Source organism: Hemiscyllium ocellatum, chromosome 3, assembly GCF_020745735.1.
Source record: "Hemiscyllium ocellatum isolate sHemOce1 chromosome 3, sHemOce1.pat.X.cur, whole genome shotgun sequence".
Taxonomy (NCBI): Eukaryota; Metazoa; Chordata; class Chondrichthyes; order Orectolobiformes; family Hemiscylliidae; genus Hemiscyllium; species Hemiscyllium ocellatum.
The window spans coordinates 36,943,712-37,087,890 of record NC_083403.1 but is presented as its reverse complement, the minus strand read 5'-3'; positions in this window follow the sequence as shown (position 1 = coordinate 37,087,890).

Sequence of the window (144,179 nt, the reverse complement as noted above, 5' to 3'; positions counted from 1 at the left end):
CTGAATCATTATTAATATCGAGGAAGGAAACTGCATCATTATAACCATATTATTTGAATAAACTCATGGGAACTCCAGGGTTTGTGATAAATCTCAGCCATAGCAACAATATAGTTGCTGAAATTGGCTTTGATGGTCAACAGGAAAAGTGGAGGAAGCAGCAGAAGAAATGGTAATCACTATCTTAGTGACAAGGAGGTCCATCAACTTCTTGTACTTCTAGTTGTGGAAAAAAATTAGTTGGTGGGAAAAGGATAGATGTTTAAGCAGCTAGTATTGATCTTTAGGAATATAGAAAACATTGGGACAGTAGGATTCAATTGAATCTCACGTTCAAATCCCTCTGTAGTATTTTTCCAACCTTTCTGCTTGGAGGGCGGGGAATCACATTTCAATTTCGCTCTCATTCAGGGGGCCAGTTCGCAAATTTCATAGAGTTAAGATTTGGCACAACAGTAAAACTGTTCTTTTAGGGCAGCACGGTGGCACAGTGGTTAGCAGTGTGGATTTTGCACGTTCTCTCCGTGTCTGTGTGGGTTTCCTTCGGGTGCTCCAGTTTCCTCCCACAGTCCAAAGATGTGCAGGTCAGGTGGGTTGCGCTTCAGCAGGTCGGTGTGGACTTGTTGGGCCAAAGGGCCTGTTTCCACACTGTAAGTCATCTAACCTAAAAAGTGGGCGGCATGGTGGCACAGTGGTTAGCATTGCTGCCTCACAGCGCCAGAGACCCGGGTTCAATTCCCGACTCAGGCGACTGACTGTGTGGAGTTTACACATTCTCCCCATGTCTGCGTGGGTTTCCTCCGGGTGCACCTGACAATTACAGACCCGTCAGTCTTACGTCTATGGTCAGCAAGGTTTTGGAAATAATTCTGAAGGATAGGATTTATGACTATTTGGAAAAGCATAGTGTGATTAAAGGCAGTCAGCATGGCTTTGTGAGGGGCAGGTCATGCATCACAAATCTTATTGAGTTCTTTGACGAGGTGACAAGACAGGTCAACGAAGGTCAAGCAGTGGATGTGGTGTATATGGACTTCAGTAAGGCATGTGATAAGGTTCCCCAAGGTAGGCTCATTCATAAAGTCAGAAAGTATGGGATATAGGGAGATTTGGCTATCTAGATTCAGAATTAGTTGGCTGACAGAAGGCAGAGAGTGGTTGTGGATGGAAAATATTCTGCCTGGAGGTTAGTGGTGAGTGGTGTCCCGCAGGGCTCTGTTCTTGGACTTCTGCACTTTGTAGTTTTATAAATGACTTGGATGAGGAAGTTGAGGGATGGGTTTGTAAATTTGTAGATGACACAAAGGTTGGAGGTGCCGTTGATAGTATTGAGGGCTATTGCAGACTGCAGTGTGACATAGACAGGATGCAGAACTGGGCTGAGCAATGGCAGATGGAGTTCAACCTGGATAAATACAAAGTGATGCATTTTGGAAGGTCGAACTCGAATGCTGAATATAGGATTAAAGACAGGGTTCTTGGCAGTGTGAAGGAACAGAGGGACCTTAGTTTTTAAGTACATCGATCCCTCAAAGTTGTTCTAGCTTTCATTAACAGGGGGATCGAGTTTAAGAGCTGTGAGGTTTTGCTACAGCTCTACAAGTCCCTAGTGAGATCACACTTGGAATATTGTGTCCAGTTCTGGTCTCCCTACTATAGGAAAGATAGAGAGGTTTTGGAAAGGGTGCAAAGAAGGTTTACCAGGATGCTGCCTGGACTGGAGGGCTTGCCTTATGAAGACAAGTTGATTAAGCTCAGACTTTTCTCTCTGGAGTGAAGGAGGAAGAGAGAAGACCTGATTGAGGTATAAAAGATAATGAGAGGAAAAGATAGTCAATAGCCAGAGACTTTTCCCCAAGGCAGGTTTGATTGGCACGAGGAGTCATATTTTTAAGATATTAGGAGAAAGGTATAGAGGGACGACAGAGGAAGGTTCTTTACGCAGATAGCAGTCATGATTTGGAGATGTCGGTGTTGGACTGGGTCCACAACCACCTGATGAAGGAGCGTCGCTCCGAAAGCTAGTGCTTCCAATTAAACCTGTTGGACTATAACCTGGTATTGTGTGATTTTTACTCTTTACACAGAGAGATGTGAATGTGTGGAATATGTTGTTGGTGGTGGTGGTGGAAGCAGAGTCATTAGGGACATTTAAGCGACTGCTGGACATGCACATAGATAGCAGTGAATTGAGGCCTGCATGGGTTAAGTTATTTTATTTTACATTAGGATTACTCCTTGGCACGACATTGTGGGCCAAAGAACCTGTTCTGTGCTGTACTTTTCTATGTTCTATGTTTCATCTCCAAATCATTGATTCATTGTGTAATTCTATGATCCTTTGAAAAAAATCGCAACTTGAACAAATGTATATTTATTTAAAACTTTCATGAAAATGTGCCTAGCGGCAATGTCAACTAATAAAATCTCTCATTTTTCACCTTTTCAATTAAGAAGGCTGAACCAAAAAGATCAGATCAGACTATGAATCCTTGTAACCAGGGAAACGGCAAGGGCTGACAATGAGTTTGAGAGTTGGGTTTATCTAGCTCTGAGCCTGACTTCATCTCTGAAGGCAAAAGTTTTCAGATGGCCATGGTGGAGTGCATCCAAATGTGGTGTGAGCAGCAGAATGGCCTTTTAGTCTGTGTTTTCCATCTCCCCTAACCTGTTCCCTGGATAACTTTTTTTTAAGCAAGGATACTAAGAAGGAAGGAAAAGGTAGGTGTGAGTCTGGCACACACACTTTGTATTTAAACAAAGCTCAGCATTTCATTCTTACCCGCACCCCCACAAACACTGTCCTCTCTCAATCTCTCACATGCACATACACATGGTCCCTCATTCTCCCCTCTCTCAAACCTCACTCCTTCTCTCCCAACAATACACATACACCTCACACTCCCTCCCTTCCCCCCTTATCTAACCCACATACACAAACTCACACACATTTTCCTCTCTCACTATGCACACATATTTTCTTTGCTGTCACCCCATCAATCTCCACAAACTCTCCCCTTCTCCCTTCTTCACAGAACTCCTAATCTCACTCCCTTTTCTCCCGACCTATGTAGATATACAATCTGCCTCTCACTCTGTCCCTCACCCTAGAATGCTTGTCTTTTCTTGCTCATTTATTACTTACATATCAATAGAAGATTTTTCTCATGTTGACTCGCATTCTCTTCTCATGACCTCTTTCCTGTCTTATTTCTCTAGAATATGATCACTTACAGTGTGGAAACAGGCCCTTCAGACCAACAAGTCCACACCGAAGAGTAACCCACCCAGACCCATTTCCCTACCCAATATTTACCCCTGACTAATGCACCTAACCCACACATCCCTGAAAACTATGTGACAATTTAGCATGGCCAATTCTCCGAATGTGCACATCTTTGGATTGTGGGAGGAAACCAGTCACCTGGAGGAAACCCACGCAGACATGGGAAGAATGTGCAAACTCAATACAGGCAGCTGCTTGAAGCTGGAATCGAACCCTGGTTGCTGGCGCTGTGAGACAGCAGTGCTAACCACTGACCCACCATGCTGCCCCTCTGAGCCTATTGTATTTAACCTGACTCACATTTAAAGATGTCATCTGATATGTGTTGTACGCCTTTTTTTGTTTACTTATGTTGTCGATCTCCTTCATCACCCAGGGAGCTTGGAGTTTTGTTCCTCAATATTATCATACTTGTTAGTATATACCTGGTGTGTACCTGAATTGTCTCCTTGTGAAAGATTAACGAATTGTTCTTTTGCAGTTCTTTCCATTAGACTTTGCTTTTATCTTACCCTGGTTCGGTCCCTGCTTTACCACTCATCCATCCTTACATGCTCCACAGCTGATTGTTCCTTGTTTTGTTTCATTTCTGGTTTGGACCTTATGGTATCATGACCCATCTTACCCAAGTGTTGTGCCACAGCATTTAGTAACTTTCTGTGTTAATATCTATTTATGTGCTCAATGTAGCATATTTAATCTGATAATGCCCTCTTGAAGCTCCTTGGGATGTTTTGCCTTGTTGAAGGTGTTATATAAATGCAAGTTAATATTATTTGTGGTTGAGCTCATATTTATTTCCTTTGTTGACATGTCATTTAATTACAGTCCTGCCTTTGCACTATTATCCATAACTCAAAGTTATGTAGCTCATATTTCCTTTTATGTTTCAGCTTCTAGGCTTTTAAAAGATAGATAATGGGACGACATTGACTCTGCATGGTATGACTGATCAGTCACACAGTCTGGCGCACTGACTTCTATACTGCTGATGCCAAATGCCTACTTAAGGACACCTCTTCCTACTGCCCCCTCGACCGTGACCCCACCCCCCCATCACTAAAACATCATCTCCCAGACCATACAGAACCTCATCACCTCAGGAGATCTCCCACCCACAGCTTCCAACCTCATAGTCCGGGAACCCCGCACTGCCCGGTTCTACATCCTTCCCAAGATCCACAAGGCTGATCACCCTGTCCGACCCATTGTCTCAGCATACTCCTGCCCCACTGAACTCATTCTACCGACCTCCACACAGTCCTATTCCCCCCCTAGTCCAGGAACTCCCTACATACGTTCAAGACACCACCCACGCCCTCCACATCCTCCAAGACTTCCGTTTCCCCGGCCCCCAATGCCTCATCTTCACCATGGATATCCAATTCCTCTACACCTCCATCCGCCATGACCAGGGCCTCCAAGCCCTCTGTTTTTTCCTCTCCAGACGTCCCCAACAGTATCCTTCCAATGACACTCTCATTCGTTTGGCCGAACTGGTCCTCACCCTTAACAATTTCTCCTTTAAATCCTCCCACTTCCTCCAGACCAAAGGGGTAGCCATGGGCACATGTATGGGCCCTAGCTATGCCTGTCTCTTTGTTGGCTACGTAGAACAGTTGATCTTCCGTAATTACTCCGGCACCACTCCCCACCTCTTCCTCCGCTACATTGATGACTGCATTGGCGCCACCTCGTGCACCCGCGAGAAGGTTGAGCAATTCATCAACTTCACCAACACATTCCACCCTGACCTTAAATTTACCAGGACCATTTCTGACATCTCCCTCCCCTTCCTGGACCTCTCCATCTCCATTAATGACGACCGAATTGACACTGACATTTTTTACAAACCCACCGACTCTCACAGCTACCTGGATTACACCTCTTCCCACCATACCTCTTGCAAAAATGCCATCCAGTATTCCTAATTCCTCCACCTCTGCCGTATCTGCTCCCAGGAGGACCAGTTCCACCACAGAATACACCAGATGGCCACCTTCTTTAGAGACCGCAATTTCCCTTCCCACGTGGTTAAAGATGCCCTCCAATACACATCGTCCACATCCCGCACCGCTGCCCTCAGACCCCACCCCTCCAACCGTAACAAGGACAGAATGCCCCTGGGGCTCACCTTCCGTCCTACAAACCTTCGCATAAACCAAATCATCCGCTGACATTTCCGCCACCTCCGAAAAGACCCCACCACCAGGGATATATTTCCCTCCCCCCCCCTCTTCTGCCTTCCGCAAAAAGACCATTCTCTCCATGATTACCTGGTCAGGTCCAACCGCCCCCCCCACAACCCACCCTCCTATCCTGGCACCTTCCCCTGCCACCGCAGGAACTGTTAAACCTGTGCCCACACCTCCTCCCTCACTTCTATCCAAGGCCCTAAAGGAGCCTTCCACATCCATCAAAGTTTTACCTGCACATCCACTAATATCATTTATTGTATCCGTTGCTCCCGATGCGGGCTCCTCTACATTGGGGAGACTGGGCGCCTCCTAGCAGAGCGCTTTAGGGAACATCTCCGGAACACCCATACCAATCAACCACACCACCACGTGGCCCAACATTTCAACTCCCCCTCCCACTCTGCCGAGGCCATGGAGGTCCTGGGGCCTCCTTCACCGCCGCTCCCTCACCACCAGACGCCTGGAGGAAGAACGTGGACTTCAACAGTTTCCTCATTTCCCCTTCCCTCACCCCGCCCTAGTTTCAAACTTCCAGCTCAGCACTGTCCCCATGACTTGTCTGGATTCTGCCCTACCTGCCTATCTCCTTTTCCACCTATCCACTCCACCCTCTCCTCCCTGATCTATCACCTTCATCCCTTCCCCCACTCACCAATTGTACTCTATGCTACTTTCTCCCCATCCCCACCCTCCTCTCGCTTATCTCTCCACGCTTCAGGCTCACTGCCTTTATTCCTGATGAAGGGCTTTTGCCCGAAACGTCGATTTCGCTGCTCGTTGGATGCTGCCTGAACTGCTGTGCTCTTCCAGCACCACTAATCCAGAGTCACATAGTCATATCTATAGTTGTATTGCACACAAAGCCACTGAGGCTTAGCAGCTGGCAGGAACATTGGATTTACTATTGTAAAGTATATAATCCACTCTTTCAAATCTGTTTAAGGTCTGAAGCTGGTCTTGAACTTGAGTCCTCCCTCTGTTAATTACACAAATCTTTGATTTTTTTTTGCAAGCTTCTCCAGAGGGATCATCTCAGGGTCATTTGTACAAAAGAAAGCTCACCATTCTTGAGTTTATTGTTATAGGTGTGTGGAGAGGAAATCAAGATTTTACATGTGCACAGTTCAGATTATTTCATTTTGTTTTTTGGGTACTACAAGTGCCTTAGATTTCTGAAATTGCATCCATGACATACATGCAAAAATTTGCAATGCGTTTTTATCTTCTTATTCATTGATGTGATATGAGAGTTGCTGGCTAGGCCAGCATTTATTACCCATCCCTAATTGCCCTCAACAAAGTGATGGTGAGTTGCTTTCTTGCATGCTCTAATGGATAATCCACAATGCTGATGGGAGGGTATTCACACAAGTCACATCAGACATAATATTCTCAAAAGCATTTATTTTGACCCAAAGAATAGTTTTGAAATTCACAGAGCAGGCACTTCCTGTCATCATTCAATATGTAACACATTGCCAATTTGACACTACTTTGGATCTCTACGTTTCAGCTAATGCACTCTTAACTTTGCAGAATTATGCGCATGTACAGCAAAAACAATTCCCACCTAAAGGGATTTTCGACTGCTGACAGGTCAACTGCTGGTTAATATCATTTTTCTGATCCTTCATATACTTGTTTAAAATTATTAAAAAAATCTACAGGGAACAGTAGTGCAGGTGCTGAAGGAGATTTTGCCAACCCCAGTGCAGTAGTTTCCAACATAGGAGCAAAAGTACCCACTCCTCTTGGAATACAGCATGACCTGGTGAATAAAGCAGAATATGACAACTGCTAGAAGAGAGAGAATGAAGAGGAAAAGGATTTTGGGCAGGAGGCCGTATACACCTGAGGTAATCAAGGAACAATTCTCCAACCTGATCCTCAGCGAGTGACAATGCATTTAACTTTCTGCATCTGGGATCAAGCTAGTGAACGTTTTTTCTGAACAAACTTCCAATGCCACTATATCCTTCCTTAGGTAAGGGACATAAAATTCTTCACATGGTTCTGGGTGTGGTCTAGAATTCCATTGAGCCTTGATGGCTGTTACTCCCCTATACATCATACGCACCAATTTAAACCTGATAACGAATGCCACTGTCTGATTGACTGGAAATAAGTTTCGACTTTTCTTTGAACATTAAAATGGCAGTACTGTCTGCATGACTAAATAAAATTACAGTGTGTATAGTTAAATAGTTAGAATATCCTCTAGAATTCTTCTGATAAAATATATGATTCTGAAATCCTACCATTTGTGTTCAGAAAGACTATGCAATTCAGGAATGTCATAACTCTAAATTATCTTGATAAGGACATCAGAGGAAAACAATATTGTGCAGTAAGAAGTAAATTTGTAGAATTTTATTTATTATGCAGGGACATGTTATTTGACATACATGTGAAGTGAACAATGTGCATTAATGAAAATGCTATGAGTCACTTCCTCAAAAATAAATGATCATATTTATTCAATTGTTACTCCTTTAGTGCACTGGAGCTTGATAGAACATCCAACACTGATAAGCTGAAAATGTGTTGCTGGAAAAGCGCAGCAGGTCAGGCAGCATCCAAGGAGCAGGAGAATCGACGTTTCGGTCATGAGTCCTTCTTCAGAAATTCCTGAAGAAGGGCTCGTGCCCGAAATGTCGATTCTCCTGCTCCTTGGATGCTGCCTGACCTGCTGCGCTTTTCCACCAACACATTTTCAGCTCTGATCTCCAGCATCTGCAGTCCTCACTTTCTCCTAGAACATTCAACACTAACAGGCAGGGAGTGAAGGGTGGGGAACAGTGAGGACATAAGGTATGAGTGGATGAGCATTGGAAGAAGAAAAAGAATATCAAATTTGGTTAAAAAAGTGTTTCTTTTAAACACTGATCAGTGTGGTTCAGTAGGTTAGTGTAATGAATGGATTCTAATGATATTAAAAGACAACTAAATAGATGGCATCAAAATAGATAACATGAGGCAAACAACTTCTGTTCATAATGCTTTGGTCATCCCCTGTTAAATATCTTGCTAATAAATACAGACGGAGCTTGTTAAAATAATAGAGCTGAAGCTTTGCTATGGTAAGTGGCCAGTTTTAACACCAGTGCAGCTGGAAATCACATATGGCTTTCTCAGTGAATGACCACTGTTATGTGAACATTTAATTTTTATTATGCACGCCTGAAAAGACTCACTGCTCAAACTTGCAGCCTATGTATGAATCGATGAGCTTATAAAGATTTTGAAAGATATATGCATACAATTAAGTGAAAACATTAGTTGGCCCTATATTGTAATAAAAAGTACCTTTGTGATTTTATGATAGTTTTTTTGTGGTCCTCTGTAATTTATAGCTGTTTTAAATAAAGCTTAATAATGAAACAAAAACATGCAGTATCAGATTTGCAATTCTTTCTTAATTGCTGCACTCCCAACTGAAATAACTGCTGGACAAGTCAGATCCCAGAATGAAATCTTACTTGATAGATCTTATTTTGTTTTCTGGTTCATTTTACTGAAACACAAGTAGATAGTGTTCCAGGTCTAGTTTAACAATAACCCCCCAAAAAACCACAAAAAATGTGAAGATGAAATAGAACAAACCAAATTAGATATTTACATTTAACATAATTTGAGATTTTGCAATGGGTTGTACAACAAATTCTTGTTTCCCATCACTATCACTTTACAGTACTCAAACACCAGAGAGAAAACCTTTCTCTATCATATTGTAATGGTTTAAATCAACTGTTTCTTTCAATTCCTGATCATGAGAGCTTTTTAGCCTTTTATTTTATTATCCATGTAACTAAGGATTCTTAGCTTCAAATAACCCCTTCGGGTTTCTAACCAAACTCTTCTGCTTTAGAAGTTTTGAACAATAACTCATACATGAAGGTGACGTATTTCCTAACTGTTCTGAACTAACTCCTTCCTCCAAGAGAAACTAACTCCAGCCAGTTTCCTGTAAACTGTTCCAAAAGCTTTCTAATTTATGAGCTTTTCCAAAGAAAAAGAATCAATATTGATTCTTCTTCTTCACAAAACCTAGCTAATGCCTTTCAACGTTTGCTCTCCCCAATCATAAAACTCTTAAAATACAAACTCACGTTATCATTCCAGAAGGGTGTTCAGTCTGCGGCTCTCTGATACATTCTGTTTTAAAATCCTGCTTCCAGACAGACTGATAAGCTAATTATTAAAGCCCTTCATATACATAGACAAAAACCCAAATGCTACCAGTTTAAAATCAAAATTCCAAAACAACTTACATTAATATATCACAAACCTATCTCACAATATGATACCAGGACAAGAGTTGCAACGTGTGCTGATCTTCAAATCTTGTTTGTCAGATTATAAATGGTGCCATCCCTCATATTGCCAGTAGAGTTTTACAGGAGACAACACATATCAGGATTTCAGGAGTTTTGTAAAGCTTGTTTCAGCAAATTTCTGAACTTGCTACTTGCAATTTTCACTGTTTGTCATTACATGTCTCCAGGTGCATCAATGATGCGCAAACTACATGATGCTTAATTAAAGGGTTAAAAATTCACAAGGTTTGGCTAATTCTTTTTACGTCAAGACAATGGACTCTCTATGAATGCTCTCTTTTAGGGATGTTATGTATGAGTTTTTAACAGCCAACAATTACAATTGCTTTGTCCTCAAAAGTTACTCACTCTGGGCACACTTTATGATTTAATGTTTCTTTCACAGAGAATTCTATCGATTGGGAGATGTTCAATTATTGAAAGTAATCTCAATCATCAAAGGCATACTTTTTTCACATATGATCATAACTGGAAGATAACATAAATAGGTGATTCAGTCTCTCAAGCCTGTTCAGCCAATCAGTTTGACCATGGTTGATTTGTATCTTAATTCCAATCACCTTGATTCCCTCACCCTTAATAATATCATCTCATTCAAAAAAAAAGTTCAGTTTTCAAATCTTCAATTTTCCTAGTCTGTTTGAAGAAGGGAATTTTGGATTATGTACTTACAAATGTTGTCTGGAACCATATCTGACTTGCCTGGCACCAATGTGAGGTTATATCTCTAACCACCCATCAGGAGAAATATTATCCCTCTATCTAACATGTTAACTTCTTTAATCCATTTCAACACACCAATTAGATGATTCCTAAGGGGTTGAAGCAGATATTAATGTTTCAGTTGAAGTTGCGGTACTCACATACTGAAATCGCCTTTGATCTACAGGGAGTAAATTTTTTAATGTTCCCAATGCTTGACGGAAGACACACAGAAACACCAACAAATGCAATTGAGGGAGAGAGATCAGTAAAAATTCACCTCCAAAGCTTTTCTATATTTCTTTTCTTGGGAATGATTTGGAGATGCCGGTGTTAGACTGGGGTGGAGAATAGTAAAAATCACGCAATACAGGCTATATCCAACAGGTTTATTTGGAAACACTAGCTTTCGGAGTGCTGAGCCTGACAAACACCTAATAAAGAAGCAATGCTCCGAAAGCTAGTGCTTCCAAATAAACCTGTTGGACTATAACCTGGTGGTGTGTGATTTTTAACTTTCTTGTGAATGATTGCTAATAAGTGTTTTTGGACATCAATGTACGTTCTTTGTTAACTAACATTCAGGCTTTAAAGACCAAACAGGATTTTCTGTCCAAGCAGGAATAAAGCATTGAACAATCCATCAAGCAACCACAATTGATTGGTGCTGTGTCTACACTTTTGCATACCTCATTTCTTCCATAAGGCAATGTAAACACATCTGTCTCTGATTAAATCCCCATTGTCTACACTCTTGGCAAAAATAGTTAAGCAGAATTTTATGTGCTCTGAGGAAATAGTCAATGAGTATAATTTAGAAGGACTTTTGAGAATCAGAGCTGAAAATGTGTTGATGGTTAAAGCACAGCAGGTTAGGCAGCATCCAAGGAACAGGAAATTCGACGTTTCGGGCCAGAGCCCTTCATCAGAGCTCTGGCCCGAAACGTCGAATTTCCTGTTCCTTGGATGCTGCCTAACCTGCTGTGCTTTAACCAGCAACACATTTTCAGCTTTAATCTCCAGCATCTGCAGACCTCGCTTTTTACTCTTTTGAGAATCAGGCAAAGGAAAAAATCTCAGATTTGATAATATTAGAATGTTTTGAGTTTTTTTGAAAACTCGCTGAAATCTGCCTGAATTTTCTGTACTTTTGAATGTATTTTGAATGTTATCAAAACTGCCACATTAAAAACCAGAAAGTTCCCCTAATTGATTGCCCCAAATTAATCTAATATCTAGGACTGGTAGGTAGAGAATTTATCTTGTTCAGGGCAAAGCCATGTGTTAAATGGGAACTTTGTGAATAAGTCACATATGGCTTGAAAGCCTAGGTTTAACACACAGGACTGGTCCTTTATGCTGAATGCCATTGCTTAAACTTGTCTGCAGATGCTCAGACAAAAACCTATTGGCTTGCTGCATAAATACAAAGTGAACACATTTATTTTGTGGAGGATATGGGTTCACAATCTTTGTCACTGAAAGTCTGGGGTGAGACTTTCCAACTCCTGCCATGGCCAGAATATTGGCAGTCAAATTAAATCAATTGGATGAAAGACAAAATTTCTACTGTCAAGATAACTTTCAGTGATTAAGCTCTCCCCCTTCAGAAGGTATTTATTTATTATTAATGCCACAACTCTCTGGAAGCAATAATAAAATCCTACAGATGTTGGAATTCTGACACAAATGCAGAGAATGCTATTTGGTGCAACATTGAGGGCCAAAGGGCCTGTTCTGCGCTGTATTGTTCTATGTTCTATGTTCGATGTTCTAAACTCAGCAGGTCTGGCAGCATCTGTGGAGAGATACAAGCAGGTATTCAAATCCAGTAAGATTCTTCAGAACTTGAAGAAGAATCATCTCAGACTTTTCTGTTTCCATAGATGTTGCCAAGCGTGCTAATTTTCTCCCCCATTCTCTGTGTTTGTCTCCGTAACTAACTTTGCCTTCCTAATTAATTTCTATCCAGTCAAGAAAAGTGGTGTTTCAAAAACCCAAGGGCAAAAAGAAGGCATGTACCTGTGCGTCACACATCCTCATCCACTTGGGATAAGTAATTGCTGCTTTGTCCTGACACTGAGATTATTTTAAATGATGCTCACAATCACTTGCAGAGCTGCTTCTCCAAATACAGCTAACATGTCCCAATAGGGCCAAAGGACTGGCCCAAAGACTGCTGATCTTGCCAAGCAGTCTCAAAACTCAACTGGCACACCACAAACAGTGGGCAGTTATGGCTGAAGGGCAGACGTTTGTGCACATTGCAAATGAGAGCTCCATATGCCTGAGCTGCATGGATCCACAAATACAGAATGATATTATATGGGCAACATGGGACTCTAAATCCAATGGAGGAGGTGTTCCAGTCAGTCTGGGGATTGGGATCCAATCTGCCTGAAAGTTCAGGAATGACTTTTGGTTGATGAAGGACTTTTGCCCGAAATGTCAATTTTCCTGCTCCTCGGATGCTGCCTGACCTGCTGTACTTTCCCAGCACCATTCTAATCTTGACTCTGATCTCCAGCATCCGCATTCCTCACTTTCTTCTAACATTGCATTAGCCTTCCAAATACCTTCCTAAACCTATGTGTTTCAGTTACTTATTGACAAGAACACCCAAGCCCCTTTCCGAACTCTCACCATTTATGAAATACTTCACCTGCTCTTCCTAGTAAAGTAGATAACTTTGCATTTTTCTACATCATATTGCATCTGCCAAGTCCGTACCCAATCACTAAGCCTGTCCAAATACCTCTAAAAATGGATTACATCTTTCTCACAAAACCCATTTCCTGCTTAACTTTTGAATTGCCACAAATTAGAAAATGTTTTACATGGTCCCCAAATCCAAATAATTTGTGAACAGCTAGGGTCCAGGTACTTTTCCTTACAGTATTCCACTAGTCACTGTCTGCCAATGCCAGAATGACCCATTTAGATTAGATTCCCTACAGTGTCAAAACAGGCCCTTCGGCCCAACCAGTCCACACTGATCCTCCGAAGAGTAACTCACCCAGACCCATTTCTCTTTGTCTAATGCAGCTCACACTACTGGCAATTTAGCATGGCCAATTCACCTGACCTGCACATCTTTGGACTGTGGGAGGAAACCCACGCAGACACAGGGAGAATGTGCAAACTCCACACAGACAGTCACCCAAGGCTGGAATCGAACCTGGGACCTGAGTGCTGTGAGGCAGTAGTGCTAATCACTGTGCCCCCATGCCGCCCTATTCTCTGCTTTCTGTGTGTTCGCTAATCTGTATTCTTCCTTTGCTGACTCCTCTTCACCAATTTTAGCAAGTAAGTCTTCAAAATAAAATCCATATTTCATTCCCAAATCCATGTTGACTATACCTAGGCAGATCACTCACTCTAAGGGTATTATGGGTCTACTTTCAGCAAATGGACTGCAGCAGTTCAAGAAAGCAACTTACTACCACCTTCACAAGTGTAACTCGGGATGGGAAATAAATGCTGACCCAACTGACGATGCCTGAATACATGAATGAACCATCATTTTGAAAAGTATTCAAATGGCCATTCATATTGCCCTTTGTGATCGGTTCTGGTTTTTTCCATAAACCTAGATATTACTTGTTGCAAATGGACATTGCCTGTCACTTGTGTGTCATAGATCACTTGCCACTTACCAACTGGATTGAATTGGATTGGATTGAATTTATTGTCATGTGTACCGAGGCACAGTGAAAAGCTTTGTCTTGCGAGCAATACAGGCAGATCACAGAGTTAAGTAGCATAGATAAATAAACAATAGACGAACAGCAGCAAAAACAAAAACACAGGCACAGGCAAATGTTACGAGTTTGTGAGTCCATTCAGTGTCCTAACAGTAGGGTAGAAACTGTTTCGAAACCAGCTGGTGCATGTATTCAGGCTTCTGTACTTTCTCCATGAAGGTAGAGATTGTAGAAAAACATTGCCAGGTTTGGATGGCGCCTTTCCTTGACTGCAGGCCTAGTAGATGGATTATATAGATGGGATGTTGGCTTTTGTGGTTGTCCTGGCTGAGTTCACTACTCTCTGTAACAGTCTCCGGTCTTGAATGGTACAGTTGTCATACCAGGTAGTCATACATCTAGACAGAATGCTTTCAATCTCGCACCTATAAAGGTTGGCAAGGGATTCACCATCATGCCAAATTTTCTCAGCTGCCTGAGGAGGAAAAAAAGACATCGTTGGGCCTTTGTAACCAGTGCATCCACATGAAGAGTCCAAGAAACTTTGTTGTTGATGACCACTTCCAGGAGCTTGACCCTCTCCACTTGCTCCACCTCTGTGCTGTTAATGTGTAGGGGGGCATGAGTAATAATGAGTTCCTTGGTTTTGCTGGCATTGAGAGCTAGGTTGTTCTGAGTGCACCATTTTTCCAGGTCTTCTGCCTCCCGTCTGTAGTCTGTTTCGTCACCATCTGCCATTCAACAGACTACGGTGATGTCATCAGCAAACCCTGTACAAGAAGGATAGTAGGGATAATCCAGGTAACTACAGACCAGTGAGCCTGATATCAGTGATGGGAAAGTTGCTGGAGAAGGTACTGAGGGATAAAAATCTATTTATATTTGGAAAAGAATGGGCTTATCAGTGATAGGCAGTGTTGTTTTGTGCAGGGTAGATCGTGCCTTACCAAGTTAGTCGTGTTCTTTGAGGAAGTGACCAAGTTGATAGATGAAGGAAGGGCTGTAGATATCATATACATGGACTTTAGTAAGGCATTTGATAAGGTTCCCCACGGTAAACTAATGGAGAAAGTCAAGTCACATGGTGTGCAGTGAGTTCTAACAAGTTGGATAAAGAACTGGTTGAGCAACAGGAGACAGAGAGTAGTAGTTGAAGAGAGTTTCTCAAAATGGAGAAAGGTGACCAGTGGTGTTCCACAGGGGTTAGTGCTGGGGCCACTGTTGTTTGTGATATACATAAATGATCTGGAAGAGGGCACTGTTGGTATGATCAGCAAGTTTGCAGATGACACGAAGATTGATGAAGTAGCAAAAAGCATAGGAACTCAAAGAATACAGGAGAGTATAGATAGACTGGAGAGTTGGGTAGAGAAATGGCAGATGGAGTTCAATCCAGGCAAATGCGAGGTGCTGCATTTTGGGAAGTCTAATTCTAGAGCAAATAATACTGTATGTGGAAGAGCCTTGGGAAAAGATGATGAGCAGAGAGATCTGGGATTCAGGTCCAGTACCCTGAAGGTGGCTGCACAGGTGCATAGAGTGGTCAAGAATGCATATGGTATGCTTGCCTTCATCGGATGGAGTATTGAGTATAAGAGCTGGCAGGTCATGTTAAAATTGTACAAGACTTTGGTTCGGCCGCAAATAGGATACTGTGTACAGTTCTGGTCACCACATTACCAAAAGGGTGTGGACACTTTGGAGACGGTGCAGAAAAGGTTTACGAGAATGTTGTCTGGTATGGAAGGTGCTAGATATGAAGAGAGGTTGAATAGGTTAGGATTGTTTTCATTAGCAAAAAGAAGATTGACAGGGTCTGATAGAGGTACACAACATCATGAAGGGTATAGACAGGGTAAATATAGATCAGCTTTTTCCCAGGGTGAGGGATTCAATAAAGAGAGGTCATACGTTCAAGGTGAGAGGTGAAAATTTTAAGAGGGATATACGCAGCAAGTACTTTATACTGAGGGTGGTCGATGCCTGGAGTGCGTTGCCAGCAGAGGTAGTAGAGGCAGACATGGTTGATTCCTTTCAGGCGTGTCTGGACAGTTGCATGAGCAAGCAGGGAACAGAGGGATACAGAAGCTTAGGAATTGGGCGATAGGTTTAGACAGCGGATTTGGATTGGCTTAGGCTTGGAGAACCGAAGGGCCTGTTCCTTGGCTGTAAATTTTTTTTGTTTTAACTTGTAAATGGCATTAGTCTGATATTTGGCGACGCAGTCAGAGGTATACAGTGAGTACAGTAGGGGGCTGAGTAAACACCCCTGGGGGGCTCCAGTAATGTGTGTTAGTGAGGAAGAAATATTGTCCCCCGTCTTCAGTGATTGTGGTCTGTGGGTCAGGAAACTGAGGATCCAGTTGCAGAGAGTGGGGCTTAGTCAGAGATCACTAAGTTTAGTGATCAGTCTCGAGGGGATAATAGTGTTCAAGTGTAGTCAATGTGTAGGATTCTTACATAGCTGTTCTTGGTGTCAAGGTGTTTTGGGGGGAGTGAAAGGCAAGTGATATGGCATCTGACATGGATCTGTTGGTCCAATAGGCAAATTGGAATGGGTCAAGAATAGTGGGGAGGCTGGAGTTGATTAATGCCATGACCAGCCTTTCAAAGCACTTCATGACCACCAAAGTTAGGGCCACTGGGCGGTAGTCATTGAGACATGCTGCGTGAACCTTCTTTGGCACAGGGATGATGTTGGCCCTCTTGAAACAGGCAGGGAGAGTGGCCTGCTGCAGGGAGAGGTAGATACCTGAGAAGACCTCTGTCAATTGATCTGCACATGCTCTGAGTGCACGGCCTAGTACTCCGTCTGGTCCCATCACTTTCCTTGGATTCACAGGAAGGAAAACTGATCTAGGCTCTGATGCAGTGACTGTTGAGATAGGTTCATCAGGACTTGGAATTGGTGTTACCTCTCCACCGAAAATCTGCTCAAAGCGACCATAGAAGGCGTTGAGATGATCTGGGAGGGATGTGTCATCACCTGCTATCTTGCTCTGTCTCTTTTTAGAACTTGTGGTGTAATTCAGTCCTTACCATAGTTACCGAGTTTCTGTCTGAGTCTCTTGTTTGGATCAGTATTGGTCCTTGGCTGTCTTAATGGCTCTGCAAAGCTTAAGGCTGGATGCTGTTCAGAAATTGCTGCATGTGGACTTGGATTCCCTCAGTGTCTCAGGGGTCAAACATGGTGCTGAACATTGTGCAATTATCAGAGTACTTCTAACTTTATGATGGAGGGAAGCAAATGATGGTAGTTGGAGCTAAGACATTATGCAGAGGAATGCCTTCAGACTGTAGCACTTTACATCCCACAACCATTATCATCTTCCTTTGTGATCCAGATAGTGGAGATTTTCTTTTTTAACCACAATTCCCATTGGCTCTGTTTTGCAAGGGCTCTTTGTTATATACATGTTGTCAAATGCTGCCTTAGTTTAGTCATTCTCAACTCACCTCTAGATATAGGCTGTTATAAGGTCAGGCGCTGAGTGGCTTTGGCAGAACTCAGTGAATGAATAACATTTACATTAGCATCGACACTATTTCCATTTCTTCCTGAAGTCAAATTATGGCAGTCAAAACACTGTTTATATTAAATGGAATAAGATTGTATACTTAGCTCAATGAGTCATTGATTTTGGAACCTGTTCTGTCTGCAGTAATGAAGAAGTAGCAAAGTCCTTTGAGATCTAAATTTCATCTTTTCTCCATCGTATACTATGATGTGATTATCTTGTAAGATAAGATACAATGATAGATGCTTGCTTGTGAATGTTGTGGTGTATTTGTACTTTGTGTGTATTTTGTGAAGTGTCAGGAATGCCTGTACATGTCTGAGATGCCATTTAACTGAATTTTCTGAATGATCCTACAAAGCTCAGCACAGGGATTTTCAGAACATATTTCAGCAGACTTTGAGCACTCTATCAGTATTGTGCCTGAGGTACTATAACTCCAAGTCCCATATCCATTTCAGGCAGTAAAAGATGTTAAGTGTCCCAATGGCAAAGGCATCAAATGGTGGCTTTGTGCCATCCATCTGCCCAATCTACAATCACACTGGCTAAGTTGTTAATTCAGTTCTCTTCACTAACTATGCTACAACTGGTAGAACACAAGGGAAAAACTGCAATCACCTAACAACTGGACAGGTATGTGTGTTTGAAATAGGCTGAAGCATCCATTATAACAGGATACATCATGGTAAAGAATGGCTGTTTTAACCATAAATTCCAAGACAGTATTATTTACATTAATTCCTAAGGTGTCTTGACAGAGGGGTCAGGGAGAAAATGTTCCAATGGCAGAAGAATTAGGAACACAGATACCTGGAATTGCTGAAAAAAGATGTCTTGGGCTGGATTTTCTAAGAGATGGCAATCACATCTAGATTTTCTCTCTGCTCCTACTTTTTTCCTTTGAGACAGAGTCCCACACTTTGGACTGTAAATTTTGTTTACATGTCAGCTTTGGATATTAGTCAATAAGCAGCTTGTTGCTAAGCAGATGTCACTTGATTGAACTGTTGATAACATTTCCCATCATTTTACTGGTGATCGAGAGTAGACAGGGCTGACAATTGGCAAGTAACATTCATACCACACAAATGAAAGGAAATGACTGTCCCCAGTAAGAGACAACCTTACCTCTGCCCTTGATATTGAATGGCATTACCATCACTGAATCCCTACCATTAACATCCTGGGGTTACCTTTGATCAGAAACACAACTGAACTTGCCAGGTAAACACAGTGGCTATAAGAGCAGGTCAGAGACGAGGAATACTGCAGTGAGTAATTCATTTCCTGACTCCCCAAACCCTATCCATCATCTACAACACACAAGTCAGGAGTGTGATGGAACACTCACCGCTTGACTGAATGAGTGCAGCTCCACCAACAGTCGGAAGCTTGACAACATCCAGGACAAAACAGCCCAGTTGGCATCATATCTACAAACATCCATTCCCAGCACCACCAATGCTCAGAGGCAGCAGTGTTTACTTTCTACAAGATACACTGCAGAAATTTGTCAAAAATCCTTAGACAGCACCTTCCAAACCCATGACCACTTCCATCCAGAAGCTCAAAGACAGCAGATATATGGGAACACCACCACCACCTGCATGTTCACCTCCAGCCACTTACCATCTTGGCTTGGAAATACATGACTGTTCCTTTACAGTTGCTGAGTCAAAATCCTGGAATTCCCTCCCGAGTAAAAATGTTGGTCAGCCTACAGCACACGGACTGCAGCTGTTCAAGAAAGCAGCTCACCACCACCTTCTCCAGGGCAACTAGGAATGGGCAATAAATGCTGGCCACCCAGCAAAACCTAGTCAAATGAATGTGTAAAATAAGAAAAGGACTAATGCATTGGTAATTGGTTAGGTTAGATTTGTCTTGCTTTTTGTATAATGGACAAACTTAGTAATTTTCCACATTGTCAGTTAAATGCCCATGTTGAAACCTTACTGGGCCTGTTTGGGTTGAGACATGGTAAGTAGTGAAACATAAATCTTCAGTATTACTGCCAGTGTGTTGTCAGAACGCATACCCTTTGCAGTACCCAGTGCCTTCTGGCATTTCTTTATATCACGAGGGGAGAACTGAACTGGCTGAAAACTGAAATCTGTGATGCTGAGGAGGCCAAGATGGTTGATTAGGTGGACACATCTGGTTGAAGATTGTTGTGAACATTTCAACTTTAACCTTAGGCTCTCCCATTATTGAGGATGGGGAAGTATGTGGAAGCTGCTTCTCAAGTTCAACTGCCCACCAGAATTCACACCTGGATGTGGCAGGATTGCAGTGCTGAGATCTGATCCGTTTGTCTGTCCATCACTTAATGATGCTGATTGATATGCAGGTAGTCCACCTTTGCAGCATCATCAGGTTGACACCTCACTTCTAAGGAAGCCTGGTTCACTTTCCATTGAACCAGGGTTAATTTTCTAGCTTGATGGCAATGTAGAGTGGATGCATACCAATGCTTGAGGTTGCAGATTGCGCTTGTGTATAATTCAGCTGCTTAAGATGGCACAGGACATCTCATGGATGACAAATGTTGAGTCGCTAGTCCCATTCAAAGTCTGTTCCATTCAGCACAGTAACAGTGCTTCATAACATGATAGACAGTATCTTCAATGTGAGGTGATCTTTCTTACCGCTACTCTTGTAGACAGATGTAATTGCAACTGGCTGCTGCCAAGACACCTTGGTGATGGATATTGAATTCCCAGTGTACATTTGCACCCCTGCCACATTCACTGCTTCCTCCAAGTGCTGTTCAACAGGAACAAGTGACATGGTGGCTCACTGGTTAGCACTGTTGCCTTACAATGCCAGGGACCTGGGTTCCGTAACAGCCATGGGTGACTGTGTAGAGTTTGCATGTTCTCCCTGTGTCTGTGTGGGTTTCTGCCGGGTGCTCTGGTTTCCTCCCATAGTCCAAAGATGTGCAGGTTAGGTGGTTTGGCTGTGAAAAATTGCCCTATAGTGTCCAGGAATGGACGGACTAGGTGAAGCATTCATGATAAACATGGGGTTGTAGAGATGGCGTGGGTCTAGGTGGGATGCTCTTCAGAGGATCAGTGCACACTCAGTCGGCCAAATGACTTCTTCCTGCCTTGTAAGGATTCAATGCGTACTGATCCATCTGCCAAGGTGGTATAATTTGTGGTAGTCAGCTTTTTTTTTGATAATCTTCATTTGATTTTCAATTCTAGATTTATATTGAATTGAAGTTTTGCCATCTGCTGTGGTAGGAATCAAATACAGGTCCCCAGAACATTACTTGGGTCTTTGGATAACTAGTCCAGCAACAATGTCACTTGGCCATCACCTTCATTAATGGTGAATGTCAAGGTGAAGGTGAAGAAACTGACACTCCTCACAGAAGTAAGTGGGGAAGTCTGGAAATAGGTTTATTTTGAGGACCCGACAATTTATCTTCATCACAAGGAAATGACAAGTGAAGGATGAATGTTGGAAATTGAAAAGCAAGGTTGTGACATTTGTAGAGTTGCACAGTATTCCTTCAGAAAACACAGACTTAGCAGGTAAAGCGTATGACAAGAGAATGTTTGTGACTGATGTGGATCAGAGAAGAGTGCAGGAAATTCTGGCAGTTTTCAGTTTAGACATAACCTATCATCATTTTTGTCTGGTGCAACAAGGAAGTCAATTGTTAATCTTAGGGAGACAGAATCATCACAGTTGGCATGTTGGCAGGTGATGAGAATTTCTCTCTAGAGAGATTGCCGTATAACAATACAGGGTATTGGTTGAAATTGTTTTCTCATTCCTTTACAAACTGTTAATTTAAAGTGTCACTTGTTTGCCAGTCCTGTAATTTTCATTGTCATTCCAAATTTTCCTATTGAAGGTGTGGATTTCCTGTTTGGGAACAGCTTGGCTTGGGATAAGGCACTCCCATCTCCCATGGCTTGTGGAAGTCATGCTAAGACTATTGAAAGCAAAATTGTTCAGGAAACACTGAGTCAATATCTCTGTACACCTGCTGTTAAGATTAATGTTTTAACTAATAATGTATCCAAAGAGTTAGACATTCAGCCTGTTAATTTATTAATGACATTGAGCTGAAAATGAAAAGTTAATGCTATCAGGAGATAATCTAAAGCTGCTTAAATTAAAGATGCAGGAAAAGCATGGGAGATGCTAAAGCAGAAAGCAGCAGTACTTAAGCTAATGAGGAAACTTAGGAAATGGGCACTCTGAAGGAGAGTGGAAAAGCTGAACACTATGCTGACGTAATAGAGAGGAAAAGAAAGATATGTGGTCTTAACTGTAACTGAAACGTCGGAATGAGGAAGTAATCACTCCTGCTAAAACAAAATTAGACAAATGTTGAACTCCACAGGAAGGAAAGAAAGCAAAAAGAGATGAAGCAAATTCAGGCATTGAACAAAAAGCAGCACCAAGTGTCAAGTTGGAATTGAGTTGCATGTTTATTTATTTCAGAGTAAAGCAGATTGAAACAGTTTATTTACTTAACTTTATATTTCTTATCATTTTATGGAACTTTGTATATACACATGCAGTCATTGTTAAGGTTAGCATGTCTTGTGTCTATGCGCAGAAAAGGAGTCAGTGTCTTGATTCACTAGTTCTCATTGCTCACCATGAACTGCCCCAATATCCACTTCCATCGTTCTCAACTCCTTACTTTATCTCATTGTGGGTGAATGTTTCCCTAAATCAGGCCAGACCTGTGGTGGAGGGGGGTAGGGGGGGGGGGGTGTTGTTTGAGCTAAAAGACATTAAGCTTCTTATGCCACATGCCTGAAAGTCCTGAAGGTTGGTCAGAGGAAAATGCAACTGCTCATGTGGGATGGAGAGACTTTAATGACAAACTAGATTCTTGATTAGAGTGGTGCTGGAAAAACACAGCAGTTCAGGGAGCATTTGAGGAGCAGGAAAATCGATGTTTCGGGCAAAAGCCCTTCATCAGGAATAGAGGCAGAGTCCCTGCAGGGTAGAGATATAAATGAGAGGAGGGTGGGGGTGGAGGAAGGTAGCAAAGAGTACAAGAGATGAATGGGGGTAGGGATGAAGGTGATAAGTCAGGGAGGAGGGTGGAGTGGATAGGTGGAAAGGAAGATAGGAAGGTAGGATAAGTCATGGTGACAGTGCTTAGCTGCAAGTTTGGAACTAGGGTGAGGTGGTGGGAAGGGGAAATGAGGAAACTGGTGAAGTCCACATTGAGGCCCTGGGGTTGAAGTGTTCTGAGGCGGAAGATGAGGTGTTCTTCCTCCAGGCGTTGGGTGGTGAGGGGGCGGCGATGAAGGAGGCCCAGGACCTCCATGTCCTCGGTTGAGTGGGAGGGGGAGTTGAAATGTTGGGCCACAGAGCGGTGTGGTTGATTGGTGCAGGTATCCCAGAGATGTTCCCTAAAGCGCTCTGCTAGGAGGCGTCCAGTCTCCCCAATGTAGAGGAGACCGCATCGGGAGCAACGCATCCAATAAATGATATTGGTGGATGTGCAGGTAAAACTTTGATGGATGTGGAAGGCTCCTTTGGGGCCTTGGATGGAGGTGAGGGAGGAGGTGTGGGCGCAGTACCCACCCACGGTGTACCCAACATTGACTCCGATACCCATGAAGTCTCATGGCTTCAGGTTAAACATGGGTAAGGAAACTTGCTGATTATCACATACTGTCATCCCTTAGCTGAAGAATCAGTACTCCCCCATGTTCGGCAACACTTGGAAGGAGCACTGAGGATGGCAAGGACACAAAATGTATGCTGGATAGGGGATTTCAATGCCCACCATTAAGAGTGGCTCGGCAGCAGCACTACTGATCAAGCTGGTCGGGGTCCTAAAGGACATAGCTGCTAGATTGGTTCTGCGGCAGGTGATGAGGGAAAAACACACTTGACCTGATCCTTACCGATCTGCAGACTGGGCTATTTCTGGATCCGAACCTGGGTCCTTGGAACATTAGCTGAAATCTGCATTAATAGTCTAGTGATTCAGCAGGTCCGACTTGAGCTCAGATAAACCACATCTCTGTAAATAGTGCCAGTAATTTATGAATATTCATTAATTTTCACAAACACAGTTCCAGTGCTCATCTGCCGAAACCATCCAGAGACTGATTGCGATATTAATCCAGGAATGTAATGGACTGTGGAGCTGTTACCAAGACTGTTAGCTGGCATTAATAAATGTATGGAAATCAAAGGTCTGTAACCCAGAAAAGCACACCTGAAAAAACACTCACAGCAATAATTCAGGCAACTAATCACTACCAAAGCCCATGACAGCTGCCTAGACATGCACAGAACAAAGCTGGGATACCGGTTTACAATGCAACACCCAAATTGTGCCCAATCCCACTAAAATCCCAGGTGACCTGCGTGTGTTCTTTGATCACTGATCTGACATCATTAAAGTCTCAAGAATTGATGGTTTGGTGAAGTGTAAGACAGCAGCCTGACCTGAAACTGTTGCATTCTTGTTGGATTGAATTGGGTTAGTTGTAATCAGCACTGTTGTATTTGTATTCTGCAGTATTTTAGAGACTGTCAATCACAACTGGCTGCCCTCAATAGGATCTACCAGAAGCCATCCATACCATCTCCCATTTCCATGAAACATCCAGTTTGGAGCAGACTGGCAGAGAATGAATAGAAATGCTTTTCCATGTGACCGACATGAAGAACACTTTGAAACATTAGCTGTCAGTAGCGTCCTTTGATTAGCATTCACACAGGAAGGTAGCAATTTTCTGAGCAGCTGCTCTTTGTACGCTGGCATTACTCTGAAGCACCCAATCGAGGTAGAACTCGGATAATCATGGCTAACTCTACTCATTGAGAAGTTCGATTTGAGCTTTAAGTCCCATGAAACTCGTCAGGTGAAATGAAATACCACACTGCAGTAAACAGGAGAAAAATTAAAATATACACGGCTCAATTCCTCAACAATGAGCACACCAGTTGACCATGTCCTTAAAGTATGACAATCTGAGATGTGTGGGTGAGGAAGGGGAAGTCATGTGTAAACCTTAGAAATCAATTTGCTACATTCAATGCCCTTCCTTTGCCAATGCCAACCACATCCATGTGAAGGAACTGCAATTTTGGTGGTCTTTCTGTCGAACTATTTCAGTCATCTCTTGAAGGGAGATGGATTTCATTCCTTGCCTAACACTCATAAGTTCTTTTCTCCCATCACTTGACTGACCTACCAGTGAAAACAATCACAATCATGGAGTATTTCAGGTGATAAAGCATTGACTTAAATCACCTGTTCACATTAACTAAACCTTTAAATGTATCCATTGGGGATCTTAGACATTTTGATTATGACTCTCCAGCTCATCCTAGGTAGAATATTTTGGAATATCTATTCTCTTCTTTGAATATTGCCTTTTTGTGATAGTTATCTCCCACTCACTGTGTTTGCCCTCTGAAAGAGAAACGAGCATCTTACACCATCCACAAAGATATTCAAGGTAAAATCAATGGCTTTCACATTAATGAGTTCCCAAAGCTATCCCAACTTAAAAATAACTCCATCACGATGGGTGAGATGAATGATTTATCTGAATATGTTAAGTGTCCACCAAGGACTCTTAACTGTAACTGCAGAGTCAATACCGCTGAAAGGGTGAGAAGATATATCGAGAGAAATGTTCCAGTAAATATTGAAGTCACTGCTGTTCCACAAGAAGCTGTAATCAGAAAGTCAAACAACAAGGGGTCAAATTGGAGACAATAAGTGCAGCAGTGGAACTGGAGAGAGTAGCTCAGAAACTACAAAGTAGGACCAAATAAATAAGTGGACGGATTGACAGCAGGTTGCATTTAAATGTAGGCAAGTGCAACCTATTGTAGACAGACTGAAAATTGCAAAAAGTAATAGATTTCATGAATGGCATGAAATGACTAAAAAATGAACTGTTAAAATGTCTGGGAACCTTAGTTGACTTCACTAGTTCAGCAATCAATAAAATCATTAGAATATTAAACTATCGAGTGAAAACAGTGGAATGTAAACCAGAGAAAGCTGTGATCAAAGTACAGTTCTCAGGTCAGTTCAGGCTTTGAAAAATATCTTGATGCAATAACTTAAGGCTTGAGAGAATGAATCAGCATTCCGTTTTAGATCTCTCCTGATTTTTATTTCTAATGAAAGAAACCAAACAAAGACAAACATTCATTTCATCTTCTTTTCTCTCTCAGGTGGTTTCTCCTATGAATTTGGAATGTTAAAGGTTTTGAATGAGTTCTAGTTTAAGCCAATGCCTGGGTTTTCAAATGGAGTGGCTGAACTTGTCCATAGGCTGGAGTTCGTGCTGAATCTAACTCCTCTGGTGCTGTAAGATACAGCTGGATTTTTACAGACATTGAGTATTAGTTGACCGAGGATGTAACTTTTTGTCCCCTCCTCAATTGGGGAAAGATGCTTAATTTCCAGGAGCTGCCAGCCAAATGACTAAAGACTGAGCCACTGAGTGCTAATCTGAGCCACCATGTCAGAGGACTAAGAAGGCAAAGGATGGACCTTGGGAAGTTTGGAAGGATCTTGGCATGTATGTCTCTAGACCTTTAAAGGCAGCAAGACATAATGGTTAAGAAGGCATGTGGGATACCTGCCTTTATGAGTGAAGGCATTCAATGCAAGAACAAGAAGCCTATAATCAGTATATATACAAACATTAGTTAGGCCATAGCTGGATAACTGTGTGCTGTTCTGATTATTACTTTATAGGAAGGATGTGATTTCATATAAGAGGAAACAGAAGAGATTCGCCAAAAGAAATTTATTCTCTCACAGGATCGTAAATCTATGGAATTCACTACCCCAGAATGCAATGACTGCTGGAACATTGAGTAAATTTAAGAGAGAGATAGAATCACAGAAGCATAGAATAATACTGTACCGTACTGCCCAAAATATATTTCTACCTTCACTAGGGCTACCTTTTCCACATGAGGACCCCAGCCTTGAATGTGACGATACTTCAAGTTCTCATCCAAGTTTTTTTTAAAATGTAATGTAGTTTTCTGTCTTAACTAGCCTCCTGGGTACTTCATTCCACCACCCTCTGGGTGAAATCCCCCTTAAGCCTCCTGTCTTTATGCCTCTTTGTTACTGTCCATTCGATTAAGAGGAGCAGCTGCTCTCTCCTTTCACTGTCCATGTTCTTCATTGTCTTATACACCTCAGTCAGGTTCCCCCTGCCCCACCTCAGCTTTTTGCTCAGCTCAGAGTCAGAGAGAAAAAAACAAGTGACTGCAGAGTGAAATAAAGGACAGGGCAGATCAGATCAGGTGGTGAAGCAGTACGATATTTGTGGATTAGGTCAGAGACTGGTTCATTTGGTACCTGATCAGCATCAGAAGCAGATTAATTGACATTGTTTAAAGAAAGGAAAAGTGCTTATATCGCTTAATGAGCAAATCACCAAGTCTTTCAAGGCAAACTGATTCAAACTTGGTCACATGATGTATTGGCCAAGGTCAGCTTTAGTCAATACAATATTCTTGCATTTTGCAAAAGCAAAATTGTGACTACATTGATGGCATTAACAGATGACTTGCTCAAAACATGCTGCTGCTGCTTTATCCTTGACCACTTCATCAATAATTTCAAAATGGCATAGATTGCAGATTTGAAAGCATATCTGACAAGGAAAGGCAATAAACACAACAGACCTGATTTCAGCTAGTTCAGTTCAGCTGGCACAAATGTGGCAGACAAGAGGCTAAATGGCACATGGTGGACTCAAGCAGCATCTATCACCATTTGACTGCTGTAGTTTTGACAGCATGGAGGCCAGCAACCACACACAGTGGAGGAAATGAGAATGGCATAGCCTCATTAACTACAAATCAGAGGAGCCTCAGAAAAGCCAAAACTGCCATTGGATCTTGGAGTGGGAATGGCATAGCCAAAAGAAGCTGAGGGAAGTTAATGTTCAACTTGTCATCCCCCACAGCATTACAGAAATGTTATAGTGCAGAAGCAGCCCATTCACACTACTGTGCCTGCACTGACTCATTAAAGGTGCATCGTTACCCAGTGCCAATCTCCTGCCTTCTCCCCACACTGTTGAATATTATTAACTAAAAATCTTATGCCCTCTTGAATATCAATTAAACCTGCCTGCACCACATTTCCAGGCAGTGCATTCCATACTCCAACTACTCGTTGAGTGAAAAAGTGTTTCCTTGCTTCACCCTTACTTCTTTTACTGATCACTTCAATCCTTTTACAGTTGCAACACAAGAGCTGGTGCAAGTTTGCTGACTTTCTGTGGGAAGCCTCAAGTAGCTCTGGCTCTGAACAATTCAACTTCTGACCTCAGCATAGCACCACTTGCCTGACAAGTAAAAGCATGGCCACTGGTGGAGTTGTCGTGGGATAGTAAAAATGCTTTCATTCTGAGAGACAACAACACATTCCTGCTCCATGGAACCATTACCATCTCCTGGTACCTGCCCAATGCTAAACCAGACTGTTTGAAGTTTGATATTGAATTTGACCTTGGGATAAGTTTCAGACCACAAAGTGGCACAATCACTAAGTTTATCTGTTTCAAGCTCTTAACTATCATCTGACTTGATCAGTGCCTCGGTTCGTCTGCTGCTGAAACCCTCATCTATTTCTTTTTTACCTTGAGATTTGACTCATCCAACTCAATCCTACTAGTTTCTCATAGTCTACATCCATAAACCTGAAGTCATGCAAAGCTCTGTGGCCCGTCACCTTACTTGTACAACATGTGAAGCGCTAATCCTGTGTTTGACATCATACATTGATTCCTAGTGAAGTAAAGCCTTGAGTCTGTTAGATTTTCAGACTTGCTTTCAGATTCTTCCATGGCCTTACTGCTCACTAACTCTGGAACCTTTACTAACCCTGACAATGCTTAGAGGTCTCTGGATTCCTCTCATGCTGACTTCTTGAGCATCTCTAATTTTAATCATTCTATTGTTGGTGTCGTGATTTGATTGCTGAGGTCATAAGCTCTCAACATCCCTTCCCAATCTTTTCCACCTGATCAATTTTTCTTTCTTTCTTTAAGATACTCCTCAACATACGCTTCTTTGTTCAAGCCATGTGTCATCTCTCATAAGTGACCTAATGTTGCGCATTATCAAATTTGACTTCATAATGCTAGCACACTGGAATTTTTATCATGCCAAAGATGCTATGCCAATACAATTTGCTTATTCACCAGTTCCTGCTAAGACACTCTAAACTTTTATGCATAACATTAGCATGTGATCCAGCATTACAATAGGTGATAAAATTTCATCTTCATCTCTGCATTCATATTCTCCCTCTGCTAGCCTTTTAGCACTTGGAGTCAAAAGAATCTCTTTACCTGCAACGCTAGGGCAAATAGGGGATTACTCTTTGACTGCGATCTTCACAGCAGGATAACACACAAAACCAGATTGGTACCCATGAGAGCATTCAGTCTTACTAGCAAACTCTCGTGGGCATGAAATTAGTTTTTGGACCTGTTTCCTTGTGTATTCAAGTGAAAGATTGTCTCTGCAGTTTGGGACATAATCAATGGATGGTTATTTTCTATTGAGAAGGGGATCATTAGCCCTACATTATCTTTTCAGTAACAAGAAATCACAGGTTAACCCATTTGACTTAGCTCTTTCCAACTTTGAAGAATGACTATTTGAAATTCCCTTGGTATCCACAGGCAGGGCATTCTACAGGTTTCTCTCTCTCTCTCTCTCTCTCTCACACACACTCCAGACACTCAGTCAATTTATATCCTCAGACATTTTCGGCCATATCAGCTCTTTATTAAGAAACATAACTGTGTCATCCTGACAGCTGTCTACATCCCACCCCATGCGGAAATGAAGAGTGCACTTTATGAAATATACAATGCCAAAAACAGTCTTGAGACAGAATACCCTCAAAGTCTAGTCCATTGTAGCCGGTGACTTCAAATAGCCAACCTCAGAGATACGCTACCAAAATGCCATCAACATGTCTCCTGTCCCACTAGAGATCTGAACATCCTTGACCATTATTACACAACTGTCAAAGATGCCTACCACTCTATTCCCCATCCAAATTTTGGAAATTCAGATCACAATGCTGTGGTCAGCAGTAGAAATTGAATTGTGAGAACCCAATACAGAACCTAGTGCAGTATCGATCTGTGGCAATGGAAGAGTTTCTGTGAGACTGCTTAGAGTCAATGGACTGGGCCATATTTGAGAACCTAAATATGTATTGCAGCACTGTCACAGATTTCAGTAGCAAGTGTGCAGAAGACTGCATGCCAAAGACGTTAATCCAAATGTTCCCTAATTGGAATCCATGGATGAACTAGGAGATCCACTCTCTACTGAAGTCCAGCTCTGAGGCTTACAAGTTGGGCAACTCTGATTTATACAGGCAATCCAAGTACAACCTTTGTAAGGGCATTAAAGACACTAAGAGGTAATACTAAGCCAAACCTGAGTTCCAGACAAACCCCACAGACACCCGTTGTTTGTGGCAAGACTTACATGACATAACAGGCTACAGGTCAAAGTTGAACAGAATCACAGGCAACTATATACCCTTACCCGCTGAGCTCAATATACTCTATGCTTGCTTTGAATGAAAGGTCAGTGAAACAATGTCACCTACCCCAACAGCCTTGGGTGCACGTGTACCAACGGTCACCACCACAGATATTAAATCAGCTTTCTTGAGAGTGACTCCATTGAAAGTGATTGGCCCAGATGGAGTCCTGGCCTTACACTCAGAACCAGCTGGTAGGAGTATTCGCTGACATCTTTATCCTCTCCTTACTGGGATCAGAAGTCTCCATCTGCTTCAAGATGACCACCACCATCCCAGCGCCAAAGTAAACTACCGCCAGTGGCTTTGACATCCATAATTATGAACAGCTTCGAGGGATTCATCATGGCTCACATCAACCCCAGCCTTCCAAATTGCTGCAACCTTTTGCAATTCGCCTACTGGTGCAACAAGTCCATTGTAGATGCCATCACCCTGGCCCTAAACACATCCCTGAAGCATCTGGATAACAAGGGTACCTATGTCAGATTCCTACTTATTGACTACAGTTCCGCTTTCAACATCATAATTCTAATTAAACTCATCTCTAAATTCCAAGATCTAGGTCTCGGCTCCACCTTATAACTGGATCCTCGTTTCATGAATCATAGACCACAATCAGTAAGGACAGGTGACAACACCTCCTCCACCATAATCCTCAGCACTCGTGCCCCACACAGCCGCATACTCAGCCCTCTACTATGCTCCTTACACACACACAACAGTAAGGCCAAATTCTGCTCCAACTCCATTTCCAAGTTTGCTGATGAAATCACCATTATAGGTCGGATCTCAAACAATGATGAGACAGAGTACAGGAAAGATATTGAGTGCTTCGTGCCATGGTGTAATGACAACAATCTCTCCCTCAATGTCAGCAAATGGAAGGATCTAGTCATTGACTTCTGGAGGTAGAGTGGAGAGTAGGGCTCTGTCTGCATCAGTCATGCTGAGGTGGAGATGGCCAAAAGCATCAAGTTCCTGGGAACAATGATCATCAACAATCTGTACTGGTCCACCCACGCGGATGAAATGATCAATTTCTTTACTTCCTCAGGAGACCCTGCAAATTTGCATGCTCACACGGACTCATACCAATTTTTATAGATGCACCATAAAAAAAACAGCAGGGTTGGATGCATCACAGTGTGGTTTTGCAACTGCCCTTCTCAACGCAGCAAGAAACTACTGAGAGTTGTGAACACAGCTCAGTCCATCACACAAATCAGCCTTCCCATCCATTGACTCCATCAATGATTCCTGGTGCCTCCAGAAAGCAATCAACATAATCATCCCTGGTTATGTTCTCTCCCGCCCTCTTCTGTAGGGCAGGAGATATAAAAGGTTGAATACACGAATGAATAGATTCAAGAACAGCTTTTCTTCGTTGTTATCAGACTTTTGAATGTACCTTTCAAATGCCTTAGTTCTGATCTCTCTCTCCCTCTCTGTGCACTTTCTCTGCAGTTGTAACATTGTATTCTGCACTCTGTTCGGCTACCCTGATGCACCTTGTCTGTTACAGTCTGCTTGCATAGCATGCAAAGCAATACTTATTTCCTGAGCTGCAAGACAGGTACACCGGAGACTATTTATTAAATCTTATTTCATGTAGAATATTTACAACAAATAATTAAAAGGCATACACACTTTTATTCCATCAGTATGGATTTGAATTCTAACTCTTGTCTCAAAGGGACTTTTCCCTAACGTCAATTAAAAAACATTTTCGACTATTATGCAGTAAACATATACAATGCATGCAATAATTAAACAACATTAAATTACAATTAATGCCAATATTAAATAACAACACTATATACATTAACTTGAAATTATATTTTTAAAGAATCTCAACTTCTGGACATTGTACTCTTAATGAACATATTAAGATTCAACCTGCCCACAGTATTTGTTTTTTAAAAATAATATATCCATTATGGAAAATAAAGAACATGAAAGCATGGGAAGGGTTAAAGCATGAAGACCACTGGCAATCTGTATACTTTGGAAGGCAGGATAGGATAACGATAGTGGAACATTCTTACACCAATTAGCAGAGTAAGGTTAAGGCTGAAAGGTCACTATGGTGAGATAACTCAAGTAATAAAGCAAGTTTCTCTGTTAAGTGTTATTATGACAGGATTGGGACAATAAATATTTGGGACATGATATTAAAATATCTAATTAATAGTTAGTAGATTCAGCTTAAGTCAGGAGACTATTGCAACAGATGGAATAGCTAAATATCTATCATGACAGGTTAGTCTGGAATGGAAGATCACTGTAGCACAGTTAGCCATAAATATCTAACCGTGACATTAGAATAACATTAAGTAAGCTGTACAACTAAAGAGATAATGGGAACTAACATCAATGGTTTATTGTGGAGCGCGAGTGAGGTACTTTGATTAATATAGTTGGACATGCTGATAAGTAACAGAAACATGATAAAAAAAATATAAAAATCCACGGACCCTGAGGTTCATGGGCATTTGAGAATCTGCTTTCGCAGTGTCATGGTTTTTGATTGCAAATAAAAGACCTACTTCTTGAAGAACTCTCTGCATCTCCTGGTGGTTCTCTATATTTTCTCCACAACACTATTCATTAAGATCGATGCTGGGTCTACTGCTTTTTGTCATTTACATAAATGATTTGGATGTGATCATAGCAGATATAGTTAGTAACCTTGCAGATGACACCAAAATTGGAGGTGTATGGACGGTGAAGAAGGTTAGAGTACACCGTGATCTTGATCAGATGGGCCAATAGGCTGAGGAGTAGCAAATGGAGTTTAATTTAGACAAATGTGAGGTGCTGCATTTTGAAATGCAAATCAGAGCAGGACTTATACACTTAATGGTAAGGTCCTGGAGAGTGTTGCTGAATAAAGGGACCTTGGAGTGCAGGTTCATAGCTCCTTGAAAGTGGAGTCACAGGTAGATAGGATAGTGAAGAAGGTGTTTGGTATGCTTTCCTTTATTGGTCAGAGCATTGAGTACAGGAGTTGGGAGGTCATGTTGCAGCTGTACAGGACATTGGTTCGGCCACTTTTGGAATATTGCGTGCAATTATGATCTTCCTACCGGAAAGATGTTATGAAACTTGAAAGGGTTCATAAAAGATTTACAAAGATGTTGCCAGGGTTGGAGGATTTGAGCTACAGGGAGAGGCTGAGTAGCCTGGGGCTGTTTTCCCTGGGGCGTCAGAGGCTGAGGGGTGACCTTATAGAGGTTTACAAAATTATGAGTGGCATGGCTAGGATAAATAGACAATGTATTTTTTGTGGGGTGGGGGAGTCCAGACGTGGAGGGCATAGATTTAGGGTGAGAGGGGAAAGATATAAAAAGAATTTAAGGGGAATTTTTCATACAGAGGTGGTGTGTGTATAGAATGAGTTGCCAGAGGAAGTGGCAGAGCCTGGTATAATTACAGCATTTAAAAGGCATCTGGATGGGTATATGAACAAGAAGGCATTAGAGGGATATGGGCCAAGTGCTGGCAAATGGGACTAGATTAGGATTGGATATCTGGTCAGCATGGATGAATTGGACAGAAGTGTCTGTTTCTGTGCTGTACATCTCTATGACTCTAAGTGTAAGTTACTAACATTGGCAATGGAATATGTTCTTAATTTCACTGAATTCTCATATATGTTCCTAGACTAGGAACTGCAGAACATCTGGCTGTGCAAGTAACCATCCAATATTCTGTCTTAACACTGTTTTAGCTCCACATCCACTCCATCCTAATTTGGATTTGGATAGCATTGTTATTCCAGGGTCTCGTGACTCAAAAGTCCCAGTATAGTGTTAGTTCAAGGATAGCTCAGTCCAATGTTGTCTACATAAAATGACAGTTTTTAACCCCAATCTAATTTGATGTCAACAATCTGTCAGACAGAACCTTCTCTAAAAGGAGAACCATTCAGGATGCTTTGACCATCAGAATTATAGATCCCTCTGATCTGCAGTTTAACAATTATTTTGAAATCTTGATGTAAGTGGACAATCTTTATCTTTTTCATTTCTCATTCAAGTGAGTGATTCCTAACCATCTAGCACATACGACATGATGTTTGAGCCTTACCCTCTCTCAGTGTAAGATTATTTTCTTATAGAAGTCATTGAATAACAGAGGGATAGCTAGTTCTTTCCCTTCTTTGTGTATTGTAAGTTCCTGAAAGACATGAATCAACTGTTCAAGACTTGGCTGTCAATATCCAGACTAGCGGGCAAGGACAGTTGACACATATTAGAAAGCTGATCAGTCATTTAATTGAAATCAATGGCAATGAAATGTTATAGAAAGACAGGGCAGTATTTGTTACTGTTATCACACAGTGAGATTTCAGGCATTCTTTTGTTATAAGCCCAGGAATGATGCAGCTCATCAAATCTGATGCAATTTGTAAAACTTTGCAAGGAGGTCAATCCCTCTGGTGACTTCTCAAGCAAGGCTGTTGTATTTCCTCGAGTTCAATGGATCTGTCAAGGTGTTCTATGTCAAAGTCCGGTATTCTGTTATAAGTAATGTCAAGAAAGAAGCCATCAAAATCCCTTTTTGATGATTAATGCACTGAGGAGCGTAGCAATGAACAGAATAACTTAAGATCTGAGGCGATTAGGTGATCAGATTTATTCCTCAAGGTTTAAAGCAGCGCTGTCCATCTTTCGAAATCCTTGTTAATGGATTGCTTATCGTCTTCACAAGGTCATGGAAGCTATTGTTCTGCCTTCCACTTCCCAATTCATTCAGCAAGTGTTTCTTGTTTTGTGAAATCTTTTCCACCATTAGAACAGTCTATTGGTGACACACAGATCATATTGATGCACATGCCCACATTGGCCAATAAATTACTTTCGCAGGTAATAGTGTATATTGAGATTTTAAAATATTTTTACAAAGCCAGTTATTGGATGAGTGAGCTAAAAATGGTGCAATGAGGGTAACAAGGAACCTAAACAAAACAAAACAGCAGATGCTGGAAATCTGAAAAAAAACAGAAATTATAAAAGAAGCTCAGCAGATCAGGCAGCATCTGTGGAGAGAAAACAAAGTTAATGTGTTTGGATCCAGTGACTCTTCTTCAGAACAGGAATCTGGAACCTACACGAACAGGACCTTTGACTGCGTATCTATTTAAGCAAGGAGATTGAAGAACTCTGCAAATTCTAGCCAAGAGCTGAGAAGGAAGCTGTTGTCCAGGTCATTCTGCTGTAATGTGCATTTTGTCAATGTAAATTGGTTGTCACACAATTCATGAATGGAGTTGCTGTTTCTAAAGTGCAAACTTCTAAAACATGTGTTGGCTATAACACGATTGCATTGTCAACACTTTTTATTGTGTGAATTTATATAACGTGAGTTCGCAAAAGACAGCAACTATCGCATAATAGCAGAACTACTTATAGATGTGATGGCTTCGTACATCGCAAATCAAAATCTGAAGATATCACAGTGGAGGCAGACAGTTCTACACTCGCCTTCGTACAGAGTAGGCATATTCTGTATGGTGTCCAAAATTCCTAATGATAATGCCTGACTAGTATGTTGGTGTCACCTTTTGCTATCATGTAATAAACTGTGCTGTTAACTAAGAACAGTGCCTCTTCTGGGATGGCTTTGTGTTGGTGCAATTGCAAACATTGATCATTAAACGGCTCTTATATAAAGTATTGACAAAGGAGGATTGATGGCAGAAAACTACCTCAACAACCCTTACTCTGAGTCATTAGAGGCAGATTTCCAGTGGCAACTGGGGATCACCATAAATGGATAAATTAGACTGGATGAATTCAGTGCTGAAACGGGTACAGAAACAGAACAGCAATGACATTAAAGAAAGGTTGGATTCAGAGAGTGAGAAATGAAGAGACTTTTTTCTAACTTAAAATTTTAAATGTTTATAATGTTCAACAATTAAATCCTGAAAGAATGAGACTATAATTTTGCAATAATTCATTTTCTGTAGCAGAGGGACTGTCTGGCAGTAATTAATCTTTATCACAGTGGCAATACTTCTTAATCAACCTGTTCAGAGATGTGATCTGACACCTCAGGAACAGGTGGGATTGAACCCAGGCCTTCTGATTCAAAACGGGGGAACTGACCCCACTGCATCACCAGATTGAACTTTCCACAGCAAGTTTAGCTGTTTTATCTACTATGCAAACATAGCAGCTTCACACTGTTTTATACATTGTCATGGTGAGAGAGAGAGAGGGAGACAAGTTGTTTTTGCAAAGCTGACTGCAGAATGTGTAACCTTGAACAGCAGTAATGATCTATGGCTGTGCCACACACCTGATGCTGCTGTACCATTTAGGCACAGTCCTGAACAAATAAACTCAGATAGTTAATTGAGATCATTGGCAACATGAAATTAGGCTATTTAGTTGCAAGAAAAATTACACCACTCAGGCATCTGGCCAGTTCTGTCAGATCCATGCAGTCTATTGGGAATAGTATAATCCTGGATATTCCTGGGATGCACGGGGAATGCCATAACTGGTTTGATGATGACCTCATTGAATAGTTCTGGCTATAGTTTCAGGAACTGTGTGCATTTCCAAACAAACCCTGTGCTGATCAGTCTTAGTGTAACATGTTTTCAGTAACACAAGCTTTTCTCTCAACCCACCACTTCCGGTCTTCCTATTGAAAAGACCAGGCACCAATATGCAAGCCTAGGCTGTACTGGTGATGTAATTCAGGGATTTGGTGCTTCCAATCAAGGACACACAGCATGGAGGTATGGGCTCAATCAGTTGCTGCAGCTCCTCTTGGGTCTGCAACATGACCATGAAATGAAACAGAGACTTGTAGAGTTCTGTGCAGTTGGAGGTGGAGGGGGAAGGTGTCTTACAACAGAAGACCATGCCTATCCAGGGCTTTTTGACAGCACCACGGCTCCTACCATCACCCACACAATCAAAGCCTGAGGTGTCTCAGATTCAACAATAAATGCTCAGTAAGAATCTCCTACAACTCTACCTGGAGCCTCATAGCAGTGTGAGCATAGCATTACCAATGGTCAGAAAGGTCCGGATGGCATTGAAATTTTATGTGCCCAAGTATTTCCAAACAGGAGTCTTTGAGGTACATTGGCATCCACAAGGTACACTACAATAATTCACTGAGGCTTCTTCAACAGCAGCTTCCCAACTCGCGATGTCTAGAAGGATTAGGGCAGCAGATACATGGGAATACCATCACCAAGCCACTCACCATCCTGACTTAGAATAGATCACTATTCCTTCACTGGTATTGTGTCAAAAGTGAGACTTGTCTCCCTGTTGGCTTTGTGGCTCTACTGACACCACAGAGACTCCGCAACAGGTCAAAGATGGCAGCTCACCCTACCCACCTTCTCAAGGTCACTGACACCTGGGCAATAAAGGCTGGCGCAAGCATCAATGATCACCTTCTAAGGGCAAAGTTTGTTTTTAAAAGGATAGCACAGAACTAGTTTAAACATTTTTGATGGTTTGCTGCTTCATTGGTGACGTTGCTACTGTGAGGTAAAATATCCAACCATGAAATCTATTCACACAAACTTCCCTTTATTGAACATCTTTATTGAAAAATCCATCAACTTATATGAAAATAAATTAATAATTCAGCTTTGACTATCCTCTAGTTCCTTGCATTCATAATAGGATTTCTGCGTTGTTGGCATGGCCAATTTGTAGACCATCCTTAACTGACTTTGAGCTAAACAGCTTGCTCGGTCATTTAGAACAGGAATCTAATGTCAACAATTTGATTGTGAACCTGGAAAAACATTTGCCAATTAGTGAGGAGATCAGTCAAGGGTGGCAGATTTCCTTCTCTGAACAGGACATTAACAAATCAGATGGGCCTTTCTCACATTCAATGACAGTTATATCAATCACCATTCCTGTGTTGAGCTTAATATTTGAGATTCATTAATTGAATTTTCATTTCACCAACTCCTTAAAGGGAATTTGAACTCATGTCCTCAGAGAACTCTGTTGGGTTCACTAGAGTCATGGTCTAGTGACACTAACAATTATCACATTGTCTCCTTTACTCCCCTGTGAATGTCTTGGTGTACTGAGGTAGTGCTTGTTCAGTCCCCACAGCATGGAAATGGCTATTAGAAAGCTGTTGACTCTTGATGGAGGATGCTGCCAAATACCACTGATCCTACAGGACATTCTTGAGCAGCTCTGGGCCTTGTGGAGGGTTTGGCTTCAGTTTGTACCACCTCAGCATGAGTGGCAACAGGCTGGGCTGGTTAACTGATGCATACTAATCGGGGGATTGGTGCTGCTGCAGTGCTGGTAACATTTACATTGTCACCCTAAAAGGAGAGTCAGTGCCACTCCCTCAGAGATACACTTCAGAAATTCTGGCATTGTGTAGGAAAACAGGCCGATGGACATTAGCCTTGAGGTTGCATGGCTCCTATGAGCACTGTGAACATGATGGCAACAGTGTGAACCAGTGTGGCAGCAAACATGAACTTCATCATCTCTATCCAGATTTCAGCTGCAGCAGTGAGAGTTTGGTCTTTTCTGTTTGTGCTGCAGTCAAAGCTGAGACACTGGCTCTCACCAGATGTTCCAAGTTTGGTCTTCTTGGACATCAACTCACCTCTGGAAAGGATGGACTCCAATCTTTGTGCCAAGTTAGAAATGGGGACTTCAATGACTCAATCATAGAGAATAGGAGCAGGAGTAAGCTATTTGGCCCTTTGAACCTGCTCAGCCATTCAAGTTGACCATGGCTGATCATCCAATTCAATACTCTGTTCCTGCTTTCACTCCATACCCTTTGATACTTTTAAACCTAAGAACTACATCTAACTCCATCTTGAAAATATTCAATGATTTGGTCTCAGCCATTCTGTGGAGAGAATCCTACAGACTTCCTACTCTCAGGGTGAAGACATTTTTCCTGATCTCTGTCCTAAATAATCTGCCCCTTATCCTTGACGGTAACAATTCTCATTCTAACAGGCTTGACAATACACCAAACAGATCAATAATCAAGTCCTTCAGTACACTATCTCATCAAAATCCATATCCAGTGTCATGTTACAGAACCCTTCTGCAGCTTCGAGTAAAGGGCTTATGCTCGAAACGTCGAATTCTCTATTCCTGAGATGCTGCCTGGCCTGCTGTGCTTTGACCAGCAACACATTTGCAGCCTTCTGCAGCTTCATCTACCAATGAGGTGGTGAATACATTTTCTTTTCTCAGAGCTTAGCTGCAGCCCCCTCCTGCCCAATGACTCATCATATGTAGACCTCAACTTGATCGAAGGTTGTAGCATATGAACATGCATATCAGGAGTAGGAATAGTTCTTCAGCCTCTCAGGCTGCTCCACCATTCAATAAGATCATGGCTAATTTGATTGTATCAAATCTATTTTCCAGCCTCCCCTCGTAACCTTTCATCTCCTTACATAACAAGAAACTGTCCCCCTCTGTTTCAGAAATATTCAAAGACTCTGCTTCTAACACATTTTCAAGGAGAGAATTCCAACGACTCATGTTTGTCTGAGAAAAAAAAATCACCTAAAAGTGGGCAGCACGGTGGCACAGTGGTTAGCACTGCTGCCTCACAGTGCCAGAGACCCGGATTCAAGTCCTGCCTCAGGCGACTGACTGTGTGGAGTTTGCACGTTCTCCCCGTGTCTGTGTGGGTTTCCTCCAGGTGCTCCGTTTCCCTCCCACAGTCCAAAGATGTGTGGGTCAGGTGAATTGGCCATGCTAAATTGCCCGTAGTGTTAGGTAAGGGGTAAATGTAGGGGTATGGGTGGGTTACGCTTTGACGGGTCAGTGTGGACTTGCTAGGCCGAAGGGCCTGTTTCCACATTGTAAGTAATCTAATCTAAACTCTGGTTTAAATGGGAATCAGGGGGAAATCCCTGATTTTTAAACAATGACCACTTGTTTAAGATTCTCCATAAGAGGAAAATTCCCCACTCTGTATTAACCTGTTGAGATGCTTCAGGTATTTATGTTATAATCAAAACCACCTCATAATTTTCTAAACTCCAGCAGATACAAGCCTCACCTGTTTAACGTTCCTTCCTAACCTGCCCATTCCAGGGATTAATCTAATAGTTCACCTCTGAACTATCTCCAACATATGTCCAGCCTTCTCCAAACAAAGTGGTCACTACTGTACTCCAGATGTGGTCTCAACAGGGTTCTGTATGTCTGAAACACATCTTCCCTACTTCTATATTTAAGTTCCCTTGAGATAAATGATAGCATTCTATTAGATTTCCTAATTACTTTCTGCAAATGCATTTTGCAATTCACTCATGAGGCCACCCAGGATAATGTCAGAGACACAACTATCTTCAGCTGCTTCCTCAATGATCTTTCTTTCATTAAAAGGTCGGATATGGGGATGTTTGCCAATGATTACCCAATTTTCAGCACCATTTATATCACCTCAAATACTGAACCAGACCATGCCCATATGCATCAAGATCTGAGCAATATCCACACTTGGACCAACAAGTTCATACCACACAAATATCAGACAATGACTGTCCCAGCAAGAGAGAATACAATCATCATCCCTTGACTTTCAATGGCATTATCATGTCCCAATCTTCCACTATCAATATCGTTGGGGGATCCAATCCAAAATGCCACAGGACTTGTCATATAAACACAGTGGTTACAAGAGAAGGTATTCTGTGATGAGTAACTCACTCCCTGTTTCCCCAAAGCCTGTCCACCATCTACAAGGCAGATATCAGGGAGCTTGATGGAATACATTCCTCTTGGCGGATTGAATTCAGCTTCAACAATCCCCAGAGAGGATTGAAACCAGCTAGGACAAAGCAGCCTATTTGATTGCCACCTTGTCCACCACCTTCAACATTCTCCCCTTCGTCACCATGCAGTAGCAGCAGTGTGTCCCATTTACAAAATACACTGCAGTATTTCAAGAAGTTTCTTCTGAAAGCACATGACTTTTCCCACCAAGAAGGACATGGACAGCAGATGCTTGGGAATACCACCTTCTGCAACTTCCCTTCCATACCCCCAGACAGCATCCGGAGTTGGAAATATATCACTATGGTTTCAGAGGGAATGGGTGGGCAGCTCACCACCACTTTCTCCAAGGCAATTCGAGATTAACAGCCTTTCCAAAAATGTGCACATTCCATGAATAAATTAAAAACAAATTGGACCTTTGTGAGACTATAAACCAATACAGATCAGCAAGAACTGGGAAAGTGAGTGAATGAAAGTAGAAATGGGCAGTTGTGCTTTGGATAATTGAACACTTCTGAAGAATAAACTGGAGATCACTCAGGGATGTTTGAGTGTAGCTGAGCCTATAGAACCATCAGTTTTGATTTTATTCTGCTTATCAGTAAAGCTATCAATTTTTCTTATTACCTTTACGACAGAAGGATTATTATTAGCGTTAATGATTTGAAAGCAGTACCATAATTTCAATCTCCAGCTTTCAATTCTTTGGTACCTACTTTATAACAGCCATAAACTGCTGTATTTTTTCTGGCCCTTGACCGTAAGCAGTTTTATTCATATGGTCTGGAAGATGAAAGGAATTTTAGGACTAGATCATTTGCCAGTGACAGACAATGGCGATGAATTCAGGAATTAAAAAAAAGTCTGAAAGCCTCAACTAAATTATGTACACTGTAGGTTAAACTCACCAATCTCACAGTTCCACCAAAGAGACCTGTTTAAAAACAGCAGAGGTTGAATAATCATATTACAGCCTTAACACGTTTCAGAGCACTGCCTTTGGCTGGGTGAGTACAATTAGTGCATTTAACCTAATATGAAAGGAAATATTATTATTGTTTTGAAATGTCATGATCAGAATACTCAATCTTGCCATGTCTCAGTGATTGTTAAGAAATATCTGTATTTATTCACAAGTGTTGCAGTGTTTCCTGCTTCTCTTGTCTGACTATACTACAACAACCTTGCAGTAAATTTGTTTTTTTTTCAGTACATCATGGAGTTGTGTTCTCCAGTTTTCACCATGGCTTATTTCAAGCAAAGAGTGTTATTCCTTATGATAGCTGTATAATTAGATTATAATCTATCAAATCAATCTGCCAAATCATCAGATTTACTGTTATGTTTAACTGCTACAGAGTCATATTACTAATGTTAAGATTTATCATGCTACAGTACACTTGACTTTGACACAAAATGGTTCAGAGCACACTGAACAAAACAGGATCTTTAATTTCCAACAGATCGCAATCCCTCTCAAAACAAAATTGATACTTGAGCAGCATTGTATACCACAGATGTCTTTGGAGAAAAACAAACCCGGAACTGGAAAATAATTTGCAAATTTCAGGGCATATGTTGCAAATTCACTGAACACAGCTCACATTGTAATGTTTTGTTTTGACTGCAACCACATTCTGTCTTGCCCAGTTTCTCATATAGCTTGGGAACTGATATCAGAACTTCAGACGATAACTTCTGAAATATGAAACATGGGTGAAAAGATTATGGGATAATATCCTGCATCAAGCATGTAAATTGCTATTGGAACATTTCTGCCATCCATTCCATTTTGAAGTGGATAATGGATCAAAAGTTACATCGATTTAAAAACTCAACTCATATCGTACTAAGTATTTGAAGGAAACTTGGAGACTGGCCTATTCATTTCAATTATCAGGTTTAAATGGTACATGCACCCATGGGCTATTGCAACTTACTTCTGCTTGTCAAATCTGCAAAAAGAATCATTGTGAGCTAAAGTATAATTTATACATCTAATAAAGATGTCAAGCTGCCACTTTGAGAAGAATGAGAGGACATATTAAGGTTTAGGAAGAAGAGGCAGTTTTGCAGAATAATGGCAAATAACCTTGACAAAATATAAAATGAAGACATCAGGGTGAGAGGTAATGATTGGGCAATGTATTAAGAGTTAGGAACCAAGGCAAGGACTTTCAATTTATGGTGTTTGTGAAGGCAGTGATTCAGACTCAGATTTTAACCAGTGGATGACTTGTTTGACATTGGTTTTGTAGAGAGGAACATTTTGTTCTTTAGCATTAACATCAATAATGGCTTTGCTATGAATTGGATTTGATGTGCTTGCATAAACTGTCTACAAATTAAATAGAGATTTTAAAAAACTGGTGTCAATGTTGAAAGTATATTCATTGACCTACATGCAGCACATTTTAGAATAAAATAAGTCTTTTATACCATCAGAGATATTTTTACAGCTTATTATTCTGTTAGTTACCATCGTCAATTACATTTGATGATAAATCTTATCATTATAATCACTTCATTTACTGCTTCATTGACAATATTTATTGACTCTGCTCATTTGAAAAGAAATGTATTTTCATAATTACACATAATATTTGTTGAGTTCAGTCACCTTTTAAGTTGGAAAAAAAGATAGCTTTATGAGTTGGAGAGCAGAAAAGAAAATAGAAGGAAAGAAATTTCAACTTGCATCCAAAGCAGAGTGAAAAAAGGAAGCCCGATAAAGTTTACTCAAAGCAAATGGTTTTATGCCTCATTAGGGCAGAAAATTACAGGGGCCTAAATGATGTGGGCTAAATGCAAGAGGTGTAGCAGAATCACACAAGAAGAACAACAAGGACAGTCTTGACATCCAGAATAACTCACTTCATCACTTCTGCAGGTTCTGGGTGTTGAGGCAGGATTCTCACTTGACAGCTGGAGGTTGCATATTTAAGGGATTATTGCTTACTTATAGCCTTATTAACTGTGGATCTCATCTCGCTAATGATCAGTTGACCATCCAGTCACCCATCATGAGTAAAATACAGGCCGAGGATTCTCAACACGGATGTCTGGACAGATCCTGCCCGCCACTACCTGCAAAGAGCCTCCGTGAAACTCAACAAGTAATTGCATCCCAGGGCACACACTGTGGGCACAAAATGAATACTGCCACTCCTCAGCAGCATCATGGTATCTCCTCGATCTATTTGGAGGAAGCCAGGTATCCCAGCAGTTCGTATTGAAAGGATGCCACAATGACATTTTGCACACAAGGAGAGGCACAAGATTACATCAAGCTGCATTTCAAGGCTGCTCGCTTGCTCTCTTAGAGATCAGTCATTTAGTGCTTACCTGGACGCTGTCAGCATTCCAACCTTGTCTTGCCTTTTTGCACAGTCACATAACCAGGCAGCTTGTCTTCCTGGTCAGCAGTCCTCACTCCATTGGGCACACATCTTTCTGTGCAACAGTGCGCTCGATCAATGTTATACCAGCACCATGTGCTTATAGACAAACACACTGTATGCGCAGCAAGCAAGCTGCCATTTCTCACAGCATTAGGAGAATGGTACTCACTGAAACCCAACAGTCAGGGGTGAAAATGTGTTGCTGGTTAAAGCGCAGCAGGTCAGGCAGCATCCAAGGAATAGAAAATTCGATGTTTCGGGCAAAAGCCCTTCATCAGGAATGAGGAAAGTGTAGTTGCAGAAGATGGACGGTTCCACATATCCTACGAAGAGACAGGCATAGCTGGGGCCCATGCGGGTACCCATGGCTACTCCTTTAGTTTGGAGGAAGTGGGAGGATTGGAAAGAGAAGTTATTCAGGGTGAGGAGCAGTTCAGTCAGTTGAAGGAGTGCGTCAGTGGAAGGGTACTGATTGGTGCGGCGGGAAAGGAAGAAGCGGAGGGCTTTGAGTCCTTCGTGACGGGGGATGGAGGTGTACAGGGACTGGATGTCCATCGTGAAGATAAGGCGTTGGGGCCCGGGGAATTGAAAATCATGGAGGAGATGGAGGGCGTGGGTGGTGTCCCGAACGTAGGTGGGGAGTTCTTGGACTAAGGGGGACAGAACCGTGTCGAGGTACGCGGAGATGAGTTCGGTGGGGCAGGAGCAGGCTGAGACAAAGCGTTGGCCAGGGCAGTCAGGTTTGTGGGTTTTGGGCAGGAGGTAGACTCACTGGCACAGTCCATCTTCCGCAACTACACTGGCACCACCCCCCACCTTTTCCTCCGCTACATCGATGACTGTATCAGCGTTGCCTCGTGCTCCCACAAGGAGGTTGAACAGTTCATCAACTTTACCAACACCTTCCATCCCGACCTCAAATTCACCTGGACTGTCTCAGACTCCTCCCTCCCCTTCCTAGACCTTTCCATTTCTATCTTGGGCGACCGAATCAACACAGACATCTACTATAAACCGACTGACTCCCACAGCTACTTGGACTACACCTCCTCCCACCCTGCCCCTGTAAAAACACCATCCCATATTCCCAATTCCTTCGTCTCTGCCGCATCTGCTCCCAGGAGGACCAGTTCCAATACCATACAGCCCAGATGGCCTCCTTCTTCAAAGACCGCAGAGTCCCCCCAGACGTGATCGACGATGCCCCCCACCGCATCTCCTCCAGTTCCCGCTCCTCTGCCCTTGAGCCCCGCCCCCCCAACCGCCACCAGGATAGAACCCCACTGGTTCTCACCTACCACCCCACCAACCTCTGTATACAGCGTATCATCCGCCATCATTTCCGCCACCTCCAAACGGACCCCACCACCAAGGATATATTTCCCTCCCCTCCCCTATCAGCGTTCTGCAAAGACCACTCCCTTCGTGACTCCCTCGTCAGGTCCACACCCCCCACCAACCCAACCTCCACTCCCGGCACCTTCCCTGCAACCGCAGGAAATGCAAAACTTGCGCCCACACCTCCTCCCTTACCTCCCTCCAAGGCCCCAAGGGATCGTTCCATATCCGCCACAAATTCACCTGCACCTCCACACACATCATCTATTGTATCCGCTGCACCCGATGTGGCCTCCTCTATATTGGGGAGACGGGCCGCCTACTTGCGGAACACTTCAGGGAACACCTCTGGGACGCCTGGACCAACTAACCCAACCACCCCGTGGCTCAACACTTTAACTCTCCCTCCCACTCCATCAAGGACATGCAGGTCCTTGGACTCCTCCATCGCCAGAACATAACAACACGATGGTTGGAGGAAGAGCGCCTCATCTTCCGCCTGGGAACCCTCCAACCACAAGGGATGAACTCAGATTTCTCCAGTTTCCTCATTTCCCCTCCCCCCACCTTGTCTCAGTCAAATCCCTCGAACTCAGCACCGCCCTCCTAACCTGCAATTTTCTTCCTGACCTCTCTGCCCTCACCCCACTCCGGCCTATCACCCTCACCTTGACCTCCTTCCACCTATCACATCTCCATCGCACCTCCCCCAAGTCCCTCCTCCCTACCTTTTATCTTAGCCTGCTGGACACACTTTCCTCATTCCTGATGAAGAGCCTTTGCCCGAAACGTCGAATTTCCTGTTCCTTGAATGCTGCCTGACCTGCTGCGCTTTAACCACCAACACATTTTCAGCTCTGATCTCCAGCATCTGCAGACCTCACTTTTTACTACAACAGTCAGGGGTCTCTGGCACAATCGGCCAAAGGCAGCCTCTGATATTAATACTGGGATTGATCATGCCCAGGTTTCCTATTGGCTGTTCTCAATCAGGGGATCTGTGGGGTTTCAGGCTGAGAGTGAAGAGGAATGATAATTGCGAAGATGGGTAAACTGAAGTGGTGGGGGGGAGGGAGATAATGGCAAAGCATGGATGGATATGGGATATAGGGGGGAGAGGTGTGGGGTTTGTCCACAGTCAGGAGCACTCTGCCTTCAATGGGGGAAGAGAAATATACAGCCACACTGCGCATGGTCAAGGGAAGAATATTGAGCAGGGCTAATGTCAGTTCCCTGATGCCTGAAATACCCAGCACCATTTTGGTGCAGCATGGAAGGTAAATCCGGGACATGATCAAATTGGACATTATCTGAACAACATTCAATAGTTCTCTACTAACCTTCAATATCTCTACAATAAAACTGATGTTCTTTCAGATCAGGGCTGATCTGCAATTCCTATCTAATTACCAGCCTTTTCTCCAAATTCTTTGATTAGTTTCAACTTTTGCCTTTTAGCTTCCCCCACTCTCTGCATTCCTCAGTGATGACCACCTCAGCAGGGTGGGTTGGAGGCACAATGGCACATTGAATCAGACAGCAGTATATTAAGCCTCACTACTTTTGAGCAGAAACCATCCAATATCAGTTTCAAGTCAGACAGATTTGAGTAGATGTCCCAAAGAAGGTCAGATTGACAAATGCACCAAAGGAGATAGTTCAAAATGAATGGTTATGCAAAGGGGCAGCACGGTGGCTCAGTGGCTAGCACTGCTGTCTCATAGTGCCACGGAACTAGGTTCAATTCCTGCCTCAGGCAACTGTCTGTGTGGAGTTTGCACATTCTTCCCGTGGGTTTCTTCTGAGTGCTCTGGTTTCCTTCCACAGTCCAAAGATGTGCAGGTTAGGTGAATTGGCTATACTAAATTGCCCATTGTGTTAGGTGGATTAGTCAGGGGTAAATATAGGGGGTTAGGTTTCTCTTTGGAGGTGTGGACTTGTTGGGCTGATGGGCTTGTTTCCATGCTGTAGAGATTAAGCCCCCACTGTTTGAAGTGGCCACTAGCTTAACGTGAAATTAAGAAGGGGCTGCAGACAATGACAAAACAGTTCTGCTGTTCTTCCCGTTTCTAAGAAAAGCATTTTACCTCCAGCTCTTGGTCCTTTGTTGATTCCATCTCCTAGTGACCTATCCCTTTTAAGCCACACTTCTTCTGCCAACCCAAGTTATGACCATCCCACCCCTTGGTGTCTCTGAGGCAATTGAGATCCTTGCCCTCAGACTGGGCCATTTACTCTTGTGGGCAGGTCACCCATCATTTGGTGGCAGTCACTTCATTGGTTGCTGCCCATAGTGTGTCACCCTGAGACCCACCCATCATCTGAAGCAGTGCCACCCTCCACTTCCACCCTTCACGCCTTACTCCAAACACTTCAGTAAAATCCCGGCCTTCATGTCTCTCCCTTCCCACATGAAATTATCCAATTGAATTGAATTGCATTGAATTGAATTTATTGTCACATGTACTGAGGCACAGTGAAAAGCTTTGTCTTGTGAGCAATACAGGCAGATCAATAGTTAAGTAGCATAGATAGGTAAGTAATAGGTAAACTGTGGCAAATGCTAAGAGTTTGTGAGTCCATTCAGTATTCTAACAACAATAGGGTAGAAACTGTTACAAAAACAGCTGGTGCATGTGCTCAGGTTTCTGTACCTTCTCCCCAATTATACAGGATGTATAAAAATATTGCCAGGGTGGGATAGATCTTTGAGAATGCTGGCGGCCTTTCCTTACAGTAGGCCTGATAGATAGATTCTATAGATGGGCTTTTGGCCTTTGTTATTGTCCGGGCTGAGTTCACCACTCTCTGTAACCATCTCTGATCTTGAATGGTACAGTTGCCCTACCAGGTAGACAGACAGAATGCTCTCAGTGGCACGCCTATAAAAGTTGGCAAGGGTATTCGCTGTCATACCAAATTTTCTCAGCTGCCTGAGGAAGAAGAGGCGTTGTTGGATGCTTGTAAGCAGCGCCTCCGCATAAAGAGTCCAAGGAAGCTTGTTATGGATGACCATTCCCGGGAGTTTGACACTCTTCACTCGTTCCACTCTGTGTTGTTAATGCGTAGGGGGGCATTAGCAAGATCCCGCTGAAAGTCAATAATGAGTTCTTTGGTTTGCCAGCATTAAGAGCTAAGTCGTTCTCAGTGTACCATGTTTCCCAGTCTTCCACCTCCCATCTGTAGTCTGTTTTGTCATCATCTGAGATTCGACCGACTATGTTAGTGTCATCAGCAAACTTGTAAATGGCATTACTCTGGTATTTGGTGATGCAGTCATGGGTGTACAGTGAGTACAGTAGAGGGCTGAGTACACACCCCTGGGGGACTCCAGTGTTGAGTATCAGTGAGGATGAAATATTGTCCCCAATCGTCATTGATTGTGGTCTGTGGGTCAGGAAACTGAGGATTCAGTTGCAGAGAGTGGGGCTTAGTCCGAGATCACTAAATTTAGTAATCAGTCTCGAGGGGATAATAGTGTTGAAGGTTGAACTGTAGTCAATGAGTCCTGATGAAGGGCTTTTGCTCGAAACGTCGATTTCGCTGCACTTTGGATGCTGCCTGAACTGCTGTGCTCTTCCAGCACCACTAATCCAGAATCTGGTTTCCAGCAACTGCAGTCATTGTTTTTACCTCAAGGATTCTTATGTAGCTGTTCTTGGTGTCAAGGTGTTCTAGGGAGGAGTGAATGACAAGTGATATGGCATCTGATATGGCTCTATTGGTCCAATAGGCAAAGTGGAGTGAGTCAAGATTAGAGGGGAGGCTGGAGTTGATAAATGCCATGATCAGCCTTTCAAAGCACTTCATGACCACTGAAGTTAGGGACACTGGGTGGTAATCATTGAGACATGCTGCATGAGCCTTCTTAGGCACAGGGATGATGTTAGCCCTCTTGAAACAGGCAGGGACAGTGACCTGCTGCATGGAGAGGTTGAAGATGTTCGAGAAGACCTCTTCCAGTTGATTTGCGAATACTCTGAGTGCATAGCCTGATACTCCATCTGGTCCCATCGCTTTCCTTGGATTCACATGAAGGAAAGCTGATCTGACCTCTGATGCAGTGACTGTTGAGATAGGTTCGTCAGGACTTGTCGGAATAGGTGTTACTTCTCCACCGAAATTCTGCTCAAAACGAGCTGAGTAGGCATTGAGATGATCTGGGAGGCTTGTGTCATCGTCAGCTATCTTGCACTGCCTCTTTTCAAAACTTGTGATCTCATTCAGTCCTTGCCATAGTCGCTGGGTGTCTGTCTGTGTGTCTAGTTTGGATCGGTATTGGTCCTTGGCTGTCTTAATGGCTCGGTTTGACTGTCCCAGGAGGTGGTGATGCATCTGTGTGATTTGTGTGGCGAGGTGAGTGTGAGGGCTTTGGGTGGTTTGGTGGGGTGGCAGAGGGAAACAGGATCTAAATGATCATAGTCCTGTTATTATTAATGCAAGACTGTTCTTGGCATTTTCCTTCTTGTCAGTGTAAGACATTTAACAAAATATTGCCCCAATAACAGGGCACAGCTTCCTACATTCACCCATGATATTGACTCAAATTACATGCCGTGGCTTATGTGCTCTTACTTCAGGATGAGTAAATGTCATCACATGGGCCGTCAGCAATGCAAGTGGAAAGGATTCCTTCTGTAAATGTGAATCTGATGTGTACATGTTATTTTGTCTGATCCTTGGGGCTGCAGCAACAAATGTAGTTTTACCTTTGGTGCCGTGCCAAATGCCATAGATTTCCAAACTTATTTTGAGTCGTTTGTATTCCTTCTTGCACAGGAATCATCATTCACAGTGTTTGCATGAGCACGTTTATGAAGGTAATAGGAACATGAGGCCAAAAGTGACCTCATGAATACAATACTCCATCCTTGCTTGGAAGATTTTCAAAGTTCACACCAGATGTAAAAGAAAGATCCAGGTCACATGATGAGTTACAGTGAAAGACACTTGCGAAAAAATCGGCATTAAAGCACAAACAAAATGTAAGCAAGATGGAGTGGACACCGCCCACTTCGTCAACTGATACTGAAGATCCTCAGAATTCATAAAGTTTCCCGTCACACAATCCAGTGCTGGAAAATTCAAGAGCAACAATTTGATTTCTTTCAACCTTGTTGCACCTGCTCCATTAATCCTTGCTGTGAATTACATGCAATCAATATCCTGAGGGCTACTTTCACTTGAAGTAGCCAACAGGCAATAGACAGGTCAGTGATATTTAAAGGCTCAGGATACACTGCCATATTGCCAATGAGCTGTGGGCGGTGCCAAAACAGGCAGCTTGGCAGTTGACCATCAGAGTTAGGGGGTAGGAGATTTTATTTTAGAGTCGTGGTGAGGGTGAAGGGGCCTAGCTCAGGCCAGCACATGATCATTGTTTTTCGGTAGGCACTGTGAGAGATGCTGTGCTTCTTTGGCTTAAAACAGTATTCAGATGGTTTGTGAACAGCCTCCAGGTTTAATCCCAGCACCTCGTGCGAGTGAGGTTAGGAAAAAGATAGGGCAAATCAATCAATGGCTGATGAGATGCTTCAGCAGGCCAGGATTCAGATTTTTGGATCATTCAGATTCTTCTGTGCAGAAAAGATTCACCTGAGCTGGAAAGGGACCAATATCCTGATTGGGAGATTTGTTAGTGCTATTTGGGAGCATTTAAACTGGTAAGGATGGGAGAGGAGAGGGGATCCTAAGTAGTAGTGAGAATAGAAAGACAGATGAGGATGATTCTGGAATTAAAAAGAGCAAATCAACTAGAAAGGTAGACAAGAGGAAGTCAGAGAATGAGGTAACTGCTGAATTAAACTGCATTTATTTCAATGTAAGAGGTTTTACAGGTGAGGCTAATGAACTCAGGTCTAGTATGGGAACATTATAGCTATTACAGAAACATGGTTGAGGGACAGTCAGGACTGGCAGCTCAATGGATGCCATAGAAAGGAAAGAAAAGGAGGCATGAGAGGAGGGAATGTGGCATTTTTTTATTAAGGAAAACACTACTGCTGTCCTTAAAGAGAATACTTCTGAGAGAATGTCCAGTGAAACTATATAGGTGGAACTGAGAAATAAGAAGAGAATGATCACATTGATGTACTTAAAGCCCATCAATAGTAAGTAAGAATTTAAGGTACAAAAACCTAAAGAGTTCTCAGATATATGTAAAAATAATAGCTATGACTTGGAGGTGCCGGTGTTGGACTGGGGTGGACAAAGTTGAAAATCACACAACACCAGGCTAGAGTCCAACAAGTTTATTTGGAAGCACTTGCTTTCGAAGAACCAGTCCTTCATCACAACCACCTGATGAAGGAGCAGCGCTCTGAAAGCTAGTGCTTCCAAATAAACCGGTTGGACTATCACCTGGCGTTATGTGATTTTAAAAAAAATAATAGGGTTGTAATCATAAGGGATTTTAACTTTCCAAGTATAAATTGTCACTCCCATAGTGTTAAGGGCTTGAATGGTGCTAAATATGTTCAAGAAAATTTACTTTATCAATGAGTTGATGTTTGTATAAGAGAAGGAGCAAACCTTGACCTTCTCTGGGAAAAGAAGGCAGGGAAGTGACTGATGTTTTACTGGAGGACCACTTTGGGACTAGGGATCATAATTCTATTAGTTTTAAAATAGTCATGGGAAAGGATAGGCCTTGTATAAAAGTTAAAGTTCTTAAAAAGTACGGCAAACTTTGATAGTATGAGACAAAAAACTTTCAGCAGCTGACTGGAATAGATTGTTTGCAAGTGGGAAGCTTTCAAAATTGTGATAACAAGCATTCAGAGCCTTTATGTTCCTGTTCGAGTGAAGGATAATCAATGAGGAGAAAGTGAGGACTACAGACGTTGGCGATGAAGGGCTTATGGTCGAAACATCGATTCTCCTGCTCCTCGGATGCTGCCTGACCGGCTGTGCTTTTCCAGCATCGCACTCTTCGACCAGTGATGGCTAAGGCTGGTAATAGTAGGGAAGAATGGATGAATAAAGATATTGAAGCTCTGATAAAGAATAAGAAGGAGTCATATATTAAGTATAGACAATTGGGATATAGTGAACTTCTTGAAGAGTATAAGGGGCATTTTTAAGAGGGAAATCAGGAGGGTAAAAAGGGGATATGAGGTAGCCTTGGCAGATAAGGTTAAGGATAATCCAAAAAGATTCTGCAAGTACATTAAGAGCGAAACAGCAAATAGGGAGAGAATGGACCCCTTAATGATCAAGGAATTTGTCTATACGTGGAACCACCGGAGAAATGGAATGATAGTAAACAAATATTTTGCATCAGTTTTTACTGCAGAGAAAGAAATGGAGACTAAGGAACTCAGAGAAATACATATTGATACCTTAAATATTGATGCCAGAAGATGTAGAGATGGAGGTCTTAAAAAACACAAAGGTGATAAATCTTTGGGACCTCATCAAATGTATCCCAGGACGTAGTGGGAAGTTGAGGAAGAAATGGTGGGGCTTGTAGCAGAGATATTTATATCACCTACAGCCATGAGTGAGGTGCTGAATAATTGGAGAGTGGCCAATGTTGTGCCTTTATTTGAGAAAAGCTATAAGGAGAAGCCTGGGATCTATAGACCTATGAGTTTGACATCAGTGCTGATTAAGTTGTTGAAGGCGATCCTGAGAAATGGGAGATACATGCATTAGGAGAAGCAAGGACTGATAGGGATAGTCAGCATAGCTTTGTGCATGGTAAATCATGTCTTATAAACTCTATTGAGTTTTTTGAGGATGTAACTAAAAACATTGATGAGGATAGAGTGGTAGACATGGTCTACATGGACTTTAGCAAAGCCTTTGATAAGGTTTCACTTGGTAGACTAATTAGTAAAGTTAGATCACATAGGGTTCAGGGAGAATTTACCAACTGCCTAAAATATTGGCCTGACATTTGGAGACAGAGGTTGGTGGTGGTAGAGTGTTGTTTTATGGACTGGAGGCTTGCAACCAGCAGTGTTCCACAGGGATCTGTGTTAGGTCCACTTTTGTTTGTAATTTATATGAACAATTTGGGTGAGAATTTAGAAGGTATGTATTGTAAATGTATGGATGACACCAAGATCAGTAGCATATTCAACAGTGAAGAAGATTATCTAAGATTACAGAGGGATCTTGATCAATTGGGCCAATGGGCTGAGAGGTGGCAGATGGAGTTAAATTTGGACAAATGCAAATTGCATTTTGGTAAAATAAACAAGGGCAGGACTTCTACAATTAATGGTCGGGTAGTGTTGTCAAACTGTGAAATGTAGGGGTCCAGGTACATTGTTCTTTGGAATTTGCATCATAAGGTGGTTAAGAAGATGCTTAGCAGACTTGCCTTTATTGCTCGGACTGTTGACTATAAGAGTTGGGATGTCATGTTATGGTTATACTTGACATTTGTGAGGTCACTTTTAGAGTACTGTGTACAATTCTCATCGCCCTGCTATCTGAACGATATTATTTAATGAGGGTTCAGAAAAGATTTTCCAGAATGTTGTCAGGATTGGAGAGTTTGAGTTATGATGATATGCTGGATAGACTGGGAATTTTTTCACTGGAGCATAGAGTGTTATAAAATCATGAAGGGAATAGATAATAGGAATGGCACAAGTCTGTTCCCGAGGGTGGTGGAATTTAAAACTAGGGGGCATAATTTTTAGGTGAGAGAAGAACGATTTAAAAGGGACCAAAAAGAAATAATGCTGGAAATCACAGTGGGTCAGGCAGCATCCATGAAGAGAAAGCAAGTCAATGTTTTGAGTCTACATCATCTAGACCTGAAACATTAGCTTGGTCTCTGCCTATGGATACTTCCTGACCAACTGTGATTTCTAGCATTGTTTTGTTTTCAGTATAGAATTCAGCATCTGCAGTATTTTGCTCCTACATTGTGTTTAAAACGGACCTGATGGACAACTTTTTCACATAGAAGGTGGTTCGTGTATGGAATGAATTGCCAGAGGAAGTGGTAGATGCAGATACCGTTACAATATTGAAAAGACATTTGGATAGGTACAGGAATGGGAAATTTAGAGGGATAGGGACTAAGTTTAGGCAAGTGGAACTAGTTTAGTTTGGAAAACCTGGTCGGCTTGAATGGGTTGGACCAAAGGGTCTGTTTCTGTGCTGTATGACCATATAACACGACTGCTTGACTGGACATCAGGATGAATATCGCAGGCCAGGCAGGATCCAAGGAGCAGGAGACAATAGACAATAGGTGCAGGAGTAGGCTATTCGGACCTTCAAGCCTGCACCACCATTCAATATGATCATGGCTGATCATCCTTAATCAGTATCCTGTTCCTGCCTTATCTCCATAACCCTTGATTCCACAATCTTTGAGAGCTCTATCCAACTCTTCCTTAAATGAATCCAGAGACTGGGCCTCCACTGCCCTCTGGGGCAGACCATTCCACACAGCCACCACTCTCTGGGTGAAGAAGTTTCTCCTTCATCTCTGTCCTAAATGGTCTACTCCGTATTTTTAAGCTGTGTCCTCTGGTTCGGCACTCACTCATCAGCGGAAACATGTTTCCTGCCTCCAGAATGTCCAATCCTTTAATAAATCTTCTCTCCCATTGATCCTGGCACTTCTATCAATATCAATGAATCCTGAAGAAGGGCTTATGCCCAAAACGTTGGTTCTCCTTCTCCTCGGATGCTGCCTGGCCTGCTGTGTTTTTCCAGCACCACACTTTTCAACTCTGGTCTCCAGCATCTGCAGTCCTTACTTTCTCCTATCAGGATGAATATGTCAAGTTTTCAAAATCTTGAATCTGAGAAGTACAGAGTTTGTATAACAAACAGTAGTGTGAGTCACAATACCAGTTGCACACTGCTGTTTTATTACAAGCTGAATAAAATTAGTCTCCCAAACTCAACTCACAAGTTACCAACCTTGTAGAGGCATCCTAATCTATTACTTATTCCAAATGTGAAATGAATTGAAGATAAGGTAGGATTTTCTTGTTCTTATGCTTCAAGCTATTGAGATTATTTTTTATTCTTTCATAAATATCAGCAGTGCTGGGTGGGATTGCTTGTTCCTAATTGTCCTTGAGAAGGTAGCTGTGAGCCTGTTTTGTGAGCTGCAGGAGTCTATGTGACTGCATGGGAAATATATATGACCAATTTCTTCCAATATTTTTGCTTTTAATGAAGGGAAGGTCTTACCATCTTGTCTGATTGCTTTGTGTTGTTCACTGTGCTCATTGCTCCAGATGCAAGAAAAGAAAAAGATCAACCTAGATTTGTGTACTGGCGCTGTATTGTGTAATGTGGTACAGAGGTCAAGCATTCAGGAATTCTAAACATGCCAAGAATGACAATGATATTGATAGAAGTGCCAGGATCAATAGGAGAGAAGATTTGACATCGTAAGCTTTGGTGCAAAGTGGATTAAAGTGAAAATAGTGGAAATCTAATGATTGTGACAGGAGCCTGGCCCACTGGCCTGAGATTCACAGGCAACTCCAGCTTAATGATTTCTATAAACCCCAGATGGGATTAAGCAGGTCATGCCTGCCATGAACATTCAAGATAAAGATCCCCATCAGAGGTCCAATAGTTCCTCAAACTCAATGACAGCACAGGCAGCAGCTGTGATTGCAAGAGGCCTGGGACAAAGACTGACCGTGAAGACTCCAGAGCTGGTCCGAGTGAAGAGGCCTGATTGGGGAGGCCCCAGCCCCAGGAGAACAGGGAGGTTGGTGTGAGTGAAATGACAACAATTCCCACTGGTTTAGCTATTGGTATGAGGTGTTGGAACATGAAGAGTACCCACCCTCAATCCATCAACAGGGTTTACGTGGCTACATAGATCCTCTCCCACTTCCCAAAGCATTGACTGAGGGAGCACCATAATATTGGAGAGTTAATGCTGAGGGAGACCCACACTGTTGAAGGGTTAGTGCTGAAGGAGTGCCATACTTTGGAGGGTCAGCATTGAGGGAGCGCCGCACCGTTGGAGCGTCAGCACTGAGGGAGCATCGCACTGTTGGAGGGTCAGCCACACTGTTGGATGGTCAGCGTTAGGGGTGTACTGCACTGTCAAAGGGTCAATGCTGAGGGAGTGCTATACTGTCAGAGAGTCAGAGCTGATAAAGTGTTGCACTGTCGAAGGGTCAGCGCTGAGAGAATGATACACTGTCAGAGGGTCAGCGCTGAGTGTGTGCTGCACTATCAGAAGGTCAATGCTGAGGGTGTGCTACACTGTCAGAAGGTCAGCGCTGATGAGGTCTCACACTGTTGAACAGTCAGTGCTGAGAGGGTGCCACACTGTCAAAGAGTTAGTACTGAGAGAGTGGCTCAGTGTCAGAGGGTCAGTACTGAGCGAGTGCTGCACTATCGGAGGTGCTGTCTTATGAGACATTAAATGCGAGACCCTGTTTGCCCTTTTGGGGCTTGGGCAGTGGGGGTCATAGATCGCGCAGCCACTTTTGGAAGACGTGCAGGGGGACTATTCCCTCAGGGTTCTGAGGCCAATATTTATCCGTCAATCAACATGACTGGAAATGGATGACCTGGGTCATTCTTACTTTACTGTTTGGGAGCTTACTCTGTGCAAATTAGCTGCCAGACTTCTTGCATTATAACAGTGACGACACTTCAAACAGAATGTTTTTATTGACTCTGAAATTCCTTGGATATTCTGAGGTGGTGAAAGTTGTTGTCTACACTGACTGGCACCTTCCTGTGGCTCTCTCATTTGGGGGTGGGGGTTGGTTGGGGGGAAGGGGAGGGGGAAGTATAAGGGGAGTTTGAGAGCTGAGACAGCAAAACATCAGTGGGCTGTTAGAATCTGAGCATATCCAGATTGTCAATTTTGACTTTGACCCTATCCAGCCTTCACTGCAGAGGTGCCCTGCGTGAATAGTAACCGTAGAAATGTGACTCAGCTGGGAGCCACAGGTACAGAATGAAGGTGTTCTACCTAAATTATAACACATCAGCAAGGGCAGGCCCATAAGGTCATAGGATTTAGAAACAGAATTAGGCCATTCAGCCCATCATCTGCTCCACCATTCTGTTTCTCAGTCTCATTCTCTTGCTTGTTCCCTATAACCCTTGCTCGTCTTACTAATTAAGAACCTATCTATATCTGTACTAAAGATACTCAATGACTTGACCTCCCCAGCATTCTGGAGCAATATGTTCTACAGATTAACCACCCTCTAGCTTAAGAAATTCCTTTTCATCTTGATTTTAAAGGGTGGACACTTTACTGTGAGACTGTGCCCTTTAGGCCTAATCTATCCTACCAGTGGAAACATCTCTCCACATCTACTCTATCCAGACCTCTCACTAATCTTTAGTTTCAATGAAATCATCTTTCAAAACTCCACTGAGTGCAGACCCAGATTCCTCAACTGTTCCTAATATGACCCACCTTCATCGCCCTGGAATGAGTTGCCAGGGATATAGGAGACTGTCCTCAATCTTCCAACCTCTGAGAATGAAGTGAATTGAAAAAGCAATGATGTGTCTAATGCAGACTTTCTCACTTGAATAAGTGACCTACTCCAACCCCACCTCTGCCATCCAGCTTGCTCTGAGTAGGCTTAAGAAGTCACACACATAGTTTCTGCTGAATCTCAAGGTTCCTCTGGATAGTGGTGTTGTAAATGAGTTGCAATCTTCAAAACTAAAATCTGTACAATGATTAATTTCCTAGCAATCTACTTATCTGGTACCTTGACAGTTAATACAGATAGCCATTCTCGACAACAAATCCACTGACAGCCTCAGTGTTTGGCCATTTCTGGTATTTGATTCGCTGATAGTTACAATGTGATGTTCCCATAGGGTCTGGTGAATCAGGCTGAAATCTCTGCTCTGCTCAGTAATTTTACTGGCTTTATTTATTAATGTCATTTGATTCCACGAATGTTTCGTTGGTCTTCTTCCTTACTGTTCTTGATTTTCCCAGACAACTGAAACAATATGATGGTTTACTGATTAGCACAGTTTGTGAAGCCAGGACTCTAATAGATGTCCTCTGTTAATGGACCTTATCATTGCTTCATCAATATTTTTGCTCATACAGGAACATTATGAATTAACTATTTAAAGTTGAAAATTCAAATTTTGTTTTTGTAAACTTGTTTTCTTTTGCAAGAATTGTCATCAGAAGGTTAAGGATATTAAAAGTAAAGCTTATCTGATGTGGTCCCAAATTACTTAATAATGCAATTTCCTTTTTGACCAAGGATCTCACCTTATCACTTTTCTGGATGCAATAAAGTTTGTATTTGTTTACATAGGTGGCCAACAATGGAACATTGTTATCCATATAACCCCTATTCAGTGATATGATCCACCCTCACAACATTATTTAATATGTGGCTAACATATAAAATGCAAAGGAGAAATAATTTTAAAAAGAACTGGCAGGGCAGTACTAAATGATTCAAAATCCTTGTGTATCTGTTCCTGAGAATTGCAGAATGTATTATTTTGCAGAGTTATGTGGCTGAGTCTTTGTTTTGCAAGGTTGTCTGAAAGGGTTGGGTGATCTGGCCTATTTGTCTGTTGTATGGTCGATGTAAAAGTGTATCAAAATGATCTGCTTTCTCATTTTAACTTACTTTTCCAATGTATAACCCTTGAATTTTGCCACACTTATCTGCATTCGATGCCAAAATGGGAGAACTTTGAACCTCAGAGGTGCTTTCCTGAAACTGTTTCCCGAAACATGCAAATCACGATCATTTTTCAGCAGTAGAATCCCATAAAGACAAAATTCCAGTATAAAGTGCAAATCATGTCCCATGCATGTCCAAGCCTGCAGTAGCAGGCGTTGAGTGGTCTATGATCAATGTTTCTGACAGAGGTCATTGGATACTGCTCAAAAGGCTCATTTTAAAAATTTTACTTTGCACACCTCTAGGTTCTCCCACTCTGGATTTGCATTTTCAGGCTATTTTTAAAAGCTGACAGGATTTCTCACCCATTGCAACTATTATTTGCAAAATGATGACCATTTTGTAGCTCACTGGTTCTGTTTAAAAAGAATCCTGAAGCTATCAGTCACCTGACATTTTGGGGATTTGGGTGGTAGTTAGATTTCTCAGTGCAAACTGAGATCTATTTTCCTGATGAAGGAAAACATCACTGATGGTAAGGGACAGGCAAATTCACTTAAACTGAAAATAAAAATTGGAGTAAATAATTAAAATGTCTTTCCTGTGAAAGGAAACAGTCCCATTTGTGTCAATCAGCAAACAGCCTGCTGGAGATCTATTCCTTCAGCTTCTCTCCCTGTTGAGAATCAACTGCTTAATGGTGTTGTTTCGTTCTGAGTGACATGCAGAACTAGGAAGGGTGCCAATCCCTGCTAAGTGTGTGGGCAGGCAGCCAAAGACAGGATTTGTTGGAAACATAATCTAATGGGGTCATTTTCCAATTGGGAAAAACTGGAAAAATAATAATATATCTGAAATTGGCAGGTCATGAATGCGTTCCATCTGTAATTGGCAAAAAAAAATAACTTTAGAGCTTTTCAGGGAGGGGATATTTTGAAAGGATTTTTGTCTCCAATTTTTAAAAAAAATTTATGAAAGGTCTCCCCTTTTGCAATTAAAATTTGTGTTGTATTCAATCGAGTGCAAGAAAGCTAGTACAATATCTGAAACAAAACCAGAAAGTGCTGGAGAAACTTAGAGGGTCTTGCAGTGCCTATTATGAGAAAAACAGAGTCAACGTTTCAAATCCAGTGACCCTTCTTCAGATGTGCAGGCTGCAAATAGAAACATTAATAGAAACAAAACAAAAAGAAGAGTAGCCCTTTCAGCCCCTCAAGCTTACTTTGCCATGACTGACCGTCCAACTCAATATCCTGTTCCTACTTTCTCCCCAGTCCTTTTGTCCCCTTTAGCCTTAAGAACAAGATCTAACTCCTTCTTGAAAACATTTAATATTTTGGCCTCAAATTCAATTTGAAAATGAAAATTCCACAAACTCACCACACTCTAGATGAAGCTTTGTCCTAGATCTCAATACTAAATGTGTGTTGTAATATATGGTAATAAGCCTGTCAAAGCTGAATATCTGGAAGTGTGTGGAAATTTAGTGATGCAGATGTGAGACTGGCAGCAATATAAAGTATGTAAAGGTTGTTTGCAACATGGGAATGTTGGACATGGATCCTGACTGTTAGAGATTGTTAATGAGCAAGTGATGGGTGTGTTTAGGAGATTGAATATTGTGTGAGGCTGGTTGTGTGAGATGGCATTTGAACATGCATTTACTTGCTGTCCACTCGTAGGGCCATTGAACGTTCTTTGATACTGGAGCTAGGTCTTCAGGACCAAGTCCTTGGATTGACTTCTGAGGTTATATGATACCATCCCCTTCATTCTTTAAGCCTGGAGAAATTCCTGGACTCCTGTCAAAAACAGAACTCCTCCTTTGCTAAGAACTAAGTGCTCTCGCTGGCCCATCATTTTATTTCTCACACTGTTCCTGTTCATATCGGCTATAATTTTAACCCATGTTAGCTTCAGATGAGCATGGGGCCCATGCTGAGTAAGTATCTAGCTGATAGTACATTTAGTTCTGGCATGCATGTCCCAATGATGGAAATGAGTGGGCACTAGATTTAAACATTCTGTGTGCTGCCTCCTTCACCTCAGGTGGGCACACGATAATCATGCCCAGTAATCCCTAGGCCCACAAACAGATTTGAACAATGTATTTTTAATGTAAAGAAACAAAAATATTGCTTCAGAGGATACTGTACACTGAATAATCTTAATCAGCTTCATTATTATTACTTGAGCAATTTATCTGATCTAGATTAATTACTGTCACAGCTTAATGAAGCTTAGGAGCAGTTGACCTGTGCACGTGTTGATGTAGTCTTGATTGTAATTAAATGATAGAAAAGATTAAATTGAGGGAAATCAGTTGTAAGCTACAGCTATCATCTAAATTATCAATTATCAAATATTAATGATTGTATGGTCTTAATAAGCAGCCCAGGTTTACAATGCTTTCCATCCCTTTGCCAAATATTAATGCAGCTAATTCCTATTTAATTATTGTGTTCCTAAATCCAATGTACGATTTTGATATAATTAACTCCAGTTTTTGTTGTGCCATTTTCTAGTCATAGCTTTTATATTTGAAGCTAGCCACAATAACCTTGACCCTGAACAGTTCCATTTGAACAAAAAACAGTTGTAAAGCAAAAAGCTTATCAGCCATGATTGAATAGCGAAGCCAACTTGATGGGCTGAATGACTTAATTTCTGCTCTTATGTCTTATGGTCTTCTGGTCTTTTCAAAGCATCTCATGACTTCAATGCATTGATCACAAATCTGCTCGCTGGTAACCAGTTTGTTAATGATAGCTTAAGAATTTTGACATATAATTTGAATTTAAGTACTAAAACTTGTTTATTGTTAGGGAAATGTATTTTATAAACTGTCATCACAAAATTTATGAAAGGGAGGTTAGACAAAAGTCTTTGATAGAAGATAGTTTGAATTAGTTTTTTGAGAAAATTCATTTGTGGGATGTGGATGTCACTGGCTGGCCAGCATTTATTACCTGTCGCTAGTTGCCCTTGAGAAGGTAGTGGTGAGCTGCCTTGAACCACTACAGTCCACATGCTGTAACTTGGCAATGCCCTTAGGGAGGGATTTCCAGGGAAGGGAAATATTTCTGGAAGGGAAATGTTCCAGGAAGGGAAATATTTATTATTGAATTGGGCCATGCATTCTTATAAAGAATATTAATTGCTTGCAAAATAAGAACATTAAATGTAACGGAAAACAGGCAAGACAGTGGACTTAGACAAATGTATAACAGATGCCGTCAGTGTAGACATGATTGACAATTAGCTTACTGATGTTATGCATAAGAATAACACATTTTAATATGATAACTGCTGTCTATGGGAATGTGTGCATACATGCTAAACTAAGAAAAGCTGATCAACTGCTTCAAAATGATGGGTGTAGCCATACGAAAAATAAATGTAATCACAAACTAATGGTTTTGTGAAAGAGAAATCACTTTAACCAATTCTTGCAATTGTTGGAGGAAGCAATGTATGTGGATAAAGAAGAACCAATGGGCGTACTGCATTTAGATTTCCAGAAGACATTAGTTTTGGTGTCACCTCAAGGACTATTGTGAAAATAAAGTTCATGGTTTAAGCAGTAATATGCTGACAAGGATCACAGATTAGAAGTCGACAGTGTGGTGCTGGAAAAGCACAGCAGGAGAATTGACGTTATGGGCAAAAGCTCTTCATCAGAAATGAGGACAGATTGTTTAGGAAACACAAAGCAAATAGTAAGCATTAAAAAACCCCTTTCTGCTTGCCAAGGTGCAATGGATGGTATGCCACATGATCAATGCTAGGTCTTCAATATTTTTCAATTTGTACAAATTTCTCGCATGCAATGATCAAAGGGATGAAATGACCAAAGGTATAGTTGCTAGATTTGCTGATGAGGTAAACTTAGTGGGAAAGCAAGTTGTGAAGAGGACTTCAGAAGGCTTTAATGAACTATAGATAGATTAAATTAACAGGCAAATAGCTGTAAGATAGAGTATAATATAAAAGAAATCCACTACATCATCAAGTACTATATGTTTCAATCAAGTCATTCTACTCTTCTAAACTCCAACAGACACAAATCTGTCCAAAAGTTCCTCATCTGACAGTCTATCCATTCCAGATATTAGTCTAATAAATCTCTGAACTGCTTCCAACACATTTACATTCATCCTTAAATTAATTGATCAGTATGTATCGAATACTAAACATGATGACTTGCAAATGCCCTGCATAACTGAAATATAGCCTCCAAAAATCCATTTTGGCACGCCGAGTAAAAATTAATAATATAATCTAAATGGTGAGAGATCCCAGAGCTCTGATACGCAGAGGGCTCTGGGTGTAGTAGTGCATGAATAACAAAATGTCAGCATGCAGGTAGAGCAAGTTATTGGAAACATTATTGTTTATCACAAGTGGAATAAAATTCAAAAGTATGGAGGCTACATTTCAGTTATGCAGGGCATTTGCAAGTCATCATGTTTAGTATTCGATACATACTGCTCATTTAATTTAAGGATGAATGTAAATGTGTTGGAAGCAGTTCAGAGATTTATTAGACTAATATCTGGAATGGATAGACTGTCAGATGAGAAACTTTTGGACAGATTTGTGTCTGTTGGAGTTTAGAAGAGTAGAATGACTTGATTGAAACATATAGTACTTGATGATGTAGTGGATATGGAGAACGTGGTTCCTCTTTTGGGAAAATCTAGATCTAGGGGTCACTGTTTCAAAATAAGAGGTCACTCAGATAAAATAGAGATGGTGATAATTCTTTTCAGTAGAAAAAAATTTAAGGCAGAGGTGGATAGTTTATTGATAAGGGTGAGATGTTGATGGGAAGGCAAGAAATTGGATTAATCAGATCAACCATATCTTAGTGACTAGTGAAGCAGATTCAAGGGCCTAAGTGGCTTATTCCTTCTCCTAATTTATAAGTTTGTGGCAATAACACACAAGGAACCTTGGACAAGTGTAGACTCTATACCACACAGTTGCATTGAAAGGGAAGTTGGCCTTGTTAGTCGCCATTTCAACAGTGGGTATACTCAATGTTTCATTATTTCCAAAGCAAACCATAATGGCAAAACATTGAAGGTTTTCCTACACCTCTTACAGTGAAACTAAGGTTCTTTTGGAAATCATGGAATCCCTACAGTGTGGAAACAGGCATTCAGCTCATCAAGTCAACACTGACTCTGCAGCCAGATCCACCCCCTACTCTATCCTTGTAACCCTGCATTTCCCAAGATTAATCCACCTAGCCTGCACATCTTTGGTCTGTGGGAGGAAAGCTGATCACCTGGAGGAAACCCATGCAGACATTGGGAGAATGTGTAAACTCCACACGACAATTGCTCAAGGGTGGAATTGAACCTGTGTTCTGGTGCTGTAAGGCAGCAGTGTTAACTTCTAAGCTACTGTGCCACCCTAACCACTTGGCCAACATGCTGCCCAATTTATTGGTCTTGACATTACTAGACTGAGCTGTTGAATTTCTTTATTTAAAATAATAGTTCCAGAAATTAAAGACACTTATCTCCTCAGCTGGAGCTCATAGAGATTTTGTCATCATGTGCCCTTACCACAAGATTCACACCATGATTCCCATTTTAATTTGGAATTCTTTTCCCAGCATTCTCAGATTTGACCCTTCTCCCAGCGAACACAGTTCAAGTTAGCCTGCTCCACCTTCACCTCTGCAAGTTAAGCTGGCACAATTCTCCAGCAGTTCAAATGGCATGATTGTTCATCATTGAGATTAGCACATTGTTAGTGGTAGTTATGTTGGTGCAGGCTTTCAGGGCTTATTCTGCACTGTATGAATCTGTGAATCTAAGAATTTTATTCTCTGCTCTTACATACTCCTGCGACTTTCCTTTCCCTGTCTTTGAAATATTCTAGTCTACAATCCTCTGTAAACCTCCCACCTTAGTCCAAGTTGTCTTCATTGCTTTCCACATGTCATTCCTGAGATGCTGCCTGGCCTGCTGTGCTTTGACCAGCAACACATTTGCAGCTGTGATCTCCAGCATCTGCAGACCCCATTTTTTACTTCCACATGTCTCCTCATGTCACTTGCTCCTTAAAATCTACTTCTTTGATTAAGGTTATATACACATGCTTTAATGTCAAATTGTAAGTGGTTCAATGTGCACTAGTATTTCTGAATAGCATTTACCACCACAAAGGCATTTTGTAAATGCAATGTAGTTTTACTCTTATATACTCCTAAAAAATCAAAAATTTGCCTGTGTGGTTTAAAAATAAGTTAAGTGGCAATATCACTCCAAATGAGAAAATTTATGAATATAAGTTTGCTCACTGAGCTGGAAGGTTTGTTTTCAGATGTTTTGTCACCATTCTAGGTGTCATTTCCACCGGAAATGAAATCACCAACCCAAGGAAACCTAAACACATATATAGACAGCGGGTCACTAATACCAGTGCTCCACTGGAGGCTCACTGATGATCTTACCTAACATGGTGACAAAACATCTGAAAATGAACCTTCCAGCTCAGTGAGCAAACTTACTCACAGAACCTCCACCTCAGCTCCAAATCAAAGTTTATATAAATACATGGTAAAGTCATCCAACAGAATGGGACAACCAAAAAAGGCAGCAAAATAGCACAAAAATCAAAAGAGTTTCAAAAGTGGACTATGGAAAAATGTCTGACTGTTCATTTTCCTCCAACATATAACATATAAAAGGGAGGCCCTCTGGGAAATCTATTGGCTACAGAACTTATTCTTCTAATTAGCTTTAACTGCAAGGTATTCTAAATGGCAAATACTCCTTTTTGTTCTTAGGCAACTTCAAACCAACAAATAAGGTACTACACAGTATGTAGCTAACGAAAATACTTACACAACAAAATTAGAAGTAAACATCCAGCAGTTTGATGAGAGCTATAAAAATCAACAAAGTGATTAAGATGCAATAGGAAATGCAAGAGGGGGAAAAGCACTTGATGAACATTGTGTCTGCTAATAACTGCTGAGTATGAGATTATAATAGTTAATAAGGAAATGACAGAATTGTTCAATCAATACTTTGTAACCATTTCACAATCAAAGAAAATAATATAAATTAGTAGTTGCTGGAAAGGCTCAGAAGGTCTGGCAGCATCGATAAAGAGAAATCAGAGTTAAAGTCTTGAGTCCAATGACCATTCTTTGAACTGAGAAACTTCTGAGGAAGGGTCACCAGACGTGAAACATTAACTCTGATTTCTCTTCACTGATGCTGCCAGACCTGCTGAGCTTTTCCAGCAACTTCCGTTCTTGTTTCTGAATTACTGTACCTTCAGTTCTTTTGGTTTTTAACATAAATTAGTACACTAAAATCTAAAAATAAAGAATTGGGTTGAATGTATTGGATTTATTGTAAGTACAAATAATGATAATATATGGTATAATGAAGATGATAAATCCCCAGTATCGGGTGATTTTGAAAGAAGTAGGTTGGAAAAATGTATCTGTATGCAATTGCATTCTCTACATTTGGGACTTGCCTGTTTGGACATGGAAATTACACCTGTCATCTAGTTGCTTAAGAAGTGATGGAAAATCATCAGTTTAACAGCATTTATGCAGAGTTAACTGGGACTAACATGTTTGAGACAAACTGACAGAGCACTTCAACAAGTAAGAAGGATCATATTGGGTCAGCATGGATTTTTGAGGGTTATGCATTAATAATTGATTTTTCTTGTGAGGAAGTTAATAATATTGTAATCAGCAAAGTGTCAATCCGCTGCCTATGTGGATGTCCAATTGCCTTTGGAATAAAATTACAAACAAGAATTGGATCTGAGTTGGAAATTGTTTGGATGAGGCAGAGAGTACAGATACTTTGACCTGCAGAAATTTAAAATCAGAATCAGTTTGCATTTTCTTTTCACACAAAGACCATTCAGGAGCAGAATTAGGCCATTTGGCCTCTCGAGTCTGTTCCACCATTCAATTATTTTTTTTTTTAACCCCATTCTTCGGCCTTCTTCCCATAATCTTTGATTACTCCTTACTGATCAGGAACCGATCTATCTCAAACTTAAAGGTACTCAATGATGTTGCTTCTGCAGCCCTCTGCAGCAGTGACTTCCACAGATTGATCATCCACTGGCTAAAGAAGTTATGCTTCATCTCAGGTCTGAAGGGTCATCCCTTGACTTTGAGGCTGCACCCTCAGTTCTTAGTCTCTCCTACTATGGAAATGTCTTCTCTGTGTTCACTTCATCCAGGCCTCTCGGTACTCTAAGTTTCAATCAGAACCCACCTTGTCTTTCTAAACTCCATCAAGTACAGACCCAGAGTCCTCAGCCCATATGACAAACATTTCATTCCTGGGATCATTCTAGTGAACCTGCTCTGGATCCCCTCCAAAGAATGATGGAGATCTGGAAATTTTCCTCGAAGTATTGTGGATGGTTGATGAATTAACAAATTCCAGACTGTGGTGAACATATATACGGTATATACTCGTGTAAAAGTCTAATTTTATGGACTGTTTTTTAAGGTTAAGTTTATGGGGTCAATTATTACATGGATACTGCTTTTGAGGGGGCTGAAATTCATGCTGCAGTCCACAATACCATATCATTAGCAAAAGCCCAATTGACCTCTAAATGAATAAGGAAAAAACACACAACAAATTACGGTAATTACTGGATAAAGACAATAGAAACAAAATGAATTAGTAAGCTGTTGTTTATACATATACTTTTGCTTTTGCATTGTCTGAAGCTAGCTTGAAAACTTTCTCCATTCTCACACAAGTTCCTCTGAAACATAAAATTCCCTTGCTGCTAGACAGTTATGTCTTCTCTTGCAAATTCAATAGCTTTCAGTTTAAACACTGCTACATTTTTTACTTTTTCTGGAGGGTATTTTTACATAAAATGACGAAGAAATTTGAAAACCTCAAGTGAACATATGACTGTATTCCACGAGTGCTCCAGAACAACTGAACTCCTCTGAGCTGCACACTCTAACCTGATGGATGCATCTTAAACTTTGGTGTCAAATTCTTCCATTTCCCTCCATTTTTCTCTCATCTACTGTTGTTTTAGTTTTCAAACTAACTTTTCAAGCTTTGTTTCTGATAAAAAAAAGTTATCGGACATTTGGCTCAGACACAACGATCATTGTAGCCGTAACATATAAGTACAGGACAATACCATGACTCACAAATGTTGATTTGTTATCTGTGAAGAACTAGTGTCGACTTTTACATGAGATATGTGGAAAATTCCAGATTTTTTTGGCACATAATAGGGGTCAACTTTTAAATGAGATTAACTTTTACTTTGTGTATGTGGTAGGTTTAGATTACTGCGTAATATGAAGCACATTAAATGGACATGTTGGGCTGATTGATTCCTTTATGTACTGCTGCCATGTTAAAGGAGTTGACACTGATCTAGTTGAATAGCAGAAGAAGCTTGAGAGGCTAAATAGCCTGTACCTATCATTCTGTCTCATAAACCAGGTAAAATACACAAGTTCAATGGCAATGGTCTCAGGTTGATTGGTACAGCACAAGCAGTCAACATGCTACTACCAAAGTATGAAGGTAGGTGCTATATTTTAGGTCGATACCTGATAATGAATTATGTAAAAGATACACTGTCTGGTGAATAATTAGCAGTGATGAATCTGACTATGGTGGCAGATTTTGTAAATTTTACATGAATCTCTGTTCTGCGGTGTTAGATGGCTCACATTCCCTCATTAATACATGTCTTCAGTTTGTCCAGGAAAGGAGAAGAAACGATTTAACTGAAAGTTAAAACCAGTCAGCAGAATTTCAAAAAAATACAATTAATTCATTTGCCTACAGCTGTGATAACCACAGATATGTCTCACTTTTAACATTTGGCCAAGACTGGTGAATTAATGATTCACACCTTTGAAATTAAAAGTGTGCTGTTGAAAGAAAGACAGTAATAAGACATTTGCTGAATGAGCAGGCTATCACCCAGTGTGCAAAATGACTCTCACATTGAACCATTAGAGAAACACCTGCAGGCTTGTCTAATTGAAAAGCTGTGGATTTTAATTGATTTGGGAGCAAGAAGATGAGATCATGGTGGTATGAGTCAGATTTCAGAATAAAGGTTGCCACCTCTGATTGGAACAGTTAATTGTTGCATAGTCAATATTTTGAATGAGGCTGCTTCTGCATGTTAGAATGTGATAATTTATGAGTTTTTTTCTGAAGAATTGAGCAATGTGGTGATTTGAGTTGGTGCATGTTCTTCTCAATTTGGCAACATGTGATCAAATCTCGCTCTGTCTGCTAGATGCTGCAGATGCTGAAAATCTGAAATAAAAGCAGAAGACCTTGAAAATACTCAGCAGGTCTAAAAGCCTCTATGGAGAGAAATGCAGAATTAACATCATCGGTCATGATCTTTCTGCAGTACTTGGAACAGCTAGAAATGTAAGTGAAATGGAATAGGGTGGAGATAGGGAGGTCTATGATGGGGCAGAAGAGAAAGATACTATATGATCCTCAATCTTATCAGATTCTAATATGGTCTGAGGTCAGTGAGTTGTAGTGGAGAAAATGACAGCTAAAACGTAATTGAACTGCCAGAGGAAGTAGTGGAGGCTGGTACAATTGCAACATTTAAGAGGCATTTGGATGGGTATATGAATAGGAAGGGTTTGGAGGGATATGGGCCGGGTGCTAGCAGGTGGGACTAGATTGAGTTGGGATATCTGGTTGGCAAGGATGGGTTGGACCAAAGGGACTGTTTCCATGCTGTACATCTCTATGACTTGCCCTGCTTCATGTTTGGCCCATAACAGGCTATTTCAGAGGGCAACTAAGAGTCAACTATACTGTCCACAGCTGTCATGTGCAGGCTTAGTCAGGGAAGAATGGCAGATTGCCTTTCCTAAAGGGCGTTCATGAACCAGATGATTTTTTGAAAAAGTGAGAATTAATTATAGTTTTGTCCTGAAGCCACCTTACGATTCCAGTCTTTTTATATATTGATTGAATACTTAATTGATCATCTGCCGTGATAGAAGTTGACCCTATATCCCGGGCTAACAGTGGAAGTATAACTATGCCATTATCTCCCCTTTCCTCAGTCAGTTAGTTCAATGTAGAGGCATGGAATAATGAACTGAAAGTCTGAGGGAACACATGGAGAAATCAATGTCAGCTAAAATGCATTGGTTCATCAGAGCAATGTCGCAGATGAAATCAGGGATATTTCACAACTACCTTTTCACATGTTTACAACTTTTTTACATTGTCAGGTTAGTTCTCTCACAGATTAAAACTGACTAGACTTCTGCAATATTTATCCAGGAGAAGCTCAACATCAACACACAGCAGAACACTTCACCCATGCCCTGCTTATAAATGACCTATTTGCTTGCCAATTCTAAATTTCTGGATCACTTACATTATGGATTGACTTCATAGTCTACTGGAGCAGCTACCTACATCCCAGACTGGAGCTTCCCACAATAAAGAATATATGACAGTGAAAAAGGCACAGAGATAAAACTAAATAATATTTTGTAAATAGTTATGGTGGTGTCCTCCATGACTCAATTAGTATTACCCTGACCTCTGAATTACATGTTTTACATTCAAATCACACTCCAAATCTTGAGCTCAAATATCAAATCTAACTTTGCAAAGGAGTACTAAGGGAGCATTGTCACATCAGAAATGGGATTTTCAGATAAACTACTCCAGCCATCCCATTTCACTGCTTGGGTCACTGTTGCAGAACTTAAGGCACTAAACAAAGATAAACAGGAGAATTAGCCACAATATCTTGGCAAATATATATCCTCAATATCTTGTCATAATCACATTGTTTGTGTGAGTTTGCTGAGTGCAAAATGGTTGACACATTTCCTATGTTATAGCAATGCTAAACTTTTAAACAGTATTTAATTGGTGTGAAAAATGCTTCTTTTCTTTCTGAGTCACTGGATTTACAGATACTTAAATTTTGATTACCTTATACTGTAGAAAATCCAATCTAAACTAAATAATCTATAAAAGAGTGGGAAACCAGGTAAAACATTTGTGTTGAGACATATGATTTAATGCGATGGTTTTCTCTGAGAAGAAAGGATAAAGTTTTTAAAAATCTGTGAATGCTGGAAATCATGAATAAAAACAGAAATTGTTGGAAAAACTCAGCAGGTTTGGTAACACCGGCGGAGAGAAAGCAGAGTTAACATTTTGCGTCAAGTAACCCTTGTTCAGAACTGCAAAATTTTAATAAAGTCAAGAGCCCTGAAAACTATCCTGATGGAGGATAGACATGCACAGGGTCTACATGTCCATAATGAAGAGGACCCTGCAAACTGGAAATTCTAAAACTGGCCGAAAGCATCAGAAGAATTGTGGATGTAAGTCAAGAGGGACTGGACAAGGGGAGAAAAACAATTGAGTTGAGGTAGGAAGAGGTGAGTTCTGTGGGGCAAAAGCAGATGGAAACAATGGATTTGCCTGGATAGTCCAGTGTTTGGACTTTGACAAGGAGATAAAAGCAAGCCGTGTGGTGTTGGGAGACCATGAGATGAAGGCAGTGCCAGGGAGATCACCAAATGAGAAGAGATTAGTGATCATTGTGGACACAATAGCTTGATGTTCCATGGTAGGGTCATGGTCCAGGGGAGATAGGAGAAGACATCTATGAGCTGGTGCTCAGCCTCCGAATGTAGAGGTCAGAACGGCAGACAACAGCACTAGCCCTGTTGGCAGGCTTGATTACAACATCAGAATTAGATCTGGGAGCAGAGAGTGCAATCAGTTCTGAGGGAGATAGTTTGAAATGGGTGAGGGGGTGCAGGGAAATTAAGATGGCAAATGTCATGTTGACAGTTCTCAATGAATAGGTCAAGTTCAGATAATAGGCCAAAGGGAAGGGTCCTGGTGGAGGGAGACTGTTGCAGGTAGTGAAGGTACTAATAGGACAGGAAGAGAATTCTTATCAAAGAAATGGGCACAGACACAATGGCAATGGAAGAAGAATTCAATGTCATGTTGAGCTCAAAATTAGTTGAGTTGGGGGTGCACGGGAATAAAACTAATACTTCGCTGAATAAAAAATGATCAGCATCAGAGAGCAGAAGGTCAGAAGAAATAAATAAATAAACATTCTGAAGAAAGTTCACTGGACCTGAAAAGTTACTTCTGCTCTCTCTGCACAGATGCTGCCAGGCCAGCTGAGTTTTTCCAGCAATTTCTGTTTTGGTTAAGAATGTAATTTAAAACATTATGCACTGGATGCATTTACTCTTTGATGGACAGCAGTAACAAACAAACAGTTCTTTCTACATCTGTGAGAACAACTGTAATGAGATTGGCTATCTGACAGCAGCATGAGCCATTACACAAGCTCTTTGGACCTGGTTTGGGATACTGTCCAAGAAAGGATTAAAATGATCCAGTTTGAAGGTGACAAAGGGACGAATAATATTTTTGGCAGACACTTGGAATGAGACGGAGTGAAGAAGTCAGTTTCATAGACACTGAATTTCCAGGCTTAGATTCTCACCATGATGGAGAATCTGTTTGCTATGGGAAAGATTTTGGAAGAAGTTGGGAATAGGACAAAGGCAGTGCTAGCATTTGTTGCCCATCCCTGATTGCTATGAAACTGCTTTCTTGAACTGCTGCCATTTGTGAGATGTAAATACACCAACAGTGCTGTTGGGAAGGAAATCCAGGAGTTTGATCCAGCAACGATGAAGCAAAAGTCACACATTTCTGAGTTAGGATGTTGTGTGACTTAAAAGGGAATGTGTAGGTCATGGTGTTCCCATGTATCTGCTATCCTTGTCCCTTGAAGTGGCAGGGACTATGAGTTTGGGAAATGCTGTCGAAGGAGCCTCAATGACTTTCTACAATGCATCTTGCAGATAGTCCATACTGCTTTGGTGATAGGGGAATGAATGGTGGCAAATGCAGTGTCAATCCAGCAGGCTATTATGCCCTGGATGGGTTTCAAGTTTTTTTTGAGTGTTGTTGGAGCTACATTCACCAGGAAAGTGCAAAGTATGCCATCAACAGACCTTTGTCTTATAGATTCCTGATGAAGGGCTTTTGCCCGAAACATCGATTTTCCTGCTCCTTGGATGCTGCCTGACCTGCTGTGCTTTTCCTGCACCACTCTGATCTAAACTTTGCCTTGTAAATGGCAGATAGACCATGGGGACAAAGTGGTAAGGTAGTCACGACTGGTTTCCTAGCCTTTGACCTGTGATTGGCAACACATTGTTTAATGTCTATCCCAGTTCAGTTTCTGGTGAATGGTAACTACCAGGATATTGAAGATGAGGGTTTCAGCAATGATAATGACATTGAAAGTCAAGAGAAGATAATTAAATTCTCTATTTATTTTACATGACCCTTTTCTGATACTTATGTGTCATGAATACTACCTGTCACTTATTAAACCATGCTTGGATGTTGTCCAGGTCATGTAATATATGGACAGAGGAGGCTTCAGTTTTTGGGGATTGGTGAATGGTGCAATAATCAATGAATATATCTACTGCTGCCCTGATAGTTGAGAAAAGGTCATTGATAAAGGACATGAAAATGGTTGGTCTTTGGCCAATACACTGAAGAATTCCTATAGTGATGTCCTGGAACTGAGAAGCCTGACTTCTAAAAATCATAACCATCTTCCTTTGTGCTTGGTATGACTGCAACCAGTATAGAAATTGCCCAATTTACATTGAATCCATTTTTCTAGGGCTCTTGATGCCATTCTTGGTCCAATGATGCCTTGTTGTTAAGAATACTCATACTAATTTTATCCCTGGATTTTGTATGAAGGAGGTCAGGGGTTGCTGGTGGAACCCAGCAACAGTGAACAAGTTACAGCTGAGCAAGTAAAATTTAATGACCTCGACCTTCAGTTTGCTGCTAACTGTAATGATGATCAGGATGGCCAAACAGTTCTTCAAAAATGTCGAGGCTGTCAAAGAACTATCCAAATAGTATAGAAGTTTAAAAAGAAGCAGGACTATGCACTTCACCATGCTAATTGACATTTGACATTATAGGCTTTGTGCTGCATGCTGAACTTCCTAAACTATCATGTTCACAATATGATTTAGAGGTACTGGGGTGGACAAAGTTAAAAATCACACAAAACCAGCTTATGGCCCAACAGGTAAATTTGGAAGCAATAGCTTTCAAACTGCTGCTTCTTTATCGGGTGGAGGAAAATCATAAGGCACAGAATGTATAGCAACAGGATTGCAGTTTCATGGAATGTAATATTAAACAATTGGTTAAACAATCCACCATTGTTGCTGTTGCCGAGAGTAGACAAAGAGCCTGCTATTCTTCAGCTACATTTGCTTAATATTACATTTCATGACATTGCAATCCTGTTGCTATAAATTCTGTGCCTTATGATTCTTCTCCACAACCACCCGATGAAGAAGCAGCACTCGAAAGCTAGTGATTCCAATAAACCTGCTGGACAATAACTTGGTATTGTTTGATTTTTAACTGTGTTCACAATAGATCAGCAACTATGACAGAATCTAATAGACAGCTACAACTGCTTGTAAAATGAATATGTTTGCTTACATAAGGGATAAAGCATGAAATGTTTATTTTCATAAAGGATTAGAGTCAGAGAGTCATAGAGAAGTACAGCATGGAAACAGACCATTTGGTCTGACCTGTCCATGTTGACCACATATCCCAACCCAATCTAGTCCCACCTGCCAGCACCTGGCCCATATCCCTCCAAAACCTCCCTATTCATATACCCATCCAAATGCCTTTTAAATGTTGCAGTTGTACCAGCCTCCACCACTTCCTCTGGCAGCTCATTCCACACCCATACCAATCTATGTGAAAAAGTTGCCCCTTAGGTCTCTTTTATACCTTCCCCTCTCACCCTAAACCTAGCCCTCATGTTCTGGACTCCCCAACCCCAGGGAAAAGACTTTGTCTATTTGTCCTATCCATGCCCTCATAATTTTGTAAACCTCTATAAGGTCAATGCTCGGTCTTCAACACTCCAGGGAAAACAACCCCACCTGTTCAGCCTCTCCCTGTAGCTCAAATCTTCCAGCCCTGACAACATCCTTGTAAATCTTTTCTAAACCCTTTCAAGTTTCACAGCATCTTTCTGATAGGAAGGAGACCAGAATTGCACATAATATTCCAACAGTGGCCTAACCAATGTCCTGTACAGCAGCAACATGACCTCCCAACTCCTGTACTCAGTATTCTGACCAATAAAGGAAAGCATACCAAACGCCTTCTTCACTATCCTATCTACCTGTGACTCCACTTTCAAGGAGCTTTGAAACTGCACTCCAAGGTCTCTTTATTCAGCAACACTCCCTAGGACCTTACCATTAGTGTATAAGTCCTGCTAAAATTTGCTTTCCCAAAATGCAGCACCTTGCATTTATCTGAATTAAACTCCATTTTCCATTTCTCAGCCCATTGGCCCATCTGGTCCAGATCCTGTTGTAAGCTGAGGTAAGCGTCTTTGCTGTCCATCACACCTCAAATTTGCTGACCATACCTCTTATGCTCACATCCAAATCATTTATGTAAATGACAAAAAGTAGAGGACCTAGCACCAATCCTTGTGGCACTCCACTGGTCACAGGCCTCCAGTCTGAAAAACAACCCTCCACCACCACCCTCTGTCTTCTACCTTTGAGCCAGTTCTGTATCCAAATGGCTAGTTCTCCCTGTATTCCATGAGATCTAACCTTGCTAACCAGTCTCTTATTGGAAACCTTGTCGAATGACTTACTGAAGTCCATATAGATCACATCTACTGCTCTGCCATCATCAATCCTTTTTGTTACTTCTCACAAAACTCAATCAAGTTTGTGAGACATGATTTCCCCCACACAAAGTCATGTTGACTATCCCCAATCATTCCTTGCTTTTCCAAATACACGTACATCCTGTCCCTCAGGATTCTCTCCAACAACTTGCCCACCACTGACATCAGGCTCACTGGTCTATAGTTCCCTGACTTGTCCTTATCACCCTTCTTAAACAGTGGCACCACGTCAGCCAACCTCCAGTCTTCGGGCATCTCACCGGTGACTATTGATGATACAAATATCTCAGCAAAAGGCCCAGCAATCACTTCTCTAGCTTCCCAATTAGTTCTCCAGTACACCTGATCAGGTCCTGGGGATTTATCCACCTTTATGCGTTTTGAGACATCCAGCACTTCCTTCTCTACAATATTGACATTTTTCAAGGTGTCACCATCTATTTCCCTACATTCTATATCTTCCATATCCTTTTCCACAGTAAATACTGATGCAAAATACTCATTTAGTATCTCCCCCATTTTCAGGAGCTCCACACAAATGCTGCCTTGCTGATCTTTGAGGGGCCTATTCTCTCCCTAGCTATCCTTTTGTCCTTAGAAATTATCTAGCTGCCCTCTGCCCTGTCCTATTATTATTGTGCTGTCTGAGTCAAGTTTGTCGTTTTTGTCATCTCTATATATTGCTGCCACGGATAGCTGGCCATGGAAATTGGCCCCTAAGATACAAACCTTTTGGATTCTCTTTAATTCTATTTGCTAAAGTTATTTCATGTCCCCCTTTTTGCCCTCCTGATTTTCCTCTTAAGTATACTCCAACAACCTTTATACTCTTTTAAGGATTCACTAGATCTGTCTATACCTGACAGAGGCTTCCTTCCTTTTCTTAACCAAAACCTCAATTTCTTTAGTCACCCAGCATGCACTATACCTACCAGCCTTTCCTTTCACCCTTACAGGAATATACTTTCTCTGGATTCTCATTATCTCATTTCTGAAGGCTTCCCATTTTCCAGCGGTCCCTTTACCTGCGAACATCTGCCTCCAATCAGCTTTTGAAAGTTCTTGGATCTCTGGATCAGTGGTGCTGAAAGAGCACAGCAGTTCAGGCAGCATCCAATGAGCAGCGAAATCGACGTTTCGGGCAAAAGCCCTTACCTTTTTGAAAGTTCTTGCCTAATACTGTCAAAATTGGCCTTTCTCCAGTTTAGAACTTCAACTGTTAGATCTTTTCCATCACTATCTTAAATCTAATAGAATTATGGTCACTGGCCCCAAAGTGCTCCCCCACTTACACCTCAGTCACCTACCCTGCCTTGCCTTATTTCCCAAGAGTAGGTCAAGTTTTCCACCTTTTCTAGTAGGTACATCCACATACTGAATCAGAAAAATTTCTTGTACACACTTAACAAATTCCTCTCCATCTAAACCCTTATCATTATGGCATTCCCAGTCTATGTTTGGAAAGTTAAAATCCTCTACCATAACCACCCTATTATTCTTACAGAGAGCTGAGAACTCCTGGCAAGTTTGTTTCTCAATTTCCCTCTGACTATTGGGGGGTCTATAATACAATCCCAATAAGGTGATCATCCCTTTCTTATTTCTCAGTTCCACCCAAATAACTTCCCTCGATATATTTCCAGGAATATCATCCCTCAGCACAGCTGTAATGCTATCCCTTATCAAAAATGCGACTCCCCCTCCTCTTTTGCCTCTCTATCTATTCTTCTTGTAGCATTTGCATCCTGGGACATTAAGCTGCCAGTCCTTCCTATCCATGAGCCATGTTTTTGTAATTGCTATGATAACCCAGTCCCATGTTCCTAACCATGCCCTGAGTCCATTTGCCTTCCCTGTTAGGCCCCTTGCATTGAAATAAATGCAGTTTAATTTATTAGTCCTACTTTGCCCCCGCCTGCCCTGACTGTTTGACCCACTTTTGTTCTCAACTGTACCAGTCTCAGATTGATCGCTTTCCTCACTATCTCCCTGGAACTCCCCCCACACACCTTACTCGTTTAAATCCTCCCGAGCAGCTCTAGCAAATCTTCCTGCCAGTATATTAATTCCCTTCCAATTTAGGTGCAATCTGTCCTTCCTGTACAGGTCACCTCTACCCCAAAAGAGATTCCAATGATCGAAAAATGTGAATCCTTCTCCCATACACCAGCTCCTCAGCCATGCATTATATCTGCTCTATTCTCCTATTCCTTCCCTCACTAGCTTGTAGCACCGAGAGCAATCCAGATATTACAATTCTCGAGGACCTCCTTTTTAAATTCCTGCCTAACTCTCTATAATCTCCCTTCAGAATCTCAACCTTTTCCCTTCCAATGTCGTTAGTTCCAATGTAAACAATGACCTCTTGCTGGCCCCTCTCCCCCGTGAGAACATTCTGCACCCTCTCTGAGACATCCTTGATGCTGTCACCAGGGAAGCTACACACCATTCTGACTTTTCGCTGCTGGCCACAGAAACGTCTGTTTGTACCTTGGACTAGAGAGTCCCCGAACACAATCGATCTCTTGGAACCTGACAAACCCTTTGTTGCATTAGAGCTAGTCTCAGTACCAGAATCTTGGCTGTTCGGGCTATGTTCCCCTGTGAATTGATCAACCGCTACACTTTCCAAAACAGCAGACTTGTTTGAAATGGGGATAGCCATAATTTCAATATCTTGAATAATTCTTTTAATTAGTGAGTGTGTTTTAAAAAAATAAAATATGTTTTCCTCATTGAACAGTGTGCCACAGGCCCTGGACAGGCTTTCTGTTCAGTCTGGTTCAGGAGTCTGTTCTATATACTTTGCTCTTTCCAGGTTGTCTGGTCAGACTCCCAATCCAGCCCAACACTTACCCTGATTGAAGATGCAAAATACAAACAGCCATTTTTAAAGGTCATGTTCACAGCTTCACAGTAACCTGAGAATGATAACCTGGGCTTTTTTATTCTCGCTGGGCTGTAGGTAAATGATCAATTTGCAATATTTGAAGAAGACCTAGGGATTTCTCCTGGCACCTCAGCCGCTATTCAGCCCTCTGTCTTGATTTACATTATTTCACTAATGTTTTATCAAAAATTAAAATAAATTATTTGGTCACCTAACACAAACTTTTTATGCAGCGCAACCCTATACAAGTTGGATACCACGTTTCTCTGTATTACATTAAATACGGATTAAAAATAGACCTCACTGATTGTGAAACACTTCCAAATATTCTGAGGTAGGGCAAGTTCCTCGATAAATTGAAGGTGATTGACATTATTGCAGTGATTTGTCAGGCATAAAGAGATAAGATGAGGCCAATTTCAAGGACTGTTTTTAAAATGCACCTGAAAGAGCTGGTGCTGAATCAGTTATTTTTGCTTTCGGTACTCCCATGGTTGACAACGACAAATTTTAAGATGCTCACATAAGAAAATGAAGACGGTGAAGTTTGAATTCAACACAAATCTAGAATTAACAGCTAGCCTAATGGGGACCATGTAGCCATAAGAAGATAAGACCACAAGAAACAACAACAGGAATAGGCCATTCAGCCCCTCGAGTCTGCTCTGACTTTCAATAGAATCATGGCTGAACGACCATCCCTCATGCTCACTTTCTGAACCTTTTCCTATATCCCAGATTACCCTATTCATCAAGAATTTATCTCAGAATTAAACTCCATAAAGTTGTCAGCCTCTTTGAGACAAGGTGCTCCAAATACTCACAGCCTTCTCAGAGAAGAAATTCCTCCTCATCTCAGTCTTAAATTGGCACCCCTTCCCTCTGAGACCATGCTCTTTGGTCCTAGACCCTCCCATGTGGGGAAACCACCCTCTCAGCACTCAACAAGATTATCTCTCATTCTTCTAAACTCTAATGTGTAAATTCCAAACCTGGTGGACCATTACTAAATGTTCTAAAAACCTATCTGATTCACCAATGTCCTTCAGAGAAAGAAATCTGCTATCCTTACCTGGTCTAGCCTACCTTTGATTTCAGACCATCAACAATGTGGTGAACTCTTAAGAGCAAAAAACTCCAGTTTATTCAGAGATGTCCACAGCTTATGAGCGAACATTTTCTTTCAAAGAGATCCCACATCTATTTTAGGCCCTTCCTGGATCAATGGATTTTTCAGGAGGGAGATTCTTCAGCCACCGTATCAGAAGAAGTCAAGCATGGACTTAGGGGAAAGTTGGGCATTGATTTTGGAGTTAACATGGTTCAGATAGATGGAGTCTAAAAAGAAGGCGGAAGCTGGGACATTAGACAAGGTCAAGTCTGTTAGAGACAAGAGGGAAGAAGTCTCACTCAGTACCAGCTATTAAAGGAGTGAGGATGAGAGGCTTGATCGTCAGGACAAAAATGGAATAGTTTAAAAGCAGTTGAAAATCATGGACAGATAAGTTCACAGACAGCATGTTGGTATTGGGAAGGTAAACAAGAAGAAGATTAAGATGCAGCTCATGATTGAAGTTCAGCAACCTGAGACTCTGCTCATGAAAACTCTTGGAAAGTGAGACTAGTTCAATACATTCCACTAGATCCAAAGTACGAGATGCTCTCACTTTCCTCTGTTCATCTCATTAATCTTGCTTCTGTTGCAGCTCCTGCTGTTCATTTTATTCTGGGGCCAATAGCATGGAAATTGGGACGCCCAGTGGGAAGTCCATTTTACAGCCAACACAGGGGGGAGTCATTGATTAGCTGTTAAGTACAAGGCTCTCAAAAAGGCTCTACATGCATAGTTGAGACAACATGACCAACAAATAAAGATCTGGCATCAAGCTGAAAGGAACAGCTTATATTGATATAAGGACAGTGAAAATCCAATAGATTGAGCACTTAATTTTAACTTGATTTAACTGAATGGGTTTTGAGAGAGTAGAAATACAGTTCATCCGTATGCATCTGAGTTCATTGTCTTTGATTGTTTTTGAAGACATGCTGGGCTGGATATTACATTCCCCCACTGTTTTTGTTTACAGCAGAAGGGCACTGACATTCAAATTTACCCCATAACACTGGGGAGGGTTGTGAAGTCAGCAACCCATTGATTGAAGCTAAAAGTTTTGTTTTGAAAATATTGGTTGGAAGAGGGTACTATTTCCAAAAGGTGCCCTTTATCGATGTGGGGCACCATCAGAAATGTTAGCACTCTCCCTTCCTTCCTACTTGCCCAGACCCACAATTCTGCTCTCCTCTACCATCCTTCCTAAGTTGCAATAAACACCCCGTATCTAAAGACTTCCCTGGATCTAGGATCCATCAGTCCTACTTCATGGGACTGCTTACAGTCTCGGCATTATCAAATATGGGAATATTGATGGAGGTGGGCTATCTTGTTGTAAAAGGGTAGAAGTCCAATTTTGAATTAACCATTTGGTGCATTTATGGCCACAGGAAAAGTTTTGTTCATCATTTGCTGACTTTTCTTCCTGGAACCTATAAAGTTCTAGATGCTGTCTCTGCCTCGATGGGATTGGCGTGTGAAACGTACTGTAAAATTAATTAGGTAGCCATCTTGACCATGAGTTCAAATAATTTTGATGCCTGTTTTACTTCATATTTCCAGCCAATGGATTTAAAATTTATTAAGATATTAATATTAAGATATTATGACAAAGAGTATCAAAAGAAAATATAGGCAGATTAAAGATATAGTTAATAACAAAAAAGTAAAAGATTTGTTATTTCAGTACCTTCAAAGTTGAGGAACACTGTAGAATAACAGTGATTTAAGGCAGATGAAACTAAGTGAATGTGAATAATTTAGTGGATTTAATGTCGCTTTTAAAACAAGTAATGTTGCTGATTTAATGAGTCAGTGCAGGCAGAATGGGTTGAATGGCCTCCTGCACCATAATATTTCTATGATTCTGTGATTTAATGAGGCATAATAGAGGTAAATGCAGACACTTCAATTTGACATTAATTGTGTCAGGTTACTGGTTCGATTGTAAGAAACAGTCTGATGGAACGTCGAGGTAATTACTAAGTGATCAAAGAAAGTCACCATAGACTTGAAAAGAATAAACTGTCAAAAGACAAAAGTAAAAGCCTTAAAGAGTTGACCTCCCATGTTCTATTGAACCCTTTAATGTCAATATGGTTTCAGTAGAGATTGTATTTGTATTTTAACTAATGGGAAATATTAATACTTAGGAATGAAATATTATATGAAGTGTGTTTATTTGAACACAAAAAATGTTCTGTATGAAGAAAATGATTTCTGCTCAGCATTGCAATTTGAAGTGATGACTTATAATGACCAAGAGAGAGTTTTAGAATCTAACCTGATTTACTACTTTACTTCTATAGAATATAGAACCATGTAAATATTATCTAATTGATAGGTAAATGCATATCAACATAATATATAATTTTGAAACATAAGGGAGGCACATTGGCACAGTGATTAGCACTGCTGCCTCACAGCACCAGGGTCCCAGGTTCGATATCAGCCTCAGCAACTGTCTGTGTGGAGTTTGCACATTCTCCCTGTGTCTGTGTGGGTTTCCTCCAGGTGCTCCAGTTTCCTCCCACAGTCCAAAGATGTGCAGATCAGGTGAATTGGCCATGCTAAATTGCTCATAGGGTTAGGTACATTAGTCATAGGGAAATGAATCTGGGTGGGTGACTCTTTGGAGGGTTGGTGTGGACTTATTGGGCTGAAGGGCCTGTTTCCACATTGTAGAGAATTTAATCTAATAAAGGCAGTCATGTACATAAACTAGCAATAAACAGAACATTATTGAATTGAATTGAATTTATTGTCACATATACCAAGGCACAATGAAAAGTCTTGTCTTGTGAGCAATACATGCAGATCACAGAGTTAAAAACATAGATTGTAAATAATAGGTGAACAGCAGCAAAAATAAAAACACAGGCACAGGCGAAAGTTAAGAGTTTGTGAGTCTATTCAGTATCCTAACAACAGTTGGGTAGAAACTGTTACAAAACTGTCTAGTGAGTGTGATCAGGCTTTTCTATCTTCTCCCCAATGGTAGAGGTTGTAGAAAAGCATGGCCACGGTGGGATGGATCTTAAAGAATGCTGGCGGCCTTTCCTTGCCAGCGGGCCTGGTAGATGGGAGGTTGGCCTTTGTGATTGTCTGGACCGAGTCCACCACTCTCTGTAACCATCTCAGATCTTGAACCATACCAGGTAGTGATACATCCAGACAGAATGCTCTCGATGGTGCACCTATAAATGTTGGCAAGGGTATTCGCTGTCATGCCAAATTTCCTCAGCTGCCTGATGAAGAAGAGATGTTGTTGAGCCTTGTAACCAGTGCATTCACATGAAGAGTGCAAGAAAGCTTGTTGTGAATAACCACTCGCAGAAGCTTTATCCTCTCCACTTGTTCCACCTCTGTGTTGTTAATGTGTAGAGGGGGCATGAGTGACATTCCACCGAGAGTCCATAATGAGTTCCTTGGTTTTGCTGGCATTGAGAGCTAGGTTGTTCTCAGTGTACCATTTTTCCACGTCTTCCACCTTCCATCTGTAGTCTGTTTCGTCGCCAGCTGAGATTTGACCAACTATGTTGGTGTTATCAGCGAAATTGTAAATGGCATTAGTCTGGTATTTGGTGACGTAGTCGTGAGTGTACAGTGAGTACAGTAGAGGGCTGAGTACGTACCCCTGGGGGGGCTCCAGTGTTGAGTGTTAGTGAAGATGAAATATTGCCCCCAATCTTCACTGATTGTGGCCTGTGGGTCAGGAAACTAAGGATCCAGTTGCAGAGAGTGGGGCTTAGCCCGAGGTCACTAAATTTAGTAATCAGTCTTGAGGGGATAATAATGTTGAAGGCTGAACTGTAGTCTATGAGTAGGATTCTTATTGGTGTCAAGATGTTCTAGGGAGGAGTGAAGGGCAAATGATAATGCATCTGACATGGATTGGTTGGTCCGATAGGCAAATTGGAATGTGTCAAGAGTAGTGGGGAGGCTGGAGTAGATTAATACCTTGACCAGCCTTTCAAAGCACTTCATGACCACCGAAGTTAGGGCCATTGGGTGGTAGTCATTGAGACATGCTGCGCAAGCCTTATTCGGCACAGGGATGATGTTGGCACTCTTGAAACAGGTAGGGACAGTGGCCTGCTGCAGGGAGAGGTTGAAGATGACCGGGAAGAGCTCTGCCTGTTGATCTGTGCATACTCCGAGTGCACGGCCTAGTACTCCATCTGATCCCATCACTTTCATGGATTCACGGAAGGAAAATTGATCTAACCTCTGATACAGTGGCTGTTGGGATAGGTTTGTCAGAATTTGTTGGAATAGGTGTTATCTCTCCGCCGACATTCTGCTCAAGGCCAGCATTGAAGGGTTTGAGATGATCTGGGAGAGATATGCCATTATCTGCTATCTCACACTGTCTTTTTTTAGAACCTGTGATGTCATTCAGTCCTTGCCATTGTCACCGGGTGTCTGTCTGGGTCTCTAGTTTGGATTGGTATTGGTCCTTGGCTGTCTTAATGGCTCTGAAAATGTCATATTTGTATTCCTTATATTTGAGTGGGTCTCCTGATCTGAAGGCCTCACGCCTGGTGTTTAGCTGGTTCTGTATGTTATGATTCAACCAGGGTTTCCTGTTGGGGAACACTCGGATTGACTTCCTCAGTATACAGTATTTATATTACATTGAAATGAAAGTTGTTAAAAATATGCAGTGTTTATTTAAGATTATCTGTTTCTTGCAGTGCAGATATTACTTGAATGCAAAATATCAAAAAAAATTTGTTTCCAAAATTTCAGCATGTTCTATAATTTTGCTGGGGGTAAATATTAATAGTTTCAATGGGAGGGATGAAGAAACATCAAAAAGCAAAGCTAATCAATTCAATATATTCTTTCAAATGTCTGGTTTCAAAATCCCTGATCTACTGGTAAGGTGGAAATATCAGCACAGAAGCTGAACCAAAATAATGCTGCAGTGAAGGATCATTAATAAGCTCAAAATGCAAACTAAAGATGTGCCATTTGATCAAAAAGCTGTCAGCTACATTTTAAAATTGCCATCTCGAAGATGGAGAGTGTTTAATAGACCATATCAAATAGTTGGGACTGTAACCATCTGCCAGCTGTCAGAATGGTAGATACATGTAAGGGCAGCTTGCAGTCATTTGTAAATGAAGCAACCCTGACTCAGTGTCATTTCAGTTTATAATCATGGATTTAATTCAAGATCTGAAATTATTTAATTCAACTTGCTAGAAGGCAACTGTGCAATAAAAATGTTGTTGTTCAGTATGGGATGCTTTAAAAAACATTATTATGTTCACAAACTTCTAATCAGAGCAAGTAACAATTAAACATTACCTTGTTCTGCCTGTATTTGAGTACTTCCTTCAGTTATTTTCTCTTGAGAAACAAGGCACAAAGGCTGATTCCAAGCATCAGGGGTCTAAGAAAAGAAAGGGGAGTCTTGCACTTTTAAGTCTGGACATCAAAACGTTAACTTAGTTTTCTTTCTCTCAAAAAATGCTGCCAGATCTGCTGTGTTTCTCCAACACCCTTTGTATTTGTCTCAGATTTCCAGCATCTGCAGTTCTTCGTGTTTGTTTAAAAAAACTTGAACCCTCTCGTAAAATGCCTCTTATTCATGCATTCAGCCATATACAAAAGAAAATGGAAGTCATGGGCAATCTGAAAGACTGGGATGGTGTTACTTGAACATGAAATATTAAAACAAAATCTGTGTACAAAATTTTGGCCTGTTCTACAATTTTGCCTATCCATGGAGAGCGTCACTGTCAATTTTCCTTCTATGGGTATCTTCGTTTCATAAACAAAGGAACACATTCACACTTGCCAAGTCCCTGATTTAATAGTTAAAAGTCACAGCCTACAGCAATAATGATGAGAAGAAATAAATTGAGTTTCTTCAGGCTTGAGATATTTTCATTGTGGAGAGAAGGACAGCTCCTTCATTTCTGGAGGTCTGATGATTTTTGACTGAAACATTCAAACCCACAAGCTACCTGGGAGTCAATCACATGTTTTTTTGGCACCAGCAGAATGCTTTTGCCATTAACAACATGTCACCATTCTGCTGAATAGTCAATCACTTGTTGCTGGATTAATCTCACTTCATACACAGCCTATGCCTCCAGCTTGGCTATAATAACCTCCCGATTGGTTGAACAAGCACCAGTGTAAACAACACTTACAATGATTGTCAAGCAACTTGCTTTTAAAAAGTGCAGTCATTTTTTTCCACAAACTTTGGCATGTAAAATAGTAGTTTTCATGATTTCAGTCTGCAATTAAAAATACAGAACATAAATAAGATGTGGTCTTTACAATAAGTAAAAAAATTGCCTAATCGTCAATTTTCAAAAAACCCATCTGATTCACATGTATCCTTTTGGGAGGGAAATCTGTTTTTTTAATCCGGTCTTACATACGTGTGACAGCAATGCTACTGCTTTCTGACTATGTTCTGAACTCAATGCAATCAGCAATAAGTGCTGATTCCACGAATGAATAAGATAGAATGGCAAGTGACATTCATGTCTCACAAGTGCCAGCCAATGACCATCTCATACAAATGACAATACAACATTTTCTTTGACATTGTATGGCATTGTCATCACTGAATTCCCCACTATCAATATTTTGGGGTTTACCATTAAACTGAAACTGTACTGGGATAGTCAAATAAATGCAGTGACTATAAACAGGGAATTGCCTGGATATTCTGTGGTGAGTAACTTGCATCCTGATTTCTCAAAATCTGTCCGTCTTCTAAAATGCACAAGCCATTAGTTTGTTGGTTTACACTCCACTTGCCAGGATGATGCAGCTCCAACAATAGCCAAGAAGCTTGACATTTTCCAGGACAAAGTAGCCTGCTATTCAAAACTTTCAACATCCACTCCCTTAGTGGTGGTGGCAGCAGTGCATACCACCCAAATGATGCACTTCAACAATTCAACAAGGCTTATTTTATTAAACCTTTCTAACCTGTCACCCCTACCACATAGAAAGACAATGGCAGCAGTTACATGGGAAAACTACAACCTGCTCAGGCCCTTCCAAATCATGTACCATATATTGGCATTCCTGCCTTGACACTGGGTCCAAATTCTGAAAGTGTCCTCCTGACATCATTATGTGTGTACCTACACCAAAAAGACTGTAGTTGCTCAAGAAGGTAGCTCAGTAGGATCTTGTCAAATGAAATTAGAAGTGGGCAAGAAATATCAGCCAAGTCGGTGATGGCCAAATTCCATGAATGATTGAAAAATGCTTAAAGCAAAGAGATTATCAGTCTTTAATGGGGCTATGAACACATAATACTTATTTTCAGAAATGATTAATGCTTAAAGGGATTTAAATGTACTGAACAGGCTTTTACCAAAAAAGGTGTTTTTTTAATACGTGAAGTCTGCCATATATATTTAGAATGTTATTTTGTATACAGTCGTAATGGCTTCTTATGTCTGTCAATGGTTGAAACAGTGTGTTGGAATAACAGATCTAAGAGCAGTGGGTAATAGTGGGAATGTCATTGTTGGCACAAGTTTATGTGATATTGGTATACAGGCTATAAATGGTTATGGAGATGGTTACAGCAGCATTGGTTGATATAGTCGATATAAGAGATCATGAAGGATGAATACAGGGGCATATTTTGGCAAGGAGGGTCTGATGTGCAATAAGTCTGATTGTGAAACAAGGAGTGGGATTGAGTCAGCAAAGGTCCCAACTTCATGCGTCTGACACTGAAATGAAAGATTGAGTCAATGTTTCTCATTTTGTCAACTTTAATATCAGCCATTTTAACACAATGCTTCCCATCGTATCTCACAGAACAAGTGAGAATGGACATTAAGAATCACAGATGTTAAAAATAGCAGAAACAATATTAGCATTTAAACTCATAATAAAATAAATCATTCCATGAATCAATGGTAGAGGCTGAACAAATCCTAATAAAGTATTGTGCCCATGGATCTCAATGCTGAATCTCTACAAGCACCTCAAAGCTATATTCACTTCTCATGCCCTTAAAAGTACAGATGGTACAAGGAAACCATGTTCAAGGGTGTTTACATTTGTATTCATGGTTTCCAGTCTTATACTGTCGGGATTTCTTTATATGACACGATGCTGTTTGCACAGTAGCTTGCTGAGTTTCTCAGTGTACGTCAGAATCAGTTTTCTTCCTCTTAGCTATTACTATGCTGATCACATTAGTTTCCTACTGTGACATGCCAACATGGATAATTCTGTACTGGTCAACTTCCAACTCCATTATTGACCATGAACATGATAGATTACAATACAGGATTACAGAATCAGCAAGAAAATAAAATAACCCTTATTTTTAACGTATTTCAGACACAGTAGAAGGAGATTGGCGACATTTTGATGGATATATTAGTTTATTGAAAAACTGTGATAGTGGCTCATGCCATATTTGATGATGACACAAATAAAAACACCATTATTCATTTCAAAGCTGAAGCCAACAAAATAAAAACAAAGTATAAAACAATAAAATAATTGCATAATTACAAACTGTTCTGGATGCAAATGATTACAGCAAAATGTAGGTCTCGTTAGTTTATCAAGGTCCCATGCTCTCTCTATTTTATATTCAAATCCATAGATCATGTTAGGTTGTGTTTGTTAAATTCCCAATCAATTACTGGCTATTTATGAATTTTATAAAGTAGGACTGTAGGCTGTCTCATCATCAATTTATTTCATACCTTGTTTGTGAAGAGGATAGACATATCCTCTTTAATTTACTTTTGTGAAGTTGGGGCAAGAGAGAGTGTCAACGAGGAGATATGATTCAAAAGCTTTCACCTCAAGTTAAGAAGGAGATTTCCACCTTTCAGTTAGGAGCACATATTAAGTTTTTTAAATTCATTCATAGGATATAGATGTCGCTGGCTAGGTCAGCATTTATTGCCAATCTCTAAGATATTAAGCATCGACATTATTGTTGTGAGATCTGGAGTCAGATCAGGTAAGGATGACAGTTTCCTTCCCTGAAAGGGCATTAGTGAACCAAATGTCTTTTTACTGACTGTTGACAATGGATTCATGGTCATCATTAGGCTCTTAATTCCAGGTTTTATTGAATTAAAATTCCCCCATCTGTCATGGCTTAATTCAAACTTGGGTCTCCAAAACATTACCTGGGTCTTTAAATTAACAGTCCAACATAATACCAAGTTGGTACCTATTACCTAGAATCAGCTTCAGTGATTGTTTGTGATTGCTTTTGAGCTTGCTCACATCCTCTTTGCTAAGTAGGTGGCAGAATCCCTCAGTGGTTAGCACTGTTGCCTCACAGTGCCTAGGACTCAGGTTTGATTCCACACTTAGGTGACTGTCTGTATGGACATGATTTGGAGATACCAGTGTTTGACTGGGTGGACAAAATTAAAAATCACACAACACCAGGTTATATTCCAACAGGTTTATTTTGAAGCACAGGTTTTCAGAGCACTCTGAAAGTTAGTGCTTCCAAATAAACCAAATGGACTATAACCTGCCATTGTGTGATTTTTAACTTTGTGTGGAGTTTGCACATTCTCCCTGTGTATGTGTGGGTTTCCTTTGGGTGCTCCAGTTTCCTCCCACAGGCCAAAGGTGTGCATGTTAGGTGGATAGACCATGCTAAATTGCCCCTTACTGTCCAGGGCTGTGCAGGATAGGTGGATTAGCCTTGGGAAATGCAGGGATATGGTGGTCCTGCATGTTCTTCCGAGGCATGGTGTGGGCTTGATGGGCTGAACGGCTTCCTTCCACACTGTAAAGATCTATGATAATGTCCAACTGATAATGTACCTTCATTAATGGATTTTTTATAACTATAAAACACAATGTATAGGCCAGTTTGGGATACCTTGGTAGCATTTTGATGAGGATGCTTCCCTTAACATCATGATTTAACAACATTCAGCAGATTTCTGTGAAAAGTAATTCCTTAAAATTAGGGAAATCATTCTCCAGTTACTATTAAAGAAAAGGTAACTCCGGTTAGCTTTAACCCAAAGTGGAAATATAGCCAAGGTTGTTGTCATACAGAAACATTCCGTGTAAGTCAATTGAACCTTATCATGGATTCGCCCATCTCATCTTCCTAACCTGAACGAGTTAGAATCACAAAGTGAAGATGTTAGAGTTGGCTGTGAGACCTTGCCAGTGAGGGGCTGCAACCTTCCTCCCCTGTGGAATCTTTTCTTTGCCGAGTTCGATATCGGTTGATGTTTCTGTTGCTGGCAGGTGGAGATTTAATTCTAAAAGGGGTAGCATCACAACACAATCGACTTTGCAATCTGACAAAATCTTGGGCCGGAGTGGGGAAACGGGGGTGGCCTCCAATGTCTCCAAGTCACTTGCAGTACTGGATCCAACAAAGAAACCGAACAAATCTAGTAGAATGGTGATTCCTGGGACCATTCTTTGTTAGGGGAAGAGGTGATGGGGAAGAACAGTGCCAGAAGGAGTGATGGTGATGGCAATAGTGAAGACATGGAGGATAAAAGTTGATCTTTGGAAGTCTGGAAGGAATTCTTGTCCCTCTCCTATTGTGCTCTCCTCCTATCAATAACTTCATGAAATTCCATCCACTGGCATATACCCAGACACCTTCACTACACCAGAGTTTATTTTCTTATCCAATACAGGTCCACTTCTTTTTTGAAGGAATTCTGCAAATTGATGCTCACAGTTTGGGTACTCAACTAACTACACTGTCAATGTCACATTCCTCTTGACGTTTCCCTCTGTGACATCCAAATTACCTAAGGAGTCATAAATTTATGATGTAGAAAATATGGCTAGTTGAACTATCAACCCTGTAACATCTTTGGTTTGACAAGAAAAATCTTAACTTTGCTTGTCTCACTCTGCATGTTTGAATTCCTTTATCTCTTGTTCAATTCTGGTTAATCTCATCTGCATTATCCCTATGAGGTAGACATTCGTTCTGAAGAATGGCCAAAATTGGACAATCTAGCCAGTCATTTTGTAAGTCTTCACAGTTCAAACAGAAGATATCTCAGAGAATGTTTGGAGCACTTGTTATTGTTATGACCTGTCATACACTCGTTGTACTGTAACAGTTAGTACAGAATGAAACCACCATGTCTTTCAGATGTCTCTTCTCATGTGACGAATCAACCTCAGTTTACAAACTTCAAAAATTCATCTGACACTCAAACAACATGATCCACGTCCAAAATCAACCATTGCACAGGAGTTCTGGAGCTGCATAACTATGTCTTCCGAGCAGTCAATTAGTTCAGTCAATTCACACAACTGTATCCAAGGGGGAATTACAGAAAAGCAAACTCATGCCGAGAATTGGACAATCAAACAGCATTTCTGAGCATGTATTCACAGAAAATGTTATTTAAGTCTGAGAATGCTCAAGTTGATCTTGAAGCAGAGTAGCCGGTGTAATGTTGCTACTGAGCAGAATGCGTACTTGTCAAAACCTAAATGTTACTACATTCTTTTTTTAAAAAGTCAAGAGAGCTTGGCTCAGGGATACTGCCTTCAATCATAAGGTAAGAAGTAATTATTCCAATAGAAATGATCTGGGAGGTGATGTGCATTAATGTAGATCATAATAGTTCTGAAGATTTATTTGGCTCTACCAAATTTATTAATCATTTCAATGAGTGAAAAAAATCTTGCAAAAACAAAATGGGAAAGGAAACAAAGGTACTTTTCTCTGTGTCCTTGTATATTAATGCATTTCAGCAGGATTAGTGTTAGGAACTTTACAAGTTTGCATGGTTCAGTGATAGCATAATTGTCCCTGAGTCAGAAGGCTGCAGGTTTCAGAGACTTGAACGCAATAAATATTTCCTGCTTCTCCAATGCAATACTAAACAAATGTGGTATTATCACAGCAAACATGTTAAATTGAAGTTTCAGCTGAATAAATCCTAGTTAATTTAAATAAAGCAAGGAATTGTCCCAATGCCTTGGCTAATATGGGGCAGCACTGCAGCTTAACACTGCAGCCTCACAGCATCAGGGACCCGGGCTTGATTCCCACCTCGGGCCACTGTCTATGTGGAGTTTGCACATTCTCCCCATGTCTGCGTGAGTTTCATTGGGTGCTCTGGTTTTGTCCCAAAGTTCAAATATGTGCAGGTCAGGTGAATTGGCCATGCTAAATTGCCCAGAATGTTAGAAACATTAGTCAGAGGGAATTGGGTCTAGATGGGTTACTCTTCAAGGGTCGGTGTGGACTTCTTGGGCCAGAGGGCCTGTTTCCACTCTGTAGGGAATCTAATCTACTATTTATCCCTCAACTAATATCAGGAGAGCCAATTGTCATTATCCAATTGCTTGATGTGGGAGCTTGCTGTTCAAAATTTGGTTATGTCAAACAATAAGAAGAATTAGGAGCAGGAGCAGGTCATTCAGCCCATTGAACCTGCTCATTTAATAATCATAATCTTAACTCCAGCATCCTTGTTATCCCATAACACTTCATCTGACCAAAACTCATCACTAACACGATATTGAAGAGAGTCAATGACCTAGCCTCCACTGCTCGCCCTGGAAGAAAGATCCATTGCAAATTAGCCCTCTAATAGAGAAAATTCCTCTTCATTGCTACCTTGAATTGGGGATCACAGAATCAGAGAATTGGTATGGTGCAGGAGCGGTGGCCATTCATCCCATCATCTCTACACCAGCTCTTTAAACAAGGTCATTACCTAAACACACTCTATTGCCTTTTTACTAAACTCGAGCACACCATTACCATCCAAACAATCATCCAGTGCCATTGAATGCCCCGTTAAACTTGCTCCACTATACTTCCAGACAGTGCATTCCATACCCTAACCATTGGTTGAGTGAAAATGTTTTTTTTTAAGTCACCATTGTTTCTTTTGCACATTAGTTTAGATTACCTACAGTGTGGAGACAGGCCATTTAGCCCAACAAGTCCACACTGACCCTCTAAAGAGTAACCCAACCAGACCCAATTTCCTTTGACTAATGCATCTAACACTATAGGCAATTTAGCATGGCCAATCCACCTGACCTGCACATCTTTGGATTATTTTTCAATGCTCTTTCTACCAACGTGCATCATCTTACATTTCTCTGCATTGAACTTCATCCATCTTCTACCTGCCCATTCCACTAACTTGTCAATTTCCTTTTGGAATTCACATTATCCTCACAGATTATACTTTACGTAAGTTTCTCTCATTTTCAAGTTATGCTTCCTAGTTCTAGATTTCCTTCATGAGAGGAAATATAATCCTAACATTTGTCTTGTCAAGTCCACTCAGAATCATTTGTTTCATATAATTTTCAAAAGAAACAAACAGTCCGCTGACACGAGCAAACATGTTTCCAGGTAGTGAATGGTTAGAATCAAGAATGAACTACTTGAAATTGTAGTGGAGGTATTCAAGAGAAAATTGGTTTATTATCTGAAAAGAAAGAATGCGCAAACACAGGGTAGAAGATTGTCACTCATTAATGTTTCTTTCCAAGGGCTAGCACAGACCTGGTAAGTTAATTGTCCTCCTTTTATGATTCCAGCCTTTAACATGGGCCAGAATTGCACCTGGAATGCAGGTTTTCTGTTTGTTAACATTGTCACCCAAAAACAATAGACACAGAACTCTTGCTGCTGCGGTGCGCTGTTTCAGTTTAGAACTGTAGAAAATAAGTGACAACAATTTTTTAAAAATTACAACATGAAAGGATGAAATGAAGCCCATTATGTCTCCGCTGGCTGAGTAAACTTCCTATCCATCTTATTTCCACTTTTCAGTACCTGGTCCATTTCCCTCCAGGTTCCAGCACTTTAGGTCCAATTTCAGATTCATTTTAAATGACTTGAGGCTTTCCATCTCAACCAAACTGAGGAATGAATTCTAGAAACTCAAAATCCTCCAGCTGAATAACATTTTCATCATATCTCCTCTAATTGTTTGATCATTCACCTTAAATTGTGCTCTTCCCTGTCCACTCTTTTCAAGCTCTTAAGTATTTTGTATGCCACAAATAAATCAGGCCTTAACCTCTTCTGTCCCACTCAAACCTTAATTTTAGCTACAACTACAATTTTCAAACCTTGACAACATACGTGTGAATCTGCTCTGTTCTCAGTCTCTCAAGAGCTATCATGTCTTTTCTGTAATGTGGTGATCAGAATTATGCTCAAAATTCCAGCTTAACCATTGAGTTATATTGTTCCAATATTACATTCCCGCTCTTGTATTCAATACCTAACCCAATGAAGGAAACATCCCATATGCCTTCATTACCACTTTATCTACCTGTTCAAAGGTCTTTGGGCATGCATTGTGAGATCCCTCAATTCCTCTAACCCTTTCAATATACTTCCATTTTATTCCCTTGCTTTGTACTCTCCTCAAATGTAAAACTTTACACTTGTCTCAATTGGATTGCACTTTTTTGCTCACTCAACCAGTTGAGTAATTAATGGAAAAGAGGGTGATTGACAATGACCCTCTTTTCCATTAATTATTCAGCCAATTTATGTGTGGTTCTCAAAGTTCTCAAACACTTAATCTCAATCACTAATATATACTGCAAACAGCACGTGCCCAAAACCGAGCCGTGTGGAACTCCATGAGAAACCATTGTCCATTTGGAGAAATATCTGATAATCATTACCGTCTATTTGCTGACACTGAGCAAATTTTGGATTCAACTTCCACATTCCCCTGAATCCCATAATGTTTAACATTTCCTAATTATCTGCCATGTGGACTTTGTCAAATGCTTCATAGAAGTCCATTTAGACCACATCTACCATACTATCCACATCGATCTGAGACTGCACAAGCCCCTCTATGGCCAAGAGAGCCATATCAGAGGCTTTCAAGCACAGGGGCAGAAACCAGGTTTATGGCAGAACTCAATAATCTTTAGATCAAGAGATGTGGATTATAAAAATGTCTGGGATCTCTTGCCTGGTGCAGCCAGCATGAAGTTGAGCAGTTCAGTGCAGGTTCAATTTTTTTTTTAAATTACTGACCTCTGCTCACAAAACATAGACCTTGGGTTCATAACAGGAAGTCTGTAAGGTCCTACAATGCAGTAGTGATCACACCTTAGAAGTGTTTCACTGGATAAAAAACATTTGGGAAGTCCTGCAGAGCTGCAAACTAAATAAATGTCTTTTTCTTTTGATAAGGAAATGTGGTTAAGACAGAGTTGAGTTTAGCTGCGAGACAATGACCAATTCAATAAACGTGACTCTTAGAAACGTAGAAGATAGGAGCAGGCACAGGATGTTCAACTCCTCCAGTCTGTTCTGCCATTCATTAGGGTCATGGCTGATCATCGAGCCCAATACTCCAATCCCTCCCTTCCCCCCATATCCTTTGATCTCTTTAGCCGCAAATGTTGTACCTACCTGCCCCTTGAAAACACATGTTTTGGTCTCAACCACTTTCTGTGCCAGTAAATCCCACAGACACACCACCTTCTGGGTGCAGAAATTTCTCTTCGTCGGAGTCAAAAAATAGTTTATTCCTTATCCTTAAATTATGGCTCTCTTCATAAAATCTGTGACAGTATTGTTATTTAAGATATATCTTATTGCTGGACTATTGACATATATTGATCAGTGAAACATACTGAGCAGTGAAGTACCATATCTGAATGTAGTCAAAATGATTGTTCTAGTATGCAGGGGAAGAAAAGGTGAAATTACCTGTCAATATCACTCCTGATTTGCATTCAGTAGTTCCTGTTTGAAACTGATACATCTGAACATCAGGTAGGGTGAGGAGAGGGCTCAACCTTAATGCTCCCAGGTTTGGACACTTTGCCAAATCCCACACATAAACAATGGTTTTGGAGAAGTAACATATGATGGCCAGCAAGGTATCAATGTCTTCTGGAGACAAGGAAACAGAATTGACAAAACGATGATAACCCTTTGAAAAGCTTTCAAATTACTTCTGTTAATGAGATGTTAAATCAGTATCTTGAACAGCCATCAATGATGCCATTAATTTCTGGATGAAGGGCTTATGCTCGAAACGTCGAATTCTCTATTCCTGAGATGCTGCCTGGCCTGCTGTGCTTTGACCAGCAACACATTTGCAGCTGTGATCTCCAGCATCTGCAGACCTCATTTTTTACTCGATTAATTTCTGGATCCTCACTGTGTCCCATGTGCTGAATGAAAAGCAAAATGATAAAACAGTAATGAGCTTATTTTGGCCAAAGGGGAAAAGTAGGAAGTAAATAGTTGTGGTTTGATAAACATTTACCTGTTTGAAAGAGTTGCAAATTGGAAAGCCTCCAATACCAGATGCAGGAATCAGAATGACCAATCAGCCTATCCCCTTTCAGTGTAATGTGGACAGTTTATTAATATCGTGCTGTCTGATAATTATGATGATTCCTGTGCTCAGCCTGCATTCACCTCATTGTTCAATGGCTGCACCTATGTGCAAACCTCAAACACGTCTGAGTGGCATTTAGAGCTATCCTGCATCATTTAAAGTTAGCCTGTTGCATTTAAAGTTAACTATTTTCCTCTTAAAGGAAGGTACATCATGGAGCAGTTCTTCTACCTGAGCAACCTCATCAGCAGCCATTCAGTTGACTGGGTTGTCTCTGTATTCTTACATAAGCAGGAACCTACTTCTTCAAAATATAACTGCAAATGTCTCCAAATTACACACTGGTTTTCATTACGATCTACCTGCTCAATTATTGTAGCAGCTTTTAAGTCTAATGCTCATGTTAACCCCTACACCAATATGGTGTCCAGTGCGCTTCACGCTAAACATGTGCATATTGTGTTGTGAACATTATTTTAGAATCCTAAGGGAACTCATAGCAGCCAAAAGAACAGCATCATTAAGAGGAATTTTTAATCCTCCAAGTCATTAAAGTAGAATGTTCTAATTGCTGATGACCACTATTTGTTCTTACCTAGAGGGGCTAAACCAGACGCTCAAATTTTGGCTCAGTTGAAATTTTCATAGTCAAGAGTATGGTGCTGGAAAAGCACAGCAGGTCAGGCAGCATCCGAGGATCAGGAAAATCAACATTTCAGGCAAAAGTCCTTCATCAGGATTTTCACTCTCGATTCTAATGTCCGTCATCTGCAGTCCTCACTTTCGCTTGGAATTTTCATGGATCAATACTCACAGACTTCTTGTATCCACTTCTACTGAAAGTGTGGAAGCATGGTTTTATTAAGGGGAGGTCATGTCTGACCAACTGGACTAAAGTTTTTGATTGGTCAGTGCATTAGGTATAGGAGTTGGGATGTCATGATGCTGCTGTACAGGACATTGCTAAGGCCACTTTTAGAATATTATGTTCAAATCTGGTCCTCGGTGCTATAGGAATGATGTTATTAAACTTGAAAAGGTTCGGAAAAGATTTTCAAGGATGTTGCCAGGGTTGGAGGGTTTGAGCTACTAGGAGAGGCTGAACAGTCTGGAGCTGTTTTCCCTGGAGCATCGGAGGGTGAAGGGTGAGCTTATAGAGGTTTATAAAATCATGAGGGTGAATAAACTAAGTCTTTTTTCCCAGGGTGGGGAAGTCAAAAACTAAAGAGCAAAGTTTTAAGGTGAGAGGGGAAAGATTTAAAAGGAACCTGAGGGGCAACTTATTCATGTAAAGGGTGGTTCATGAATGGAATGAGCTGCCAGAGGAAGAGGTGGAGTTGAGTAAAATTACAACATTTAACAGGCATCTGGATGGGTATATGAATAAGAAGGGTTTTCAGGGATGGGACCACATGCTGGCAAATGGGACTGGAGTTATTTAATATATCTGGTCAGCATAGACCAAAAGGTCTGTTTCCATGTTGTACGATTCTATGACTCAGTCAGGTGAACAGGTGTGAAGACGAAAGGCAATGCTTTTGATATAGTCTACTTAGACCTCAGCAAACCTTTTGATAAGGTCCTTTCTGGGAGACTGACAGGACAGGTAAGGGCCCACGGAATTCAAAAAGATTTAACAAATTGGAACCACAATTTGTTGAATAGCAGGAAGCAGAGAGTAAGTTCCTGATGAAGGGCTTTTGCCCGAAATGTCGATTTCACTGCTTGTTGGATGCTGTCTGAACTGCTGTGCTCTTCCAGCACCACTGATCCAGAAGCAGAGAGTAAGTGTTGAGTGGTGTTTTGCCGACTAAGTCTGTGTCCATGAGGTCCCTCAGGGATCAGTGTTGAGTCACTTGCTGTTTATGATTTATATAAATGATTCAGATTGAAATGTAAGAGGATTGATCAGGAAGTTCACAGATGATACAAAAACTGGTGGTCTGATAATGAGTGTGGAGGATATCCTTACATTATGGGGTAATGTAGATAAGCTGGTTAGATGGGATAATCAATGGCAAATGGAATTCAGTCCAGAAAAATATAACATGTTATACTTAGGCAGGATAAGCAAGGCAAGGGAATACATGATGAATGAAGGAACCTGGGAATCAGTACATGTCCCTTAAAGTATTAGGATAGTTGGATAAAGTGGTTCAGAAGGCATCTGGTATATTTACGGTTATTAGATGAGGCACAAAGTTTAAGAACAGGAACTGGATCCAACATTGTTAGGGCACAGCTACTGTGTGCAGTTCTGGAACCTACTTTATAGAAGAGATGTAATTGCACTGAAGAGAAGATTTACAAGGATGTTGCCTTGGCTGGAGAATTTCAGTTATGAAGAGAGACTGGGCAGATTGGTGCTGTTTTTCTTAATACAGAGGAGATGAAGAGGAGATATAATTGAAATCTATAAAATTAAGAGGTGCATAGATAGAGTAAATGGGAAGAAACTTCTGCCCTTCATGGAAGAATCAATGACCAGGGGACATAGATTGAATATAAGCAGAAGGTTGAGAGGATATGTAAAGAAAATCCTTTATACCCAGAAGATGGTGGGAATCTGGAACTTGTTTTCTGCAATGTGGTGAAGATTAGTGGGAAGTCAGATGATAGGGAAGCTCTTCAAAACCTGCAGAAAACAACTAAACAAAGCTTTAAGGAGAAAAGATGAAATCTGCAAGTAAGCTAATTAGTAATATTAAAAAAGCCAGAGTTTTTTTTATATCTAATCAGTAAGAGAGAGGTAAGAGTGGACATTGAACCACCAGAAAATGAGGCTAGAGAAGAATTAATGGGGAACCAAGAGATGGCAGAGGAACTGAATCAGTACTTTGCATCAGTTCTCACAGTGGAAGACACCAGCAGCATACCAGAACTTCAATGGAGTTGGGGGCAGAGGTGAGCGTAGTAGCCAGCCCAACTGTGTCATCTGCCACTGCCATACTAATAGAGTCAGAAAGATCTACAGCATTGAGCAAAGCCCTTCAGCCATTATGTCTGTGCCTGTTGAAAACAAACACCTAACTGTCCTAATTCCATTTTCCCAGCACTCGGCCCAAAGCAACTTAAATAATTCTTAAATGAGATGAAGGTTTCTGCATCTGTCATCCTTATAGGCAGTGAGTTCCAGATTCTCACCGCCCTCTGGGTGAAAAGTTTGTCCACTTTAAATCTCGTGCCCCTTAACTTAAATCGATGTCCCAATCATGGATCCATCTATCAAGGGAAAAGTACCTTCTCATCTGGCCTATCTATACCCCTTCTAATTTTATACATCTCAATTATATTCCCTTTCAATTTCCTTTACTCTTAGGTAAACAACCCTAGTCTATTCAATCTCTCTTCATTACTGAATTCTGCAGTCCAGACAGCATCCTGGTAAATCTTCTGTTCAGCAATCTCCAAAGCTATTATAGTGTGGGTTCCAGAATTATGCACAATACTCAACCTGGAGAAAGTGAGGACTGCAGATGCTGGAGACCAGAGTTGAAAAATGTGGTGCTGGAAAAACACAGCAGGCAGGCAGCATCCGAGGAGCAGAAGAATTGACGTTTCGGGTGTAAGCCCGTCTTCAGAAAATACTCAATACTCAACCTGTAGCCTAAACAATATTTCATACTGTTCCAGTGTGAGCTCTATATTCTTAAAATCTTTGCCTGGACTAAAAACAGAGAAGTATCCAATATGCATTCTTATCCACTTTATCTAGATGTCCTGCTACCTCAAGGGGCCAGTGGACGTGCACACCAAAATCCCCCATCCTCAATGCATCCCAGGCTCCGACTATTAATTTTGTCGGATGATCTTCCATTCATTAGGACATTTGCTTGTTTTCCCCCAGAAAGAGGCTTATCTTTGGTTTTAATGAAGCTTGACCAGGTTAGCCTGCTCACTGCCGCTCATATCAGCAATTGCGTCGCCATTTCTGTGTCATGCAATCAACAGTATAATACTCACACAGCATGACCTTGGTCAACTACAGTTTGTTTCACTGACAAATGGTACATCATATTTAATGCAACTCTTTAAGATAGGAAAGATTTAAAAGGAACCTGAGGCATACCATTTTCACACAGAGGGTGGTCCATGTATGGAATGAGCTGCCAGAGGAAGTGATAGAGGAGGACACAATTAAAACATTGAACAGGTACGTGAATAGAATTCTTACAGTCAGGAAGCAGGCCATTTGGTCTGTTGAGTCCCCACCCAGAACTACTCCCTTACCCTATCCTTGTATTTCCCTTGGCTAATCCACCCAGCCCACACATCCCTGGACATAAGGGGCAATTTAGCATATCCAATCCACCTAACCTGCACATCTTTGGACTGTGGGAGGAAACCAGACTACTCAAAGCAAACCCACATAGTCATCCAAGGCTGGAACCAAGCCCAGGTTCCTGGTGCTGAGAGACAGCATTGCTAAAACATTGAGCTACTGTCCTGCCCTATCGGAAAGGTTTAGAGGGATATGGAAAAATGCAGACAAATCAACTAGTTCAGTTTGGGATATCTGGTTGGCATGGATGAGCTGTTCTGAAGGGTTTGTTTCCATGCTGTCTGACTCTATGATTATTTTACATCAGGATCTTAGCCAAGCACAATGAGTCATTACTTCAGTTCATGACCTGCTGAGTTATAACACTCAATTTAAACACTAAATATCTCTTCAAAAAATACAGAAAACATTAAGAAATGGCTCAGTGATTTCCCAGTGACTAGGTCACCATCACACTGATTGTATTCAAAAATCAACAGGCTTTGTATGATTTGTTTTCTCATTTTGGCTCACCCAGAAAATTCAAATCTCTACATATATGCATTGATCAGTTCTCCCTATGATTTTATAGCTTCAGCTAAATCCATTCTCTTACCTACTGTATGTTTGTTCACATTTTTGCCTATTTTTTTCTTTTTTGAAAGTATTTCTTGATTTTGTCCTTTCAGAAGGCAATCCCTTTGCAAACTTAATTCCCTAATTCACAAAAGCATCACTGTTGCTGACTTATATCACGGCTTGTGCCAAGATGTCTGTACAAGTCACAACCAGGAAATGTAGAAGAGTGCGCTGACTTTTTTTTTCAGTGCATAAATATTTGGCCTCTGCTTTGAGTCTTTATCCTCTTAGAAACTCTACTGTTACTATAATTTCCAAAGATTTATTTCATTTATTTATTGTCACACGTATCTCGCCACAAAATACAGCGAAAAGTGTTGTATCGTGTCGTCACTTTCCGACACCATCCTAAAACACAGAAAAATGCATCAAAACATAGAATATAAAGGCAGAAAAATGATTAAATAACGGAAGTGTCCAACTTCACAGTCCTTCTTGTTAAGTGCTCTGTCATGGGCCATAAATCTGGTGGCCAGGCATGAGTGCCCTTTGCGGTGCCACTGCCAACTCTGGTGCCACCTCACCCCCACCAACACCCTCGCTATTATGAATCCATGCTGAATCTCACCAATTTGATTTGGTGTATTATTGCCACATTTTGCCTAGGTACAGTAAAAAGTTTTGTATTGCATGCAGTATAGGCAGGACATACCATACAATAATTATAAACTGATTGAACAGAGCACAGAATACAAATTTACAGTTGCAAAGAAGCAAGTTCAACATTACAGTTGAAGTTTGAGAGGTCCATTCCAATGTCTATTAACAGTGGGGCAAGCTGTTTTTGAACCTGTTAGTATGTTTGTTTAAGCTTTTTTATCTTCTGCCTGATGGAAGAAGTTGGAAGAGGGTTTAACCAAGGTGGGAGTGATCTTTGGAGATGTTGGCTGCCTTTCCGAGGCAGTGAGAAATATAGATGGAGTCAATGGATGGAAGGTTGGTTTGAATGATGGGTTGAGCTGTGTTCGCAACTCTCTGTAGTTTCTTGCAGTTCTGGACAGAACAGTTGCCGTACCTTGCTGTGATGCATCCAGATAGAACACTTTCTATAGTGCACCTGTAAAATTTGGTGAGGGTCCTTATGGACATGCCAAATTTCTTTAACCTACTGATGAAGGAAAGGGGTGATTGTGCCTTCCTGACCATCACATCAATGTGGGAGGACCAGGACAGATTGTTGGTGATGGTCATTCCTAGGAGCTTGATACTCTTGACCATTTCCACCTCAGCTCTATTGTGTAGATAGGGATGTGCCCTTCTCCCTGCTTCCTGAAGTCAATGATCAGCTCTTTAGTTGACGATGCCAGCGATGTTACCAGGTAGCACACTGACCCCAATTCGACACCATCACTGCCATGAGTCTGATTTGGGCCCACCTCAGCTGCTGCTCATTCCACTGAGCTTTGTACTCGGCCTAAACTCACCTTTCGCACTTCATGAATCTGCACTTGGCGCAGACGCTGTCAGGAAGCTGAACTCACCTCCCCAACCGCACATGAGTCAGCGCTAGGACTGCTTGGATGGTACAGAAGCTGCCAGGAATCCAAATTCCACTCTGACGCTGTTGCCACCACTAGTCCAGGCTGCTGGGCCTACTCACCACCACAACTGAGATCTTCGCCAAGAGGCAAATGAAATAAAACGAAAGAGAGAGAAAAAAAAAACAGAAGAGAGAAAAAAGAAGACATTAAAAGAAAAGTGGAGGGAACAGATAAGCCCAGGGCCTCCATCACCACCTTCCCTACATCTGCCTAACCCCCAAAGCAAGGTTCTTTGAAATGTCCTTTCTCTTATTTTCTATACTTCATTGCAGCTGCTAAACTTCGCACACTTCCTTTGGTTTGTGGCAAATAGATTATAGACTTTCTTATTATTTTCAGCACGACGACCAGCAATTTGTGAGTCTGTGGGAGGTGCACACACTCTCCACTTTTAAAATGCTGCCTCAGATGCAGGGTCTGTCAGCACGAAGTATGAATTGTTCAATCGACTCCCCTTTAGAGAAGTGGTCAGTGAAAAGTCATGCTCTGCAATGTACCTCCTGGTGTGGGCACATTTTAAAAGGAAACCATCAACTGAAAAGCATGGCTGGTGGTACAGTAACAATACTCATTTATTTCCAATGCACAACAACTGATTTTAAATCACACCATGATGTTACTTGTACCTGAAATTATTGTGATGAAAATGACAAATGGGCTTGTCTCTCCCTGTCGTTGGAAAGAGACTTTTGATAAACAGTTTTAAACAAAGTGTTTCCCCTTAAACAGTGAAGCACATTTGCTCATGTCATCTGCTGGCACATCTCTGGAAGGTAGCTCATAAATGAACCCATGACAGAGGGACTGGCCTTTTGTTTGCTAATGTAGCAGGAGCCTGCAAATATTTTGAAACGGTAGCTATTAATCCTGGTCTAGTCCTGTTCACTTTCTGGTCAATAGTAACCCTTGGGATGCTGATAGTAGCATAGAAACATTTTTTTTTATCATTTGATAAATGCGGCTGTCAAGGCGGTTAAGGATATATACGTCAAATAAGGTTAATGCATTCCTGATGAAGCGCTTTTGCCCGAAATGTCAATTTTCCCGCTCTTCGGATGCTGCTTGACCTGTTGTGCTTTTCCAGCACCACTTCAATCTCAATGCTGAGGAATGCCTTTCGCAGCACCCACTGTGGCAATGTCAGAAGGATTTGAGTAAGAGTGCAGTTTTAGTGTCACAAAGGAGTAAGACCTACTATTTATATCTTCCTCATAGTTTATACACAGACTGGAGTTACATATCAGGAAATCTGTGGAAACCCAGATGCAGCTGATTCTTTGTGAATTGTCCTAGAAGTTGAAGATTCAAACAGACTATTCTCTCACATCCAGTACCCACCAAAAAAATCCCTTAACATTGGAAAATTCAGAGTCTTCTACTTCTGTTGTCACCCAGGAAAAGTAGTTACCCTACTCCATTTTTAAAACGTAGGCCAACCTCTGGATAACAAAAAAACTTACCTCTGCACTAAACACACACACCCCACCTGCATCTTCCCTGATCCCTTTTGCATGTAGCTCCAAAACCCTGACAAACAACCTATCACAACCAGACCATCCCCATCCAAACACAATTTCATTCCCACTACTGTCATCCCAGGACCCAACACACCCCCAGTGAAGCTAACCAGAATTCCAAGACCTGAAACAGCCTCTTGCTGCTGGCTCTGGTCAATGCTTGTCACATCAGTATAGCTTGTACATATTTACTATCGTGCAATAATCTACATTTTCTTTAAGAATCTGACTAGTCTCGTCTTGTCAGACTACAAGCAGCTTTCCTTCGCCGCACTAGATCTGGTAGATAGTGTAGACCCATATCCTGAAAGGATGGGGTATTAACTCTTTAAAGGCCAGCATCCCATCACCAATCATCTTTTATTTACAAATGCACAGCCTTTGACAATAGCACTGCTCTCATTGAGTCAGGCATTCAGTTCACAATATCCCTGGCATTCACCCTTTTATTCAGCCAGAGTTACTGCCCCAATCAGGGGATTCATCTTCTATGAATTCCAACTGGCTGACCTCATGATAATCACTACAGATGGTAGCAGCAAATTGACCTTATAATAAGCAAGGGTACAGAGACCTCAGGCAAGATATTTTATTTACAAATGCACAGCCTTTGACAATAGCACTGCTCTCAAGGTTCCCCATGGTAAGCTTATGCGGAAAGTCAGGAGGCATGGGATAGAGGGAAATTTGGCCAATTGGATAGAAAACTGGCTAACCGGTCGAAGTCAGAGAGTGGTGGTAGATGGTAAATATTCAGCCTGGAGCCCAGTTACAAGTGGAGTTCCGCAGGGATCAGTTCTGGGTCCTCTACTGTTTGTAATTTTTATTAATGACTTGGATGAGGGAGTCGAAGGGTGGGTCAGTAAATTTGCAGATGATACGAAGATTGGTGGAGTTGTGGACAGTGAGGAGGGCTGTTGTCAGCTGCAAAGGGACTTAGATATGATGCAGAGCTGGGCTGAGGAGTGGCAGATGGAGTTCAACCCTGCCAAGTGTGAGGTTGTCCATTTTGGAAGAACAAATAAGAATGCGGAATACAGGGTTAACGGTAGGGTTCTTAGTCAGGTGGAGGAACAGAGGGATCTTGGGGTCTATGTACATAGATCTTTGAAAGTTGCCACTCAGGTGGATAGAGCTTGTAAGAAGGCCTATGGTGTATTAGCGTTCATTAGCAGAGGGATTGAATTCAAGAGTCGTGAAGTGATGTTGCAGCTGTACAGGGCTTTGGTTAGGCCACATTTGGAGTACTGTGTGCAGTTCTGGTTGCCTCACTTTAGGAAAGATGTGGAAGTTTGGAGAGGTTGCAGAGAAGATTTACCAGGATGTTGCCTGGAATGGAGAATAGGTCGTACGAGGATAGGTTGAGAGTTCTAGGCCTTTTCTCGTTGGAACGGCGAAGGATGAGGGGTGACTTGATAGAGGTTTATAAGATGATCAGAGGAATAGATAGAGTAGACAGTCAGAAACTTTTTCCCCTGGTACAACAGAGTGTCACAAGGGAACATAAATTTAAGGTGAAGGGTGGAAGGTATAGGGGAGATGTCAGGGGTGGGTTCTTTACCCAGAGAGTGGTGGGGGCATGGAATGCGCTGCCCATGGGAGTGGTAGAGTCAGAATCATTGGCGACCTTTAAGCGGCAATTGGATAGGTACATAGATGGGTGCTTAATCTTGGATAGATGTTCTGCACAACATCGTGGGTCGAAGGGCCTATTCTGTGCTGTATTGTTCTATGTTCTATATTCTATATTGAGCTTAACATTCACAAACTCAATGACAGAATATAAGTATGCATCAACATTCAATAATGCAGCAGAATGTGAAAATTCTCATTTTGGATTGGATAACTCTACATTGCAGTACAAATCAAAGCAATATTGCTATACTGCAATTTTTAAAAAAAACTTTTATGAATCCAGGTTGCTTTGGTGTAAGCTTATTGCTTGATCTTGCAGAGACCATAAGTGTAGTCAAAATTCTGGCATTAGTTGCCAGGGTTTGAGGATTTGAACTATAGGGAGAGGCTCAACAGGCGAGGGCTGTTTTCCCTGGAGCTTCGAAGGTTGAGAGGTGACTTTATAGAGGTTTACAAAATTATGAGGGGCACGGATAGGATAAATAGACAAAGTCTTTTCCCTGGGGTCGGGGAGTCCAGAACTAGAGGGCATAGGTTTAGGGTGAAAAGGGAAAGATATAAAAGAGACCTGAGGGGCAACTTTTTCATACAGAGGGTGATGCGTGTATGGAATGAGGTGCCAGAGGATGTGGTGAAAGCTGGTACAATTGCAACATTTAAAAGGCATTTGGATGTATATGAATAGGAAGGGTCTGGAGGGATATGGGCCGGGTGCTGGCAGGGGGAACTAGATTGGGTTGGACCAAAGGGCCTGTTTCCATGCTGAACATCTCTATGACTCTAGTACTGAAAACTTATGCTCTAGAACTAGCTATGACCCTAGTTGAGCTGTTCTAGGACACCAACAACATTATCCTCTAACAGACCATGTGGAAAATTGCCCAAGTATATCCAGTACATAATAAACAGGACAAATCTAATTGGGCCAATTATTGCCCTACTTTCCATGATCAGTAAAGTAATGGAAAGGGTCAGCCTAAGAGGAGAAGATCAACCTTATCATATGATATGATGGGCAGCATGGTGGCTCAGTGGTTAGCACTGTTGCCTCATAGCACCAGGGACCTGGGTTCAATTCCCGCCTCGGGCAACTGTCTGTGTGGAGTTTGCACATTCTCCCAGTGTCTGCAAGGGTTTCCTCCGGGTGCTCCGGTTTCCTCCCACAGTCCAAAGATGTGCAGGTTAGGTGAATTGGCCATGCTAAATTGCCCATAGTGTTAGATGTAGGGGAATGGGTCTGGGTGGGTTGCTCTTCGGAGGGTCGGTGTGGACTTGTTGGGCCGAAGGGCCTGTTTCCACACTGTAGGGAATCTAATCTAATCATATCGCAGAATGCATTTACATTTTCAGGTATAATCCTCAAAAGAAAAGCATGAGAAACCAATATACTGAGAAGGACATGGTAAGTCTCAGCATTGTATAGAAAGGAAACCTCACAGACATAAGCACTGCCCAATTCTTAAAAAAAACTTTTTTCTGCCAATCAAAAAGTAATTTTCAGATGTGCTAAAGTAATACACAAGCAGTCAATTATGAAAAGTCCGACATTTCCTCAAACAAAGTTTTTTTTAGGAATTGTAGAACATGCCTCAACAGAACGATTGTTACAAGTGTCCAGTTGTATGATACAATACAACATCATTATATTATCTTACCACAGTCTATTTTACATACATCAGTCCTTATTGCATAAATGGACCTAACTACATTCTTGTGGTATTTCCCACATCCATGTATTAAAAACGTAGTGGTCTCAACCACTTTTAGCAGCCTGTGTTGAATTGTTTTGAATTACATCTTGTACATTTTTTGGAAGATTTACTTTTTCACAGTCCTAGCCTGGATATTCTCCAGGTCATGCTGTATTTAGACATGGATTACTTCACTATCTGAAGAGTCACAAATGTTGATTAACCTCACAATCATCAGAGAAAATCCACACTTCTGATCCAAAAGCCCTATCAAGCTGGGTAAGAGTTTTGTGTACTTTAATGTGCTCACCTTATATTCTTCTAAACTCTAGAGAGAATATAGACCCAGTCTCCTCAATCTTTCCTTAGGGAACAATCCTCATATATCAGGAATTAGCCAAGTGAACATCCTCAATGACAACTAGTTTCTTCCTTAGGTAATAAACCAAAGCTATACACAATATTCCAGTAGGGATCTCTCCAATGCTCTGTACAACTATAGTAAGATGTTTTACTCTAGTACACAAATCCTTTTGGTATATTTTTCCCTGATAAGGAAAATTTGCAGTGTCATGGTGAAAAGAGCAGGACAGTGGAAGTATTTGGATTGATGTCTCAGAGATCTATAAAAAGTGCAATGGACCAAATATGCTCTACACATCCATAATTTCAATAAGAAAGTTCAGACATTAAATAGTTTTAATTTATGCGGTGGTATAGCCAAGATAACGACAGAAAGTTGTTCATGGAATCAGTCTCTTGCTTGCCCCAAACCTTAAATCTCTATCTCCTTGGCTTTGTACCATTAGCTAACTGAAGGAGCTTTACTTTGTCTGCCATTTTTTAAACAAGTCATAATCTCTTATACCTTTAATATCTTAATATATCTCATGATGTTTCACAAGGCTGTGCCACAGAAGAAAATAGCAGGGCAGGTGATAAGGAGGGTTTTAAGAAGTGCAGGGAAGGGAAGGAGGCAGGTTGGTAGAGGTGAAATGTGTTGCTGGAAAAGCGCAGCAGGTCAGGCAGCATCCAAGGAGCAGGAGAATCGATGTTTCAGGCATGAGCCTTTCTTCAGGATGCTGGATTCTTCGATTGCTGGATGTCAAGGTCCTACAGTCCCTGCTGAGCTTTCTCTCCTCCCTAGTCAAAGCCACCTGCACCATGACATTCCTTAGCAACCCACCCCCTCCTTTCCCGCCCTAACATGAAACTACATACACCTCCACTTTCAGCTTCCAAATCCCCAACTACAATATCAAACTGCAGTCCCAATCCTTGTGACCATTCATTTTGTTTCACCAGATCTCCTGACCACTTGCAGACATGAGTTAGCCTTAGAATGCATTATGGGCGAAAGTGAGGACTGCAGATGCTGGAGATCAGAATCAAGATTAGAATGGTGCTGGAAAAGTACAACAGGTCAGGCAGTATCCGAGGAGTAGGAAAATTCCTGAAGAAGGGCTCATGCCTGAAACATCGACTTTCCTGCTCCTTGGATGCTGCCTGACCTGCTGCGCTTTTCCAGCAACACATTTTCAGCTCTGATCTCCAGCATTCCCAGTCCTCACTTTCTCCTAACATTGCATTAGCCTTCCAAATACCTTCCTAAACCTGTGTCCCTCCTTCCTACCTTTTATCTTAGCCTGCTTGGCACATTCTCCTCTTTCCTGAAGAAGGACTCATGCCTGAAACGTCGATTCTCCTGCTCCAAGGATGCTGCCTGACCTGCTGCGCTTTTCCAGCAACACATTGTCAGCTCTGATCTCCAGCATCTGCAGTCCTCACTTTCTCCTTGAAGGTTGGTGGAGGTGAAAAGCAAAGGGATTCCAGTGCTTAAATCAAAAGCAGTCATAACCTGACCATGAATAGTGGAATGATTGGTTGATCAAGAGGCCTGATTGAAAGGAAAGCAGAACTTGAAGGAGGTTGTAGGAGGCTGCAAAGATGTGGAGAACTCACGCTTGGAAAAATTTGAAAACAATCAACTTACTTGTAAAATTAAGTTTGTGTCTGTACCAGGCACCAGTGTTTCTCAGTGAGCACAGGGATAATTAATGATTAAGATTTAGCATGTAGAATATGGTAAAAAAAATTACTGCAGATGCTGGAAACCAGATTCTGGAGTAGAGTGGTGCTGGAAAAGCACAGCAGTTCAGGCAGCATCCTGAACTACTATGCATGTAGAATATGGGCAGGCAGTAGCATTTTGATGAGTTCAAGTTTTCAGAGAGAGAGAGAGAAAGGGTGGGAATTTAACTTGAATACAACTAGAACTGTTCAGTCTTGAGTTCGCAATGATATAAACGAGAATCTCATTAGCACAAGAACTGAGGTAGAGAAGTGAAAGTAGACAAATTTGGTGATAGCTCACCTTCAGGCACACCAAGATTGCAAACAGTAAAGTTGAACTTCCAGCAATCATCAGGCACAGGGATGGAGTTGATGTTGAGGGAAGGGAATTTGTAATGGAGACCAAAGACAATGGCTTCCATCTTCCCAATATTTAAATGAAGGCAATTTCTACACAGCCACTTTTGAATATTGGACTAGCAGTTTGACAAAATGGAGACAATGAAGGGCTCAAAACAACTCGTGGTGAGGTGAAGCTGAGAATTAGTAGCGTCACTGTATTTTTCAGTGGTATAGAAAAGGAGTAGTTGGTAGTCAAGAAATGGGATGGGGTCAGAACTATACGGTAGCTGTAGTGTTTTGCATGGTCTGTATTGTGCTAGGTGTGATAGACATTCTTAATCGAACTGTTCAGACATTGTATAATGCACTTCTGGATCTGTTGAGACTTGAATATAGGCCTTATGGCTCAGATGTAGGGACCCTACCACTGCATCAGAAGAATCCTGACTGAGTATAGTATATTTTAACAAATCACAATGTATTTGCAAATGATGCATCTTTAAGTGTGCAAATGCACTTTGTAAGTGTATTAAACAGTCTAAAGATGTCTTTTATATTAACTAAACTATTAAGTGACAGCAATATTATGAGTACTTATGAGGAATGGTGAACAGACTGGAGCATAAATGTGGTCTGAAAGCATGGGAAGATTCATTTCCACAAAGATTGCTTCAACAATATCAGTCATGAGGAACAGGAGGATCTTTATTTTAATTCAACTTCTATGAACTCAGTGCAACTACTGCAACTTGCAAAATGAAAAATAATGTCATGGATCTGGTAATCCTGATTATTTAAGAAGGTTAAATTGCAGCACAGCTTGCTGTTATGAAGTCAAAGAGAAAGCAATGAAATCATCTTTAGCCTATGGTCATGCATGTTTTCTACCATAAAAGTAAATAATACAACAAGTTGAAGGTTTCCTACAGTTCCAGAAATTATAGGTTGCAATCGCATCCTACTGAAAGCATTTAATTAAGAATGGTTGGCCTTTCTTCATGTAAAACAAACACAAAAGCCAAGTCCGTAGATGGAGCACTGTGTAATTATGTTTTCACACCCACTCTGATAATCATTTTTACATTCTGGCTTGAGGTGTTTCCAGAGCACATTGAAAACTTCAACCAATGTTTGTTCCCTTTCTACCCTCCAGTCAAGATTTGTTTAAAAGTTTGGGATTTTGTATTGATGTTTTAAGCTCTATACTTTGGAGAGAAGATGGTTTCTAGGACTCTAGGTAGCAGTTTTTTAACAAATATTAATAGCCAAAGAGCCAAAACTGAGACACAAAATTAGTCATTAGTCATCGTCAGGGACATATTATGGCAGAAGAATGCCCTAGCATGTCCTTGCCAGCTCTGAGTAGATCAGTCCAGTCAATTTCATTTTTTACAAACATTTACTTACCCCCAGCTCCCACACAATTCCTTTGCAGTCATTGAGCGTCTCCACTTTCAGAAACTTCGTAATGAGTTGCATGTCACCATCATACATGATTGCAAAAAAAGCTGTTTCTCACATACCACCTCTTGCTTGCTCCAAACATTGTATCTGTCTCCTTGACCTTGTACAATCAGTTAACAGGAAGAGCTTTTGTTTATCTATCTTTGCTAAAACAGTCAAGATCTTGTAAGATAAGGTAAAGTCGCCATAGTCCCAGAGGACCATAGGGCTGCTCTATCATTAGAGAGAGATGTAGGGTTCGGAGTCTAAACTAAGGGCTACCATACCTCAGGTAAGGAGTGATATTGAGAAAGTGAGATTTTCATGATAACCTTAGCTGGTGTGGGAATTAGAGTCATAGAGATGTCTAGTATGGAAACACCCTTCGATCCAACCCGCCCATGCTGTTCAGATATTCCAACCCAATCTAGTCCTACCTGCCAACAGCCATAGAGTCATAGAGATGTACAGCATGGAAACAGACTCTTCACAGCATGGAAACAGGCCACAACAAGCCAGCTGTTCAGCCATCTGAACTAATTGAATCTTATACAGCACAATCAAAACCACTAGGTATTAAATTTCATCTATTATCTGGTTCCCATTATGCTATTCTGTGTCAAACAAAAACATATATTGCTGAAGAAACTCAACAGATCTTGCAGCAATTGTGAAGAGCAAACAGAGTTAATATTTTGAGTCCAGTGATCCTTCTTCAGAACTGATAACAGCTAGGAAAGGATGGCATTTATGCTAATGGTGGGGAGTAGGGTAGCGGGTGTGGGTCAGGAATAAGCAGATAGATGAAGAGATCTCAGAGACAGAGAGAAAAAAAAGTTGTTGGTGATACCCCAGGGAAGAGGAGAAGCTAGGTAAGTGATAATGAGGGCTACGAGTAGCTGAGAATAGATTGGCTGAGCTGAAAATAACCCCTTTCATGACAGGACCTGGCATAATAGGTATGGAGAGAGATGTTCATGTTCTAAAATTAAGTTAAATGTGATGTTGAATCCTTAAAACTGCAAGGTCCCCAAGTGGAAAATGAGGTGTTGTTCCTCTACCTTGCATTGAGCTTCACGGGAGCAATGCAGCAAGCCTGAGACAAAAATGTTGGCATAGGAACATGGAATGTGTTGAAATGGAAGCTCAGACTCATTATTATGGAGAGAATGTAGGTGTTCTGTAAAGCAAACTGCCAAGTCTGTGGTTCATTTCGTCAGTGTAGAGAAGACCACATCGTGATCAGCAAAGACAGTAGACTAGATTAAATGAAGTACAGGTAAATCACTGCTCCACCTGAAGAATATGCCCTTGGATAGTAAATGGGTAAATATTGCATTTTCTGCGGTTGCATGGTAGGGTGTGGAGAGGGGTCCTGAAGGAAAAAAAAGCCCTGCATAATGCTGACAAGGGAGAAAAGGGGAATGTGTGTCTGGAAGTGATGGAACTGGTCACTTAAGATTCTTTGGACATGAAGGTTGTTGGGATGAAAAGACAGAATCATGGGACTCCATCCTTTGCTGTGGGAATGGAATGAAGGAGTTAGAATGAAGATGTGGGAAATGGGTCAGACACATTTCAATGATTCTGCTAATCAATGGCCTGCGTTATCATTCTCACTATTTGCCACATTTTCAATTTGCTCTCATTATTAAATTTTGAAATTTTATTACATTATTTTAACATCTAAGTCACATACTTAAAAGAATGAAAGAAGGACTAGCATTTATAAAGTGCATCTCTCAACTTCAAGACATTTAAAGGCACTTTACAATCAATTAAATGTTTTTGAAATCAATTGTTACAGCGCATTGTCCCACAACAATGTTGAGAAGAATAGCAAGAAAATTTATCATCGTGACATTAGTTGAAATAGTAAAATATAAGGAAATATGTTATTTAATTGCAAATTATTCTGAGGTACTAAAAGGATGTAAGCACCTGCTATTCCTCAACGCATTGACCACATTGATCAAGATCCCTTTGTTACCTGAGAAAACCTTCTTCACTGTCCACTATTACACCAATTTCATCCACAAACTTACTAACCATGTCTCCTGAAGTCTCATCAAAATCCTCTGTATAAATTACAAACAAAACCCAGCACCTTTCCCAGTGGAGCACTGTTGATCATAGAAAGACAACTCTCCACCATTAAGCCAATTTTGTATCCAATTCACAAGCACTCCCTGAATCCCATGTGATCTAACTTTACTAATTAATCTACCATGTAGAACCTTGTCAAAGGCTTTACTCAAATCCGTGTCGATAACTTCTACCACTCTGCCCTCATCAAAGCTTTTGGTTACATCTTCAAAAACCTCAATCAAGTTTGTGAGACACAATTTCTCACACAGAAAGCCACGCTGACTATTCCTAATTATCCCTAACTCTGAGGATGGTCAGGTAGAGTTTAATTTGGATTTTGGTAAAACAAATAAGGGCAGGACTTATGTAGTTAATAGTAGGGCCCTGGGTTGGGTTGTCAAACAGAGAGATATAAAGGTTCAGGTACATTGTTCTTTGAAAGTTGTACCACGGGTGGATAGGATGGTTAAGAAGGTGGTTACCATGTTTGCCTTCATTGCTCAGACCATTGAGTATTGGAGTTGGGATGTCATGTAAAGATTGTTAGCGAGGCCACTTTTTTGAGTACTGTGTACATTTTTGGTCCCCCTGCTAATGGAAGGGTATTGTTAAATTGGAGAGGGTTCAGAATAGGTTTACCAGGATGTTGCTGGGTCTGGGGAGGTTGAGTTATAAGGAGAGGTTGGATAGACTGTGACTTTTAGGAAGTTGAGGGGTGACCTTCTGAAGATTTTGAAAATCAAGTGGGGCATTGATAAGGTGAATAGCCAAGGTCATTTTCCTAGAGTGAGTGAGTTGAAAGCTAGGCATATTTGGGGTGGCACAGTGGCTCAGTGGTTAGCACTGCTGCCTGACAGCACCAGGGACCTGGGTTCAATTCCTGCCTCGGGTGACTATCTGCGTGAAGTTCGCACGTTCTCCCTGTGTCTGCGTAGGTTTTCTCCCACCATCCAAAGACGTGCAGGTCAGGTGAATTGGCTATGCTGAGTTGCCCATTCTGTTAGGTGAATTAGTCAGGGGTAAGTGTAGGGTGGGTTGATCTTTGGAGGGTTGGTGTGGACTTATTGGGCTGAAGGGCCTATTTCCATACTGTAGGGATTCTAATTCTAATCATATTCTTAGGATGAGAGGAGAATGGTTTTAAAGGCTTTTGATGGGCAACTTTTTTCACAAAGAGGGTGGTTCATATGTGGAATGAACTGCCAGAGGAAGTGTTAGATGCAAGTACAGTTTAACATTTAAAATACATTTGAATATGTACATGAATAGGAAAGGTTTATAGGGATATGGACCAAATGTAGACAAGTGGGACTGTTTAGTTTGGGAAATTTGGTTAGCAAGGACAAGTTGGACAAAAGGTTCTATTTCCATGAAGTATGATTTGTTGACTCTATAAAATAATTAATACCTTCAGAAGAACTTTCTCTGCTTGCTATATAAATGAATAGCATCAAGTATTCAACTCATTTCTACTTAACTGGTTAAAATAGATTAAAATAATATCCTGAAGAACTTCCATTCAATGACAAATCGAAGAGTTCTAAGGGGGAGAGAAAACACTTTGCTTCTAGGGACACTTTAAAGACTTTCACCTTAATTCAGCAGAGCTACATGAGCTGCTCAGGCATGTTCCTCAATCATAGCAACATACAGCTCAAGGCCCTGCCTGCCCTAGTGAATTGCTGTAAGTCTGTGCTGCATGCAAACAGATTTCTCCTTCATGATGTTATTGGATATTGGAAGGATGGCCTTATTGATGGGCTGACATTTTTTTTCCTCATCTTTAATTGGGCATATATACACTTACTGGCCCAGGAGATAACAAAATCACTAATGCTTACAATCTTAAAAAAAGTAACAAGTTGAAAACCAAAGGTTATAATCTCTGAAAACATGCAGTCTGGAATGTTTTATCTTATCTATGTTCGTAAAAATGCAACAAGTTAATAATTTAAGGAACCACCATGTATTTATTTCCTCACACCCACATAGCTTGTCACTCTCTAACTTATATTTAGGTTTGAGCTATCCCAAATGTGCACTCCAGCTGATGAGATTTGTTTAAGCTAACTTCAGAAAGAGCTATCATGCTTAATTTTGTCAGAACTGTGAGTGGGTGGAATCTCACCAGGCTCTGAGAGATGTGGATTATCATGAAGTAGGTGGCAGAATCAGGAGAGGTGTTCAATCAGCTCCATCCCATTGTCCTGATTATCTTGTTGCATCTTCTTAGCTTTTCTCCAGCAGCGTGGTAAGATTCTCTGACTGAAAACAATGAATGCTGGAGACCACAGCCAATCAGACAGCATCCATGGAGAGAGAACAAACGAACATTTCGCACCTAGATGACTCTAGAAATAGTTTCTACACTACTGTTGTTAGAATACTGAATGGACTAACAAACTCTTAGCATTTGCCTGTACCTGTGTTTTTGTTTTTGCCACCGTTTACCTATTATTTATTTATCTATGCTATTTAACTCTGTGATCTGCCTGTATTGCTCACAAGACAAAACTTTTCACTGTGCCTCAGTACACATGACAATAACTTAAATTCAAATTCAAAATTCTTCATCTCACTGGATGTGAGTGAGTTCCCAGTTGGTGATCATTATTGCTTGTTTAACATCTTGTTAATAGTCAACGCCCATAACCCAACTTACAATTTTACCACATTTGCTGTACAAATACTGCCATATCCATTGGGAAAACTCGAGATGGAAACCAGAGGGGGTTATCTAAAATTGGTCATTTAAAATTGACGCTTGTTTCAAAAGACCTCCATGTTGGCAGTGGGCATCCACACCACAGGCACATACCTTGGCTAACGACCACATGTACCTTATATCCACAGACTTTGGCATCCAAGATGTGGTGACCTCTATAAACTCACATGGCACATATCCAATCCACTTACATGATGCTTCTGCAGTGCAATAACAGACTTCAGGCTGCACTGGCAACTATCATTATAATATTGTAGCGAGGATAGTCTGCAATCCAGGACACACACCCAGCTCAAGGATTGGACCTAGCTCCACCATGGACTCTCCGCTTGCTCCTATAACACTCACTCACTTTGACCCTACTGAATGCTTGCAACAGCTCTGTCTTACTTTGCCTTGTCTTTGGCAGCATTGGCCCTTCTGCCATAAATGCCAGGCTGATATTACTACGGTCCTGTTGTGCTATTTCAGATAGACACAAAGCCAGGAAGTTTGTCATGATCATCAACAAACCTCACTCCAATCGAGAGAGATAGTCTTCACTCAGGAGATCCCAGCCCAGTAGATCAAGCACAGCTTTCTAGAACATCCCTGGTCAAGTTCAGAGTGGTCAGAGTGACAATCCTCTAATCATGAGTGACCCGGTGATAAATGATTCTTTCTGCCTTACTGCAGGCTTCTGGAAGAGAAAGAGGCAGATATTATGGAAGATGAAAGTCAGCAGTACAGCTATTTCTGTTGGTGCAGGTGGGAAGGTTTTGTGAATGAGTGAGCAGATCACACAGAGGACATGCAGGTTTAGGGATATTGGAGGTTGCTGTGGGTGATGGCAACTTATAGGAGATGTTGCTGTCATTAGCGAGAGTGATAGAGCACAGGTTTTGGTGAGATGTCAGGATAGATTGTGCATGAGGTGTCAGAGAGAAGATGGTGGGTCTTACAGTGCAGAATGAAGAAAACATTGATCTTCTTCCCACAGTTCCGGGCCTTCCTCCAGACAGCTGAGACGTGATTAACCTGGGAGGCAACTTCAGACCATGGTTTGGTCTTGTGGCTTTCGCTGCTGGTCCTAAGAGAAGAAAATATTTTGCCTGTGCACCATTCTGTCCAGCAAGATCTCTAGGACCATGCCTACAAAACAGAGTAAAGAACCTCCTCAGTCTGCTATATCAAAGGCAACCATCAAGAATCACACAGGATGGCTCTAGACTGATAGTGCTTATCCAAGGGACAGTGGCCTTTTAAAGCTGGCTCCTATGCCAGGGATGCAGGTCAATTCCAGGATCTCCAATTAGTGGCACATTGCTCCAGAGAATTGTATGTGGTAAGAAGGGCTGGAAATTGGATGCAGTTCTCACTATAAGACTGAAAAGCTAATTAATGAGATGTATTTGGTAAGATATGGTGAGACAATTCACTTCTCATCACAGCAAGAATCACTCCACAAAAGCTGTCGCAACTTACACTTTGTTAAAAAGACGGTCGGATTCAGTCCTCTAACAGTTAATTTTGCACTTGCACTTTTTAACTCACCATTACTCATTAGCCACAGTTTATTGGTGATAGTAAGATGCTCCAAGAAAAGGAGTGATGAGTTTGTAACTCCACATGGATGAGCAGCACTGGCTACATATTTGCTTCTTCTAAATGTAAAGATATTCAGAAAATGGTTCCATGTTTCCCTTAGGAGGTTGTTTTGCTCAGTTGGGTGGATGGCTGGTGAGCAATGAAAGTTCCATGGATTCAAATACCACACAGAGTGAGATTACCATAAAAGAACATCCTCAACTGGTCCCGTCACCTGACTTGTAGTGACCTCAGCTGTCTCTTCCTAATGAGAGAGTGGAACACTAACTTTCCTATGTATTGCAGTAGAAGTGCTATGATCCATATTAAATAAGGGAGACTTTTTTGTTGCTGCTTATTTATAGTCAAAAGACAAAAATTGAGAAGGTCACAAATATTTTAAATTTCACATTCTAACATGAATTCAACCAACAACTGATAGGTTATTGTTTATTCAAAATGTTTACACAACGCATACCTTTCCGAAATGGGCAGCAGCAGCTCAGGAAGGCAGCTCGCTGCCTCCACCTCCTACCTGTCTATTTTGGATTCCAGCATCTGCAGGTTTTTTTTTTGCCTCCACCTTCTCAAGGGCAACCAGGAATGGGCAACAAATGGTCAGCAACATCTGGTGCCATGAATTCGTTTTTTAAAAAATAAGCAGAATTGCAATGTTTCTCTTTTACATGCTATTATTAGTTATTCTATTTGGCTTTCATTTGCATTTCATGAGCAATCCAATGATACAAAAGATGACCAATGATGTCAGTTAAAGCTATTCCTCTGTCCAACGCTGCCATATTTCTCGCTATTTCAACAATCCGCTGGGTTTGTTTAGTCTTGATTTTAACCCAATATATTTGCAACTGTCTCCTCACTTTAAACTGAGGTGCAAATTAAGAATGAGTGAATGTTAAGAAAAAGATGCAAAGTTTTTCAAAAAAGGGATCATCGAGAAAGCCAATCACTGCAGCTTCCCCATGGCAACATCCTGATCAGTCAGCATTTTACCAATCTGGTCTGGGAATTTAGATTTGCAGTTAACTGCTTTTTGCCATCACTCCAGGCTAATGATAGCCCAACGAATCAGTATCCTCCTCTCATGCTGTGTAAGATAAGGTCTCTTTGTACCAGTCTGTTTCTTCTGCATTAGATATGCAAGAGGGTAAGAAAAAAGTTTCAAATTTTTGTCTCGTCCAGCAATATTTAATCTCACTACCACCAAGTAATTATTGAAATAAAATTAAAAAGGCAGTGTTCTCATTAAACACAACAGATCTCATTTCAAATTATCATTGAGATAAACAGAAGAACTCCTCAACAATCTTTACCACTAGTTGTCTCTGTTCCTTTGAATTCTCTTTGGCCCGGTTGTGGTGGGTTGGGGGGTGGGGGGAGCAGCCTAATTTGAGAACTTTGGGCAAAAGCAGAGGCCTTCGTGCCCACACCTACAGGAATATTGTAGTACCACTTGGACAAAGGCCACAAACTCAGTCAGTGGCAAGAGGTGTGTGGTTCATGTTCAAAATGAAGTTTATTGATGTCACAAGAGATAAGTCCAGCTGTTCGCCTTACCATCTCTCTCAACAGTAACTTGCACGATAAGTACTTCCAACATTTCACTCACCATTCTTACAAATCCTCTCGCACCATCACATCCTTCAATACACTGCCTCAGCCTCCTGCTGAGACAAAAGCTATGGTCACAATTCCCTGATCTGCAGGCTAAATGATTCACTGCCCCAACCTCTGAGAATGCTTGTTGAATTGTGAGCCAGTTTGTTAGGAGCTTCTTGTTGAGCTTTCTGGTGAATAACAGGCCTCGGCATTGGGGTCCTGTCTAACCAGAAACTGCCAGCCAAACAGAGGCTAGCACCCTAAAACCCATTGGGCAAGGCTTAATCTTCACTGAATCAAATGGTCAGCAGGAAAGTACTTTCATTTGATTCTTGTGGGGTATGGAGCTTGGGGACAGATGGGTCCGAGGCAAGGACAAGAAAGTTATTTTCAGAGACTATAAGACCATAAGGCATAGGAGTGGAAGTAAGGCCATCGAGTCCACTCTGCCATTCAATCATGGCTGAAGGGCATTTCAACTCCACTTACCCGCATTCTCCCTGTAGCCCTTAATTCCTCAAGACATCAAGAATCTATCAATCTCTGCCTTGAAGACATTTAGCGTCCCGGCCTCCACTGCACTCTGCGGCAATGAATTCCACAGGCCCACCACTCTCTGGCTGAAGAAATGTCTCCGCATTTCTGTACTGAATTGACCCTCTCTAATTTTAAGGCTGTGTCCACAGGTCCTAGTCTCCTTGCCTAACGGAAAAAATTTCCTAGCGTCCACCCTTTCCAAGCCATGTATTATCTTGTAAGTTTCTATTAGATCTCCCCTTAATCTTCTAAACTCCAGTGAATACTATCCCAGGATCCTCAGCCGTTCCTCATATGTTAGACCAACCATTCCAGGGATCATCCGTGTGACTGTTGTACAATGATATGGATTCCACACCACACAGACCTCTATCTTTAATACAGTTGCATGATATCATAACATGTGATATGCCAGTAAAGAGGTAACTCCTTTACTTTCAATTACTCTCTGTGTGTGACAGTCAGTGTGCTTGGCTGGTTATGTGTGTTTTTGTTCAATAGTTTCAATAAGAACAGAACCAGACTATTTGCTTGAATCTGTGGTATCATAGCCTTATAAATAGTTATTATTGTAAATAAACTCGGAGGTATCTGACACAATAGATTATCTTTGGTACATGTAACATGAACTAACACATACATCAAACAATATCAGAGATCATTCCCTCACTCTCACCATCCAGAAGTCTGATAGTACTAAGACTGAGGCAAATGGAACTTCTCTTCTCTCAACCTCCAGTTAGATTGTCCTTGTTTCCCAACTATTCACATGGTAAAGCTACTTATTACCCATCTTTCTGAGAGCCAACCATGTTGTCGAAATTCACTTATTGGCCAGACCAGGTAAGTAAGGATGGCAATTTCCTTCACTAAATGACATTAATGAATCAAATGGGTTTTTCCCTTGACAATCAACAATGGATTTGTCGTCTCATTAAACTCTTAATTCCAGACTTTTTTTTAAATTGTATTTAAATTCCACCATCTTCCATGGCAAGATTCAAACCCTGGTTGGTGGAACTTTACCTGGGTCTCCAAATTAACAGTCCAATCATAATTCCACTAAATTGTCACCTCCCAGTTACCATGTAGGAAGGCAGATAATAAGTCTACTTAAGTGGTTGCTGTTAGACTTTTTAATCCCTAAATCATTAAACAGCCTAGAAAATTCACAATTAACTATCTCACTCAGCACTTAATTGATGAGGGGGCAAGAAGAGAGTGAGTAACCCCCCCAGTGCTAAATCACACAATTATTTCCTTTCTCATCACCCCTCTCACCCACCACTGAGTGGAAAATTCTGCCCTTTGGTTGAGTTAGATTTATTGTTGTCAAATATACTGATAAAAGATGTAGCAGGAGATGTATTAACTTGACTAATGCCATGGGTCAAGATAATTCCATGGGGTGTATTTATCTCGATTAGTGTGCTGTACTGGCGGATTTTACTATGCAAAGAGCATCAGGGTAGCAGAACAGAGTGCAGAATACGGTGTTACAGCCACAGAGAAGATGCGCACACAGAGGGAGAGAGGGAGAGAGGGGGAGAGAGAGGGGGAGAGGGGGAGGGAGAGGGAGAGCAGAATCAACTTTTGAGAGGTCTATTCAAAAGTCTGATGACAGTGGGACAAAAGCTGTTTTTGAATCTGTTTGTACATATATTCTGCCTGACAGAAGAGAGTGAAAGAAAGTATAAATCAAGTGGGAGGAGTTTTTGATTATGTTGATTGCTTTCCCAAGTCAGCAGGAAAAATAGATGCAGTAACTGGATGGAAGGCTGGTTTGTGAGATTGACTGGGCTGCACTTAGGACTCTGTAATTTCTTACAGTCCTGGGAGAACAGTTTCCATCCATGCTGTGATGCATCCAGACACGATGCTTCCTATAGCGCATCTATAAAAATTGATAAGAGTCTTTGTGGACATGCTGAATTGCCTTAGCCTCCTGAGGAAGTAGAAACATTGTTGTGCTTTCTTGACTGTCGTGTCAACGTGGGTGACAAATTATAGGATGACAATTACTGTGATATGAATTAAATTTAAGACTTTTCACATATAATTGGTTTACAGAACTATCCAACTGCAGAAAAGAAATTGCTTTTACCAATAAAAGATGTAAAAGGAGATTTATTAACTTAACCAATGCTATGGTCCCAACATAATTTCATGAAATGCATCGATCTTGATTGACATGTAAAATAATCTCACCCATGGACTAACCAGGAAAAAGGGAAAAGCAAATAGGCAACTTATTTCAATTCAATGGAAAGTGCAAATTGTAAGGCATGCAAAGTAGTCTTCTGATTTGTAGTGACTCATTTTGTGTTTTGTCCAAAGATAATGTTTCACTCCCCCATTGTGTGCTGAATGAACTTATTTTCAAGCTGTACATAGGGTCATCTGACACTCTAGTGATGGATTTCATAGCTCAGTAGTATTTTTGTAGCTTTGCTATAGGATGATAATTGTGAATATCCCTCTTTAATTTACAGCTATGCTAGTTAAATGGATCTATTGCATTATGCCACAGTCAGGATGTTAATTGCTGACAATTTCAATAAAAACGTTAAAAGTTTGCCAATTGTCCATACAATACACAAGCACTAAGTCTTGTGGATGATAGTCTTCAGAAATAGTAGTCAACTGCTTCAGCATTGCTTTTAAAAAGTCATAACACAAGGGAAAATCTGTTGATAAGGGCACAAGAACATAACATTCATTGGCAAATACTCAATTATTGACATGAAGTAAAATCCTGCAACATTCAAGCTAATATCTTCAGTATATTAAAGTCTTTGATGTCAGAAGAAAATATTGTATCAACTCAAAAAAAAATCAAAGTCGCCTGCTGTTCAGTTAGCTTCTGAGTGTCAAATCCAAATTAATAAGAAATCTTTACATTCATACCTACATTTGGCAGCAAATTTCTATAGTTCAATAGAATTATAGAAATGACATTATTTATAGAAATATAAAATTGGAAGCAATTAATAGTAGCAAGAGAAAAAATAAATTGTAAATGATTCAATGTGAATGTTTATCCCAGTGAGACTAATAATTTCCCCAATTTTTTTTGCCGGCATTGAAAATTGACAGAGAAGTAGATCAAATCCTCATCAAAAAGTCAAACTACTTCCTTCATTGTGATGAAAGACAACCCTAAATTTTAGATCAGGGAACTCAACATTTCTGCCTCGTGTCAACACTCAGTGCTGAACAAATGTCAAGCAGTAAAAAATGCCATTTATCTTTGAATGACATTGTCAGACTCTGATCTTTGTTTCTAAGTGAGTTCTTCGCCTCTGTTGGCTGAGGAACATCATGCACTGTCCAGAATCTGCCTGTTAAAAAAAAGGTGCATACTATGACGTGGATATGGTTTTGGTGGGTTGGCTGCTCCAAATTCTTTACACACCGCTTTCTCATCAAATGTTAAATTTGGTTATTTTTCTCAACCAATATGTTAAATTTAATTATATAATCACTTCCTAATTTGTCTTCTAATTCCTCAAATAAATGCATTTTCTCATACCTGCCTGAACAATAATGTTCCATTTCTGGTCCGACCCAGCTAGTCTAGAGTCGGCAGTGAGTTTCACAGATACTAATGATCCTGGGTGGATTCAAAGCGCGAAGGATAAAAATGGAGTTGGAATCCAAGTGGGGTGGCGTGAGCCAGAGGCAGTCACTGAGGACTGTGATGTGGCTGTGGAAACAAGTTTTAACAAATACCTTGTCAAACACCAGGAGCAGCGGTGGACAAGAATAAAGATTGGCATGGAAATCCTAGCAGTGAACAGGTTTGCTACAGTCTTCTAGCAAAACTCAGCGCAAGCTGGATGAAGGGCATCTCATTTTCCACTTAGTGACCTATTAGCCATCTGGACTCAATGTCGAATTCAACAACTTTAAGGCCTGAGCCCTCCCATGTCTTGACCCCACTCCCACATATCAGGTCTTGTTATCACATAGCCTGCTATGACACGCAACCCATATTTAGCCATTAAGAGTCAACATTAATAGCCATCCTAGCCAGATCGTTATCCATTCCTTCATTTTCCTGACTGTTCTTCTCTGTTTTTGGGTTCTATCATCACCTATTGCCTTATCCCTTCCCTCCCATCCTATCATCTGCATATTGTGATGATGATGCTCTTTTAACAAAGTTGTGTGGCCCTTGGGTTTTTCTTTCCAGAGAGGTTGTAAAAGACACAGACTCCAAAAAGTCTAAGTTGAAGAGTTTTAGGGCCAGTTTGATTATAGTTAGCAGATACTGCCTCAGGCAACAGACTTTCAAGTTTAAAAAAAATCATTTGTCTAATGAAAGGGAAGTGGCCAGTTCTCCCAGCTCAGCTTTCCCTTGGTTTAGTTTTTTTTCTAGTAATAGTGTTGAAAAAGCTGCTAGACCCGAGGAAGCAGGTCCATGCTGACCTCTCTCCTCTAAGAAACTACGTTTAATCTTACCTTTTGTCCCTGCTGATCATCCCTCTCTCTCTCTCTCTCTCTCCTGTAAGTCCCTGAGTTCCAATTTACTTTTTGTGCCAAGGGGTGTTTATGGAGATTGTTGCAAGTATTGGGAATAGCATCATTGAGTTGCGATAACCTGTTGGGTTTTCAGGTAGGTTAAGTTATTCTGCTCTCATTTGGTAATCTTGTAAATAATTTCTGTTTTGTTTAAAACTAGGTGGTTTGACCAGCTGCATCTCTCCTGGAATATCCACTTTACACCTGCTTAAAACAAAGAGTAAAGTTAGGGTCTTGGCTACCTTACTGAAACATTTTGAGTTGCCCGGTCTGGTCCATAATAATATAAATCAACATTTTCCAAGCTATTAAGTAATTACCAAAAGAACTGCAGATGCTTTTTGATGCTCAAACTTGACCCAAAATTATAATTCTGATTTCTCTCCACATATGCTGCCAAATCTGCTGATCTTATCCAGCAGTCTCTATTTTTGTCTCTCATTTTCCTAGCTACCATCAGTTATGAAGAAAGGTCACTAAAACACTAAATCTGATTTCTCTAGACAGATGTTGCCAGACCTGTTGAGCTTTTCAGGAGATTTATGCTTTAGTTCAGACATGCATTCAGTTCATCTATACTGGGCTCCTTACTCAAATCTGTTTGTTAAGTTAACTATTCACTGTGTTCAAAATTGCAGGAGTCAATCTATGGTTTCATTCTGATGGAGCTTTAATTGTAACACACAGTCGACTCTCGTTCATTGACTTCATGGCCAGATGATCAACTGGCTCCAGTACCCCCCAGACGGTGAAGGAGAAAGAGGGTATGATTGCTGACACCCAGAAACATGTGCAGTAGCAGTAAAATCTCCAAAATGAAAACTGAAATGAAGTATGTTTTAAGCTAACAAATCATTAATGTACCATGTGCACTTTTTGAGTCAATGTACAGTATTTATTAAAGTTATAATTCATGTACTATTTTTCTACAGAGATGCGAAGACAAAATCAATCTGGCTGCAATAAATTTGCTGACTCTTTCTCTATGATGTTTCCTTATTTAGTACCATTAGTAAATGCACTATTATGATTTTGATCTGCAGATTATCAACACATATTAGGAACATCCGATAACCAAAGCGTACAAGTTACAGGCTATGACTATTCATAATGTTGGTGTTATCATTGATACAATTCTGTTAAAATTGATAGTCATCATGGGTAGACATAAAAGTTCCTTCACATTTTGCATCATTTGGTTCCAACAAAATAAACAAGCATTTTTGGCCTGTGGGCCATCTTTCACTGGCATTGTGCACCACATACTGAACTGAACTCAACTCGTCCATGGCTTTCACACAACACATCCCCAAGTCATAACAACACAGGAACCGCAAATCCCAAAGAAATTATTCAGGGTGATAGGCACATTTTATAAGGTCAGGGAATGCATCCAGGCAGACTTCAGTGAAGGCAGCAGGCTCATTGCTGGAGCCTATTGCTGTTGTTTCTGTATTGCCAAGGGATAGAGATGTCAGTACAAGATAGCTACTGTGTATAACACACTGCAGGCTGGTTCCCTGGCAGTCAGAGCTTGGCACAAGTTGACTCTTGTGTGCAGTTAGCTGGCAATTTATAAATGCTCAGGAGTCACTGAGATCAGTACCATCCAACAATGATTATTCCCTTTGAATGTTTACAAATGCCCATGGCTATGATTTGCCATGAGCAATTGTACCTTTTGTGTGAGGTATCGGGTTCTACAAAGAACAGAGTTGGCTCTCATCATTCCCAGTCCCGTGGGTCAGCTGAAAAATGTAGCAATTATGTCCCATAACTGCTGTCTGGTTGGCAGCAAAGCTCATCCATGACAATTACATACTGAGGTCTCTTACAACCTGCAGCTAATCAGGGTTAAATATTATAAAGCCTATCTCACTGACTATATTGTACAGTATAGAATACCCCATCACAACCTTGCCACCTTCTCTTGAGAAGGCAACAGATTGCTTGTTTCAATTTGGAAAGAAGTCATGCTCAGTATTAAACATCTTTATTTACACTGTGGCAACCCCATTCAATTGGAAAGTCAAATTGCTGTCATTAGCCAAAGTGGACGAGGAGAGATAGAGCATCCGATACATACTGAATCATGTCTGTTGAAGAATCTTTAATGTTGGATTGCTGCACAATCAAGCACATGTGATGTCAGCTGCCAATATATGCGGCAGTAACATTAATCAGGTTGGCAATCCGAAAACATTTTCAAGTGGTGCAATACTAGAAGGGCAAAGGAAGCTACCCAGAAATTACAGAATAATTTGAATTAACACCTATTGTCTTGAAATCCTTCTTCAATCAAAGCATCTGAAATGATACAGATAGAAAATTATTTTCCTTACTTATGGGGATGAGTTAGCATCTTAAACAATTTAAGTCTTTGTAGCTTAGGTAGTGGCTCAGAAATTAGTATCATCTGAAAGGGAGTTTCATCATGCCTTCCCATGTTTGTGGGTGCTTTTTTTTTTAAAGAATATTTCAGCAGCAGTTTTTTGATACTTAGGTTTTTGCAAATCTTAGCCAATGTTGAACAGTCACTAGTTTTCTGAGAATCAACCATTTGAATTTTCAAAAACACTGTGTGGTGTAATGACATTGGTGTTTTCCATAAAATGAAGTCACATCATGCATATTCCTCTGGATGATTAATTAAGTCCCATCTGGTTTGTTGCACCCTGACAGTGCTGTACTCCATCATACAGAAGATTACATTTCTCCATCTCAACGTCTTCATTTTCCTCCTCAGAAGATGTTTCCATTCCCCCACTGTTGAGAAACCATCACATCCCCTCTTTGCCTGTTTCAGTTGTGCAAAGCACAACACACTAGGATAATGAGGCACACTTTGTTTTGGGTGCACTGCAAAGTCCCAGTGCACCCATTGGAAACCCATTGTTAATGACTATGATCTGCTCAGAAATCAACCAAATCGAAGAAGGGCTTATGCCCGAAACGTCGATTCTCCTGCTCCTTGGATGCTGCCTGACCTGTGGTGCTTTTCCAGCAACACATTTTTCAGCTCTGATCTCCAGCATTCCCAGTCCTCACTTTATCCTCCAGATTGAAGAATGGATAAGATTATTACTATACTTGGTCTCAATCAGAAGTTACATAACTGAGTCATCAGCCATGGTGGCAAAGAGTACCCTAATCTCCCAGCAGCCATTTTTATAAAGCATCCAGCGTTTGAAAAAAAGCAAGAGCGTGACAGTTCCCGAGGGGATAAGCATTCTGGCAAAGGACTTAGTCGACACTTTTAAGTTGTCGTGCTGATGACCATATATGACTTGTGCATTAATAGAATGGCAATATTTTCTTCTAATTAAGTCAGTTTCATTCTAGTATGGCACTCTCAATATAACAAGTTTACAACATATAAAAGCCTGCACCTAGGGGAAGCCAAACATGTTGCAATAGCCTGATTCCCATACTAAAGCACTGACATCGTCTGGGGGAAATGAAATGAAGTAGTGTAACCTGTCACAAATTGCGTTGGTAACATTTTGACGCTTGTGTGCCTGTGATCCCCAGTAAATTATTGGAAGCAACCAGTTGCATACTATGTTAACTATCACTATTAATGGCCACTGCGTTAGGTCATAGATCCTGCTCTAGGAATTGACATAGTTCTGTGACAGTATCCCCGGACAACCCAGTCTTCTGCAACACTGCATCTCACTCATTCAGGGAAAATCACTATGAAGATGATAGACTCTGAAGTGAAACCTTCCGAGCCAATGGCTGATATGGATAATAATGAGAAAGTTGGGAGAATCACATGAGATCAATAAGGAGATTTATGATGGTTAGAGCTTGAAGTCTATTTTGTAACTTAGTGAGAGGAGATTCTCATTACTAGGAAGCAAGAGGCCTATTGGCATGCATTGGAGTGCATTTAAATTCTCATCATTATGTCATCTCACCTCATTGATGTGTAGTTTCTCCTCTTCCAACCCAGAAATGGTCCCTGGATAAAGATGAGATGGCAACAATGCCTGACATGAAAACCGGAGCAGTAACCTGGCACCTCCAGCTGACTGCTTGCTCCTCTGGTCCTCCAACTTGGATAGCAGGTCTCAACATCTCAGGACACACTCAATGGGCAGTGATCACACACACCCTCAGATAAAGATTGGAAGGCTGTGAATTTTCTTCTATCTGACATGTCTGAGACAATTGACAGGAACTGACAATGCTTGACTAGATGTAAAATTAGCCTTTTATGTGATGCTGATGCCAGGAATCCTGGGAGGACATAGAAATGACAAGTATTTCTACCTGTGGCATATGTGAGAATACGATGACTGAGGCACTGCAGGGATATGGTTCACAGACAATGAGGTGTGTTTGAGAAAGTGGAGTGACCATAACCATGCTCCTTCTGGATTCTTTGGTTCTGCTTCCAATGAACCTGTATGTGAATGGACCTGTATGTTGAATAAAATACACAGAGAACAGGTCTTTAGTGATGTCAGCATTCGTATGATATGTAAATGATGACTTGGCATAGTGCTCTGGAAACTCAAACAATGAGGGCCACGGAACCACTCTTCTTCAACCTTTGATGCAGAGATCTTGTTCTGATAAATGCAGCACAAGCTATTTCACGCAAGTACAATAAGAGATTATGAATGCTGTATAATTACTGAAACCTTGTCTCTTTGCACGTGTCAGTTTCCCAAGAGAAACAACATTGCAGAAAAGAGCACATTGGCAAATAGTTACAGCTCAAGGTGAGAGGGAATAACCTCCATGACACTGTGCATTCTGAGATCTTAGATTGCCTGTGAATTCTGGCCCTACAGGAGGTCATCTGTGATTACTTCTGCTTCACAGAGATGACTACCCTCAATTTGTCATGACCACTGACGTGGTCAAAATTGCTTGCAAATGGGATTTATATCTCACACAGTTGTACACTACAAGCATTTCACAAGCTGGGTGATATGATTACAGATGGTTTCAAGCTGTACTGTGAAAGTGCCTGATTAATGCAATTGCCCATTGAAAGGTTCTCATATCATTCACAGGTACAGCATGTCACAGCTTGACTACACTCGCATGTGACACAATAGGAAACTGCATATCAAGGCAGGATCAGATACTTATGACACACTGATGCATACAAATGAATGCAAATAGGCCTCTTGCTGCTCACCAAGAGATTCTTGTCTCACCTTTCAAAATACGGTTGCAGAATCAGAGTATTTTTTCTCAGTGTAGAGAATCTGATTTTTTTCAATCTTGTCATGTTTTTCCATCCTATTTGTCAATATCCATAAGACCATAAGACATTGGAGGAGAGGTAGGCCATCCAGTCCATTATATAGTCAGTTCTCCGATAACAAGATGGTTGCATTCTTGAGCAACGCTGTGTTATAATTAAATCACACTTTAGAAACAGCTCTTAAAGTGTTGGTGATGCAATCATGTTACAGCCAACACACATTTTACAACTTGACGCTTTAGAAATGGTGTCCTCAATTCATTAATTGTGTAACAGTGAATTTGTATTGATGAAACACTCATTATAATATAATGACCTGTATCTGCACTGCCCTTCAGTGAGATTATGATAATCCTCAACTCCACTTTCCTGCCTTTTCCTGTAAAACTTGTCTCCCTTACTGATTAAAAATGTCTCAGACTTGAATGTACTTGCACACTAAGTAATCTAATCTACTTTATGACCTAGCCTCAACAACTCTGGTTTTAAAGAATTCCATTGATTAATTGCCCCTTGGGAGAAAGAATTTTTATCTCAAATGTGGTCTATCCTGAGATCATGCCCTCTGATCCCAGACTCTCCCACAAAGGAAACAATCTCTCCACAACTGCCATGTGAAGTCCTCGAAGAATCTTGTATGCTTTATTAAAGTTCTCCTTCATGCTTTGATATTCCAGTGAGTACAGGCCTAACCTACTCAGTCTCTCCTCACAAGACAATCTGTCCATATCAGCCAAGTGAACTTTCTCTAATCTGCTTCCAATGCCTGTATATCAATCCTTCGATAAAGCACCCAAATTTCTCACAGTATTCCAGGTGTGATCTGACCATTCCTAGTACAGTTTTCACAAAATCTCCTTAGTGTTATACTCCAATTGCTTTGAAATAAAGGCCAACTGAAATTGGATGCAAGCTTTTTATTACTTATGGATACAAATTCCCAAGTCCTTTGTTCTGTAGTTTGCTGCAGTCTTTCTCTATTTAAGTGATAGTCAGCCCTTTTATTCTTCCTGTCAAAGTTCAGAACCTCACATTTCTCCAAATTATATTCCATCTGTCATTGCACTTGCTTAACCTTTCTATACCACTCCATAGACTCTTTGAGTCATCCCCACTGCTCATCTTCCATTTAATTTTGTGTCATCCACAAGTTGGCTATAGTTCAGTCACTTTTCTCAGCCAACTAAATAACAGAGACTGTATGTAATTGTGGCTTCATCACTGCCAGCTGCAGCATTCTGCCAGTTACATGTAGCCAACCTGAACATGCTCACCTTATCCCAAGTCTCTGTCTTTTATTAGTTAGCCAATCAAGCCCATGCCAAAAATACCATCTCCAAAACCATGGATTCTTATCTTAATAAGCAGCCAAATGTGTGGTACCTTATGAAAAACTTCATGAAATTGAAAATATATCATGTCCACCATTTCTCCTTTATCAATACCAGAACATCCATTATTTCTGTAGTTAATTTCTTTAGTATTCCATGAGGAATTCCATCAGCTGCAGGAGACATATTGGTCTTTAGCCCATTATTTTTCCATTACATTTTCTCTAAATAATAGATATTCTTCTCCTCCTTCTGCCCTTGGATATTTAGTGATTTTAGAATGTTATTAATGTCTTCTGTGGTGGAGATTGATATAAAGCATTTATTTAACCGCTTTGCTATTTCATGGTTCTCCATGATTATTTCCCCAGCCTCATTTTCTAAGGGGCATATGTTCACTTTAGCTTCTTTCTTCCTGTTTTATCCATTTAAAGAAGCGCTTACCATCTGTATTGATACTACTTGCAAACTTATTCTCAGAGTTTATTTTCTGCATCTTTATAATTTTCTTTTGTTCTGTTTGGTTGGTTTTTTTATGACTTTTCCAATTCTGCGGCTTGCCACTAATCATTGCCATGTTGTATGTATTTTTGCTTTCAATTTAGTACTATCCTTAATTTCCTTGGTTAATTATGGTTCACATTTTAATGACTTTGAAGAACAAAGTGAATGTACTTTAGCCAAATTTTCAGGTGACACAAAGGCTAAATAGAAAGTCAAGTTATGAGAGGGATGCAAACAATATGTAGAGCGATATTGATAGGGTAAATAAGTGGGTAAAAAGTTGGTATATGACCTAGAATATAGCAATATGCAAAGTATGCATTTTGGAAAGGAGAACAAAAGAACAGAATATTATTTAATTAAAGAAAAACTACAGAAAGCTGCAGCGAACAAAGAAAGGACTTTGTGGTACAGAAAGCTAGCACATAGGTACAGCAGGTAATCAGGAGGCATGCTATATGTTTACTTTGTCAAAGGCATGCTGTGAGGATATTCCCCCTCATAGGAGAGTCTAAGATGAGAGGACATAATATCAAAATAAATGGGCAACAATTTAAGACAGAGGTGAGAAGGAATTCTTCTCTCAGAGGGATGTGAGTATTTGGAACTCCTTGCCACAGAGAGCTATTTTGTGGCAGAGTTCTTGTGCACATTTAAGGCTAAGCTAGGTCGGCTATTGATCAGTTGGGGAATCAAGGGTTATGGTGAAAGGGCAAGAAAGTAGATCTGAAGGATTGTCATATTAGCCATGATCCTAATAAATGGCAGAGCAGGCTCGATGTTTCAAAAGGTCTACTCCTTTTTCCTATTTCTTATGATCTTATCTCCTTCCAAAAATCCTTTTCTCTCACAGGGGTATATCTTTTCTTAAATAATCTGTTCCTGAACTGTCTTTGCTGCCAAACCACTTTCTCAATCCAATCCAGCCAGCTCTGCCCTTGTTAATTTTTTAATTACCCCCATTTAATCTTAGCACAATGTTTTTCCATCCCAATTTCCCTCTTCTCAAGCTGAATGCTAAATTCCATCATGCTTTTGTTACTGTTTCCAGGGGGATATTTTGTAATGACATAATTCATTGAACATATCTCATTACACATCTCCAGATCCAAACTAGCCCGACCTCTGATTGAATCCATAACATGTTGTTCAAGGAAGTTGTCCCGAATATATTCAATGAATTCTTTCACTTGGCTTCCTCTGTCAATTTGACTATCCAATCTACATGAAAATTGAAGTGAACCATAATTAGTGCACTGCCTTTGTTATATGCCCTCATTATCTCCTGATTTATTTTCTGTCCCACCATATAACTACTGTCAGGAGACATGTAGATTACTTTGACCAGTCTGTTCTTGGCCTTTTTAGTTCTTACATTCACCCATATAGATTCTACATTTTCTAATTCCAGATCATTTCTTGCTGCTGTATTTATTCCATTCCATGCAAATAAAGTACCCCATCACCATTGTCTTCATCCCTGTTCTATTGAAAGGTTACATGTCATTTAATATTTAGCTCCCAGCTTTCATTTCCATGTATCACTGTCTCTGTAATAGCTATAAGATCTTTCCATTAGCCGGTATTCATATGTTAATTCATTTACTTTATTCTGAATACTAAGTACATTCAGCTAAATAGCTATTAATTTTTTTTTAACCATTTTTTTCCCTTTTTGACCATATTTATGTTTTTAGCTATATTTGTATTCCTTGTTCCTTCCTATATCACTCGGAATATTGTTATCCAAATAGCTCTCCAGTAATGCTGCCATATCTTCTTGCGTTCTAAGCCTACATTTCCTCTCTCCCAAACCGTGCCCCCACCCCCCCACTTCTCAAATTAGTTTAAAGCCCTCTTTGCAAGCATAGTTATTGAATTTTCCAGAACACTAATCCCAGCAGGAGTTGAGTGAAACTCATCCGCCCAGAACAGATTTCCTCAAAACCAATTCTGGTGTCAGTGCCCACAAGCTGAAATCCATTCCACCCACACCAGTGAGACATGCATTTAACTCAGGCAATAATCCAGAGATGATCATCTTGGATGTTCTGCTTTTTAAATTACCTCCTAACTGTTGAAGGTCTTTCAGCAAATCCACTTTTCTAGCCCAATCAATGTAATTAGCACCAACAGGATCAATGACAACTGGACCCCTCCCCTCTCACTTCAACTTCTTCTCCAGCTCCAGAGAGATATCCTTAACCCTGTAATCTGGTAGGCAACATGGCCTTTGGGACCCCCACTCATTGGGGCAGAGAACAGTATCTGTCAACCTAATTTTGCTGTTTCCTATCACAGCGACAATCCTATTTCCTTCCCCCATTTGAATAACTCCATGTAGCAAGATGCTGTTGTCAGTTTTCTCATCATCCCTACAGTTCCCACTCTCACTTGCACATTTTGCAAGATGTTGGACAATTACAGGGGCTGAGGTTCATCAATTTTAACTCCCTTGGTCCTCATACCTGCCTCATCACAGCCCACCTTGATTTACCTAATCTGAAAGGCCGTGTAACCGTCCATTAGACAGCAACTTTTCCCTTCCCTGATGTGGAGCAATGTGTACAGCTCAGACTCTACCTCCTCAATTCTGATTCAAAGTCCATTGAGCTGCAAATGCTTGCTACAGATGTATTTGCTCTGGATCATATTAGTGTAAAGAAGCTTCCATGTTTTGGAACAATAACACATCATCCATCCTGACATCACAATTGTATTTCATTTAACTTATGATTTAATTACTCAAGACCACCCGTTCTTTACATTTCTTTGTCCGGATGTATATTTTTTACAAAAAAAAGAAAAAAAATAAAAATCATCAGCATCAACATCAATCTAATAATTTAGCAATTGTTCAGAGACTGGGAATATTCCACCCTTTAAACATTTTGAATTTTGCTCAGAGGTCTGCTGTGTCCCGATTTGAACTGAGGAATTCAAAGTTTGCGAGAAGATTTGTAGCTCGGGTGCTCATTGTTGTGGTTCTGTTCGCCGAGCTGGGAGTTTTTGTTGCAAACGTTTCGTCCCCTTTCTAGGTGACATCTTCAGTGCTTGGGACCCTCCTGTGAAGCGCTTCTGTGCTGATTCCTCCGGCATTTATACTGGTTTATACTGGCAGATTCAAACCAGTATAAATGCAGGAGGAATCAGCACAGAAGTGCTTCACAGGAGGCTCCCAAGCACTGAAGATGTCGCCTAGAAAGGGGACGAAATGTTTGCAACAAAAACACCCAGCTCGGCGAACAGAACCATATGAACTGAGGAATTTTGTGGACATTCTGGCAATTTGTTTTTGAATTTTCCTTGTTTTCCTTTAATCAGTCTCACAGACTGATCACTTGCCTTTCTCAAGTAAATTAAAGTGGCCTTTTTATAGGGATTCAACTGCTTACCCAAAAACTGTGCTTTCAACACTCCCCAACACTGTAATAAACAAAGTCATTGAGGGTGATCTTTTGTACTTCAGTACAATCTATAATCGATAACTATATATTTTACCTGCAGTGCAACATGCTTGCTCACTGTTCGAAGATTACAGTTCTCATTAGCTCCATGTTTTCCATCACTGTTCACCATATCATATTAATGACAATAGTCAAAGAATCATTCTTTTGGTTTGGCTTCTTTAAAACAATAAAGCACATTAAACATTGTAAAAGTTATATATTACAGCAGACAAATTGTGTTTGTCTGTTTAGATTGCAGAACATGGAGTCTTTAAAGGTAGAGTTTCTTAAAGGTAAGATAAACAACTGTGAAGTGAGATGCCTTCACGAACTGTTGCAATTGTTGGAGTATGGGACCACCAAGGTGCTGGTAGGAAGGAAAGGAGTTCAAAGATTTGGACACAATGACTACGAAGGAATGGTGGTATAGTTCCAAGTCAGTGTTTTGGATGGGAATTTACAAGTGATGGCATTTCACACAATTATTCAGGAACAAATGTGGCAAGTTTGGTTGGATGTTGCCAGAGATGCCTTGGTACGATACTGCAGTGTTTGATGTAGATGGTACACACTACTGACACTGTGCATTCATAGTGAAGCCAGTAAATGTGGAAGGTGGTGGATAGGGTGCCAGTCAGGCAGACTGCTTAGGTCTGATGGTGTAGAAATTGTTACTACTATAATGGCAAATATTCCACCATCTTTGTTATTTGTGCCTTGTAGATAGGCTGTGAGCTACTCGCCACAGAATTCCACGATATTGATCTGACTTTATAGCAATATATTTATGTGATAGGTCCACTCCTGGTCGAAGGTGGCCCCAAGATATGAATAGTGGGCAATTTAGTGATGCCAATACATCAAATATCATATATTTTTTCCTGTTGAAGAAGTTCACGTCTATCACTTGTGTTGGCAAAAGTTGTTTGTCACATATTAGCCCAAACCTGGATGCTGTCCTGGACTTACCGTATAAGAACATAAACTCCTTCAATATCTGTGGAGTCACAAATTGTGCTGAAATTTGCAGATGGTGTAATTAAGATTAGTGCACTTTCATTGGAAGAACTCTGAAAGATCATACAAAATAAGGGGTACAATTCTGAAGGGGGTGCTGGAGCAGAGGGACCTGGATGTACATATGCACAGAGCAGAGAAGGCAGCAGGATAGGTGGAGAGACCAGTCAATAAAGCACACAGTGTTCTTGGCTTTGTTAGTAGAGGCACAGAGTAAAATAGCAGAGAAGTGATATTGAACTTTACAAGGCACTTATCACCCATTAATTGAAGTATTACAGTGCAGTTATGGGTCCCAAACTCTGAGAAAAATATGAATGCACTGAGTGAGTGCAGAATCAATTAACAAGTATGAGAAACATCAGTCATGAGTATAGATTGAATAAGTTGGAACAATTCTCTTTGGAGAGAAAAAGCCTGACAGGTGATTGAAAGAGTAAACCACGATAAATGTTGATTTTTGAAATATTTTTGTTGCATTTTGCAATATTTCAAGATAGATTGTATTAACTAAATTAAATTTATTTTATGAATGTCTTCTTGATATTACATAATGTAATATTAATATAAAAGGAAGGCAAAACCTGCATTTATGTTATCATTTTTTGCAGAAGTGTCTCAAAGTGCATCATATGCAGTGGAAATTTTGAAATGCAGTTGATTTTATTATGAGAACTTGTACAATTGTTACATTGTGTCGATGAGTTTGTCCAAACATTAATGAGGAGATGTAAACCAAGTCCATCTGCTTTTGGTAGTGTTAACTGAGGGACGAATATGTCAGGACTTCTTCAAATAAGTGCATCTAATTATTCTTTGAGTATTGAACTAACGTGCTGAGTTTCTGTTTGAAATTAAAACAAAACATTCTCAAAGAATTTAGCATGTCAGGCAGCAACTGTGGAAAGGGTAACAGAATTGATGTCTCAGATCAATGGTCCTCCTTCAATATACCGTTTGATATTTCAGTTGGAATTACCTGAGGCCAATTTCACCAATGTCAGTCATTTTAATGGATGAGTGCATGACCAAAATTACCACAGCTTTTCAAATTCTCCTCAAGATATGATTTTGATGTGACTGGATTTATTATTGTCGTGTACTGTGATACAGTGAAAAGTATCATTTTGTATATTGATTTGAGATAAATCATATCTTACATATGTGCATTAACAGAATGCAGAATGTAGTGTTACAGCTACAGAGCAGGTGCAGAGAAAAAATCAACTCTAATATATAAGAGATCATTCATAAGTCTGATTACTATGGGAAGAAGTTGTTCTTAAATCTGTTGGGACTTTCTTTCAAACTTTTTATATCTTCCGCTCAACGTGAGTATGATTTTACTGTTGATTGTTAGTTATTTGAGAAACTGTGGGGGATTTTCAAAAAGCACCGTTCTTTCCTTTTGAGAGTATAATACAGAATGTTCTTCTTTCACAAAACTTCGATAAAAGGAAACCAGTGGATATAGAACATAGAACAGTACAGCACAGTACAGGCCCTTTGGCACTCAATGTTGTGTCATTCTTTTATCCTACTCTTAAAATCAAACTAACGTGAGCCCCAAGACTCCTTTGTTCCTCCACACTGCCGAGATTCCCGCCTTCAATCCTGTATTCTGCATTCAAATTTGACCTTGCAAAATGAATCACTTCACATTTTTCCAGGTTGAACTCCATCTGCCACTTCTCAGCTCAGCTCTGCATCCTAACAATGTCCTTTTGCAACCTACAACAGCCCTCCACACTGTCCATAACTTCACCAATCTTCATGTCATCGGCAAGCTCACTAACCTACCCTTCCATTTCCTTATCCAAGTCATTTATAAAAATCATAAAGTGCAGAGTGCCAGAACAGATCTGTGCAGAACACCACTGGTCACCGAGTTATAGGCTGAATACTTTCTATCAACTACTACCCTCTGTCTTCTGTCAGCCAACCACTTCTGTATCCAGATGGCCAAATTTTACTGTATCCCATGCTTCCTTATTTTTTGAATATGCTACCATGGGGAACCTTATTAAACACCTTGCTCAAATCCATATACACCACATCCACTGCTGTATCATCAATGTGTTATGTCACATCCTCAAATAATTCAATAAGACTTGTGAGGCATGACCTGCCCCTCGCAAAGCCATGCTGACTATCTCTAATCAAACTATGCTTTTCCAAATAATCATGATTCCTGTCTCTCAGAATCCTCTCCAATAATTGCCCACCTGACTGGTCTATAATTCCCATGGTTATCCCTTTCTTGAACATGGGAGCAACATTTGCCACTCACCAATTATTTGGTACTACTCCAATGGACAGTGAGGATGCAAAGGTCATAGTCAAAGGCACAGTAATCCTTTCCCTTGCCTCCCACAACAACCTTGGATGTATCCCGTCTGGCTCAAGGGACTTATCTATCCTCATGTTTTTCAATGTTTCCAGCAATCTTCCTTCTTAACATCAACCTGTTCAAGCACACCAGTCTGTTTCATGCTGTCCTCACAAATGACAAGGTTCTTTTCACTAATGAATACTGAAGAAAAGTACTAATTAAGGACCTCCCACTGCTCCTCCAACTCCAGGCACAATTTCCCTTCACTATCTCTCATCACCCCTACCCTCAGTGTGGCTATCCTCTTGTTCCTCACATAAGTTAGAATGTCTTGGGGTTTTCTTCAATCCTACCCATAGAGGCTTTTTCATTCTCCCTTCTAGGTCCCCTATGTCCATTCTTCAGTTCCTTCCTGGCTACCTTGTAAACCTCTAAGCCTTGTCTGATCCTTGCTTCCTCAACCTTAAGTAAGCTTCCTTGTTCCACTTGAGTAGGTGTTCCGCATCTCTTGGCATTCAAGGTTACTTCACCCTACCATCTCTTCTTTGCCGCAGTAGAACAAACCTATCCAGCACTTGCAGCAAGTGCTCCCTAAACAATCTCCACATTCCTGTCATGCATTTCCCTCAGAATATATGTTCATAATTTCTGCACTACAATTCCTGTTAATATCTTTGTAATTTCCCCTCCCTCAATTAAATACTTTCCCATACTGTCTATTCCTATCCCTCTCCATGATTATAGTAAAGTTCAGGGAGTTTTGATCACTCTCCCCAAAATGCTCTCCGAGAGACCTGACACCTGACCTGGTTCGTTGACAAGCACCAAATCCAATGTGGCCTCCTCTGTAATCAGCCTACCTTCACGTTGAGTCAGGAATCTATCCTGGATACACCTGACAAAATCAATTCCATCTAAACTATTCGCACTCAGGAGGTTCCAATCATTATCAGGAAAGTTGAAGTTACCCATGACAGCAACCCTGTTACTTCTGCAGCTTCCCAAAATCTGCCTCCCAACCTGCTCCTCCATATCTCTGTTGCTATTGGGGGGTCTATAGAAAACTCCCAATAAAGTGACAGTTCATTTTCTATTTCTGACCATACCGACTCAGTAGACATACCCTCCTTGATGACCTCCTTTTCTGCAGCTGTTATACTATCCCTGATTAGCAATGTCACTCCCCCAACTCTTTTACCTCCCTGTCTATTCCTTTTGAAATACCTAAAGCCCGCAACATCCAACAATCGTTCCTGCCCCTGTGATATCCCAAGTCTCCGTAATGGCCACAACATCATAGCTCCAAATACTGATCCATGATCTAAGTTTATCACCCTTATTCCTGACAGTTCTTGCATTAAAACGGACACACTTCGACCCATCACACTGACTGGAACTTTGCCCTAGCAATTGTCCATCCTTCCTCACAGACTCTCTGCATGTTGTAACTGCCTGTTCATAGCTCTGCCAACCTCTGATCCATAGCTACAGTTTCCACCCACCTGCCAAACTAGTTTAAACCCTAATTTTGTGTATTTGGATTGTCAGAAGGTTTTCAATAAGGTCTCACAGCGCATGTTTGTAAATAGAATTAAAGCACAAGGGTTTGAGGTTATACTGTTATGGATTGAGAAACACACTTGCAATAAACAGGCTATTATTAGTGATCAGACTGTGTTACTAGTTATAAAGATCAATCTTGGAGCATAGCTATATAAAATCTATAGAAATCATTTGGACGTGTGAATTAAATAAAATGTTTCCAAATTTTCTGACAAAAATTGTTGGGAATACCAGTTGTAAGATGGTGCCAAGAGGCTTAAAGAGTATTTAGAGGCTAAGTATGGGCAAGAATATGGCAAATGGTATATAGTCAAAAAAAAAATCTTAAATGATGAGATGTTGGGAAATGTAATGTCCCAAATGACTTGGGTAATTTTAAGTCATGAGTCATAAAAGCAAGGATGAAGGTGAGCAAACATTTAAGATGACAAATGATACATTGTATTTCATCACTAGAGGATTTGCATATTGGAATAAAGATGTCTTTCTAACAATTATCTTTTGCGTACATAACTATATTACGTTCTGGCAATACTGCAGCTGGAATATTGTACACAGTTTTTGTGTCTTTATCTCAGAAAAGACATACTTGTGAGAGAATGCTAAAAACGATTTACCTAAAAAGGATTAAATATACTCTCATCCCTGGCTTGATAGCAATGACTTGTGAGGAGAGATTTAAAGGAACTTGCATCCACTAGACATTCAAAACGGACATAAGCTCATTCATATGGGGTGTGACAGGGTAGATGTTGATGGCATGTTTTCTCTGATTGGTGAATCTAGAATTAGGAACATCATCTAGGGCGGCACGGTGGCACAGTAGTTAGCACTGCTGCCTCACAGCACCTGAGACCCGGGTTCAATTCCCGACTCAGGTGACTGACTGTGTGGAGTTTGCACGTTCTCCCCGTGTCTGCGTGGGTTTCCTCCGGGTGCTCCGGTTTCCTCCCACAGTCCAAAGATGTGCGGGTCAGGTGAATTGGCCATGCTAAATTGCCCGTAGTGTTAGGTAAGGGGTAAATGTAGGGGTATGGGTGGGTTTCGCTTCGGCGGGTCGGTGTGGACTTGTTGGGCCGAAGGGCCTGTTTCCACACTGTAAGTCTAATCTAATCTCAGGTTGAGGGACAGAGCATTTAAGACTGAGATAAGGTAGATATTTTCACTCAGTCACGAATGTTTGGAATTCCTTTCCCGAGAGGACAATTGAAACTCAAATCATTTAGCTGGGTCCTGACAGGTAGAGTTCTAGAGACAAATGACATGAAGGGATATGAGGACAGTGTGAGAAAATATCTTCGGGGTGGAAGATCAACCGTGATTTATTTAAATGGCAAAGCAGTCTTCAGAAATCATATGGACACCTATTTCACATATTCTTAGTTCATGACAATTTAGTTTATCCATAAAAGCTACAGATTGGCACCTAGTCTGACAATGCCTTTTAGAGGAAAAGCTAATGAAACTCTTGAATGAAATAGACTGGTCTGATTTGTCTTGTATACTTAGGTGGAGCTCCATCATGACCAGTAGGTTCATTTCCAATTATTTATTTCACTTACTTCTTTCTAAATTCCTTGCCTTTGTTTCAAATCCCATAGTGCCCTTACCCCTCAACATTTTTCAACTCCACCAACCCTCCCTGCACTCTTCCAATTCTAGTATCTGTGCATCTCCAGTTTTAATCATTATCGACTATTAATGGTCGTGCTTTCAGGTCCTTGGCCCTTAGCTCTAGAACTTTCTCCCTAAAGCTTCTGACCTTTCTACTTCTCTCTCACCTCCTCCTTTCAAAATGCTCCTTCAAATCTTCCCTTTTGACTGAGTTTCTGTCCAGATAGTTCCTTCTGTAGTTGGGTGCCATTAGGATATACTTGCTTTAGAAACTACAGTGGAGATTCACTGCATTGATACTGGGGATGGCAGGAATGTTCAGTGAGGAGACACTGTTTTGACTGGACATATATTCACCAGAGCATAGAAGGATGACAAGGGATCTGACAGAAGTGTGTAAAATTCTAAGAGGGCTGGGCAGACTAAATGCAGAGAGATCATTTTCCCTGGCTGGGGAGTCTAGAACCAAAAGAGGCAGAGACTCAGGATATTGGGTTGATCTTGTAGGACTCAGATCAGGAAACAATTCTTTTTTTAAAATTCATTCATGGGATTAGACATTATTGGCTGAGCCAGCATTTAGTACTCATCCCAGAAGGAAGTCACACATTGATCAAATTGCTATTAGTCTGGGGTCACATGTAGACAGACCAGGTGAGAATGGCAGACTTCCTTCCCTGAAGGATATTGCTGAACCAGATAGATTTTTCCCCCAACAATTGACAATGGACTCATGGTCATCATTTGACTCTTAATTCTAGATTCCACCATCCTCTATGTTGGGATGTAAGCCTGGGTCCCCAGAACATGGCCTAGGTCTCTGGATTAACAGTCCAGCAATAATACCACTCTGATATTGCATCCCCCCCTTCCCTTGATAGGTGGTGAACCTATGGAATTCTTGACCAGTGAAGGCTATGGAGGTAAAATCACTGAACATATTTGAGAAAGATAAACTTCTATATTTTATAGGTATTCTTCTGAGGAGAAATTGGATCTATGGAATTAAGATAAAGGATCAGCCTTGATCAAATTGAATTGGTTCAAAGTGCTGAATGGCCTAATCCTGCTCATAGTTTCTATATTTGTATTTCTCACTCACGTTAAATGCCTTAAGATATTTTGCTACATTAAAGGCACCATGTGAAGGCTTATCATCGATTGTGCTATATTATTGTTGTTACTGGGTGGAGACCTGAAGTAAATATCATTCAAATCCAAGTCAAATGTTGAAAGTCAAATGATTCACTCATGCTCTGTAGGGCGAGATACTCAATATGATACATATTTGAATCCAGTCAGATTTATTTGGTTAAATCTTAATTCCCTCTGTGATGACCATAAAATTATGTAAAACTGCTTTAAAAGAGAAGGAAAAAACATTTTTTAAAGGCAAGATATTCCCTTCTGAAATATTTTGTAAGTTATTGTTATGCAAGTCCTCTTGCATGCCCTTTAGAACAGGTTTCATTGTCTTACATTCCGTTATTAGTGATTTTGCTGAATACATTTTCCAAAGAAAAACAGCAAAAAAAATTTACATACTGATTGAACAAAAAGAAATATGTGCAGTCCCTTAAGGGCTGCACGCCATAAACTAATTGCTGAACAATGACAGGGAAATCTATTACTTTCACTATTTTTTCAGATAATGAAAAACAAAAACAAAAAACAAAAAAACCCCTCCAAATATGTAAAGACCAGAGCTGTCTTGAGACTTCACTTTCTATCTGATTTTTATGCAATTTATTTGTCATTAATCTTAGCCGGCAAACCTGGAGAGATCCAACAATTGCATGCCATACACACATTTAGCCCCTCCCCTCTGGGGAGTTAATAGATACAGCTTTGTGAAGATTGATAAAATGCTCCATATTCATCATGTTAAGCGAATCTCTAGTTTACAGATGGGTAGATGAGAGAACTGTTATTGTGTGTTTAGAAAGTAACGCTGCAGTATAAACAAGTTGTGGAAACACTTCACAGAGGTTAACAGAAGTCAAAATAATACCAACATTTCTGTTGAATCTGCCTCAAGATGAAATTCTCTCATGCTCTGTTGATGTAAGTGTTGGTTGGCCCTTATTTATCCAGGGGATATTTAATTTCCTACATCTCCGATGAGGGAGAAGAGGAAAACTAAATTAGAATAGAATAGAAATTCATTGTCACGTGTACTATTGCATGAAAAGTACAGTGAAAAATTTTATATGTTGCCACACCACAGCACCCATATTAATGACAGAAGTCATATGTAATGATAAAAATAAAAGTAAAACAAAGTTCATCGCAGTTCAGTTAATGGATCCTAGGCTTGGGGAAACTCGATTAAAGAATAGTCAGAATACCCTGAAGATGCAGCTGGAATGAGATCACCATTGTGTATACAAAC